The sequence below is a fragment of the Schistocerca nitens genome, chromosome 10 (assembly GCF_023898315.1).
Source record: "Schistocerca nitens isolate TAMUIC-IGC-003100 chromosome 10, iqSchNite1.1, whole genome shotgun sequence".
NCBI lineage: Eukaryota > Metazoa > Arthropoda > Insecta > Orthoptera > Acrididae > Schistocerca > Schistocerca nitens.
The window spans coordinates 129586705-129695428 of NC_064623.1; the positions used below are offsets into that span (position 1 = coordinate 129586705).

At 45.6% G+C, this 108724-nt stretch overlaps 1 protein-coding gene across 1 annotated transcript; it reads left to right on the top strand.

The window, feature by feature from the left end:
* Positions 1 to 1135: 1135 nt before the first annotated feature.
* Positions 1136 to 108309, top strand: LOC126210344 (esterase FE4-like). The gene is made up of 10 exons (XM_049939559.1): positions 1136 to 1309; positions 17153 to 17290; positions 33438 to 33597; positions 41309 to 41494; positions 58277 to 58476; positions 58559 to 58730; positions 74737 to 74906; positions 86882 to 87047; positions 99732 to 99864; positions 107938 to 108309. Exons 1-10 carry the CDS (start codon positions 1160 to 1162, stop codon positions 108095 to 108097), a joined length of 1635 nt encoding a protein of 544 aa, XP_049795516.1. The 5' UTR covers positions 1136 to 1159; the 3' UTR covers positions 108098 to 108309.
* The last annotated feature ends 415 nt before the right edge of the window (positions 108310 to 108724 follow it).

Consider the following 108724-nt stretch of genomic DNA (forward strand, 5'->3'; position numbering starts at 1 on the left):
GTGGAAGGACCTTGATGTCAGTGGGCTTATTCATTTCACCTCATCACCAGAAGAATGCACGAATTTGGAGTCATTTACAGTCTCTTCAGTTTCCTTTATATAAAGTGCTTTTCAACGATTCATTGTGCCTAGCGAGAAAAGAAAAACAAAATACGATTTTAAGCAGAATCTGCTATGAGTCCCAAATAGAGATGGAAATTCAGAGAGCCATCATGTGGAAATAAAAAAGCCTTGGAAATAAACAAACGATAAACGTCTTCTAAAACCATTACAGAACATTCAAGTACACACCTACTAGAAGTTATGTACATAAAAATATAACTATGCTGTTTTTAAAATGTTCAACTTGTGTAACTCTGAAAAACCTTGCTTCTTCACACAAATAGCCGTGTAAAGTTCACTAATTTAACAACCACTGATTAACAATCAATGAATAAGCTTGAAAAAGATATACATAACACTGAAGAATAGTAACAATTGCTGCCAACATAATTACAAATAAAAACATTTTCGTTAGAAACACAAATCTCAAAACTGGGATTATGGCAGTTAATTTTTTAAGGTATAGTCTGTCTGATAATGAAAGCAAGTGTGGTCAGTTAATTCTGCAGAGAGAGATGAAGGTTAGATTACATTACCCATGTTCATAGATGCAGTTTGCAGTAATGAAGAGGTTTGGGCAGAAAGATTAGCCTCGGAAAGCTGCGTCGAACCTCGCTTCAGACTGAACACACAACAACAGCAACCGGTGCAAAGTCAAGTGTCAGTACGAAGCTATAAGTTACGGAATAATGAGGTAGTTTAAACCGTTCAGAATCGTCTGACAAAGAATTTGTTCCTCTGTGAACACAATGAATGGCACTGTGCAGCGTTGTTGTAGAGAAGCGATTATACAGCGGTTAGGTAGCACCAACGATCTAAAACTGCCGCTGCACTGTTCAGCGGAAACCCTCGTCCCAGTGTTTCGCAGCTGCCCCATTAGACGCTACACATCACAGAATGACTCGCTGCGGCGGTTTCTACCTAGTCACTGTGAGGAGGCAGAGGCTGTCGTAATCTTATCCTTCCACGGCGCCATCTGTTACGTAACCACCTGGAGCCGACCAGCCACAGTATAAGACGGCGCATTTCAGCGGCGGCGGCAAACGTAGCGGCTAGCATGGCGGGCGCAGAGCAGGCGACGGTGAAGGTGCGCATCCCACAGGGCGAGCTGCTCGGCCGCCGCCGGCGCACAGTGTGGGGGTTCCCCTACTGCTCCTTCCAGGGAATCCCCTACGCGGCGCCACCGGTTGGACCTCTGCGCTTCAAGGTGAGTCCTGCAGCAAGGATACGCAGTTCGGCGAAAGAATTGCGAGGGATGGGTACAATGATCTGTACTTCATTCATCATGATCTCAAACCAAAAACCTATAAAACGCTACAGTGATGTGACAAAGGTCATGGAATAGCGATATACTCATTTGGTGATGGCGGTAGTAACGCGTATACAAGGTATAAAAGGGCAGTGCATTGGCGGAACCGTAATTTGTACTCATGTGAAACATTTGAAAGGGTTTCAGACTTGATTATGGCCCCACGACAGGAATAAACAGACTGAACGCGGAATGGTAGCTAGAACAGGATGTATGGGACATTCCTTTTCGGAAATCGTTATGGAATTCAATATTCCGACTTCCACAGTCTCAAAAGTATGCCGAGAATACCACATTTCAGGCGTTATCTCTCATCAAAGATAACTCAATGGCCGACGGCCTTCACTTAACGACCGAGAGCAGCGTCGTTTGCGAAGAGTTGTCAGTGCTAACAGACAAGCAACACCTCGTGAAATATCCTCAGAAATCGATGTGAGGCGTATGACTAACATATGTGCAAGGACAGTGCAGCGAAATGTGGCATTAATGGGCTTTGGCAGCAGCCGACCGACACAAGAGCTCTTGCTACTACCACATCGCTTGCAGCGCCTCTTCTGGGTTCTTAAGCATATCGGTTGGATCCTACAAGACTGGAAAACCATGGCTTGATCAGATGAGTCCTGTTTCAAGAGCCGATCGTAGGGTTCGAGTGTGAGGCAGACCCCACGAAGTCAAGGATCCAAATTGTCAACAAGACACTGTGCGAGCTGGTGGTGGCTCCACGATAGTTTGGGCTGTGTTTACATGGAGTGGACTGGGTCCTCTCGTCCAGCTCAATCAACTGAGACTGTTTGCATGTCAGTTGTGTGCATTGTTAGGTAAGGTGACATTTCAATAACTGCGATTGGCAGTGTGTTTCAAGGCAGTTATGTTACCGATTAGTTCTTGTTGGACATTAATAATAATCACTACAACAACATAATGCACGTGAGAGAGTTCTTCGTTATCTGAACATTGAACAACTGACGATGCTGAATATCCTGAAAAAAGCACATTCCGTGAGAAATACATAATAGGAATCTAAGTTTGATGAAAATCCCCATCTGCATTTCTCTAGCCGCTCTTAGGTCAGTATAAAGTCATCGCGAAGAGGCGATTACGTTTGTCTGCATGGCAATCTTCCACAGCACCTATTATAATCAATTAGTATAGATTTTTTCCAGTTTAAGCTTACTGCAAATAAAGTTAGAGTGTTTTCGCCAAATGTATTTCGCTCTCATTTATGAAGCGTCTTCTACGGTCAGCAACCCTATCAATAGCAAAGCATTTTCCATAATGCGCATTACCAAGTGGGGAAGGGGGGGAGGTACTTTATGGCTATCCTAAAAAATTTAAAAATTTCATAATTGTTGTTGAATTATATTACCAGCATACTCTTTGAAGAGATACTGATGTGTAAGGAGTGTCCAAAACCTGAAAATACCTTTCAGCAATATCAATTACAGACTTTTAAGACCAACACAAAAAATGTTAAGAACGCAAGTTTCGTTCATTGTTGCCGACTTTTCCTCGAAACATATTTTTAAAGAGGTTCTGATGTGTAAGTGAGGCACAGAATCCGGAAATACTGGATACGACGTTCATTAGGGAAAGTGTAATCTCGTACTGATATGTAAATTTTGAGTTAACTTTAACTGGAAGGTTTAACGTTTAAAACATATATACACTCTACTGGAGTAATTCTTTTTAAATACTTTTCTTCAGAATTTCAAAACATAAATTACTGCAAATTTTTTCAAAAGGTGGGCATAAAATACTCCAGCCCCCACTCCCCACCACCCCAGGTAGTATTGCGTGGGTTAATTTACTGACGGTGTTTTTGTCACTTGCTTACACATTCTGCAAGCAACTGCTTTTAGCTTCATTGTTAATTGCTAGTGGAGGCCAAGCTCGAAAGACAATTGATAAATTTGAATGAGAAACCAATTTTCTTCCGACCTCAATCTGTGCTAACAATTAAGGAAAAAGCAGTGATTTGCGGAACATGTAAACAAGAGACGGTAACACTGTGAAGGTGCTTTACAAATAAAAGCAAAACACATCTGGTGCAAAATACTCTTTAATTACCTGCAGTAACGTTAAGATGGAAAAAGCCACTAATAACTTAAAAGGCTCATTTCGCAAAAAGCACAGATGCGGAAATACGCAAGCTAACCAAAGAATGCATCGTGGAGCTAACGGTAGAAAGGAAAATCTGGTATATAGGAAACGAAAATGTTGTTGTCCAAAAGTCGGAGATTAGAAAGTTGCCAAATATGCGATATCACAAATATCTCGAGCAGACAGCTGTGGACTTCGCAACGTGATGCCGATATTCTATACAAGGTAACGGTTATCACATTGATGTATCTCTTAGTTTCTTATAACATCATGATGTCTGTTAAAACCTGTGAATGATATGACGTCGTTCTTAGCTGGTCCAACTAGCCTCTGGAGTAATCTACAACAATTTTTTCGCTGTGCACCAGTGCAGATACCTTTTATTTATCGTATCACCAGTTCAAACAAATTTGTTCTTTTTCTTTTGTACTGCTTGATGGTGTTGGTGGCAGGAAGTGCTAACCCTCAAATTAATAAGCATTATTCTCATTACATAAAATACACTCCTGGAAATTGAAATAAGAACACCGTGAATTCATTGTCCCAGGAAGGGGAAACTTTATTGACACATTCCTGGGGTCAGATACATCACATGATCACACTGACAGAACCACAGGCACATAGACACAGGCAACAGAGCATGCACAATGTCGGCACTAGTACAGTGTATATCCACCTTTCGCAGCAATGCAGTCTGCTATTCTCCCATGGAGACGATCGTAGAGATGCTGGATGTAGTCCTGTGGAACGGCTTGCCATGCCATTTCCACCTGGCGCCTCAGTTGGACCAGCGTTCGTGCTGGACGTGCAGACCGCGTGAGACGACGCTTCATCCAGTCCCAAACATGCTCAATGGGGGACAGATCCGGAGATCTTGCTGGCCAGGGTAGTTGACTTACACCTTCTAGAGCACGTTGGGTGGCACGGGATACATGCGGACGTGCATTGTCCTGTTGGAACAGCAAGTTCCCTTGCCGATCTAGGAATGGTAGAACGATGGGTTCGATGACGGTTTGGATGTACCGTGCACTATTCAGTGTCCCCTCGACGATCACCAGTGGTGTACGGCCAGTGTAGGAGATCGCTCCCCACACCATGATGCCGGGTGTTGGCCCTGTGTGCCTCGGTCGTATGCAGTCCTGATTGTGGCGCTCACCTACACGGCGTCAAACACGCATACGACCATCATTGGCACCAAGGCAGAAGCGACTCTCATCGCTGAAGACGACACGTCTCCATTCGTCCCTCCATTCACGCCTGTCGCGACACCACTGGAGGCGGGCTGCACGATGTTGGGGCGTGAGCGGAAGACGGCCTAACGGTGTGCGGGACCGTAGCCCAGCTTCATGGAGACGGTTGCGAATGGTCCTCGCCGATACCCCAGGAGCAACAGTGTCCCTAATTTGCTGGGAAGTGGCGGTGCGGTCCCCTACGGCACTGCGTAGGATCCTACGGTCTCGGCGTGCATCCGTGCGTCGCTGCGGTCCGGTCCCAGGTCGACGGGCACGTGCACCTTCCGCCGACCACTGGCGACAACATCGATGTACTGTGGAGACCTCACGCCCCACGTGTTGAGCAATTCGGCGGTACGTCCACCTGGCCTCCCGCATGCCCACTATACGCCCTCGCTCAAAGTCCGTCAGCTGCACATACGGTTCACGTCCACGCTGTCGCGGCATGCTACCAGTGTTAAAGACTGCGATGGAGCTCCGTATGCCACGGCAAACTGGCTGACACTGACGGCGGCGGTGCACAAATGCTGCGCAGCTAGCGCCATTCGACGGCCAATACCGCGGTTCCTGGTGTGTCCGCTGTGCCGTGCGTGTGATCATTGCTTGTACAGCCCTCTCGCAGTGTCCGGAGCAAGTATGGTGGGTCTGACACACCGGTGTCAATGTGTTCTTTTTTCCATTTCCAGGAGTGTATTATGTAATTCTGGTAACTATTAGTTCCATGTGTACCACTAGAAAAGATGTGTGCTATACGTGATATCCCAGGGGGAATGGTCAGTATTCGGAGATTTGAGAAGATGACCATTTGAACGAAAAAACTTTATAAGGACATATGCCCTATTCCGATTTTTTCCGAGTTAGAAGACATGTAATGTACGTTGTTATTTATTTTCAATATCATTCAGTACATTGCCACATTTACAAATCTCTACACTTATAGCAGTTAGTAAACACTACAACGTGTGTTATACAAAGCATCGATTGAAAAATACATATGCTTAACACGTTCACTGCTTAGCACTATCGTACACCTCACAGTGCAGCTTTAAAGAAGTTCTTAGTAAATGTTCGGTAACCCACGGTGAACTTCAGTGCATTTCTGTACTGTTAGGAGAACATGATGCGTTGATTGAATGCCTCTGCACGTTTCCTGATGAGGCGTGCAGCCACAGACCATAGATATCCTTCTGTGCTCTGTGCCTGCAGCGCCCACGATGCGACCAAGCAGTTCATCTCGCGTATTCGCCTTTCATTTGTACGCCTCAGAATTCATCCAGCCCCATCAACAAAAATCTAATGGCGTAAGATGTGGCAATCTTGGTGACCATTTAATTACTCCATCACGACCAATCAAGTGATCAGGGTGAGTTAGGTAAAATGTGGAGGGGCTCTGTCATGCTGGAAGTACTGTAAATTGTACTCTGTGTGACCAAAGGAACGTCCTCACGATGTTCAGCAAACGAATTTTCGAAAACATGCAGCTAATTGTGTCCCGTCGTTCCCCCTTCCAATATGACTCTACTGTGACCAATCATGTCGCACCAAACAACGGCCGGGAAATGACTTGGAAATTAGTTTCCAATGCAGCGTGTGGATTTTACTGCGACCACCAGTAATGAATGTTTGTTCCGAGTAAATGTGGCGTATTCAGTGAATAATAGTATTAATAGAAGCAAATGACGAGTGCGGGAATAGTGATGTGGAAATTGAAATGGATTAATAATTGCTTCAATAATCGGAAAAACTTATTGGAAAGAATAGTTGCAAAAATTTTGAAGGTAATTTATGAATCTGCCTACAATCTTGGATGAAATTTAACTGATATATCAACAGACCTTTAATATCATTACAGTCAAGGTCGATAAACATAATTTGCATTGTATACTGCTGCTTCCAGTAGTGTGTGGTACCAAATAATCACCGCAACCATCGAAATTGTCGATCTGCCACTCGAAGCACAACATTTTTAGTGTAAGTAAATCAAGTTCAATAGCTGCCCATCAAGTCTGAGTCGTTACCTTCGCATTAATTGCACTGTGCTTAGTCTTGATTGTGACAATGTCGATGCAGGAACGCTCCTCCGGATACAGCGCGAATTATTCTTGTCTGCACCGAACCTCTTGATGCGGAATCTGGGCGGCGAGTGAAATGATGAACAGACAGGATTTGAACTTAAAACCGTGCGAATAAATATTCCTTTCTTTATTAACTTTTTTACAATATTTTTAATGAACGGTTAAAATACAAATTTTTACAATGCTGGTGCGAGGCATCCAAGCATACATCCGTAAGCTACCACTTCCTGAAACAAAAGTGTAAAGATACATTAATTAATAAACTGAAGATCTTATTTCGTACTTTGTTTCATACAGATATTTAACGTTTTATCAAAACATTATCCTTGCCATAAAACAAATCGTTGATTTACCGTTGCTGGTGTCTTTGATTTATAGCTCATTCCGTTTACATACTATCATCACGATATGCAAATATTTCAATATGTTATTCTACAAGTACAACTAAAGAATAAAGTTGATATAAACATAGGTCAGCAAATGTTTAGTTACGGAGTTACGGCTAATGAAAGATGTTGGTGTTGGCCTGGTGAATTTAATAAAACATTTCCCAGACGTGCATCTGCAGTAGTTTCCCAGAACATCCATAGAACCAAAGATTATTAAACAAGTAAATTTGTTTACTTTCCATTAAGAATGTAGAAACGCTTACGTCATTGTCGGCAACCGTTAGTGATTCATCAGATTTTCACTATATATAATATATAATAAATAATACGTATATAATAAATAATGACATAGCACTGATCGCACAGGACATTACCGATGCACAGAAACAGCTAGAATTATTACAAGAGCAGGCAGCAAAAATAGGATTACAAATTTCATTTGAAAAAACAAAATTTATGACTGACATCAAAGATGCACCTTCTGACCTAAAAACTGGTAATAACCACATCTCTCGAGGTAAGAATTTAAATATTTAGGTGAATGGATTGCAGAAAATTGTAATGAAAAGAAATCTGTCAGATCAAGAGTCCAGAAAATGGAGACGGCGTTTCAATTAACAAAAAACATTTACAACAAAAAGAGTCTCTCGTGGAACTGCAAAATATGACACTACACAACAGTAATTAAACCCGAAGTTCTTTACGCATCTGAGACACTAAACCTTCAAAAGAGGAATTAGAAGTGAAAGAACGTAAAATAATGAGGAAAATCCTAGGACCAAGAACTAAAGATGGTGTGCAATATCCAAAACCCAATGCAGAAATATATAAAAAATATCTCCAAAATAACAGACACAATGCGCATGAGAGAATCCAATTCATGGGGCATTTAGAAAGAATGGACTCAAACAGGTTAACGCACAAAATCCATACATTTTTAAAGGACAAAATTACAAGACCGAACTGGTACAAACAGACGGAAAAAGACCTAAGAGAATTAGGGTCTCCAGATCTACATGATAGAAATGAAATCCGAAAAATCACGAACACACGGGGTTTTGAGGAAGAAGAGAGAAAAACTAACCGACGTGGTCTACGCAACGAAAGCTAGCCCTTTCGTTGTTTATGAAGGAGTATTGGGCGAAAAGGAAGGCCAACAAATGTTGATTACACGTGGTCCTGAGTGATCTATCCGCGAAGAAGAAGAAGAAGAAGAAAAATAATATATATATAATAAATAATAAAAAATAGCCATCGTGCATCTTGTCATTGGTTTACACACCACAGTATGAAGGAACGACATGATGAGACCACCAGCAGACGCTACTCGTATATTGTTTATTTACCCTCAGACAACCAGTTTCGGTCAAGTGAACGTTTTCAAGTAACGGATTAAAATTGCATAAGTTTAAGAAAAGGTTCCTTGGCACCAAATACATGTATTTTTCAGATGCAGTTGTTTTATCTTATATAATATAAATCCGTGATTTGCTGTCTGTGAGAAAATAACCATGTCACGAGACAATGGTGGCGTTCTTTAGGCACATTGAAGCTGTACCTGCAGAAACTATTTCAGCACTCTAACGACTGCTACTTGTAGTCGGTACTATGTACAACTGCCGTTACATTTGTGACGTGTTAAGGGCGGTGACTGTTTCCTACCGTCAAGATCTCAGTGACTGTGTTCCAACAAAATAACAAGAGACCGCGTTTTCGCTGCGCTGCGCTGTCCTGACCCACCCTGACTGTAGCACACGCCAGCACTCTCTCCAGCTGCGTCTTGGGTTTCCGTAAGACTGTGCTGTGGCAATTCGCCAGCCACTGCGATCCATAAAGTCTGCCATGGAGTTGAAGCAGTGTGGAATGACGTTAGTGCAAATGTCGCAGCGGCATCGTGTAGGACAAGGGAAGCATGGAAGGGAGAACCCAGAATACAAGCGTCATTTGTCCTTTCAATGGCCAGATTAATTTAACTACCATGTAAAATAGCATCAATAAATGAATCTCAGATAATTATGAGTGAAAGGAATAATCGGCTTAAACAAATGGTTTCACCTCAACCAGCCACAAAACTCAGTGCCAGAATAAATATAAAACAGTAATTTAAAAAAAAAAACTTCTTTCCCTTTAAAACAGAAGCTGCTCAATAGCAGAAATATGTTTAAGACAATTTAACAAAAGGTCATTTACGACCTTCAGAGGATTTTTGGGAAACTAATTAAGTCCTTTAATCAAACAGGCCCTTAACACACAAGAGGGCAAAAGCACTGCTAAAATCAGCATAAAACCCACTGAAAGTTTTATCAAGTACCAAATCAGCAGGCCTGCCGCTTTGGCCGAGCGGTTCTAGGCGCTTCAGTTTGGAACCGCGCGACCGCTACGGTCGCAGGTTCGAATCTTGCCTCAGGCATTGATGTATGTGATATCCTTAGGTTAGTTAGGTTTAAGTAGTTCTAAGTTCTAGGGGACTGATGACCTCACATGTTAAGTCACATAGTGCTCAGAGCAATTTGAGCCATTTTTGAACCAAAACAGAAAAATAGATTAAGTTTGTCCACACTTGAGGCAAGTACAGTCCCAGTTTAGCGTCAAACCAGTAATTATATTTAAATGAGTTGGAAATATTCGCATAAGATAATAATAAAGACATAACTTTGTGCATATGCAACTTAAGAAAAAACTTAGTTACCAGAAGTTCATAACATGGACAATATAAGTATATTCCAAAGTAAATGTACAACTTCAAGTAAAATTTAAAATAAGGCTCCACAGATCAGACCATTAAGTAATGTAACCACTACTTCACTTAAGATTTATTAGCAGGCAGCGAGAACCAGCGTGCTTTGGGCACTTTCGGACACACCTCGAGGGCAGCGAATGAACACCAAGGCGAATATACTACACCTACAAGCCCCTGTGGCCACCAGCCCCTGAAAAACCGGCCGCGAGGCTCAGAAGGCTAAGCACGACTGTAACAGACAAGACTTAGGTGAAACACAGGCCAAACAAACAAGCAAGTATTAATGGCCACATTCTCGAGAATTGGTCAGGATAAGGCCTTTTAATATACCACCAATTTCAAAAATGTGTCATTTACGAAATTTCCAAAATACCATGAATGTACAGTAGTGGCCAAGGTAATGTGTATTAAACCACTCAGTTGAAGAAAATTATCCACACGAAAACTTAATGAATGTCCACAGAATAAGATCTGACTGTAATTTAGCCAAACCACTCTGGAAGGAACGTTGCGTGAACCAAACAGCTATGTAAGGGAAATGACAAGCTGACCTCTACAAGGTGGTATCTAATAATTAGATCTTACAAGCAATGCTTCCTTCCTTGATATCTATACATGGAAATCTAAAGCACAGTTTCTACACATATGCCCTATTAAATACAGGAAATTTCTGTTAAAGCAAAAAATATATAAAATAAAAGATTACATGCAAAATCCTTATAAAACCCTTAAAATCCCAATTTAACCTGCGAAATTTTTACGACAGGTTATTGCCAAAACACATTCACCCTTACAGCACAAGAAAGCTGACAGTGGGAAATCTAACATTAAGGTAAACCACTCAATTTAGTCTTTCACACTGCGTACAGCCAGCACAAATACATTACAATGAATCTCACAGTTGTACAGAGAAATCCCCAGCACAGGAACAGTTACACATACATCCAAGTATTTCACTGATCATAAATATAGCCGGCCGTTGTGGCCGTGCGGTTCTAGGCGCTTCAGTCTGGAACCGCGTGACCGCTACGGTCGCAGGTTCGAATCCTGCCTTGGGCATGGATGTGTGTGATGTACTTAGGTTAAATAATTTGAGGCAACAGTTAATTACGCTCAAACAAATGTGTCAGTAAACCATCGAGCGCAGGAAATAGAGGTGGGCGTATCGTAATGTGTGAAATACTGACCATAAATGCATGATGTCGCAGATATTTAATAATACTGAAAATATCCAGGGTGGCTTCCAGCACCCAGTCCCACACAGCACGGAATATCAGCGGATACAGACAGAAGGACGCTGTACTCAGCTCTTTGTCTTAACTACGACTTCACCAGTTACTCCAAGCCTTGACATAAAAAGAGCTAATGGCCGACTGGCACACCATATCCGGAACTCAGCTCGTGACGTCCTCTATTCCGCTGTCACTCGCTGTCTAGCTCTTACTGCGCCACCAACTCTGCTCAGGGCCTGCTTTAGTACTCGCTCTGCCAGAGAAAATCAGCGACGAGCTTCAGTCGATTCGCGCAGCCAATAGTAGGGCCAGCGAGTAATGCCCTAAGTCAAGGCACGTGAAATCGATTGTGAGTCCCCAATGGCTGACTGTATACCCTCACATCAGCTACGAATTAAAGCGGGTACCCTCGCAAAATATGTTGTATGCGCACAAAAAGTAAAATTTCATTACCTTGCTGTTGTTTCTAGCGCAGCAGTGTATTTATATCTCTTACACCTCATCGCTCAGTCACTCGTACAAAGTGACTTATGGGGGCGTTAAATGAGTAGTGCAACACATTCTTTTTTTCCCGGCCAATTTCGGTTGAAAAAATGCCGAATTTGCTGTGGAACACAGTAGAATTGAAACAGGGTTGGTAGGTACTCAGAGAGCGCACAAGCTAAGGTTACGATTGTGGAAGGGGCCGTAAACAGCTACTGTGAGTTGCACAATCAAACACACAACTTCATTTTTCTAAGAACCACTTATTTACACATTGCTTTAAAAGATCACAATTAGACAATACGGCTGAAGGCTTGAGATGCTTTCTGGGCTGAAAGCCCAAAACCACACCAAAACAAGAACGGCTGGGCCCCGCATCTCGTGGTCGTGCGGTAGCGCTCTCGCTTCCCACGCCCGGGTTCCCGGGTTCGATTCCCGGCGGGGTCAGGGATTTTCTCTGCCTCGTGATGGCTGGGTGTTGTGTGCTGTCCTTAGGTTAGTTAGGTTTAAGTAGTTCTAAGTTCTAGGGGACTTATGACCACAGTAGCTGAGTCCCATAGTGCTCAGAGCCATTTGAACCAACCAAGAACGGCTGAAGGCCGGGCTTAGAAATCAAAAGCAAGTAAAAAATAGAAGGTAATTAAAAAAAAACATGCAATTGAAAAAAATTCGCGGCTGAAGGCCTACACTACACGTCTGAAGAACAACTATACTTAAAACACATTAATAAACTATTTTTTCTAACCAAGAAATTTCTTTTTAAACTTACAACAGAATGGCCGAAAGCCTAATTAAAGAAATATTAACTTATTGCGCGGCTGAAGGCCACAAATATTTAAAACAACGGCAGAAGGCCTGAAAAACAAGTCAGACCAATTTAAAATTAACACCTTTCTTGTTATAAAAAAATTTCCTTTAAAGAATACACACGGCTGAAGGCCTTATTAAAAGGGGTTAACGTAAATCCTCGGCCGAAGGCCACTCATAACACATCGAACAACTAACGGGTCAGGGCCTGTATTCCAAACAATTTTAGACAGAACAAATTTTAGGAAAAAAATACTCTTTTTTAAATAAAAAATCTTCAAAATTTTAATTTTACACGGCTGAAGGCCTTTATGTAAATTTAAAAAGAACTGAATTATTACACGACCGAAATGAAAATCATAATCTGAAACAAAGTGAACAACTGGTGCTCAGAAGTGTTCCTAGGGTCGGCCTGAGAAGGTAGCTCAAACTTGAGGTGAGACCGGCAGCCAAGAGCTGAAGTTAAATAATGGGATGGCAACCCAAACTAGGGACGGCCCAAGGACCGACCAACAATTTAACCAATTCCCTTCTGTCCGACCACGGCACAACGATGGAAAATATCGGCCACGGACGAGCATACTAACAGCACTATGTCTTCAGAAATTGGCGTCTAAAAACAGACAAGCGAACAATAACCACTCTAAGCAAAATATGAACCAAACTACATAAAAGGCTGTCGGACTACACGCCGTGCCGGACAGCATCAACACGACGAGGAAAGGCACACTGCCGGAAAACTACGCTAACGACCGAGCAGGTAACTGGGGCGTTAACGTCCACAGGGCAGAAAATACCTCTGGTGTACTTCACTGGCAAGTAACAGACAATTTAATAATTAATCACAACATAGGAAGACGGCTGCATGATTTCGCCGACTCCAACATATTATAGGTTGCTGCTAGACCTAATGGCCCAGGGAGCAACAACCCGCAAATAAACGGAGAGATGTTACAATAGTTGAGGTTTCATAACAGATTAACTGATCACTCAACTTCAGCGTCCACGTTCGGTGGGCAACGAACTTTGTCGTTCTCGCAACTAGCGCCTCACGATCCGACAGTGCGTGCACCCCGCCAGTGGTCCCAGCCTGGCCTCGCGAGGAGACTTACTCGCTGCTCCGTCCCAACCGACTGACTACCACACACACCACCACCACCCAGAAATACTAGTAGGCACACCAAAGATAGTACTAGCATCGCTAAGCGCTGCTGCTGCCACTCAAGGAGGTAAGCCAGCAACTTCGTTATACAAGTAAGTAAGGAAGAAACAAGACGTCACTCAATGTGACAAAATGCCAAAGAACAAACGGCATGAACGTGAGCCTACACCGCTCAAGAATATAGCCGCATCAGTCACTACAGTATCATGAAGTTCTGATAGCTAGCAAAGCTATATCTAGCCTTCAAAATGGCGTCTGTGATGGAGGTGCAGTCCAAACACAGAGATGTCATTGAGTTTCTTTTGGCGGAAAACCAGAGCATTTCAGATATTCATAGGCACTCTCAGAATGGCTATGGAGACCTCGCAGTGAACAAAAGCACGGTGAGTCGTTGGGCAAGGCGTCTGTTATCATAACAACAAGGTGGCAGAAACCTGTCCGATCTCCCGCGTGCTGGCCAGACGCAAACAGCTGTGACTCCTGCGATTCTGGAACGTACAGACACTCTCATTTGAGGTGATCGACAGATTACAATCAAAGAGCTCGCTGCTTCGCTGGGCGTCGCTGTTAGTAGTCCTGGCACATTCGTCCGCCAGGGTGGATATTCAATGGCGTGTGACGGCTGGGTTCCTCACTGCCTGCCACAACAACATAATGAGCAACGAAGGACTATCCGTGCGGAATTGCTTGCTCATTACGAGGCTGATTGTGACAATTTCTTGTCAAACATCGTCCAAGGCAATAAAACATGATTTTGTCATTCCGAACTGGAAACAAAACGGCAATCCATGTAGTGGTTCCATACCGCCATTTTTAGGAAAAAAAACATTCAGGACGGCACCCTGAGCCGGTAAAGTCATGGCGACGGTGTTCTGGAACTCTGAGCGGGTTATTCTGTTTGGTTTCTTCCCTTATGCTGCAATGATCAACCCTGAAGTGTATTGTGCTACCCTCACGAAATTAAAGAAACGAGCATGTTCATCGCCACAAAGATGCAAACGAACCTTCCCATGACAACTCGAGGCCTCATAGAAGTCGGCGCACAGACGAAAAGTTCACAAAACTTAATTGGACTGTTCTTCCTTATCCACCCTACAGCCCGTATCTTGCGCCTTCCAACTTCCGTCTCTTTAGCCCGAAAAATTGTACACTTCAAATTGTACGTGGATAATGGGGAGGTTATCGATACAGCACGCCAGTAAAGTCACATAAAGCCGTTGCAGTGAACGGAGAGTAAGGTGAAAAATAGAGTTTTGTTGCCAAAAGTCTCGGAAATAATACTGTGTATTGGAATCAAGAATAAAACCAACCTGCTTTAAAAAAAAAAAATGGTTCAAATGGCTCTGAGCACTATGGGACTTAACATCTGAGGTCATCACTCTCCTAGAACTTAGAACTACTTAAACCTAACTAACCTAAGGACATCACACATATCCATGCCCGAGGCAGGATTCGAACCTGCGACCGTAGCGGACGCGCGGTTCCAGACTGAAGCGCCTAGAACCGCTCGGTCACACCGGCCGGCACCTGCTTTCAGAAAAAAATATGTTGCATTACTTATTGGACACCTTTCGTACTTAAATTAACAATTAATGTGTTTACAATGGTGAATACTATTGTGCTAGAGAGACTGTCAGAAAGCCTCCTTCACCTTTCGTAGTATGACTGACGCCTGCGGTCTGTTTAGCAGTGAACAGTGCTCTACGCTTAATACTTTTGTTCAGGACACTGACAATAAAAGCACCGGCTACGAGATGCCATGAGAACGACTGAAAAAATTGTGGATGTTGCAGGCTAATGTTATAAAATATTTTCTGTGGCAAGGTCAAGGAAGATACACAGACGGAAGAGAAACAAGCAAGTAATGCAGAATAGTCAAATTTCAGGAATATATTTGTCTAGGTAACATACCTAAGCGATTAATGTTGCAAGATCACAGCTTAATGTAACCACGAGGAAAGCCATTGCATATGTGAAATTCTGGCAATTTAACAACCGGTGAAAAATGCGAAAATGTTGAATGCAAGAATGCTAATGTGCATGCATTGTGTGATACAGGTGCTGGATGTCAGTTTGTGGGATGGAAGTCCATGCTTGTTGGGCTTGGTCGGTCAATACAGGGACAGTTAATGCTGGCTCTGCATGAAGCTGGAGTTGTCGTCCGATGATATCCAATATGTGTTCGACTGGGGACAGATTTGGCGATCGAACACGTCGAGCCAACATGTCCACAGCCTGTAGACCATGTTAAGTTACAACAGCGCTATGTGGGCGAGCGTTATCGTGTTGGAAAACACCCCCCTGGAATGGTGTTCAAGGATGGCAGCAAAACAGGTCGAATCACCAAACTGGTGTACAATTTTGCAGCCAGCGTGCGTGGGATAACCACGCCAGTGCTCCTCCTGTGATCCGAAATCGCACTCCAGATCATAACTACAGGTGTAGCTCCAGTGTGCCTAGCACGCAGACAGGTTACTTGCAAGTGCTCACCTGGTCTCCTTCTAACCAACACGGCAACGAAGGACAACTGGCTTTCATCAGAAAACTCAACAGACCTTCACCCTCCAATAAGCTCTAGCCTGACACTACTGAAGTCACAAACTGCGGTAGTTTTGGGTCAGTGGAATGAACGCTAAAGGTAATCTGGCTCGGAGCACTCCTTGAAGTAACCAATTTGCGACAGTTGGTCGTGTCACTGTTGTGCTAACTGCTGGGCAAATTGGTGCTGCAGACCCACTACGATGCCCCAGAGCCACAATCCGAACACGACGGTCTTCAAATGGTTCAAATGGCTCTGAGCACTATGCGACTTAACATCTATGGTCATCAGTCCCCTAGAACTTAGAACTACTTAAACCTAACTAACCTAAGGACATCACACAACACCCAGCCATCACGAGGCAGAGAAAATCCCTGACCCCGCCGGGAATCGAACCCGGGAACCCGGGCGTGGGAAGCGAGAACGCTACCGCACGACCGCGAGATGCGGGCACGACGGTCTTCTCTCTCGGTAGTGCCACGTGGCCGTCTGGAGCCCGGTCTTCTTGCTACCGTACTTTTCCGTGACCACCGCTGCCAGCGATCACGTATAGTGGCTACATTCGTGCCAAGTCTTTCAGCAATACCGCGGAAGGAGAATATAGCTTCTCGTAGCCTCGTTCAAACTCAGTGAGCTGTTGATAATGACGCCACCGTTGTGTTAAAGACATTCTTGACCAACATCAACTCACCACGTCCAGTCTCAATCGGTCACGACCATCACAGCATGTATTCAAAGCAAGCATGATTCGCATTCTCATCGTGATGCCATTAGCACCAGTCTTATCCGTCTGGCTCAAAATTTCAATAGACTTCATTTTCTGGATGTAGAAACGCAGCTACCAATTCCCGTTTATCTCTCACAACTTCTTCTTGATGATGCGATTTTTTTCGTCAGGGCAATAAAAAAGCCACGACTATTTCGAAAGCAAAAGGGCAGAGTACAACTCTACAATGGTTTGCGTGTACGTCGTATGTTTCAGCCACCTCAGCCGGCTGCCGGTTGGAGTGGAGTCCGAGATGCCACCAAAGAGGGCAACATGGCGCCACAGATCAACCTACTGGCGGGAAAGTACGATGGCGACGAGGACTGCCTCTTCATCAACGTCAGCACGCCCAAGGTATGTCTCCGTTACAGATTCACTGAGCTATATGAAAACAGAACACTATAAGGACAATGTAGCATGGAATAAAATGTTCACATCTATTAAAAGATTTGGGCTACAGCTCAGGCCCAAAAAAGCAGTTTGCGCAGGTGGGAGTAGTAAAAGTGGAAACACAAGAGAGATAAGTTTTTATAGGGAACGGGGTATGGGAGGATTTCAGTTTATCATGCAGCTGTTCATCATATACGTTGAAGAAGCAACAAATCCGCCAGATCATATTAAGTGACCAACAAGCACAAAGGGGGAGATTTTACTTGCTTATTAGCCTTCACTGCTTCATCTGTCTAATCCACATCTACTTATACAGGCCGTCTCAGGTAAGGTGTTTGTCTCAGTTATTTACAAAATAATAAGTGAAAGGGATAGTTATTTAAGCAGGTATTTGTAAGAAACATTACCCTTGATTTGGTGTTAGGAACATACACAATGTGATCAAAAGTATACGGACACCTGGCTGAAAATGAATTAGAAGTTCGTGTCGCCCTCCATCGGTAATGCTGGAATTCCATATGGTGTTGCCCCATCCTTAGCCTTGATGACAGCTTCCATTCTCGCAGATATACGTTCAGTCAGGTGTTGGAAGGTTTCTTAGGAAATAGCAGCCCATTCTTCACTGAGTGCAGCACTGAGGAGAGGTACCGATGTCGGTCGGTGAGACCTGGCACGAAGTCGGCGTTCCAAAACATCCCAAAGGTGTTCTATAGGATTCAGGTCAGGACTCTGTGGAGGTCAGTCCATTACAGGGATGTTATTCCCCTGTAACCACTCCGCCGCAGGCCGTGCATTATGAACGGGTGCTCGATCGTGTTGAAAGATGCAGTCGCCATCCCCGAATTGCTCTTCAACAGTGTGATGCAAGAAGGTGCATAAAACATCAATGTAGGCCTGTGCTGTGATAGTGACACGCAAAACAACAAGGTGTGAGAGCCCCATCCATGAAAAACACGACCACACCATAACACCACCGCCTCCGAATTTTACTGTTGGCACTACACACCCTGGCAGATGACGTTCACTGGGCATTCACTATACCCACACCCTGCCATCGGATCGTCACATTGTGTACCTTGATTCGTCACCCCACACAACGTTTTTCCACTGTTCAATCGTCCAATATTTACACGCCTTACACCAAGCCAGGCGTCGTTTGCATTTACCGGCGTGATGTGTGCCTTATGAGCAATTGCTCTACCATGAAATCCAAGTTTTGTCACCCCCGCGTAACTGTCATAGTACTTGCAGTGGATCCTGATGCAGTTTGGAATTCCTGTGTGATGGTCTGGATAGATGTCTGCCTATTACAAATTACGACCCTTTTCAATTGTCGGCGATCTCTGTCAGTCAGCAGACGAGGTAAGCCTGTACGCTTTTGTGCTATACGTGTCCCTTCACGTTTCCACTTCACTATCACATCGGAAATGGTGGACCTGTAGACATTTAGGAGTGTGGAAATCTCGCGTTCAGATGTATGACACAAGTGACACCCAATCACCTGACCCGGTTGGAAGTCCGTGAGTTCTGCGCCCCATTTTGCTCTCTCACAATGTCTAATGACTTCTGAGATCGCTGATATGGAGTACCTGACAGTAGGTGGCAGCACAATGCAACCTAATATGAAGAACGTATGTTTTTGGGGGTGTCCGGTTACTTTTGATCACATAGTGTCCTTTATTTAGTTACAAGTAAATTGCACAGGCCTGATGCAACCAGTTACAAACTTTTATTTATAACATTTTTTCTGATTTATTTAAGCCAAGTGTATACATGTTTACTTGAATCGAAACTCTATTAACTTTCGACTGTGAGTAAAAGAACTCTCAAATTTCAAGAGTTTACTGCAACGCCGACCGGGGTGGCCGATCGGTTCTAGGCGCTGCAGTCTGGAACCGCGCGATCGCTACGGTCGCAGGTTCGAATCCTGCCTCAGGCATGGCTGTGTGTGATGTCCTTAGGTTAGTTAGGTTTAAGTAGTACTAAGTCTAGGGGACTGATGACCTCAGATGGTAATTCCCTTTGAAGCGTTTGAAGTGTACGTGTGGTTTTCTCAATTAAAAGATGGCAACATGTCGGTTGATGACCTCACAAACAACTTTGCTTCTCCCATTCAACGGAACTTCTCAGTCTGTAATGGTTGTTTATGCAACCAAGCATCCATGTCAGCATATGACTTGAGATCCTCTGCAAACGCTAACACATCCCTAGATGCCCTACCAGAGGAAGGAGAAACAAGGTTAGCAATAGCTAGGTCTACTCTTAGAATTTGTGATTTCAGCAGTTGTACTTCTTCACCCTTCTGTGCCAGATTATTACGTATAGCTACCTCAACCACCCTCACTTCGGCTACATGGCACCCTAATGGTCTCAGTGATGAGATCGTGCATCTCTGATTTTGCCACTACGTCACCTCCACTCATATTTACGACTCGGATAAAAAAGAGAAACGAAAAACTTAATGTAGATAGAACACTCTGCAGCTATTTGTATCACTCCCCTACTTCATTTTCCTAATCATGAGCCACCAGGACACTCTACGTTTCCTGACTGTGTGCCCAAAACGATTGCGAGTAAACCAATTCACCGCTACCAATTCAGAACATGGTTTTGAATGCTCAAGTAAATTAGACTGAGCACAATGTACAGGCACCAACCATTCACCTTTAGCATTACCATGAAATTGCGACAAATCGACTAGTTCTTGTGGTTTCATGAAGACAACCCTCACATAATAATGCCCCCTAAATTTCGACTTGACTATCACCACATCAGAACAAAATGGTGTCATTCACCCTAAACAAAGCTACTGCGGGCTGTGGCTCAGACGTCACACTGCGGGGGTGGCCCACCCTCCGCTGTTGATTGCAGCAATGTTCCCTGTCACCATTCTGTAACGTGCTGTTCACTTTGGGGGATGACAGGCATATAGACCTAGGCAAAACACAGTTGACATTTTAGAAGAACGTTTTATTGATTACAGTGCATAACATGTCCTCACCTCGTGATCTAGTGGCTAGCGTTGCTGCCTCTGGATCACGGGATCGCGGGTTCGATTCCCAGCCTGCCTGGGTACTGGGTGTTTGTGTTGTGCTCATCATTTCATCCTCATCATCATTCTCGAAAGTAGCTAGATTGGACTGTGAAAAAAAAAATGGACTGTGCAAGAATTGGGACTTTCTACCGTCGCTGATGACCGGACAGTTGAGGGCCCCACAAATCAAACATCATCAGACGGTTCTCTGCATTGCTAATGGAAGGCGCGTGGTCAGCCTTCATATGCCACGCCCATTGACGCTACTTTCTTCGCTGGCGTCTAGCTCACTTCCTCTCGCCCCACTGCAGCAGCCCACCAACCGAAGTTGGGTGGCGGCTGTCCCACCAGTGACTCAGCGATGGAGGCTCACATTTATACAAGTAGAGCTCTCCCTCCCCCTCCCCCCCCCCCCTCCCCTGGGCTACAGATGGCCGTGCCTGCGGCTGGCGAGGAGGGTGGAGGAGGCGGGAATGGGGTGGGTGGAGCGTACTCTCTGTTCAGACACTCCAACCGCGTCTTACGAGTTGAACGGTGCTGGTTGCGCTCTCGTGTTGCCGCTAACGCCGGAACCCCTGTCGCACTTAGTTGGTATCCTCGGTTTCTGTTGATAGTTTCTCGTGAACCTGTATTTCAATGGATTCCTTCGTGACTCTGGTCGCAGCTCGTTGCATGAAATAGAACAGAATGATTGTCTCCCTTTTCTGGGCATGCTAATACAGACGAAGGCAGATGATACACTAAGCCATGCCGCATACAGGGTGTTACAAAAAGGTACGGCCAAACTTTCAGGAAACATTCCTCACACACAAAGAAAGAAAATATGTTCTGTGGACATGTGTCCGGAAACGCTTACTTTCCATGTTAGAGCTCATTTTACTACTTCTCTTCAAATCACATTAATCATGCAATGGAAACACACAGCAACAGAACGTACCAGAGTGACTTCAAACACTTTGTTACAGGAAATGTTCAAAATGTCCTCCGTTAGCGAGGATACATGCATCAACCCTCCGTCGCATGGAATCCCTGATGCGCTGATGCAGTCCTGGAGAATGGCGTATTGTATCACAACCGTACACAATACGAGCACGAAGAGTCTCTACATTTGGTACCGGGGTTGCGTAGACAAGAGCTTTCAAATGCCCCCATAAATGAAAGTCAAGAGGGTTGAGGTCAGGAGAGCGTGGAGGCCTCTACCAATCCATCGGTCACCGAATCTGTTGTTGAGAAGCGTACGAATACTTCGATTGAAATGTGCAGGAGCTCCATCGTACATGTTGTGTCGTACTTGTAAAGGCAGATGTTCTAGCAGCACAGGTAGAGTATCTTGTATGAAATCCTGATAACGTGCTCCATTGAGCGTAGGTGGAAGAAACTAAAATGAGCTCTAACATGGAACTTAAGCGTTTCCGGACACATATCCACATAACATCTTTTCTTTATTTGTGTGTGAGGAATGTTTCCTGAAAGTTTGGCCGTACCTTTTTGTAACACCCTGTATAGGAAGAAGACCAATACCGAGTTGTACCTGCATGCAATAAGCTGCCTCCACCCAGCGCTGTGCTGTCCACTCTGGTACATAGAGAGCGCGTCACCTGTGATAAAGAAAGCCTCTAAGTCGACCTGCAACACCTCAAAATAGTGTTCCGTAAAAATGAGTACACGGAAGCACAGGTTAGTGGGGCATTCAAGAAGAGAAAAGATGCAGCAAACTTCCAAGAGAAGGAAGAAGATAAGATACTTGTTTTCCTTTCTTACTTGGGATCGCTCTCAGATAAAACTGCGACGCTACTTTAATAGTTAATCATAAAAAAACATCTTTCAACCACCGCAGAAGACGAAAGAGCTACCCTAAAAATCAACGTACGGCGAATATACAGCATCGCCTGCAAATGCGGCCAAGAATACAATGGGCCCAAGAATACAACAGGCGAATACAGCGCTGTATTTCGAAAAGCTGCGAGGTGTACATCAGGCATGTGTCGCTGGGACAGACAGCAAAATCAGCGATAGTAGAGCATGGCATCAAGGAGGTCTACACCTTTCATCTTCGGAACACCGAGGTCCTTGCAAGGCCACTGCTATAGGGGAAGAGTTACAGGAAACCATAGATGGCTTTAAGCACTATGGGACTTAATATCTGAGGTCATCAGTCCCCTAGAACTTACAACTACTTAAACCTAACTAACCTAAGGACACCACACACGTCCATGCCCAAGGCAGGATTCGAACCTGCGACCCTAGTAGCAGCGCGGTCCCGTGGCGAATCATGAAGCAGCCCGCAGAAAACTGACACAAGTGGAGGAAGTGGGTAAACTGTGGAGTAGTGACTAGAAATTCCTCGTGCACGTTGGGGCACTTCACGCCTCTTTCCCAGTGACGAAAAATAAAAATTACAGTTTTTTTGCCTTAGCTCATTTTTCTTGTGAGGTGCGATGTAGGGATTTAGCAAGTAGCTAATTTTACACCACTGGGCATTATTAAGCTACATAATATGCTTTTTATGCATCTTTTGCTTCGTTCACCATACTGTATCTTGCTTCTTAGAGAGCAGAAGTGCTTCACTTCATCTACATCGTGATCTCGAATTTCAGTGTGACGTTTATCGCTAATCCCATTATTGCTAACATATAAAATAATAATCCACGTTACTTTAGCGTTTCATTGGTTTACGCTCTATTCATATTTGTGCCCATTTGACTGTTCATTTGGTTCTACTGGTACTGCAGTTCTTCACTGCGGACGGCAATGTGATCAGTGAACCTTGTTACAGATACCCTTTCACTCTGAATTTTATTCTCACTCCTGAACCTTCCTTATGTTCCCTTTATTCGATAAACTAAAAAGAAATATGGAGATGGTGCAGGCGTCACTGTCGGCTCCACTCCCTATCCAACAGAGATGCCGATGATAAAACGCAGTTTCAAATTCACGGACGTGAATTATGAACAGACTGCGACTTCTAGAACCGAGCACTAGATCTGCAATTGAATGAAATAGTAGTCCGAATGTGTACTTCGTTATGTGGCGAGAAAATATCTCTTGAAGAACAGATTTCATGCATTCCTGAGAAGTATTCCAAAAGTCACAGAGCTCCTGTTTCAGCATAATTTCCCTTTGCTGACAGCAGAAATCGATTAGGATACTTTCATCTTGATAGAGTGTTCTGCCTTTTGGCAGGTTCCTGACGCCATTGCTGCCTCCGCCTCATCCTTTCCATGTCAGCATTAATTAGAATTCCTTATTCTTGGAGGATATGCCCTGTCAAGATGGTATCTGTTATTTCGGACATGTCCGAAAGAACAGATACCATTGGTGATCTTGTAGCTCTCGAACAATGGAATTACAATGAAATCCAAACCATTAGCTGCTTACAGGCGCGGACAGTAAGTTGGAACTGTGGGTCTCACGGGGAGCACACCATATATAGATCCCTGCAGTCACCCTGTGTCCTTGGTGGCTCAGTCGGATAGAGTGTCTGCCATGTAAGCAGGAGATCCTGGGTTCGAGTCCCAATGGGGGTACACGTTTTCAACTGCTCCCGCTGATATTTATCAACGCCTGTAAGAAGCTAATTGTAATTTCATGTCAAATCTTTTGTCACTTCTTAACCAGATTTACGAGATTTGTTTGTTCCCCCTTTACACTTCCCCCTATTTCACAGATCTTCACTTTGTTCACCCATTTTACACTCATGTTCAGGGGAAACAGAACACCTTGAACTATAGGACGTTCATATTCGCAGGACATGTGCATTAGTATGCTCTACAGAAATGATTAGCTTTGAACCATGTCGGCCCACTGGTTCAAGGTCAGCATCGATATCGTGGCGCAACACCACCTACCGGTAAAACGTGCCTGCAGCTCTCGTTGTTATAAACCGAAGGTAGTGGGTCAGTGTGACTTGAGCACAGTTGCAGGATGCCTCGCAGACGTATGCACGAACCGTACTGTCAGTGAGCTTGAAAGAGGGCGCATTAGCAGAAAGCTGGCTAAAGCCTGAAATACGTTCTGCAGAAATTTTTACGAAGTCTCAGACGGTGTTCAGGAAAGATAGATTAGGCAGAATTGGTGGTGGAGTGTTTGTGTCTGTCAGTAGTGGTTTATCTTGTAGTGAAGTCGAAGTAGATACTCCGTGCGAATTGATATGGGTGGAGGTTATAATTAACAGCCGAACTAGTTAGTAATTGGCTCCTTCTACCGACCCCCAGACTCCGATGATATAATTGCTGAACAGTTCAGAGAAAATTTGAGTCTCGTAACAAATAAATACCCCACTCATACGGTTATAGTTGGTGGGGACTTCAACCTTCCCTCGATATGTTGGCAAAAATACTTCTTCAAAACCGGTGGTAGGCAGAAAACATCTTCCGAGATTGTCCTAAATGCTTTTTCCGAAAATTATTTCGAGCAGTTAGTCCACGAACCCACACGAATTGTAAATGGTTGCGAAAACACACTTGACCTCTTAACCACAAACAATCCAGAGCTAATCATGACTGATACAGGGATCATTGATCACAAGGTCGTTGTAGCTAGGCTCAATACCGTTTCTTCCAAATCCACCAGAAACAAACGCAAAATAATTTTATTTAAAAAAGCGGATAAAGTGTCACTAGAAGCTTTCCTAAGAGAGAATCTCCATTCCTTCCGAACTGACTATGCAAATGTAGACGAGATGTGACTCAAATGCAAAGCTATAGTAGCAACAGCAATTGAGAGATTTATACCTCATAAATTGGCAAGAGATGGAACTGACCCCCCGTGGTAAACAAAACAGGTCCGAGCGCTGTTGCAGAGGCAACGGAAAAAGCATGCGAAGTTCAGAAGAACGCGAAATCCCGAAGATTGGCTAAAGTTTACAGACGCGCGAAATTTGGTACGGCCTTCAATGCGAGAAGCCTTCAATAGGTTCCACAACGAAACATTGTCTCGAAATTTGGTAGAAAATCCGAAGAAATTCTGGTCGTATGTAAAGTACACAAGCGGCAAGACGCAGTCAATACCTTCGCTGCGCAGTGCCGATGGTACTGTTACCGACGATTGTGCCGCTAAAGCGGAGTTATTGAACGCAGTTTTCCGAAATTCCTTCACCAGGGAAGACGAATGGAATATTCCAGAATTTGAAACACGAATAGCTGCTAGCATCTTAGAAGTAGATACCTTAGGGGTTGCGAAGCAACTCAAATCGCTTGATACGGGCAAGTCTTCAGGTCCAGATTGTATACCGATTAGGTTCCTTTCAGATTGCGCTGATACAATAGCTCCCTACTTAGCAATCATATACAACCGCTCGCTCACCGATAGATCTGTACCTACAGATTGGAAAATTGTGCAGGTCGCACCAGTGCTGAAGAAGGGTAGTAGGAGTAATCCATCGAACTACAGACCTATATCATTGACGTCGGTTTGCAGTAGGGTTTTGGAGCATATACTGTATTCAAACATCACCTCGAGGGGAACGATCTATTCATACGTAATCAGCATGGTTTCAGGAAACATCGTTCTTGTGCAACGCAGCTAGCTCTTTATTCGCACGAAGTAATGGCCGCTATCGACAGGGGATCTCAAGTTGATTCCGTATTTCTAGATTTCCGGAAAGCTTTTGACACCGTTCCTCACAAGCGACTTCTAATCAAGCTGCGGGCCTATGGGCTATCACCTCAGTTGTGCGACTGGATTCGTGATTTCCTGTCAGGAAGGTCGCAGTTCGTAGTAATAGACGGCAAATCATGGAGTAAAACTGAAGTGATATCAGGTGTTCCCCAGGGAAGCGTCCTGGGACCTCTGCTGTTCCTGATCTATATAAATGACCTGGGTGACAATCTGAGCAGGTTGTTTGCAGATGATGCTGTAATTTACCGTCTGGTAAGGTCATACGAAGACCAGTATCAGTTGCAAAGCGATTTAGAAAATATTGCTGTATGGTGTGGCAGGTGGCAGTTGACGCTAAATAACGAAAAGAAATCCGTTGGAATTCGATTACTCGATAAATAGTACAATTTTCAAGGCTGTCAATTCAACGAAGTATCTGGGTGTAAAAATTACGAACAACTTCAGTTGGAAAGACCACATAGATAATATTGTGGGGAAGGCGAGCCAAAGGTTGCGTTTCATTGGCAGGCCACTTAGAAGACAACAAGTCCACTAAAGAGACGGCTTACACTACACTCGTTCGTCCTCTGTTAGAATACTGCTGCGCGGTGTGGGATCCTTACCAGATGGGATTGACCGAGGACATCGAAAGGGTGCAAAAAAGGGCAGCTCCTTTTGTATTATCACGTAATAGGGGAGAGAGTGTGGCAGATATGATACGCGAGTTGGGATGGAAGTCATTAAAGCAAAGACGTTTTTCGTCGCGGCGAGATCTATTTACGAAACTTCAGTCACCAACTTTCTCTTCCGAATGCGAAACTATTTTGTTGAGCCCACCCTACATAGGTAGGAATGATCATCAAAATAAAATAAGGGAAATCAGAGCTCGAACAGAAAGGTTTAGGTGTTCGTTTTTCCCACAAGCTGTTCGGGAGTGGAATGGTAGGGAGATAGTATGATTGTGGTTCGATGAACCCTCTGCCAAGCACTTAAATGTGAATTGCAGAGTAATCATGTAGATGTAGATGTATTGGCTTGAGAGAATGTGATGCGTCCATCCGGGAAACTGCTGCTCGTACGGGACGGAGTGTTTCGGCAGTGCAACTGGGGTGTTCAGAATGGTTCAGCGAAGGCACGACAAGATGGGTCAAGTCGCACCACCGACCACCCTCTAGAATATCGACACGGCACTACAGGACGGATCTGCCTCTTCCTCGGCTCTGGCGCAACGGTGGAACACTGTAACACAACATACGCTATCAGGGGTGGACAGTCCAGCGTGGCTAATTACGGCACAGATTACGTGGGCATTGTCGACATCTCTGCCTCCTTTTGCGAATGTGCAGAAACATGTTAGACAGCAATCGTGTATGAAACAATGTCACAGGGGGCGGGAACGGCATCATTTTGAGACGAATCTAGGTTCTGTTTGTTTGAAAATGATGGCCGCATTTTGGTTCGCCACAGACAGAGGGAGCGGCATCACAGTATTGCACAACACATACAGCGCCAAGTCAAGGCCCAGTGGTGTGGGGTGCTGTTGAGTACAACCACAAATCGCAGCTGCTGCGTGTCCAGTACACTCAACCAGCGTGACGTATAACAATGACATCCTGTGACCTGAAGCCATACCCTTTCGGCAGCATACCCCACTTTTCAGCAAGACAATAATGCACGTCCGCATGTTTCTACACGAACACGTGCCTTCTTGGTGTCACAGGATGTCAGCCTTTTGTCCTGGCCCGCCAGATCACCAGACTTGTAGCCAATCGAAAATGTGTGGGATATTGTGAACGACGAGTGCAGTGAAGTGACCCAATGCTAACCACCACAGATGAACTTTGGAACGAGGTGGATGGCTATACCACAGGACGCCATTCCCGCCTATAAGGCGTCGATGCCATCCCGCATGTAACAAGTTATCAGGACTGATGTTGGATCCTGTGCGTACTAGGGAACAAGACACATGCTAAACTGAGGTGTCTGAAATGCTAATAATTGCTGCAGGACATACTAATGTACATGTCCTGTGAATATGAACGTCCTGTCTCTAGTCGTTCAGGGTGCTCTGATTTTTCTGAACTTGAGTGTATTTTATTCATTCTACTCGAAACCCACATCTCGAGTGTTTCAATGTTATCTCTTCCTTTCTTCTCCATTCTGTAGCTTTCACTGCTGTAAAGAAAAACACTCCAGTTTCTTTCTTAATTCCAACCCCAGCTGGCTGCGTAATAAGGGTTTGTTTTTCTGGATAGTTTACTATCGTAATTTTTAATCTTATTTCTGTATACACTGACAGAAACGAAATCACAAATCAAGAAGATGTTATGCGACATAAAAGAAAGTTGGTCGGCGTGTTTCTACATCTAAAAGATGACGTATATTCAAATTTAGCGCCAGTCGCATGTGGCGCTAGTACCACCACTATTAGGATGCAGATAAGGTGTGTCTTAAATACCTGTAGTACCAGTCGTGAGCTTAGCTACCTTAGAGATTAGATGTAGTGAATCGCTGTGAACCAAGAGTGCCCTTAAGACGCCGTTATCAACACCTTATTGAGTTTGAACGATGTCGTGTAATAGGGTTACGTTCCTCCTACGATACTCCAGGAAGACATGGCAAAAATCTAGCCACTGAACAAGACTGCTGCCAGTGGTGGTCACGGTAATGTAGAGTCGCAAGAAGACTGGGCGACGTGGCACTACCGAAAGGGAAGACCAGCGTGTTCGGAACATGGCTCTGGTTCACCGTATCGCATCTGCAGCAGCAATTTGAGCGGCGTTTGCCACCACAGTGACACAACCAACTGTTACAATTCGGTTACTTCAAGCACAGCTCCGAGATAGACACCCTCTAGCGTTCATTCCAATGGCTCCAAAGCACCACCGTTTGCGACTGCAGTGGGTCAAGCGAGAACTCATTGAAGGTCAGGGTGGAGGTCTGTTCTGTTTCCTGATGAAAGCTGGTTCTTATACGGTGCCAGTGATAGCCTTATGTTGGTTAGAATGAGGCCAGTTGAGGACCTGGGGCCAAGGTGTCTGCGTGATAGACACCTGGAGTTATGGTGTGGGGTGCGATTTCGTACGACAGTTTGTTGTTGTGGTCTTCAGTCCTGAGACTGGTTTGATGCAGCTCTCCATGCTACTCTATCCTGTGCAAGCTTCTTCATCTCCCAGTACCTACTGCAACCTACATCCTTCTGAACCTGCTTAGTGTATTCATCCCTTGGTCTCCCTCTACGATTTTTACCCTCCACGCTGCCCTCCAATGCTAAATTTGTGATCCCTTGATGCCTCAGAACATGTCCTACCAACCGGTCCCTTCTTCTTGTCAAGTTGTGCCACAAACTCCTCTTCTCCCCAATTCTATTCAATACCACCTCATTAGTTATGTGATCTACCCACCTTATCTTCAGCATTCTTCTGTAGCACCACATTTCGAGAGCTTCTATTCTCTTCTTGTCCAAACTATTTATCGTCCATGTTTCACTTCCATACATGGCTACACTCCATACAAATACTTTCAGAAACGACTTCCTGACACTTAAATCTATACTCGATGTTAACAAATTTCCCTTGCTCAGGAACGCTCACCATATAGCAAAACTCCTTTACTACTTTAAATGTCTCATTTCCTAATCTAATTCCCTCAGCATCACACGACTTAATTCGACTACATTCCATTATCCTCGTTTTCCTTTGGTTGACGTTCATCGTATATCCTCCTTTCAAGGCAGTATCCATTCCGTTCAACTGCTCTTTCAAGTCCTTTGCTGTCTCTGACAGAATTACAATGTCATCGGCGAACCTCAAAGTTTTTATTTCTTCTCCATGGATTTTAATACCCTTTCCGAATTTTTCTTATGTTCTTATGTTTTCTTATGTATGTTTCGAATGTTTCTTATGCTCAATATACAGATTGAATAACATTGGGGAGAGGCTACAACCCTGTCTCACTCTTTTCCCAACCGCTGCTTCCCTTTCATGTCCCTCGACTCTTATAACTGCCATCTGGTTTCTGTACAAATTGTAAATAGCCTATCGCTCCCTGTGTTTTACCCCTGCCACCTTTAGAATTTGAAAGAGAGTATTCCAGTCAACATTATCAAACCGACAGTAGGAGCGGTCAATGCATATCACAGGCACCACGACGGCAAATCGGCGTCAGTCTTGTGATTGGACATGTTTCGCTGCCATTCCGGGGGATGTCCTATAACAGGATAACACCAGCTCACATACCGCTGTTGTAACCCAAAAGTCCCTACAGGGAGTGACATGCTGCGATGGCCTGCTCGGTCGGCAGATCTGTCTCAAATCGACCACATATGGGGCATCATCAGACGACAACTCCCGCATCATCCGCAAACGGCATTAATTATTTCGAGCAGTTAGTTCATGAGCCCACACGAATAGTAAAACACACTTGACCTCTTAGCAATAAATAATCCTGAGTTAATAACGAGCAGCAAAAAACGATTCAGGGACTAGTCAACACACGGTTGTCGTGTGTTGAATACTGTAATCCCCAAATCCTAGAAAAATAAGCGAAAAATATTCCTATTCATAAAACCAGATAAAAATTCACTTGACGCCTCCCCGAGAGACAATCTCCACTCATTCCAAATTAATAACATGTGTAGACCAGATGTGGCTTATATTCAAAGAAATCGTATCGGCAGCAATTGAGAGATTTATACCAAATAAATTAACGAACGACGGAGCTGATCCTCCTTGGTACACAAAACGGGTTAGAACACTGTTGCAGAAACAACGAAACAAAGATGCCAAATTCAAACAGACACAAAATACCCAAAGATTGGCGATCTTTTACACAAACTCGAAATTTAGCGCGGACTTCAATGCGAGATGCTTGTAATAGTTTTCACAACGAAACTTTGTCTCGAAACCTGGCAGAAAATCCAAAGAGATTCTGGTCATACGTGAAGTCTGTTAGAGGCAAGAAACAATCAATGCCTTCTCTGCGCGATAGCAATGGAGATACTATCGAAGACAGTGCTGCCAAAACAGAGTTATTAAAAACAGCCTTCCGAAATGCCTTCACAAAAGAAGACGAAGTAAATATTCCAGAATTCGCATCGAGAACAGCTGCCAAATTGAGTAACGTAGAAGTAAATATCCTCGGAGTCGTAAAGCAACTTAAATCACTTAACAAAAGCAAGTCTTCTGGTCCAGACTGTATACCAATTAGGTTCCTTTCCGAGTGGGCTGATGCATTAACTCCATACTTAACAACCATTAACAACCGTTCGATCGACAAAAGATCCTTACGCAAACACTGGAAAGTTGCACAGGCCACACCAATATTTAAGAAAGATAGGAGTAATCCACTAAATGACAGGCCCATATCGTTAACGTCGATATGCAGCAGCATTTTAGGATATATATTGTGTTCGAACACACAGTCAACATAGGTTTAGAAAACATCGTTCCTCTGAAACATAACTATCTCTTTATTCATATCAAGAGTTGAGTGCTATTGACAAGGGATTTCAGATCGATTCCGTATTCCTGGATTTCCGGAAGGCTTTTGACACTGTAACACACAAGCTGCTTGTACTGAAATTGCGTGCTTATGGAATATCGTCTCAGTTATGTGACTGGATTTATGATTTCCTTTCAGAGAGGTGACAGTTCGTAGTAATTGAGGGGAGGAACACAGAGAAAATGTTTTGGGGAAGAGTAACCAAAGACTGCGTTTTATTGGCAGGACATTTAGAAAATGTAACAAACCTACTAAGGAGACTGCCTACACTACGCTTGTCCGTCCTCTTTTAGAATACTGCTGTGCGGTGTGGGATCCTTACCAAATAGGACCGACGGAATACATCGAAAATGTTCAAAGAACAGCACGTTTTGTAGTATCGCGAAATATGGGAGAGAATGTCACAGAAATGAAACAGGATTTGGGCTGGAAATCATTAAAATAAAGACGTTTTTCGTTGCGACGGAATCTTCTCTTGAAATTCCAATCACCAACTTTCTCCTCCGAATGGTTGGTTGGTTGGTTGGTTTTGGGGAAGGAGACCAGACAGCGTGGTCATCGGTCTCATCGGATTAGGGAAGGAAGTAGGCCGTGCCCTTTCAGAGGAACCATCCCGGCATTTGCCTGGAGTGATTTAGGGAAATCACGGAAAACCTAAATCAGGATGGCCGGACGCGGGATTGAACCGTCGTCCTCCCGAATGCGAGTCCAGTGTCTAACCACTGCGCCACCTCGCTCGGTCCCTCCGAATGCGAAAATATTTTGCTGACAGCGATCTACTTAGGGAGGAACGATCACCAAGATAAAATATGGGAAATCAGAGCTCGTACGGAAAGATATAGGTGTTCATTCTTTCCGCGCAGTAAACGAAATTGGAATAATAGAGAATTGTGAAGGTGGATCGATGAACCCTCTGCCAGGCACTTAAATGTGATGTAGATGTAACCTTCCCTGTGTTTGTAGCGCATTAATCTTTGTAATATATATGTCTGACTAGTAAGATAAATGAAGATGTGAGAATGATACATGTTTTCCTGTTTGTTATTCTACGATACGTAAAACAAGTATGGAACTCTATCCCACAAACTGACGTCTAGCACCTCTACAACACAGTACATGAACATCTCCATGCTTGTATTCAACATTCTGACTGTTACACCAGATACTAATCTACCAGCATTTCACATTTGCAATGGCTTATCTCGTGCGTACTTTAACCTACGATCTTGCAATGTTAATCACTTAAATATATTGCCTAGACAAAGGTTTTCCCGAAATTTCATTAGCGTAGATTAATTATTTTTGGTGTGGCGATTTTTTTCGGTCAGTGTATAATTGTGGCGTCTGTTCTGTCTGGCATGTCGGACAGAACAGATACCAAACATATATGTAGTAATCTCTGTGAGCATGGACGAATCATGGTAATGTCAGTGCGGATGTACACCTCGTCCGAACTTTTGTGGGATTCAGCCAAAATCTGCTAGGAAAGGGGTTGATGGACAGTGGACGCTACTAGCGAGTCACAAGTTGAAAATTTGAATTGGGTGCTGAGTATGTCCACACAGCCGATGGAGTTAAGGCGACCACTCGCATAAAGAGGGAAATCTGGGTTCGAGACCTGGTCTCGTACCAATTTTCACTTGTCACATGCGGCCAATGTCTTTGTCTCTCTTAAAAACTCAATCTTAATTCCTTTTTACTGCTCGAGTTATCACCATGCGTCCAAAAAACCTGTATTATCCAATCCTCCTCATTTTGCACCTTGTGTTATTTTCGCTAACATATCTTCGTTATCATGTAATTTCATCGTGTAAGTTTTCTTTGTGGTGATTTTCATTCTGTACATTTGCAATCTGTCTTCAAGTCTGGATTAGGTACTCTTGTAATCCATCATCAAGTCCGGATAGTGTTCTTTAAAGAGAGATACTGTTTTATCTCCAAGTAGAACTGTCTGCTACGTTGTGCTTTGTCCACCAGCTGCCGTCAGAGGGCTCCGGTGGTCTGCTGCCGGTGATGTTCATGGTCCACGGAGGAGGGCTGGCCATTTTGTCGGGCAATGAGGACTTCGCTCGTCCAGACTTCCTCGTAGAGAAGGGCGTCGTCTATGTGTCCTTCAACTACCGCCTTGGAGTACTGGGTGAGTACATAAAAACATCCAACTCATTCAAGTTAACGTGAGCTGGTGATATTGTGAGATGAAGAGCTATCGACGATATTTAAATGTCAAAACTTTCCTTGCATACTGATTGTTCCAAGAAATTTCGAGCGAACTGTTGGGTGTCAGTAATTTTCTGCCATGATCTTTAGGCATAGGGTCTTGTGGCCACCTTCAGACGACTAAATCCTGACGTGCCCTATTTAATATCATACACTGTGCAGCCAGGAGTCACTGCAAATGGGTTCCTTCACTGGATGTGTTTTGCTGCAAGTCTGTGTAATGCTGAGAGCGTTCACCACGGTGAAAGCCCGCCCCATCGATGTCGGACCTGAAACGCACGCTAAATTACGTAGGGGATAACAGGTAATTAGGGCTGTGGAAAGGGCCATGGGAGTTGCGGTGGGATTCATTTCACAATTGTAATTTATTATCATTTCGTTCACAAATACACATTTCTAACAATTAAATTCGCTTCGCGACTGAAGGCCTCCAAACAGATGCTTTAGAATAAGTTCAGTTTTGAAAAGACATGACACCCAGTTAAATTCACGAATAAGAGAAATCGTATACATACATGAAATCAGCATGGGGAGCGGCTGAAGGCCGCCGGATTAAATGTGTGTGTGTGTGTGTGTGAAATCTTATGGGACGTAACTGCTAAAGTCATCAGCCCCTAAGCTTACACACTACTTAACCTAAATTATCCTAAGGACAAACACACACACCCATGCCCGAGGGAGGACTCGAACCTCCGCCGGGACCAGCCGCACAGTCCGTGACTGCAGCGCCTTAGACCACTCGGCTAATCCCACGCGGCCCGGATTAAATCTTCAAAATTCCAAATATACTATGATGACCACTGAAGGCAGAAGGCCACAATGTTTTAAGATGCTGATGACCCACAAGGTGCACGGAAAGAGATAAACAAACGCAATAAGATGGCTGAAGGCCGCAAAGTTAAATTCTGCAAATGAAGGAAATATATATTGCAACAGTCGGTAAAACAATACATCAAGTTTAAAAATTTCCTTTTTGCAACACCAACGCCGAAAGCCCCAAAATAACTTGTAAAATCTTTCAGAGGAAATTACAATAACCTTTCAAAAGCAGAAGGCGACAATGTTTGGATTTGAAGGAAACTGAGAACATGTTTCCAGGGCTGAAGGCCCACAAGTAACCTTGCCAAATTAAAAATATAAAATACAGTTAAGTAATAACAACATTAACACAGCCAAAAGGATAGTTAACGGCACTCTGGAGTCTCCAGTGGATCGGTCTGCCTTCCTTCACTTAGGCGAGACAGGTGGTGAGTCCAACTACACTTAATTCGTGCCAACCCAACCAAGGGACAGTCACGGACCGACCAACCAACCGCTTGCTTTCCACGACGAGGTACACGAGAATTCAAGGCCCCAAAAAATTACAAGTATCACTATCCCCAAACAAACGTGTATGTGAACTGAGCTGCCAAAGCTAAACACCATGTTGGGCAGCAACAACAGGTGAAAAGACACTGCCTAAAAATTACGTTAGCGGCCAGGGCAGGTAACCAAAACACTAACGGCCACAAAGCAGAAAATTCCGCTGATGACTATGGGTAAATTAATTTGATCAGTTCCACCTGACGACGGCTATCTCAAACACTTCACTTGTTGGTGCTCACAGGAAACCTCCACAACAACAACGCCGGAACCAACAACGTAATGCTGAAAATCACTTAACCTTCACGTCCTGGGTCGGCGAGCGACGATGCTCGTACCGATCAGACAGCTCCAGACAGACTCCGAGACTGAGCAGAGACCGCCAACGACCCAGTCGACTACGCCGCACGGAGATGTCCTCGGACCAACCGACCGACCAACAATCTACCAAAAGGCTTAAGTGACGCGTGGCGGCAACGGTCGGGCGGGCGATGTCCACGCAGGGCTCACTGTTGATGCAAGCTGGCGACAGGCTGGCCCGGGCTGCGCTCCAGACGCGTTGCAACTGACTGCCAGGGCCCAACTCACGATTCGAACTGCGCCGTGAACTTTCCCCCTCGCACGTTCCGCCTGGTGCCACGACAGATGACAACCGCGAAGTCATAGCAGCCGAGCAAAGATCCTATCAGAGGGGATATATCGATACGCGCTACTATCGCCGATGACGGTCAGGGAAAACAGCAATTCAGTAACGCCAGTAATTTAAATCATCGTGGTGAGATGAAAATACGTTAAAACAGGGTATAAAAATACCAAATGGTGGGAGAGCGAGCCATGCACGGCTCAAGATCGATCATCTTGATACAGCAGAATCCCAGAAGGACACCGGCTGCTCAGAGCTCCAGGTTTTTCTACGGCACGATTCCATGCATTATCAAACTTCAAAGCAGCATCCTGATTACCGTCAGATGGTTGTGTTTCCACTTATTCCATGGTAATGGTGTTCCAAAAGTTTGAAGTATTTGCCGCAGGTATTGCGCGATTGTATTTCATCGCATTACGAGCAGAAATGCAGTGATTTAGAGGGCTGAGACATCTCTGTCCGAAGTCGGGATAGCTGTTGGGGACCTTTGAAGCGTCACTTATCCGCAATGTGTACGTCATTCTTTCGCTCCAGCCTCGGCTGTTGCTCATTCGGCTGCATGTTGGATTGTGGCTGATATTCGTTGAGTGAGCTCATCGGTTGAACTCCCAGGAGAAGGTGTCAGCGATTCTGGAGCCGCGGTGGGTTGCCGGCGAGCTGTGGCGGCCATTACCCAGCTTGAAATGATCTCGCACTGGCTTCCTGAGTGTCCTCGACGCCACTCCAAATTCTACGATAACCCTCGATGTACCTGGTGTCAGTAGTCGTGTGATCGGTTGATCTCCTCCCCATCACTGGTAGGTTTTAGCACCCAAAGGCTCCTGAGTATTGAACAAGGACGTCTAGTCCAAGAAGCCTTTTTGCTGGCAGCAGTGTGCAGTTTGGTGTTGTTGGAAGACAGTCAGTTCCTCCATCAGCAGATCGTAGGGAGGAGCAGCATGAAGCTCATCAGCTGAAGGCCATCATCTATGGCTAGTTCATAGACGGTGCTGGAGAATCTAGGACTGTAATCATGGAATCAAGTTCTGTTACTGTGAATACCATCCATCCCAACGATCAACTCATGATCTGTGCTGGAGGGCTTTGGTAAAGAGAGCTCACAAGAGGCTGTGACACAAGGCTTAGTTCATAATGAACACATGGGTACTCCTTGTTCTGCTTTATTTATTTAGCAGATTGTTAACTGCTATGTCAGTTCCTCGTTATGTGCTCTTGTCAAAGAGATAGTGTTTCTTGCAACATTTCTTACGAGCTAACGAATACACATGTCTCACTTCCTTTGGTTTACGTCACAGTCTCCTTTCTGCCAAATGTGTATCCACACTTCTCAGACTGTGTCATGATGTGTCTACAACCTGACCCACTGGCAACATAATGGCTCCTTTCCGGCTTCTGCCTCTCTCTGGCATGACTTGAGTTTGCCTCTGTCAGTGCGAGTCAGTTTTAATACTTTTTTCTAATTTCTACCCCTCGCTATTCGGTGCAGTAACAGCACTCTCTCACGTTGGATTTGCTGCTTTGGACGAGGCGAGTATGCTGTTGATCACATAAAATGTGATAATGAAAAGTGCAGATTCACTCCTTTTATTACAATTACTAATATACTTGGACACGAGTTGTAAAATCTATAGGAGAACGGGATGCGAGCAGCGCGAAGCATGCTTGCAGTTTGGACATCCTCGAAAGAACAGATACCACATTCACATAAACTAATGGCCATTAAAAGCGCTACACCACGAAGATGACGTGCTACAGACGCGAAATTTAACCGACAGGAAGCCGATGCTGTGATGTGCAAATGATTAGCTTTTCGGAGCATTCACACAAGGTTGGCACCGGTGGCGACACCTACAACGTGCTGACATGACGATAGTTTCCAACCGATTTCTCATACACAAACAGCAGTGGACCGGCGTTGCCTGGTGAAACGTTGTTGTGATGCCTCGTGTAAGGAGGAGAAATGCGTATCATCACGTTTCCGACTTTGATAAAGGTCGGATTGTAGCCTATCGCGATTGCGGTTTATCGTATCGCGACATTGCTGCTTGCGTTGGTCGAGATTCAATGACTGTTAACAGAATATGGAATCGGTGGGTTCAGGAGGGTAATATGGAACGCCATCATGGATCCCAACCGCCTCGTATCACTAGCAGTCGAGATGAGACAGGCATCTTATCCGCATGGCTGTAACGGATCCGCGGTGGTCGTTCGGTTCTAGCGCTGCAGTCCGGAACCGCGGGACTGCTACGGTCGCAGGTTCGAATCCTTCCTCGGGCATGGATGTGTGTGATGTCCTTAGGTTAGTTAGGTTTAAGTAGTTCTAAGTTCTAGGGGACTGATGACCTACGATGTTAAGTCCCATAGTGCTCAGAGCCATTTGAACCAAATTTTTTTTTTTTTTTTTTTTTTTTTTTTTTTTTTTTTTTTTTTTTTTGTAACGGATCGTGCAGCCACGTCTCGAACCCTGAGTCAACAGATAGGGACGTTTGCAAGACAACAACGATCTGCACGAACAGTTCGACGACGTTTGCAGCAGCATGGACTATCAGCTCGGAGACCATGGCTGCGGTTACCCTTGACGCTGCATCACAGACAGGAGCGACTGCGATGGTGTACTCAACGACGAACCAGGGTGCACGAATGGCAACACGTCATTTTTTCGGATGAATCCAGGTTCTACTTACAGCATCATGATGGTCGCATCCGTGTTTGGCGTCACTGCGGTGAACGCACATTGGAAGCGTATATTCGTCATCGCCATACTGGCGTACACCCGGCATGATGGTATGGGGTGCCATTGGTTACACGTCTCGGTCACCTCTTGTTCGCATTCACGGCACTTTGAACAGTGGACGTTACATTTCAGATGTGTTGCGACCCGTGGCTCTACCCTTCATTCGATCCCTGCGAAACCCTACATTTCACCAGGATAATGCACGACCGCATGTAGCAGGTCCTGTACGGGCCTTTCTGGATACAGAAAATGTTCGACTACTGCCCTGGCCAGCACATTCTCCAGATCCCTCACCAATTGAAAACGTCTGGTCAATGGTGGCCGAGCAGCTGGTTCGTCGCAATGCGCGTCACTACTCTTGATGAACTGTGGTATCGTGTTGAAGCTGCATGGGCAGCTGTACCTGTACACGCCATCCAAGCTGTGTTTGACTCAATGCCCGGGCGTATCAAGGCCGTTATTTCGACCAGAGGTGGTTGTTCTGGGTACTGATTTCTCAGGATCTATGCATCCAAATTGCGTGAAAATGTATTCACAAGTCATTTCTAGTATAATATATTTGTCCAATGAATACCCGTTTATCATCTGCATTTCTTCTTGGTGTAGCAATTTTAATTGGCAGTAGTGTAGTTTGCTTTGTATAAGACCTGCTGCACTCACACCAGAATTTTACGAATACCTACCTTGTGAAGCTGTAACTCTTCTTTGACAGAATTTTTGTGGTGGATGGAACATTTAATCTTACATTTTCGGAGTATTCTGCCTACGTTCCCGCAAATATTTCGTCTTGAAGCCCCGCTGTTCATACGTCTGTACTGCTCTCCTTATAAGCTGAGATGAACATCCACTTTCCTGTAAAACAAGTGCCACTAGTAGCCCTGTACATAAATGTGAATACGAGCTGGCTTTCGAAATACCATTGCTCTTTCGTGCACTATGACGCTTGAAAGATGCAGACAACCTTCTTTAATTTTGTTTTTTCGCGTATGGAGTTCAGGCTTAGGAGAAGCTCTGGTAGACAGTGGTAGGTTATTTCTATTTTGAACTGCAATTTCCTTAACCTTTAATATAAAGGAAGTGGAAGGACTTGACCCATACAGTGTCCATTTCATTTCTACATATTTATTTGCATCACAGATAAATCATTAAGAGAATTACAATCATAAATCAGATAATAATTTCTTTAAGAAACGCCATTCAGGCAAACTTTACAAACTGATTGTTATATAAAACCACAAATGAATTAATCTCCTTAAAAACATTTAAAAACCCGCCACTCAGGCCAAATTTTACAAACTGCTTGTTATATGAAACCACAAGCGAATTAATCTCTTTGCAAACATTTAAAAAACCACCACTCGGGCCAAGAAAATCATTTAAAATAAACTGAAAATCAAATAACCAGGAAATCAATTATTATTTCCACGTAGATTGAAAACCGACCCTCCTGGGCGAGATATTTCCAAACAACTTTACAACGTTATAGGCAGTTTGATCAATAATAACCCAGTTATTTCCCCATCAAAACTGACCTACGCCACTAAGGCTGAATTACACCACAATTGTAGAAAACGGTTTCAATTAAGACACATTCTTCTAGAAATCCCTCAAAATTCTTAAGAGAATTATTTAAAACATTTAACCCGGGAAACCTTGCAGAGCCACCACAAGTTTTAGAAAACTGCAGCTTGTACAACAACAGGGAACCTTAATACTCAAACTTATACAGAAAACTACTTCGATAAAATAAAATTGATTTCATTCCTTTAAGTAGAGCCACGTATACGAATAATGCAAACGGAACTGGCTCATTAAAACCCAAGCATCACATGGAACACATTATGTGGGCCTGTAAGGTACCACACGGCAATCTTTAGACACGGAATATAGATCGTTCGGTAAGGCTGCGCACACGTATCAATGTTTTAGACACTTGCCAACTGAAGTAAGGAGCGAAGCACACACTTCATAATAGGCATGAAATATCACATCACCGTCCTTGCAACGCTTTTCTGCCTCAAGAGCAATCATCATTATACTTCACTAACCGTTGGTAGGACTTGAATTACTTAACATGATGCCAGCTGCTGGATCGGTGTGGCGAAGACACCAGACTTTGCTTAGTCCGATAGTAACAGCGTGGTCCTTCACGGCAGCGAGCACATGCGTAGCTTCACGAGGTTGCCGTGAAGCCACAGCGCCGGCCCGCTGTTACTGACCCCAGTACGATCAAGCGCTAACCGCCGCCCGTACTCAGGCACGCCGGGCTCTCTGTCGTCTCTCCAACGTCTCGCTAATACGCGCACTTCCGCGTGCCGTGCCCAACGTTGTTCTCCCCCTTCCACTCGGTACTGCGCGCTATATTCTGAGCCGGCCCAGGCTCCAAACTTCAGCCAGAGGGAGTCGATAGTGCCTAAGCCAAAGATATCCCTGGCGCCAGTCCCGCCATGGCTCAGTCCAAATAAATGAAGCCAAACTGTAAATGTGTCGCCAAAATACCACCAAAATATTGTTGTTTATAAGTTGCTGAGAGAAGTGTTCGCTCTTCAAAATTTTCCATTAGACTGTTCGCCACCAGGTGGGACGAAGAACTCCTCATGACCGTCAGATCGTTCGAAAGAAGTGAAATAAAAAGTATGTTGATGAGCGAGTGAACTCGAAAAGTGCTGTCATGTCAGTCTCAAACACGTTACCGGTGACCTACAGGGAGCACACTAGAGGCTCTTCTGTAAAAAAGAGGCGAGACAGTAATATTGCAAGACGTCCAAGACGATCTGCATTGAGATATGTTGGCAGCCAGTTTTGACATAACCTCAGTTCGCCCCAAATTTTATGGAACGATACGGTCGAGGTTTCAAGCAGCTGTGGTGATTTTTGTGTGTGGCGCTGCAGGCTTCCTGAGCACGGGGGACCGCGTGGTGCCGGGGAACATGGGCTTCAAGGACCAGGTGATGGCGCTGCGCTGGGTCAAGGACAACATCGCCAGCTTCGGCGGAGACCCCGACAACGTCACCATCTTGGGAGTCAGCGCAGGAGGATGGTCCTGCCACTCTCTGGTCTTGTCGCCGTTGACAAAGGGTACGTAAATAGTTGTAACTTGCCTCGGTAGTAATTTTTCCTTCAAGACCCACTCTGTTTAGGAAAATGTTGTTGTTGTGATATTCAGTCCAGAGACTGGTTTGATGCAACTCTCCATGCTACTCTATCCTGTGCAAACTTCTTCATCTCCCAGTACCTACTGCAACCTGCATCCTTCTGAATCTGCTTAGTGTATTCATCTCTTGGTCTCCCTCCACGATTTTTACCCTCCGCGCTGCCCTCCAATACTACATTGGTGATCCCTTGATGCCTCAGACTGTGTCCTACCAACCGATCCCTTCTTCTAGTCAAATTGTGCCACAAATTTCTCTTCTCCCCAATTTTAGTCAAACCTCCTCATTAGTTATGTGATCTACCCATCTAAGCACCACATTTCGAATGTTTCTATTCTCTTTTTGTCTAAACTATTTATCGTCCACGTTTCACTTCCATACAAATACTTTCAGAAAAGACTTCCTGACACTTAAATCTATACTCGATGTTAACAAATTTCTCTTCTTCAGAAACACTTTCCTTGCCATTGCCAGTCTACATTTTATATCCTCTCCACTTGGACCATCATCAGGTATTTTGCTCCCCAAATAGCAAAACTCATTTACTACTTTAAGTGTCTCATTTCCTAATCTAATACCCTCAACATCACCGGACTTAATTCGACTACATTCCATTATGCTCGTTTTGTTTTTGTTGATGTTCATCTTATATCCTCCCTTCAAGACACCATCCATTCCGTTCAACTGCTCTTCCAAGTCCTTTGCTGTCTCTGACAGAATTACAATGTCATCGGCGAACCTCAAAGTTTTTATTTCTTCTCCATGGATTTTAATACCTACTCCGAATTTTTCTTTTGTTTCCTTTAGTGCTTGCTCAATATACAGATTGAATAACATCGGGGATAGGCTACAACCCTGTCTCACTCCCTTCCCAACCACTGCTCCACTTTCATGCCCCTCGACTCTTATAACTGCCATCTGGTTTCTGTACAAATTGTAAATAGCCTTTCGCCCCCTCTATTTTATCCCTGCCACCTTTAGAATTTGAAAGAGAGTAATCCAGTCAACATTGTCAAAAGCTTCCTCTAAGTCTACAAATGCTAGAAACGTAGGTTTGCCTTTCCTTAATTTTTCTTCTAAGATGAGTCGTAGGGACAGTATTGCCTCACGTATTCCAACATTTCTACGGAATACAAACTGATCTTCCTCGAGGTCGGCTGCTATCAGTTTTTCCATTCGTCTGTAAGCAATTCGTGTTTAAGAAAATACCATGCTCAATGAAAAATTGTTTCTAGAAATGTGATGTGCCTATCCCACACTTTGAATGAAAAAGATATCATAGTATGCCAGTCATTCGATTGTTATTTTTCTGTAAGCACTGATTTTTAAAGCAGCAAGTGTATTGTGCGAGAATGCTACAGTATATCGTAGTTCCTAGTTACTTAGCGGCACCAAGCATTCAGTGCCCAAACTACACAAGATTTGTTGCTGTCTGTTCTCGTAAATAGGAAGCAATGCTGAAAAGACGCTTATTTATCCTAGACTTCAATGGATCTGATAACGAACTTGAACTGGAACAGAGGGTAAATAATGCATGGGGATAACAGTGGGAAAAAACACGATGACAGAGAATCTGCGAGTGGTACATACAACTAGCTTCCCTCACAATAGTGTCCATGGACTGATCTAACAACGTCTGCTACATATACTTTTCCAATCACCCACAAATAATAGATATTAGAGACTCGAAATTTTTTCATGTGCCTCAACGTCCGAAGTTGGTTATAGATTGATGAGCCGAAAGTTATGACCACTGTTCGCTGCGAGATTCAGTGGCGCCTGTTGCTATTGCGGACATGAGTACTGCAATTGGAGGAAATCAGCGATCGGTATAAAATGCTAAAAATAAGATAAAACCGTCTCGGTAACGTGTTCAGATTTTTATTCGTTAGCAATGGGTTTCAGCCTTTTCCCCAGACCATCTTCAGGCTTTTCTCCGCTACAATTCCGTAATAATACATCTTCATCATAGAGGGTTGGTGGTGGTTGTTGGGATGTTTAAGGGGGACTAAACAGCTAAGGTCATCAGTCCCCCATTCCAAAAAAAAAAGGCGAGACAAAGTCGCGGATCAGATAAAACCCCAAGGGGGAAGGAGACTCCCCCCCCCCCCATGCACGAAAGAACACAAATTAGGCAACGAACACTACAGAAAAGAAGAGGACAGACGAACACCAGACAAATAAACAGAAGAAACAGAAGAAAAGAAGATGGCCGGGGACTGGTTGACTGACCGCAAAAAAAAGGGAAAGAGGCAACCATGCGACAACACACCAAAACAGCAACAAATATTGAGAGACGCGAGGACAAAAGACACAGAAAGGGAAAGGTGCAGGACCCCCCTAAATGGAACCATAAAAAGGACTACCACGGATAAAATGTAAAACATTGTCAGCCATGGAGGCATCGTCGCATAAAATCAAAGGCAAAGTGCCCGGGAGATTAAAAGACTGCCGGAGGGTGCGCAGTCGAGGACATTCCAATAAAATGTGGGCGACCGTCAGCCGGGACCCACACCGACAGAGGGGGGGATCCTCCTGACGCAAAAGATGGCCGTGCGTCAGGTATGTATGGCCGATGTGGAGCCGACACAGGATAACAGAGTCCCTGCGAGAAGACCGCAGGGAGGAGCGCCACACATCGGTCGTCTCCTTGACAGCCCGCAGTTTATTAGGCGCTGTCATGCCTCGCCACTCAGCAGACCACATCCCAAGCACCTTACGGCGCAACACCAGCTGCTGATCGCGAGCCGTGAGGCCGATCTCCAAAGCTGGGGCGTCGATCGCCCCTTTGGCCAGCCTGTCAACACGTTCGTTCCCCGGGATGCCAACATGACCTGGCGTCCAAACCAAGACCACCGAACGACCAGAACGGGCAATGGCGGAAACAGACTCCTGAATAGGGGACACCAGAGGAGAAGAGGGATAGCAGCGCTCGATGGCCTGAAGGCTGCTCAGGGAGTCACTGCAGATCACGATGGACCTACCTGAGCAGAAACGCATATGCTCAAGAGCGCGCAATATGGCCACCAGCTCTGCAGTAAAAATACTGCAGCCAGCCGGCAAGGAGCGCTGCTCAACATGGGCAGCGTGAGCAAAAGCGTAGGCAGTGCGACCATCAACCAGGGAACCATCAGTGTAGACAGTCTCACAGTCCGAAAATGAGGCGAGGAGCGCAAGAAAACGGCGACGGAGGGCCACAGGCGGAACCGAGTCCTTGGGTCCCTGTGCCAAGTCCAGACGGACGGACGGCCGGGACAAACACCAGGGAGGCGTAGGTGCACGGACCCGGAAGGGAGGCAGAAGAGGGAATGACCCCAGTTCCGACAGCAGGGACTGGACGCGGACAGCTACGGAAAGCCCAGACCTAGGTCGCCGTTCGGGCAGATGGAGGACCGTGACAGGGAAAAGCAGGCGACGATTGGGATGGCCTGGCGAGCAATGCACGTGGACAACATAGTCGGCGAGCAATCTATGGCGGCGGAGGGTTGAAAACATGGCTAAACAACTTCATAAAATATAAGATACGATAATTAAAAAGTACCATACTATGACCATTATGGACGGTGCTGACGGCGGACGGAGCGACATCCGTACAAGTAGGGATGAACTGCTGAATAAGGCAGCTCTAGTCGAGATTATGTACTAGGGGTGTCCAGAAAGTAAGTTCCGATCGGTCGCGAAATAGAAACGACTATGATAATCCGAAAAGCTTTGCACAGATGTATTGGGCAGTGTCTCTAGTATGACCCTAGATAGCATCACGTCGGTCTCCTCATTTCTGAGGTCACAGTAAGCGCGTAAAGATGTCTAGAAAATAGTGTCTCCCGCCAAGTAGGAGGACCTGGTGAGAAATTTCACCTCAAGCTATGCAGCCAACATCACATAACTGTCGTGCGTTTTCTTCTTCAAGACAATTCTCAGCCGCATTCTGTAGTGGCAATGGAGATGCTCCTGCATCGTTCTCAATTGGAAATGTATGATTACCCGCAATACAGCCCGTAATTGTCTCCCTCTGAGTTTCATCTCTGCTCACATGAACCGCTGGCTATGAAGACATTTTGCACAGAAAACGAGCTGTAGGCCAGCGTAGAGAATTGGCGGAATGCCCTGGAGGCAGTCTTCTGTGATGAGGGTATTGGAAAGTTGGTGCAACGCTACGACGAATATCTAACAAGGGGAGGCCGCCAATTGTGAAATTCAGATTCGATTCATACTGCGCATAATAAAAGCTCATGGCCAGAGGTGTAATGTGGCAAAGCACCAAGATGCACTTCTCAGCCGTTGTCGAGAAAATCGACAGTTAAATGTAACCGTTGCGGTGAAATACTCTGTACGATTAATAAATTTCCTCAGCGTCGTGGCGCAGCGGTAAGCACTTGGGTTCGTAATCCGAAGGTCGCCGGATCGAATCTCGCACTATGCAACTTTTTTTTTAGTATTTGTTTTTTTGTAAATCATATATATATATATATATATATATATATATATATATATATATATATATATATATATATATATATATATATATATTTCCCGGCAATCAGTTGCAACAATTATGCATATAATAAGTTGTTGAAAGTCGTTTGTCGTGGAAAAACTGGCGACTTCGAACATCATTATGTTTTCCGCAAACAAAGTTGTATTTCACAAATGTTATTAATTGTCTTCATAATGTTAACCACGTATAGTTAACGGAAGACGTAGAAACGACATTCCGAAACGAATACGTATAGCGTAAGTCAAACGTTCGAATTAGAATAGAGACTCCACGAACACAAATTCGCTGTGGCAGGTATGAAATATAAACTCCGTTACTCGCTCGTTACACTTGAAGGACAGATGTTGAATGGGCCGAAACGAGCCGCCGCATAACAGCGTAGTTGCCTGCTAACTTCGAAAGAAGGTAGATGCGGTCCCTAGCGCAAATTATAACATCGTCGAAAATCAGTGCGGACGGGAGAGCTTTGGTACACCCTGTTAAAAAAACGGAAAAATGGAGGCGGTACAATTGGAGAGCGATCCGCCTTCACCAACGTGCATAAGCAATTCATTAATAGTTTATATATATATATATATATATATATATATATATACAAAAAACTAATAAAAAAATTGCATGGCGCGAGATTCGATCCGGCGACCTTCGGATTACGAACCCGAGCGCTTACCGCTGCGCCACGGCGCTGTAGCAAACTATTAATCGTAGAGACTATTTCACCGTAACGGTTTCTTTTAACTGTCGATTTTCTCGACAACGGCTGAGAAGTGCATCTTGGTGCTTTGCCATATTACACCTCTGGTCATGAGCTTTTATTATGCGCAGTATGAATCGAATCTGAATTTCACAATTGGCGGCCTCCCCTTGTAAGTCTGAATGGCGACTACGTAGAGAAGTAGCTGGAAAGTATAGCTAACTGTTACAAATAAAACAATTCTGATTTTCACTGTGGTTTCCATTTCGCGATCAATCGGAACTTACTTTCTGGACAGCCCTCGTACTACACTGAAGCACCAAAGAAACTGGTATACGCATGCGTATTCAAATACAGAGATACGTAAACAGGCAGAAAACGACGCTACAGTCGGCAACGCCTCTATAAGACAACAAGGCCTGGCGCAGTAGATCGGTTACTGCTGCTACATTGGCAGGTTACCAAGATTTAAGTGAGTCTGAAAGTGGTGTTAGAGCACGAGCGATGGGACACAGCGTATCCGATTCTCCCGTACGACCATTTCACGAGTGTACCGTGAATATCAGAAATCCGGTAAAACGTCAAATCTCCGACATCGCTGAGGCCTGAAAAAGATCCTGCAAGAACGGGACGAACGACAACTGAAGAGAATCGTTCCACGTGACAGAAGTGCGACCCTTCCGTAAACTGCTACAGATTTCAACGCTGGGCCATCAACAAGTGTCAGCGTGCGAACCATTCAACGAAAAGTTCATAGATATGAACTTTCGGAGCCGAAGGCCCACTCGTATGCACTATACAAGTTTTACGCCTCGCCTGGACCCTTCAGCACGACATTGGACTGTTGATGACTGGAATCATGTTGCTCGATCGGACGAGCCTTCTTTCAAATTGTATGGAACGGATGGATGTATACGGATGGATGTGTACGGGTATGGAGACAACCTCATAAACCCATGGACACTGCATGTCAGCTGGTGACTATTCAAGCTGTAATGGTGTGGGCGTGTGCAGTTGGAGTCATATGGGGCCCCTGATACGTCCAGATACGGCTCTGGCAGGTGATACGTAGGTAAGCATTCTGTCTGATGACCTGCGTCCATTAATGTCCATTGGGCATTCCGACGGACTTGGGGAATTCCAGCAGGACAATGCGACACCCCACACGTCCAGACTTGCAACAGAGTGGCTCCGGGAACACTCTTTCGAGTTTAAACACCTCTGCTGGCCACCAACTACCTATTCATGAATATTATTGAGCGTATCTGGGATGTCTTGCAACGTGCTGCTCTGAAGAGGTCTCCAAGCCTTTGTACTCTTACCAATTCATAGTGTCATTTCCCTCCAGCGCTACTTCAGACGATAGTCGAGTCCATGCCACGTCGTGTTGCGGGACTTCCGCGTGCTCGCGAAGGCCCTACATGGTATTAGGCAGGTCTACCAGTTTCTTTGGCTCTTCAGTCTATAAGCTCCGCATATCGCCTACAGCATTACATCATTGAGAACCAATGATTCGGCAGATATGCTACTTTGATTGGTTTAGTCGAATTTATAAGAAAAATGAAAGAAATACAAAATTACATACATAAAATTTTACGTGTCTTATCCAATCATAATAAATTTAAGTAAAAGAAACAAAATGACAGGCATGCTGTAATCGACATTGTGTGCAGACTGCCGCCTATGGGCATTTTTATGTACTCGCTGCAGCAGACAGCTATATTTGGTTGCTATACCAATGACTTGCAGTATCGTTAGATGCTCTGCAGCGAGGCCCACCAGAGATACCATGGCAGATGACGTAACGCTGAGGCGGCAGAGGATGTCTGTTGGCTTGGAAGTTGATCTTCGTGGTTCTGTTTTGGTCGACGGTAGTAGCGAAGACTTACTGCCACAGTTGAAGTATAGAGCGTGTAGCTGGTATAAACCTGGGTATTTTTATATGTGGTACAATTACCTATGTGCTGAGTGTTTTTGTCTGCATAAACGGTCTTCCGTCAAACATGTCACACAATTTACTGCTTGATATTTCGTAATTGCACTACTATGTAGACAGTATCAAAGCTGACCTCCTGTCCAAGTGGACATAAGTAGTAATGGCTTGTTCTTGTCATATGTACTTGGAGGTACTAAACAATCTAAAAACATTCTTCTCGTAATAGCTATAATTACTAAGCTGCAAATGAAGTACTGATGTAATGTTGTCCAGTGCACTGTCCACGTCCACCAAGGAAAGTGTCTGCACTTAAACCTGTTACACCCTATGTAATCGGAGCAGAGTCGAGTGGGAATCATCAATCCGGCGATACAGGCCGAAAACTGGGAAATCCATAGGTATAAGCAACTTTGGAGCAGGGCAGGTGTTAATCGCCCAGCGCCTGAGTCAGGCATCTCAAGAATGGTGTAGCTGGTCGCTGTTTACAAGCTGCTGTCGTTAGACGATAGAGGGTCAAGGACGTTGAAACCATGGCCAGTACTGGACACCCACGCCTCATCGCAGAACGTGGAGTATGGAGAACAGTCCGCTTTGTAAAGCAGGAAACGTGGCAATCTGTGGCATATCTGACAACATAGTCGATGCTGGTGCGGGCACAAATGTTTCCGAGAACGTTGTTCAGCGCACAGTGTCGAACATGGGGCTCTGCAGCAGTTCCCCCTACATGTTTCCGGTTTGACGTAACGACATAGCTAAATACGATTGCAGTGAGCACTGGATCACCGAAAAGGCTGTGGATCAACGGACATGTGTGGCTTGGAATGCTGAATCAAGTTTCTTGTTACATGAGGTCAATGGTCTTATACAGATATGCTGTCTCCAGATGAATGGTTGCTCGAAACATGCACTCCGCTACCGATTTTATTTGATGGAAGCGGTGTTATGCCACAGGGAACATTCACGACTCCCATGGAGTCTCTTTGGGAATCTAAGATGGAAGACAGATGTCGATTATGTGACCATTGCTGCAGATCACCTGAATCTACATGAGCTCGATGGCCTTATACAGATATGCCGTCTCCAGATCGATGGTTGCTCAAAACATGCACTGCGCCACCGATGCTGGTTGGTGGAAGCCGTATTGTGCCACGGGGAACATTCACCTGGACTTCCATAGTGCTTCTTGAGGGAATCTAAGATATTAAATGAAACAACAAGTTCACTGTTACCATTCACCGTTTTATTTATTTCCACGACGCGTTTCGAAGTTTTAAACCTCCATCATCGGGTGGATTTACATTAGTAAGTATTACATTTGCGTGTGTGTTGTGTTACGATTTTTGGAGGAACTTGTGGCACTGCCTAGTGGAGAAACGAGACACTATTTCAGAATATGGTTTAGGATAACTTTTGACGAAAAATTAAACTGATATCTAATGGTAAACATTAAATAAGTAAACTACAGTACCTTCAGTGATCACAGGTTCCTTTTGCTGTCGTAACACATCACATGTATACTGCCAAATTTGTAAACAAATATGGCGTCTGGAATCAGCTGGGTGCAAAGTTCGTATAGCAGGAGTGAAGACACAATCGCAAAGTGCAAAGAATATACATCATAACAATATTATTACAGAATAATTGCTTTAAGCATTTGGCGGTGTTTGTTTTGAGGTGTCAAATATATGTGTGTGTACTTCAGGTGGTATATAAATCCAATTCTGACAAGTTAAAACAGCAAACATTCGTACTCGTTTATACAATCAGGTGAAATGTTAAAATGGCTTAAACTTCATACTTATTGATAACAATTAGGTGAAATGTCACAGACTATAATTACAATGATCATATTGGCTACAACAGTAAAATCATACATACATTACACTCTTTGATTGGTGTTAATAAACAGATGTGAAGTGAGAGGCTGGAGGCAGAAGGAGAGACATGTTGCATATATTAGCTGCCTAAAGGTTGGGGTAATACATTGGTTAATGCTATAAAATATGCAGATAGATATACATTTGTGCCAGTAGTTGATGTACATACAGTTTTAAGCCACCCGATGATGGAGGTTTAAACCTTCGAAACGCGTCGTGGAAATAAATAAAACGGTGACTGGTAACAGTGAACTTGTTGTTTCATTTAATGTCAGTAACAGTCACGGTAAAGCCTAACCTAAAAATGTTCGCATTTAAAGAATCTAAGATAGAATGACAGCTGTGGATTATTTGCCCGGTCCTGCAGATCAGCTGAATCTACATGAGTTCGATGGCCTTACACAGATATGCTGGCTCCTGATGAATGGTTGCTCTAAGCGGTTCAAATGACTCTAAGCACTATGGAATTTAACATCTGAGGTCATCAGTCCACTAGAACTTAGAACTACTTAAACCTAACTAAGGACATCACACACACATCCATGCCCGAGGCAAGATTCGAACCTGCGACTGTAGCAGCAGCGCGGTTCTGGACTGAAGCGCCTAGAACCGCTCGGCTACAGCCACATGGTTCCTTTGAAAGGGCACGAGGATTTCCTTCCTCATCCTTGACCTAATCCGACTTTGTGCTCCGTCTCTAATGACATCGACGTCGACGGGACGTTAAGCCCAATCTTCCTTTTCTCAAGTGCGGTGCCGTGGTTTCCAACAGCTGCAGCAGTACAACTATGAGAAGCTGTAGAGATCTGATACTTGGCCCAGCAACAAAACTGGGACCACTGTTGTGAGTCTTGAAAAGCCTGCAGCTCACGTTGACAGGCCGAGGCCATTGTGTATCCATTTCTCTCAGCCTGCGTGCATTACCAACTGACCAACAAAACGCATATTACGAAGATTCACTGCACCTTGGTTTCTAAATGGTACTTTATTCACAAACAAAATCTTGCTTAGAAATGCAGCATCACTTTGCACTTTTTGTAGACACCATTCAGATTGAAACTTCCTGGCAGACTAAAACTGTGTGCCAGACCGAGAGTCGAACTCGGGTCCTTTGCCTTTCGTGGGAAAGTGTTCAACTGACCAAGGTACCCATACACCAATCACCACCTGTCCTCACAGTTCTAATTTCCCCAGTATGTTTCCTCCTATCTACCAAACTTCACAGAATCACTCCTACAAAACTTGCAGAAATAGCACTCCCAGAAGAAAGGGTATTGAGGAGAGTTGGCTTTGCCAAATGCTGGGGGATGTTTACAGAATGAAATTTTCACTCTGCAGAGGAGTGTAAATGCAATGAAGCTGATTATGGAACGAAATGTAGCGGGAATGATATAAGTTGGAATGTAGTATTTTACAAATCCTTTGTCTGATCACACACGTACATTTCAGCTGCTTCGCAGTCAAGGTCTTGAGCGGAACTTGGTGTGCCGCATCGTAAAACGCGCCCGAAAGGCCACACCTCCTGGCAGAGAGTAAAAGCGAAGACAGCGTTCTACATCTACATCTACATTTATATTCCGCAAGCCACCCAACGGTGTGTGGCGGAGGACACTTTACGTGCCACTGTCATTACCTCCCTTTCCTGTTCCAGGCGCGTATGGTTTGCGGGAAGAACGACTGCCGGAAAGCCTCCGTGCGCGCTCGAATCTCTCTAATTTTACATTCGTGATCTCCTCGGAAGGTATAAGTAGGGGGAAGCAATATATTCGATATCTCATCCACCCTCTCGAAACCTGGCGAGCAAGCTACACCGCGATGCAGAGCGCCTCTCTTGCAGAGTCTGCCTCTTGAGTTTCCTAAACATCTCCGTAACGCTATCACACTTACCAAATAACCCTGTGACGAACCGCGCCGCTCTTCTTTGGATCTTCTCTATCTCCTCTGTCAACCCGACCTGGTACGGATCCCACACTGATGTGCAATACTAAAGTATAGGTCGGATGAGTGTTTTGTAAGCCGCCTCCATTGTTGATGGACTACATTTTCTAAGGACTCTGCCAATGAATCTCAACCTGGCACCCGCCTTACCAACAATTAATTTTATATGATCATTCCACTTCAAATCGTTCCGCACGCATACTCCCAGATATTTTACAGAAGTAACTGCTACCATTGTATCAGTGTATCATATAATCATACAATAAAGGATCCTTCTTTCTATGTATTCGCAATACATAACATTTGTCTATGTTAAGGGTCAGTTGCCACTCCGTGCACCAATTGCCTATCCGCTGCAGATCTTCCTGCATTTCGCTGCAGTTTTCTAATGCTGCAACTTCGCTGTATACTACAGCATTATCCGCGAAAAACCGCATGGAACTTCCGACACTATCTACTAGGTCATTTATATATATTGTGAAAAGCAATGGTCCCACAACACTCCCCTGTGGCACGCCAGAGGTTACTTTAGCGTCTGCACTCGTCTCTCCATTGCTTCCGCGAATCCCCCTTCGGAAGACTGCGAGCTCTGGAGAGAAGTGTTCAGCGCGCGGCGCGGCTTCTGTGGTCGGTACCACAGACTTTATTCCGGTGCCGGCAAGCCACGGCTGCCCAGGGTGGTCTTGGGGACAGTAGCGGCTCTTTCTGGAGCTGTACGTCCTGTAAGCAGGGCCGTCCACGCAGACTACTGTTTGCCCACATAGCGCTGGACGACGTTGTGAGTCAGTGGGGAATCAGAAAGCAAGGAAGCGACCAGGGAAAGCAGTTACACCGATTTCACGGCACGGGTGGAGCAGTGAGCTCTGAGGCCAGCAGCGGACCAGCTCGTTCTGGGTGCGGGTGGTGGGCTTCAGCTGGTTATCAACCCGTAGCCGTCAGTTCCAAGTGGGCAGACGGTTCCTCGTGTCATGGTTTCTGTTGACACTCGACTGGCTGTAAGCAGCTACATTTTGGTGGTTGCTTCGTGCGTACCAGAACTCTCCAACGGAGACAGACTTCCTGGTCGTGTTCGATGCGAACATCGGGCTGTGATTCTCCTTAAAATTGTCCCAGAAAGTGTATGAAGCAGTGCTGTAATATGTACGAGCGTCATAAGGGCAGAACCGCTGCAACTACAATTTCTGATAACCTAAGGAAAAAAAAGACCTTCACGATGGAATATCGGAATGGAGCGGAAATTGATATACCAGGTGATCAAAAAGTTTGTATAAACTTGAAAACTTAATAAACCACGGAATAATGTAGATAGAGAGGTAAAAATTGACACACATGCTTGGAATGACATGGGGTTTTATTAGAACCAAAAGAAAAAAAGCACCTCATATTGGTAGACCCGTGAAAGATCTCTTGCGCGCGTCGTTTGGTGATGATCGTGTGCTCAGCCGCCACTCCCGAATTCAGAAAAACCGGTGGAATCAAAGCTGTAGGTATAATAGCACTCCTGTGCTCGAAAATAGTCTTTTTTTAATATTGTTCTTTACAGATGTATAGTAATTAGTTACAGGTTTGCTGATTTATTGTGTGTGTTCATTTTAACGAAAGGCTAGATTGGTTGTTTAATCAGCTTTTCACTAGGAACGTAATCAGCGCAAGACACACTTTCTCCTTTCGTAAAGCAACATTTGGTTTGTGATTTTGTCAAGTGATGTGTGCAAAACTTGAGCACAAGTAATTTCTGAGCTATTAATTTTGAGCCATCTCGATAATGGTTGTGTCATTAACAAATTATAATACGGTCAATAAACGTTTATGCCCCCACAACCCTCAGCTATTACCACTCTAAAGCGTTCCTACACCAAAATGAGCACCGCCATGATCTACGTGTCGCACATCTGCACAGACCTTCTTCACTGATCATTTGGAGATCGTTAGACAGTCATTCGCGATACACAAAGTGGCCTGCACGATCAACACACTTAACACCTCTGGATACTTCTGTGTGGAAAAAATTGAGACACAATGTCCACATGGAAACTTCGTAAACCCTAAGGATATCAAATGTGATACAACACAGTGCCTGTGTCACGCTAGAGTACACATCCAATGTAACGCTCAGCACTGTATGTCTGGAATCGCTTTAAAGCATCTGACACAGCTCAATGTCGACATTTGACCACTTGATATGTTTAATTACTGTTAACGGCGTAATTACACTACTGGCCATTAAAATTGATACACAACGAAAATGACGTGCTACAGACGCGAAATTTAACTGACAGGAAGAAGATGCTGTGATATGCAAATGATTAGCTTTTCAGAGCATTCGCACAAGGTTGGTGCAGGTGGTGACATCTACGACGTGCTGACATGAGGAAAGTTTCCAACCGATTTCTCATAAACAAACAGCAGTTGACCGGCGTTGCCTGGTGAAACGTTGTTGTGATGCCTCGTGTAAGGAGGTGAAATGTGTATCATCATGTTTCCGACTTTGATAAAGGTCGGATTGTAGCCTATCGCGATTGCGGTTTATCGTATAGCGACATTGCTGCTCGCGTTGGTCGAGATCCAATGACTGTTAGCAGAATATGGAATCGGTGGGTTCAGGAGGGTAATACGGAACGCCGTGCTGGATCCCAACGGCCAAGTATCACTAGCAGTCGAGATGACAGGCATCTTATCCGCATGGCTGTAACGGATCGCGCAGCCACGTCTCGATCCCTGATTCAATAGAGGGGGACGTATGCTAGACAATAACCATCTGCACGAACAGTTCGACGACGTTTGCAGCTGCATGGACTATCAGCTCGGAGACCATGGCTGCGGTTACCCTTGACGCTGCATCACAGGCAGCAGCGCCTACGACTGTGTACTCAACGACGAACCTGGGTGCCCGAATGGCAAAACGTCATTTTTTCGGATGAATCCAGGTTATGTTTACAGCATCATGATGGTCGCATCCGTGTTTGGCGACATCGCGGTGAACGCACATCGTCATCGCCATACTGGCGTATTACCTGGCGTGATGGTATGGGGTGCCATTGGTTACACGTCTCGGTCCCCTCATGTTCGCATTGACGGCACTGTGAACAGTGGACGTTATATTTCAGATGTGTTACGACCCGTGACTCTACCCTTCATTCGATCCCTGCGAAACCCTACATTTCAGCAGGATAATGCACGACCGCATGTTGCAGATCCTGTACGGGCCTTTCTGGATACAGAAAATGTTCGACTGCTGCCCCGGCCAGCATCTTCTCCAAATCTCCCACTAATTGAAAACGTCTGGTCAATGGTGGCCGAGTAACTGGCTCGTCACAATACGCCAGTCACTACTTTTGATGGACAGTGGTATCGTGTTGAAGCTGCATGGGCAGCTGTACCTGTACACGCCATCCAAGCTCTGTTTGACTCAAAGCCCAGGCGTATCAAGGCCGTTATTACGGCCAGAGGTGGTGGTTCTGGGTACCGATTTCTCAGGATCCATGCACCCAAATTGTGTGAAAATGTAATCATATGTCAGTTCTAGTATAATACATTTGTCCAACGAATACACGTTTATCATCTGCATTTCTTCTTGGTGTAGCAATTTTAATGGCCAGTGGTGTACTAGGGAAGACGTTTGTGTGACCTCTTGTGGACAGTGGACGGTGGACAGTGGTTTGCGGCGCTGTTACCTTTTTACTATTTCATCAATTCCACACATGAAGTACTATTCAATGGCAGTTTCCAAAGAAACCATAAAAAGATACACTGGCCAGGAACATTAATGTGATGACCACCCATCAAAGGCGTGAATACCCACCTTATCCAGTGCAGAGTGCTGTGCGACTTGCAGGAACAGTCAGAGAGTTACCAACAGGAATGGGGAGCCCTTCCAACTCCAGTGCTATGGTCACTTGCGCTCGTTTTCTCGGTGAGAATCCATGGCGCGAACCGCCCAATTGAGGTGGTCCCACACAGAATTCATTGGGTTTAAACCTGGGGAGGTTTGGTGGCCAGTGGAGTAGGTAACCTCATTTTGATACTCTTCTAACCACACATGTACCCTGTGAGCTATGTGCTGCATTACATTGTCCTGCTGGAAGATGCCATTGTACTGAGAAAAACAAACTGCATGTACGGGATGGACATGGTCCTCAACGATAGATGCGTACTTGTGTTGCCCTTTCTGCCTTCTGGAGTGACGAGATCTCCCAGAGAACGCCAGGAAAATATTCCCCAGACCAAAATGACCCCTCCTGCAGCCTGGACCGTTCAGACTTCTGTTGTAGGACCGTACACGCCAAAGGCCATCTACCCAATGGAGCAACGTGATTCTTCAGAGAAGTCCACTTGTCGCCACTTAGTGGATGTGCAGTTGCGTTACTAGCGTGCAAATTCCAGCCCTCGTCAGCGATAAACAGCAGTCAACATGGATGCCTGAAAGAGGCACCTGCTTCACCGGCCCACATGTAGGCACATTCGTGGAACAGACGTTGAGAAGACACTATTGGTAGCCCCTCGGTTCCTGTGGGTGGTCATTTGTTCAACAGTTGTATGTCTACTCGCCTGTACACATCCCTGCAGCCGTTGTTCATCCTTGTCATCTATGGGCCTTGTATGGTATTGTATTAAACCGGGGACCTAGAAGCAACAGACAGGCTTCGCCCCACTGCAACCCTCAGTGGTTCACAGCCCCACAACAGGCCACAGCAGTCGATCCACCAACCTCCGTCCCACACCGAACCCAGGTTTATTGTGTGGTTCGGCTCCCAGTGGACCCCTCTGGGAACGTCTGATACTAGATGGGTGTAGCCCCAAATGTTTGCGTAGTAATTATTGTCTTGCCTACATGGAAACACTGTTTGTGCAGCAATCGTCGACACAGTGTAACTGATGCGGAATAAGGGGAACCAGACCGCATTCGCTGAGGTAGATGGAAAAACGTCTCAATAACCATCCACATGCTGGCCCGCACACCTGACTTTGACTCTAATCCGCCAGGCGGATTCGTGACGGGGACTGGCACGCCTTCCTGCTGGGGAAGCAGCGCGTTAGACCGACTTACTTAAACGTGTTCAGAAATGTAAAATTTAGCACCTCACAAAACGAAAGAACAAAGTATCCTATGACTACAGTATCAATGGATCACATGTGGAATCGATCAACTTACTGAAGTACCAGACTACAAGAGATTTTAGGGATATGAAATGGAATGATCACATTGGTTCACTTGTATATAAAGGAGGAGGCGGACTTCAGTTCACTGATAGATTACTAGCGAAAAGCAATCGGTCTATAAAAGACTTGTGCGACCTATCCTATAATATTGTTCAACTCTGTGAGACCCATATGATATAAGACTAACAAGGGATATTGACGGTATACAATGAAAATCAACACGAATGATCACAAGTTTGTTTCAGGTGTGGTACTCTGACATGGAGATGCTAGCAAAACTGAAATGGTGGGCGTTTGAAGATAGATGCAAACTATCCTATGGTAGCCAACTTACAAATATTCAAGAACTAACTTTATGCCTTGAGTCTGGGAATACAATACAGCCCCCTACATATTGCTCCCAAAGGGGGACTAATTGCAGTGTGCACAGAGTCGTTTAAGCAATTATTCTCGCTGCTGGAATGCGAGGGTACACTAATTGTAGGACGTATCGTCTGCCATGCACTTTGGAGGAGGTTATACAGTATGGACTACATGTAGATGCAGATTTTCTGTAGTGTAGTACAAACAAATGGTGGAGTTTTATTCATTCTCCATCTCGGCAGGCCTTTTCCATAAAGCCATCGCGCACAGTGGTGTGGCTGTGGCGGACGGCGTGTGCTCCGACCGCATGCGGGACCGATCCTTCGCACTGGGCGCCCACCTAGGACTGAAGACGGACGACTCCCAGCAGCTGGTGGACTTTCTGAGGAAACAGCCGGCGCAGATGCTCGTCGAGAACGCCATGTTCGGCCGCACTGAAGAGGTACGTGTTGCACTGGCCACGCAGTGGTTTCTCCAGAGCTGGAGGTTTCGTGCCATTGCATGGGAGGTATCTGTTGTTCCAGGACAAGGCCCGCAGCGTGCTGTTCCCATTTGTGGGCACGGTGGAGCCAGCTGACGCCGAGGGTGGGGCCTTCTTCCCGAGGGACCCCGCGCAGCTTCTGTGCTCCGGTGTCTTCCAGCACGTGCCGCTGATCACTGGCGTCTGCACGAATGAGGGAACTGTCTTTGCCTCAGGTCAGTACCTCGAGAGGTCAGCCCAGCCCCTTTTCTTCCCTCCCCTCCCCTGGCAGCTGCTGCTCTTCAGTCAGGCTGAGGGCCACTCTGCTTCAGTAAAACAACTACAGTCAGTGCTTTCTATCTGTTACAATTCAGTTCTCATTGTAGAAGGGTGCTGCTACATTGGCTGTAGTGCAACATGATATGAGGGTCACTCCAAAAGAAATGCACACTATTTTCTTTAAAATCCATCTTTTATTCTACATGCTTGAAAGTTTTATAGTGTGTGATACATCCCTTAGGAACAATATTTTCATTTCTCCACATAATTTCCATCCCTCTCAACTGCCTTACGCCTATATACCCGCACGCCGGCCGGAGTGGCCGAGCGGTTCTAGGCGCTACAGTCTGCAACCAGGCGACCACGATGGTCGCAGGTTCGAATCCTGCCTCGGGCATGGATGTGTGTGAAGTCCTTAGGTTAGTTAGGTTTAACCATAGGACGCCTAAGGGGGGGGGGGGGTTCGTTGAACCCACAATTTTTTTATGTCCCCTGCTTTTGCCCAAGTAACTTTCACACTACATATTCCCTTTGAGTTATTGTTTGTTGGCTATTTTATGAAACGTTAGTGTCAATATATTTTATAGAAAACTCCTGCTTTGAAAGAAAAAATAAGTAAACTTATTATGGGTCCAACAACCCCCCCTTTAAGCTTCCTTGCTATAGAAAATTTCCCTTAGTAGGATTTCGTATTTCTCATCTCTACAACAATGCAAGTTAGTTTCTTGTTGGTTGGTATTCTTGATATTCACAACATTCGGTTTACTTTCAGAGGAAGTGATTGTTGGTGTCAGTCAGCTGTTATTTATCTTGTAAACTTGCAGTAAGTTAGTGCAGTTCCCAATACGTAGGCCTCCAGTAACTTTGGAGTCCTACACAGCAAAAACGAATCCAAGTAAAAACTTACTGATGTTTGGCAACAGTGCACCAAGATAAAGGCACTGTTGGAAGAGAGAAGAATAAAACCGAGATAAATGCATATTATAATTCCACTAAAGGTGCAATTGATACCGTTGATCAAATGGCACGTATGTACACCTGCAAGAGGGGAACAAAGAGATGGCCTCTATCAATGCAACCACCATATACTTCCAGCAACATCCAAGATGGAATGAAAAGAAACACAACAAACGGAAACTTTATCTTCTGCAAGCTGGGATGGAACTAGTGAAATTGCAGGTAGAAGAAAGAAGTGCCAAAGCAAGAGGGTTATCTAACCAAATTGTTCAATCAATGGAGACTATTCTACAAAAGAAAATCAAAGAAGGGACAACAGAAGCACATAAGTCTCCTGCAGGGAAAGGTCGGTGCCATATTTGTGTAAGAAAAGCTAAAACAAAGAAGCAGAAGTACAACAATCTAAGGAACCTTGTGGACAGTGTCATTCAGAAAAAATTGTGGTCTCTTGCCTTGAAGTTGAGGACTCAGAGTAGTCTATTGTATATGAACACATCTGTATTTTGTATTGCAATATGTAAATTTTTTATACACTCAGCCCAATATTTATAACAATTAACAACATTTATAAACCGATGCCTTAGTTAAAATACATAATTATACGTAATTTTTCGTCAGTAAACTTATTTAATACCTGTGGGCTCGCCGAACCCGCATCCAAGTTAGAAAAAACGCTTGGGCGTCCTAGGGTTAAGTAGTTCTACGTTCTAGGGGACTGATGACCTCAGAAGTTAAGTCCCATAGTGCTCAGAGCCATTTGAACCATTTTTTTGTATATCCTCATGGTAAAATTCTGGAGCAACCTGTTGGGGCCACTGTTTGGCAGCGTGCACAAGGGAGTCATCATCTTCAAACCTTGTTCCACGAAGAGGGTCTTTCAGTTTCCCAAAGAGATGATAGTCACATGGAGCCAGGTCAGGACTGTAAGGCGGGTGTTTCAGTGTTGTCCATCCGAGTTTTGTGATCACTTCCATGGGTTTTTGACTGACATGTGGCCGTGCATTGTCGTGCAACAGCAAAACATCCTGCTTTTGCCGACTCAGTCGAGCTTGAAGTTTCTTCAGTGTCGTCACATATGCATCATAATTTACGGTGTTTCCACTTGGCATGATGTCCACAAGCAAGAGTCGTTCGGAATCGAAAAACACCGTAGCCATAACTTTTCTAGCAGAAGGTGTGGTTTTGAATCTTTTTTCGTGGGTGAATTTGCATGATGCCACTCCATTGATTGCCTCTTCATCTCTGGTGAAAAATGATGAAGCCATGTTTCATCACCTGTCACAATTCTTCCAAGAAATTCATCTCCACTATTCTCGTACTGTTCCAAAAGTTCCCTGAATACCGTTTTTCTTGTTTCTTTGCGAGCCACTGTCAACATCCTGGGAACCCACCTGGCACAAACCTTTTTTGACGCCAATACTTTCAGTATTCTGCAAACACTTCCTTCCCCTATCTCAACGTAGCATGACAATTCGTTCACTGTGAAGCGTCTGTCAGCAATTACCAATTCGTTAACTCTCTGCACATTGTCTGGGGTGTGTGCAGTACGGGGCCCACCGCTGCGAGGACAATCCTCAATATTGCCGTGCCCGCTTTCATCACGTATCATGCTTGCCCACCGACTAACTGTAGTGCGATCGACAGCAGCATCACCGTACACCTTTTTCAACCTCTTGTGGATGTTTCCCACTGTTTTCACAGCACAAGAATTCTATGACAGGAGTGGCCGAGTGGTTCTAGGCGCTACAGTCTGGAACAGCGCGACCGCTTCGGTCGCAGACTCGAATCCTGCCTCGGGCATGGATGTGTGTGATGTCCTTCGGTTAGTTAGGTTTAAGTAGTTCTAAGTTCTAGGGGACTGATGACCTCAGAAGCTAAGTCCCATAGTGCTCAGAGCCAATTCTATGACAGCACGTTGCTTCTAACGAACGTCAAGTGTAGCAGCCATCTTGAAGACATGCTGTGACGGTGCCACTCACGGGAACAGGTTGAACTAAGTTTGAAAACAAGCGGGAAGGATGTATCTACACACTGTAAATCTTTCACACATGCAGAATGAAAACTGTATCTTTACCAAAATAGTGTGCATTTCTTTTGGAGTGACCCTCGTAACTGTAAGCGTGCTTCTGCTGCATTAATTTGATTTTGTGAGACTATTTCTGTTACATTTAGAGAACTGGCGTTGGGATTTTGACTGCAGAACTATTTTACTATGACCAACGAACATTTCGTATAAGGACCACGAAGATAAGATAAAAGAAATCAGGGCTTGTACAAAGTCGTGTAGGTAGTCGTTTTTCCGTCGCTTTGTTTGTAAGTAGAACAAGAAAGTACATGACTAGTATTGGTACAAGATACCCATCACCATACACCATACAGTGGCCTGTGGAGCACACATATAGATGTGCATGGATTAAGATGTAAACATGGGGAAAATTTTAATTTGTGCATCGAAACTAAGGTCCTGCTTCCAAGGACCAAGCATACGAAATAGGTTCTCATACATGTGATTGGCTCCAAGAACTGTTTAAGAGTTATAAATCCTTAAGTTGCCATGGAATTCGATAGAAAGAATAAAAATAAGCACATCTGTATTTTGGATTCCTAAACCTAAAGACTTCCTTTTGTCTCCTTAACGTTAAATAAAAGAATGCAAGGAGAGTGATTTCCACCATCTCAAGACGCTATCAAATCTTTCCAAAACCACATTTTTTATGTACAAGCATCACAGTGGCAGCAATGTTTTGAGAACTGGTACAAACGAACGCAAAAACATATAAACTTTAAACGTAAATACTTAGAGGAACGCCGCGCGGGGTAGCCGCGTGGTCTAGGGCGCCTCCCCTCGTTGGAGGTTCGAGTCCTACCTGGGGCATGGGTGTGTGTGTGTGTGGTCCTTACAGTAAAATAGTTTAAGTTAGGTTAAGCAGTGTGTAATCTTAGTGACCGATGACCTCAGCCGTAAAATAATAAAAACTTAAAATGCACGTGGCACAGTCAAAGCGAACACAGTTCTTTCCAGAACGCTGTAACTACAATGTCGTCCGTCTATAGCTATGTTGTCATAGTTACGCGATGCATTTTTTATTTTGGCAGTATTACACAGTCCAACTTCTCTTTCTTATTGAGACGCTTTTATATTCCACTACAGGAAGAAGCAGAAACGTGATCTTATCGTTAATCAGCTCCGTTCACACAGAGATTGTTTCACGACACAACACAGTCAGCACACTTTCAATTTCCTCCTGGTTTCTCGCTACAAAAATGAGTGCGACACATGTTCTGCTCACACTGTTCGACACTCATAATCCATATTCTGATCACTCTCACTTTGCTTGCACAGTATCTGAGTATACATTTAACTTCACAAAGTCATTCCAATCAAAATTAATGCAATAAATGGTAAACAACGAGTCAAAATATGTTACATATTCAATAGACAAGAAAACCTAACTACTTATATCCAAAAGGGAAATAATATCAGCTGTATATTATTATTTTCAACAAACAATTCCTCATTACATTATACAACAAAATAAATATCTTGCTATATCACCATAAATAGATGTATAACTGCGAAAAAAGAAAGAAAGGAAGAAAGAAAACAGAAAAACACCCTCCTATCTAGCTCGCAACTACAGGGTGTTTCAAAAATGACCGGTATATTTGAAACGGCAATAAAAACTAAACGAGCGATAGAAATACACCGTTTGTTGCAATATACTAGGGATAACAGTACATTTTCAGGCGGACAACCTTTCGAAATTACAGTAGTTACAATTTTCAACAACGGATGGCGCTGCAAGTGATGTGAAAGATACAGAAGACAACGCAGTCTGTGGGTGCGCCATTCTGTACGTCGTCTTTGTGCTGTAAGCGTGTGCTGTTCACAACGTGCAAGTGTGCTGTAGACAACATGGTTTATTCCTTAGAACAGAGGATTTTTCTGGTGTTGGAATTCCACCGCCTAGAACACAGTGTTGTTGCAACAAGACGAAGTTTTCAACGGAGGTTTAATGTAACCAAAGGACCGAAAAGCGATACAATAAAGGATCTGTTTGAAAAATTTCAACGGACTGGGAACGTGACGGATGAACGTGCTGGAAAGGTAGGGCGACCGCGTACGGCAACCACAGAGGGCAACGCGCAGCTAGTGCAGCAGGTGATCCAACAGCGGCCTCGGGTTTCCGTTCGCCGTGTTGCAGCTGCGGTCCAAATGACGCCAACGTCCACGTATCGTCTCATGCGCCAGAGTTTACACCTCTATCCATACAACATTCAAACGCGGCAACCCCTCAGCGCCGCTACCATTGCTGCACGAGAGACATTCGCTAACGATATAGTGCACAGGATTGATGACGGCGATATGCATGTGGGCAGCATTTGGTTTACTGACGAAGCTTATTTTTACCTGGACGGCTTCGTCAATAAACAGAACTGGCGTATATGGGGAACCGAAAAGCCCCATGTTGCAGTCCCACCGTCCCTGCATCCTCAAAAAGTACTGGTCTGGGCCGCCATTTCTTCCAAAGGAATCATTGGCCCATTTTTCAGATCCGAAACGATTACTGCATCACGCTATCTGGACATTCTTCGTGAATTTGTGGCGGTACAAACTGCCTTAGACGACACTGCGAACACCTCGTGGTTTATGCAAGATGGTGCCCGGCCACATCGCACGGCCGACGTCTTTAATTTCCTGAATGAATATTTCGATGATCGTGTGATTGCTTTGGGCTATCCGAAACATACAGGAGGCGGCGTGGATTGGCCTCCCGATTCGCCAGACATGAACCCCTGTGACTTCTTTCTGTGGGGACACTTGAAAGACCAGGTGTACCGCCAGAATCCAGAAACAATTGAACAGCTGAAGCAGTACATCTCATATGCATGTGAAGCCATTCCGCCAGACACGTTGTCAAAGGTTTCGGGTAATTTCATTCAGAGACTACGCCATATTATTGCTACGCATGGTGGATATGTGGAAAATATCGTACTATAGAGTTTCCCAGACCGCAGCGCCATCTGTTGTTGAAAATTGTAACTACTGTAATTTCGAAAGTTTGTCTGCCTGAAAATGTACTGTTGTCCCAAGCATATTACAACAAACGGTGTATTTCTATCGCTACTCGTTTAGTTTTTATTGCCGTTTCAAATATACCGGTAATTTTTGAAACACCCTGTATCAATGTCTTCATAATGTGGAATATACCACGATTCTTTTTTGTTGTTGCACTATACGAAATTTGTATGTTTTTCGTGTGATGTGCGGACTATGGTGTAAGAGTCATTCCAGGTATCACTCCTCCTCTAACGGAACACATCTGGAGTTATGTCCCTTGCATCAATTAATTTTCGTCCTCCACGCTCCAGTATCGCACAACACAGCTTCGTTAAAGGCTATCTGATCGCAACAGTCAGTCGGTTCACCTTGTCTGTGCTACTTTTTTCGTCCACTGATCTGCCGCACTAACAGTAAGTCCGACTAGCCTTACATTGCTGCACGCTTCAGTAAAAGAGAATGTTGTGTACATAGTTCCGCGTAGTCAGCGCGTACACAACTTTCTCACTAGAGCGCGCCCCACTAAGCACAACAGCGCAGGCGCAGCGCTCGTCAGTCTCTGCACTACGAGATGGCGCTGTCTTAGAGACGGACCAAATTCTGCTTCCGCCGATCCACGTATTAGTATGTCACGCAGCCAATGAGATTGCTGCTAACGTAGAACCTTTTCTCCTCGCGGATCACACTCGCGCTGAACGCTCGAGGTATTGTAACGAGTGTACACACCTCCGATTAGTCAGTCTGCATTACTCTGTATTAGTCTGCATTTGTGTGTACCAGTCAATAGTCAAGTTTCAGTCTGCAACTAATAAGATTATGAAATTCCTGTACATAGCCATGAAGAGAAATGTATAGACTGTCAAGTATCTGAAATATGTGAGAATAAGATTAACGTACCAAGACCAAAGGAACTTCAGATTGTCAATTGTAAATAGCATCCAGAACCAAGTTAAGTTACACTCCTGGAAATTGAAATAAGAACACCGTGAATTCATTGTCCCAGGAAGGGGAAACTTTATTGACACATTCCTGGGGTCAGATACATCACATGATCACACTGACAGAACCACAGGCACATAGACACAGGCAACAGAGCATGCACAATGTCGGCACTAGTACAGTGTATATCCACCTTTCGCAGCAATGCAGGCTGCTATTCTCCCATGGAGACGATCGTAGAGATGCTGGATGTAGTCCTGTGGAACGGCTTGCCATGCCATTTCCACCTGGCGCCTCAGTTGGACCAGCGTTCGTGCTGGACGTGCAGACCGCGTGAGACGACGCTTCATCCAGTCCCAAACATGCTCAATGGGGGACAGATCCGGAGATCTTGCTGGCCAGGGTAGTTGACTTACACCTTCTAGAGCACGTTGGGTGGCACGGGATACATGCGGACGTGCATTGTCCTGTTGGAACAGCAAGTTCCCTTGCCGGTCTAGGAATGGTAGAACGATGGGTTCGATGACGGTTTGGATGTACCGTGCACTATTCAGTGTCCCCTCGACGATCACCAGTGGTGTACGGCCAATGTAGGAGATCGCTCCCCACACCATGATGCCGGGTGTTGGCCCTGTGTGCCTCGGTCGCATGCAGTCCTGATTGTGGCGCTCACCTGCACGGCGCCAAACACGCATACGACCATCATTGGCACCAAGGCAGAAGCGACTCTCATCGCTAAAGACGACACGTCTCCATTCGTCCCTCCATTCACGCCTGTCGCGACACCACTGGAGGCGGGCTGCACGATGTTGGGGCGTGAGCGGAAGACGGCCTAACGGTGTGCGGGACCGTAGCCCAGCTTCATGGAGACGGTTGCGAATGGTCCTCGCCGATATCCCAGGAGCAACAGTGTCCCTAATTTGCTGGCAAGTGGCGGTGCGGTCCCCTACGGCACTGCGTAGGATCCTACGGTCTTGGCGTGCATCCGTGCGTCGCTGCGGTCCGGTCCCAGGTCGACGGGCACGTGCACCTTCCGCCGACCACTGGCGACAACATCGATGTACTGTGGAGACCTCACGCCCCACGTGTTGAGCAATTCGGCGGTACGTCCACCCGGCCTCCCGCATGCCCACTATACGCCCTCGCTCAAAGTCCGTCAACTGCACATACGGTTCACGTCCACGCTGTCGCGGCATGCTACCAGTGTTAGAGACTGCGATGGAGCTCCGTATGCCACGGCAAACTGGCTGACACTGACGGCGGCGGTGCACAAATGCTGCGCAGCTAGCGCCATTCGACGGCCAACACCGCGGGTCCTGGTGTGTCCGCTGTGCCGTGCGTGTGATCATTGCTTGTACAGCCCTCTCGCAGTGTCCGGAGCAAGTATGGTGGGTCTGACACACCAGTGTCAATGTGTTCTTTTTTCTATTTCCAGGAGTGTATTTTTATACTTGTTATTATTTTAATAAATGTGTTTGAAAATTAATCAATTTCTGTTTAAAGTTGGTCACCGTCAATCTGCTACTCTAAGTGTGCAAGTGGCATTTCTATCGTCTGACCTAACGGCAGAAGATAAACACGCCACGATAAGACCACGAGACATATTGCTGACACTCGCCTACTTCGTTAGAGCGACAAGTCAAATAATCTGATGGTGTGTGTACTGAAGGTCTTACAGTACGCACACCACACTATAATAAGAAAACAGGTACGTAGTTCACAGGAGACCCCAGAATGTGTCAACAGCACGTGTTACCAACAAACAATGAAGGCGATGATGCAACCGACCGTAAAGCCTTATAGAATTGGCGATTTAACGAGGTTAGATGAAGTATAGGATTACTCCCTATAAATTTCCTTGGAGAGCGAGTTTGAAAATTCTCGCAATGTCTGGGCTCAGAGACCACACCTCGTGAGTTAAGGGGTGGGATCGTTTTCTTCTAGTTTTACGGTCTGTGTTTGGAGACAAATATGCAAACTCGCGAAAAATGCATGCTTGAACATAAATGCAGATGCCAGTCATGGCTGCAGCGTGCACTATAGTGTTTTGTCACAAACGGCACCTGTCCACTTTCCCTAATACATTGCAAGCGTCTGTGGTGGTCAAGTTCTGTGTGGTTCTGAGTGCATTATGTCGGTTTTTTATCAAGTCGTACGTGGGCAAATTCTTGGCGCTCATATGGTGGGCACTGCCGCACCAAGGCAGCCAAAGTGTTTGGTGTTTCAGGAGACATCGTATCAGAGATTTACACCATATACACGGAAAACGGAAAAACATCATGTGCCGTCACAACACGAACAAATGTGTGTGTTGAGTGATCGAAACGGACGGTCATTCAAGAGAATTGTATCGAAAAATAAGGTAACGACAGCTGCAAAAGTCACTGCAGAACTGAATGTTGCGCTAGCGAACCCAGTCAGCACAAACACAACAGTAAGGGAGTTCCACAAACCGGGAATTGCAGGGCGAGTTGGAACAGGAAGTTGTAGTGTCGAAGCCATCAGACCGGGACTGTGTAGCAATGGAAGAAAGTCATTTGGTCTGATGAGTCTTGTTTCACACCTTTTCCAACTTCTGGTCGACTTTACGCCGAAAGACCGAAAACGTGGCGGGATGTGGGCAGCGATATGGTAGAATTGCATTCGACGTCAGATTACTGGCGAGGATTATGAAGCCAGTTCGGCTGATCACGTAAATCCCAATCTTTGTTCCCCAATGGTAATGCAGTGTTCAAAGACTCCCGTTCACATTGTTCGCATCGACAACGAACTGCTTTTGTGGACACTGAATTGTCGCATCATCCTCTGGTCTACTTAGCGAGATCGATATCTGCTTCCGTCGTCATTGCATGGACGTGCCAGTATTTAGCAGCACATATAGCATAAGATTCCCTTGAAAACCATACAGAACATGTGTTTTTGCATTCCGAGCCTATTTCAAGCTGTTTTGAATGCCAACGGCCATGGTACACCGTATCACACATGGTAACCCGTCATCATTATTGGCGTTTCCACATTTTTGTCCCAACCCTGAATGTCTGCCGCTAGTATTGAGAATTCTCCCTCCTGTAGGTACGCCATTCTGTCTGACAGTTTTATAAGTCTCCAAGCGGTAACATGCATACTGCGATCAACGTGCCTTTTCTGTGGACAGTGAAGCATTCCCAATTCTTTTTTTTTTTCTTTATTGTATATCAATTCCCCATCGGAGCAGGCTGGCAGCAGCATATGCGCTGTTCTTCAGCCGAAAGACATAGTACAAAACAATAGAAGACATTTAAAAATATACAAAGGAGAAAATATGGTGAACATAGATAAAAAAAAGGGGGAACATCATGGACGGCAATAGACAAAAAAAGGGGCGACTGTAAAATGGAGATAAAAACGTAAAAAAGTAGAGCACACAAAAAACCACACACTGGGACAATTAAAAGAACACAAGGCACAGTATGACTGGAGCATAAAAGTATCGACGGATGGCATAGCACATAATAAACACTGACAGTGAACCTCAAGGCAGCACACAACTAAAATCACACCTCTTGACGCACAGGAGAAACAGCACTAAGCACAACACTGACGTGGCACACTGATGATGATCAATACAGAGGATCTGCCAGGCGCTAGGAGGTGAAGGAGACCGGAGGAAGGGAGGGAGGGAGGGAGGGGAAGAGAGGGGGAGATGGACGGGGGCGCGTGGAAGAGGGCCAGGTAGGGAGGGATGTGGGAAGGAAAGATGCAAGGATGTGGCGCAGGAAGGAGGAAAATCTGCTCTGGGAGAAGGAGGGGAGAGGAGGGCCCTGGGGAGGTGGGGGGGGGGGGTGGAACAAGGCCAGGTTATAGTTGGAAGAAAGGGTAGATGTCATGACGAAGTGCATCATCCAGGAGGAGGAGGCGCTGGAAATTGTCCTGATGAAGGAGATGGATCGGGAGGTGGAGAGGGAGGGATACAGCGATAGAGTCGCGGCAACGGGTGGGGGGTGGAGAGTAAGGAGGAAACCAGAGGGAGGGGGTGGGGGAATGAAGCCTGCGGACAATGTAAAGGATTGCGGAGATGTTGGAGGAACAGGAGGAGGTGGGGGAAGGGGATGAGTTCGTACAGGAGCCGTGTGGGGGGAGGAAGGCGGATACGGAAGGCAAGGCAGAGTACATGGCGTTCAAGGATTTGGAGGACCTTGTAAATATGGGTGGGTGCGGAGATCCAGGCAACGCTGGCATAACAGAGGATAGGACGGATGAGGGATTTGTAGGTGTGGAGGATGGTAGAAGGACGCAATCCCCATGTCCGGCCAGATAGAAGGCAGAGGAGGGAATGGGCATTCTGCTGGATGGTCTGGAGGTGAGGGGTCCAGGTGAGGTGTCAGTCGAGGGTGAGGCCAAGGTATCTCAGGGTGGGGGTGAGCTGGATAGGACGACCATTAAGGGTGAGGTAGAATCATGCAGACGAAAGTAGCAGATGGTGCAGCCTATGATGACTGCCTCGGTTTTGGAGGGGTTGAGACGGAGGAACCACTGGTTACACCAAGTGGTGAACTGGTTAAGGTGGGTTTGGAGGGTACGTTGGGACCATTGAAGGGTAGGATAGAGAGCCAGGAAGGCGGTGTCATCAGCATACTGGAGAAGGTGGACAGGTGGGGGTGGCTTGGGCATATCAGCAGTATACAAGAGATAAAGGAGAGGGGAGAGGACAGAGCCCTGGGGGACGCCAGCAGTGGGATAAAAGATACGGGAGTTGGTATTGTGGAGGGTGACATAGGAAGGACAGTGCGAGAGGAAGGAGGCAACCAGACAGACAAAATTGATAGGCAGGGCGTAGGTCATAGGCATTATGGTCATAGGCATTTTGGAGGTCAAGGGAAAAAAAATGGCGGAGTGATGGGTGTTGAGGTGGAGGGACAGAAGGCGAACGAGGTTAAGGAGTTGGTCTACAGTGGAAAAGGAGGGCCGGAAGCCACTCTGGGTAAGGGGGAGGAGGTGTTGAGTAAGGTGCTGATGGATACAGTGGGAGAGAATGGATTCGAAGACCTTATTAAAGACGGAGGTGAGGCAGATGGGACGATAGGAAGAGGCGGCAGAAGGAGCTTTGTTGGGTTTGAGGAATAACAGGACACGGGAGGTATTCCACAGGTCAGGGTAGAAGCCAGTAGAGAGGATGACATTATAGAGATGGGTGAGGACAGTCAGGAAGGAATAGGGGCTTTCTCAAAGGTGGCGGTAAGTGACACAGTCATGACCAGGGGCCGTGTTGCGTTTGGACCGGAGGATAAGTTTAATGTCTTGTGCTGTGATGGGAGTGTTTATGTCGGAGGGGGGGCAACTGTCCCAAGTACTAGAGACTAGGAGCAAGTGGAGCGACAGAGGTATCGGCACGTTCCATGATGGTGGGGAAAAGAGAATAATCAAAGTGGGGATCATCTGGGATGGAGAAGACCTCGGTAAGGTGGGAAGCGAAGTGGTTGGCCTTACTGAGGTTGTCAGGAAGGGGGCGATCGTTATGGAGAAGGAGGTGTTGGGGAGCAGAAAGGCAACCAGTAAGGCAATGGAAGGTGGACCAGAACTTGGAGGAGTTGATTGGGAGGGAGACGTTGAGTCGTGTGCAGGTTTGGCGCCAGTCTCGGCATTTCGTTGCTGTAATAAGGTTCCGTACGTGTCGCTGTATTTGCCGGTGGCGTTGGAGTGTATTCCGGTCACGAGTGCGCAGGAAGCGATAAAGGCGGTGGGATTCACGGAGGAGGAGGACAGCCCATGGAGGGAGAGTGGGACGGTGGGGGTGGATGGTTTTAGGAGGAACATGGGCCTCCATGGAGTCAGTAATTACCTTCTGAAGGAAGGACGAGGCATGGATGATGTCGTCAGGATGGCGATAGGTAAGAGGGTGGCTTTCGACCTGGGTGGTGATGGATTTCTGGTAGGCATCACAGTTGGCACGGTGGTAGTCATGGACGACCTTGGGAGGGGGTGCAGGGTGGGGAGCTGGAGGGGGGCGGTGAGCAGACATTATGGTGAGAAGGACGGGGAGGTGATCACTACCTGTGGGGGCAAGGACAGCAAAGGCAATACGCTCAAGGAGGTTGGTCGAGGCAATGACAACATCTGGGGTGGTGTCACTTTCGGGTCAGGCATGCTGGGGAAGGGGAACAAGGTCACCTTGGATTGTGGAGAGGAACTGATGCCACCGCCATAGGACGGTAGGAGTGCAGTTATGGATGTTGAGGTTGGCGGCAATCACATAGGTGGAGAAGGTGTGGTCAATGTGCGAGGTGAAGTCATAAGGAGCAGTGGAGTGGACATAGATGGTGGCACAGGTAATGGTGAGGGAGGGGAAGAAGATGCTGAGGATAAGGTGTTCAGTGGGGTCATTGAGGAGAGGTTGTGGCCGGACGGGGATATGCGACTTCACCCTGCGCACGAGGACCAGGAGCGTCAGTGCAGTGGAGGATATAAGGAGAGGTGCAGATAGAATGGTGGGGCTGGAGAAAGGTTTCGTACAAGAGGAAGGTGTCGACCTGGTGGTGCGAGAGGGTGTGCATGATTAGGTATTTGTTGGAGCGGAATGAGCGAATGTTCTGGAAGAGTATGTGATACTCATGCCGCGCCATGGCGGGAAGAGAGAGAAGGGATGAGGCTTAAACTATCGTGTCAAGGTGGGTGAAGGTGAAGTGGGCTTGGTTCTGGGAGTAAGTGGCAAAGGTGTTCAGGTGGAAAACAGAACGAGCGGCAAGGGAGGTTTGTTGGAAGGTGTGGGGGCGCTGAAAAGGGTGAATGTTTTGGAGTACAATGGTAAGGAACCGGATGATGTCCACGGCCGTGGGGGTGGACAGAGGGAATTGTTGAGGTGGACTGGGGGCAGTGGGACGAACAGGGACTGTAAGCTCAGGGGTAGCTGGAGGTGGTTTGGCTTTACACTTGTGGGAGTAGGTGGGATGTGGGCCATTGCAGGTGTTACAGGAAGGAGGAGCAGCTAGGTTGGGGCAGTTCTTAAGAGACCTTGCAATGGGGACAGGTGGGGGGGGGGGGATTGCAGTTGGGAGTCATGTGGTCATTGTACATCAGGCACCACTGGCAGCGGTAGGATTGGGGAGGGGATTTGGAGGATTCAACAGGGTGGCTGCGGTGGTATATCAGGGCACCCTGGGTGAGGAGATGGTCAATGGAGGGGGCGGACTCAGAGAAGACCCGCACGAGGTAGGTGGGACCAGAGGCATTGTGGATACGGCGGGCAGAGCGGATTTCCAGGTCCGGGTGGGAGTTTAGTTCCGCCAACACTTCATCCTCGGTGATCACCGGGCTGAGCTCGGTGATCACAGCGGTGTAGGTGGGGGAGCGACTTGGAGTCTGGGGCTGACGAGGAGTTGCACGGGGGCCAAACATAACTCGTGGGAGTTTACGGAGGAGGTCTGTGTGAAAGGAGGAGGACGGGGTCTCGATAAGGACTGAGTCCCTGCGAGGAATGAGTTTGGAGATGGGAGCACCAGGAAAATACTTTCGTATCTCCACGGTAAGGGTATGAGCATCGAGGAACTTAGGATCGAGAGTTGACAGGACAAAGGTGTGGAGGGTGGGGGCCGGGGTATGGGTGGCTGGAAGAGGGGTGGTATCCATGGAGACGACAGGAGGAGGGGGAGGTGGTGTTGACTTTTTGTGGGAATTACGCGCTTTTGGGGTTTTTTGGAGACCAGAGGCTGGGAGGAGGGGAGAGGGACGGGGAGGTGATGGAGGTGGCGGGTGGCAGATCCCTGTGGCGTAGTGGAGGTGCCGGGAGAAGCAGCCAGTTCAGTGGCAGCGACGGTGGCTCGGCGCGACGTGAGGCGTGCGGAAGATACAAATGACGAAGTGACGGGTTGGGTGAGAGAGGGGAAGCCGACCACGTGAGGGGTGGCAGCAGAGGCGGTAACAGACGTTTTCGAAGGAGGAGATCGGACCACGTCCCCAACTCTCTTGTGGTTCCCTTTTTAGGTACTCCACGTCGACGTCTGCCCGTAGATACGTATCGTCGGTAGGTTTTACGGCTTTACTTCCCGACGTGACAGCGACGATGAGGTGCAGGCCTTGTGTTTTGCTATTACTGCGAGTCTTATAAATATCGCTTTTATTTAGTAATTTGCCTGGCTAAAACTCTCCCCTTTTATGATTAAGACAGCCTGCGCCACCTTTCGGGGGGAGTGGGGACGACAAAGAGTCACAAAAGTTCATATTAAGCAGTCCTTAAAACACATAAAAGTTCACTTCAGTAAGCGTGGTAATTAATGCCTATACTTTCCGCTAGATGGTGCTGACTTACTACTGAATAGCTTTGGTTCCGTAAAACCTTCACTGATTAGTACTAGGTAAATGAAATAAGTACAACACTCTTGTATTTCACTTTCACTCTATATTCAAGAATTAAGATGGTGATGGATGATGGTCTATTTAAAAGGTTCCTAGCATGGAGGAATCTAAATAGTTCGCAAATGCCGATATGCACGCGCTCTACGTCCAGATTCGCAACTAACGGCACACGACACTTTCAAAAGTCCACACGTTAATATCTGAATACCGGTACCTTTGAATTCACTTGTATCAGCAGATAATTTGAGATTCTGTCGTCTGTATGTCCGTAAAGTTCCAATCTAGCACTAAAGTCCTAAAATCCCCTTAATACTCCGTTGCCACACTCAGAGATCGTGCACTACATCACTTTCAATCTCCGTAATATTAGTTTATCGTGAATCTTAACACTATAAAGTCCAATCTAATTATGGTCTCGCTGACTGACAATAACGATCAGGCCTTTTTATAGGTTTCTTCATCACAAGAGTTTAACGTCACTGCCTTCTCCATGAGGGAGCTTCCATGGCTTTGCTGTACTTAGACGTTGAACTACTTGCTGATATACTATAATTTTGATCTTCAATTACCAAACTCTGATTCTACACTATTTTCACCTCTAAAAATTCTATTCTTAATTTTAAATTATTCTTTCTATAGCGTTTATCACTGTAAACTGAACTGAGGTGTTACAACAGATATCGGTGACACCGTCCGCACGTCCAGCTACGCTGCGAATCCCCGCCTGCTGATCCCCACCAACCTGCGCTGCCCTGAAGCGGACAGGGACGCCGTGGCAGAGGAGATTCGGCGCTTCTACTTCGGAGAACGCAACATCGGACCCGACACGCAAGTGGAGCTCTTCACAGTGAGTAACCCCATAAACAAACCAACAAAACGTTAGAACCACCTGCAGACCTGTGAACGCGCCTGCGCTTCAATTCAGGGGAAGAAGGAAAGTGGTTATACGAATGCGGAGCGCACTGCTGTTTTCAGAAGATTGTCGAACAGGCGCATACAGCTACAAGGCTATATCGCATACCTGTTGTAGAATCTTACAACATCTCTTATGTTGGCGTAATGTGGCCTTTCTGTAGGTTGAAAATTTCCATTGTAGGAATCGATATGGCTCCCGCTATAAAGATCGTTTGAAAACAAATACACTCCTGGAAATGGAAAAAAGAACACATTGACACGAGTGTGTCAGACCCACCATACTTGCTCCGGACACTGCGAGAGGGCTGTACAAGCAATGATCACACGCACGGCACAGCGGACACACCAGGAACCGCGGTGTTGGCCGTCGAATGGCGCTAGCTGCGCAGCATTTGTGCACCGCCGCCGTCAGTGTCAGCCAGTTTGCCGTGGCATACGGAGCTCCATCGCAGTCTTTAACACTGGTAGCATGCCGCGACAGCGTGGACGTGAACCGTATGTGCAGTTGACGGACTTTGAGCGAGGGCGTATAGTGGGCATGCAGGAGGCCGGGTGGACGTACCGCCGAATTGCTCAACACGTGGGGCGTGAGGTCTCCACAGTACATCGATGTTGTCGCCAGTGGTCGGCGGAAGGTGCACGTGCCCGTCGACCTGGGACCGGACCGCAGCGACGCACGGATGCACGCCAAGACCGTAGGATCCTACGCAGTGCCGTAGGGGACCGCACCGCCACTTCCCAGCAAATTAGGGACACTGTTGCTCCTGGGGTATCGGCGAGGACCATTCGCAACCGTCTACATGAAGCTGGGCTACGGTCCCGCACACCGTTAGGCCGTCTTCCGCTCACGCCCCAACATCGTGCAGCCCGCCTCCAGTGGTGTCGCGACAGGCGTGAATGGAGGGACGAATGGAGACGTGTCGTCTTCAGCGATGAGAGTCGCTTCTGCCTTGGTGCCAATGATGGTCGTATGCGTGTTTGGCGCCGTGCAGGTGAGCGCCACAATCAGGACTGCATACGACCGAGGCACACAGGGCCAACACCCGGCATCATGGTGTGGGGAGCGATCTCCTACACTGGCCGTACACCACTGGTGATCGTCGAGGGGACACTGAATAGTGCACGGTACATCCAAACCGTCATCGAACCCATCGTTCTACCATTCCTAGACCGGCAAGGGAACTTGCTGTTCCAACAGGACAATGCACGTCCGCATGTATCCTGTGCCACCCAACGTGCTCTAGAAGGTGTAAGTCAACTACCCTGGCCAGCAAGATCTCCGGATCTGTCCCCCATTGAGCATGTTTGGGACTGGATGAAGCGTCGTCTCACGCGGTCTGCACGTCCAGCACGAACGCTGGTCCAACTGAGGCGCCAGGTGGAAATGGCATGGCAAGCCGTTCCACAGGACTACATCCAGCATCTCTACGATCGTCTCCATGGGAGAATAGCAGCCTGCATTGCTGCGAAAGGTGGATATACACTGTACTAGTGCCGACATTGTGCATGCTCTGTTGCCTGTGTCTATGTGCCTGTGGTTCTGTCAGTGTGATCATGTGATGTATCTGACCCCAGGAATGTGTCAATAAAGTTTCCCCTTCCTGGGACAATGAATTCAAGGTGTTCTTATTTCAATTTCCAGGAGTGTAGTTCAATTGGCTATAAGCACTATGGGACTTAACATCTGAGGTCATCAGTCCCCTAGACTGAGAACTAGTTAAACCTAACTAGCCTAAGGACATCACACACATCCATGCCTGAGGCAACCTGCGACCGTAGCAGCAGCGCGGTTCCACACTGAAGCGCCTAGAACCGCTCGGCCACAGCGGCCGGCGAACGTTTGAAACCCAACTCAGTTTACTAGTACACGTGGTGCAGAAAGCAGCAGATACCGCTACCACGTTGACGCCGTGTTGCTTGATTACTACACTGTCCAGACCCATTAAAGTCCAAAACCTGTCAAAAGCCCCAGTAACCATCTTTCGCACAGCGAACCGCTGTGAATGTAATCAGTCAGGTTCTGGAAGATACCGATAGGCATGTGGGGCCATGCAGACTCCAGTGCTGTGGTCAGATGTACAGGTTTCTCATTTGAGGATCCATGGCTCAAACAGCCCAGATGGGGTAGCACCACAGATTCTCGACTGGGTTTGGATGAAATTTGCTCGTCAGGAGAGTATGGTGAAATTATCCAGTTCTTCAAACCACAGACGTACACTGCAAGCTGTGTGACACGTTGCCTGGTCCCTAAGAATAGATGCACCTGTGATGTACTGTGCCTTCCAGAATGACGACATCACCCCCAGAATGCCACAAAACATTCAAATGGTTCAAATTGCTTGGGACACTATGGAATCTGGATAAACTGACTAAACCAGACGTTTTACAGAGTTTCAGGGAGAGCATAAGGGAACAATTGACAGGAATGGGAGAAAGAAATACAGTAGAAGAAGAATGGGTAGCTTTGAGGAATGAAGTAGTGAAGGCAGCAGAGGATCAAGTAGGTAAAAAGACGAGGGCTAGTAGAAATCCTTGGGTGACAGAAGAAATATTGAATTTAACTGGCGAAAGGAGAAAATATAAAAATGCAGTAAATGAAGCAGGCAAAAAGGAATACAAACGTCTCAAAAATGAGATCGACAGGAAGTGCAAAATGGCTTAGCAGGCATGGCTAGAGGACAAGTGTAAGGATGTAGAGGCTTATCTGACTAGGTGTAAGATAGATACTGCCTACAGGAAAATTAAACAGACCTTTGGAGAAAAGAGAACGACTTGTATGAATATCAAGAGCTCAGATGCGAATCCAGTTCTAAGCAAAGAAGGGAAAGCAGAAAGGTGGAAGGAGTATATAGTCTATACAAGGGCGATGTACTTAAATGCAATGTTATAGAAATGGAAGAGGCGGTGGATGAAGATGAAATGGGAGATATGATACTGCGTGAAGAGTTTGATAGAACCTAATTCGAAACAAGGCCCCGGGAATAGATAACATTCCATCAGAACTACTGACAGCCTCGGGAGAGCCAGTCCTGACAAAACTCTACCGTCTGGTGAGCAAAATGTATGAGGCAGGCGAAATACCGCCAGACTTCAAGAAGAATATAATAATTCCAATCCCAAAGAAACCAGGTGTTGACAGATGTGAAAATTACCGAACTATCAGTTTAATAAGTCACAGCTGCAAAATACTAACGCGAATTATTTACAGACGAATGGAAAAACTGGTAGAAGCAGACCTCGGGGAAGATCAGCTTGGATTCCGTAGAAATATGGGAACACGTGAGGCAATACTGACCCTACGACTTATTTTAGAAGCTAGATTAAGAAAAGGCAAACCTACGTTTCTAGCATTTGTAGACTTAGAGAAAGCTTTTGACAGTGTTGACTGGAACACTCTCTTTCAAATTCTGAAGGTGGCAGGGGTAAAATACAGGGAACGAAAGGCTATTTACAATTTGTACAGAAACCAGATGGCAGTTGTGCGAGTCGAGGGGCATGAAAGAGAGCAGTGGTTGGGAAGGGAGTGAGACAGGGTTGTAGCCTCTCCCCGATGTTGTTCAATCTGTATATTGAGCAAGCAGCAAAGGAAACAAAAGAAAAATTCAGAGTAGGTATTAAAATCCATGGAGAAGAAATAAAAACTTTGAGGTTTGCCGATGACATTGTAATTCTGTCAGAGACAGCAAAGGACTTGGAAGAGCAGTTGAACGGAATGAACAGTGACTTGAAAGGAGGATATAAGATGAACATCAACAAAAGAAAAACGACGATAATGGAATGTAGTGGAACTAAGTCGTGTGATGCTGAGGGAATTAGATTAGGAAATGAGACACTTAAAGTAGCAAAGGAGTTTTGCTATTTGGGGAGCAAAATAACTGATGATGGTCGAAGTAGAGAAGATATAAAATGTAGACTGGCAATGGCAAGGAAAGCGTTTCTGAAGAAGAGAAATTTGTTAATATCTAGTATAGATTTAAGTGTCAGGAATTCGTTTCTGAAAGTATTTGTATGGAGTGTAGCCATGTATGGAAGTGAAACATGGACGATAACTGGTTTGGACAAGAAGAGAATAGAAGCTTTCGAAATGTGGTGCTACAGAAGAATGCTGAAGATTAGATGGGTAGATCACATAACTAATGAGGAAGTAATGAATAGGATTTGGGCGAAGAGGAGTTTGTGGTACAACTTGAAGAAGGGATCGGTTGGTAGGACATGTTCTGAGGCATCAAGGAATCACCAATTTAGTTCAAAATGGCTCTGAGCACTACGCGACTTAACTTCTGAGGTCATCAGTCGCCTAGAACTTAGAACTAATTAAACCTAACTAACCCAAGGACATCACACACATCAATGCCCGAGGCAGGATTCGAACCTGCGACCGGAGCGGTCGCTCGGTTCCAGACTGTAGCGCCTAGAACCGCACGGCCACTCCGGCCGGCCCACCAATTTAGTATTGGAGGGTAGCGTGGAGGGTAAAAATCGTAGAGGAAGACCGAGAGATGAATACACTAATCAGATTCAGAGGGATGTAGGCTGCAGTTCGTACTGGGAGATGAAGAAGCTTGCACAGGATAGAGTAGCATGGAGAGCTGCATCAAACCAGTCTCAGGAATGAAGACCACAACAACACTATGGGACTTAACATCTGAGGTTATCAGTCCCCTAGACTTAGAACATCACACACATCCATGCTTGAGGCAGTAGTAGCAGCGCGGTACCGGACTGAAGCGCCTAGAACCGCTCCGCCACAATGGCCGACTGATAAACATTCCCCAAACATTCCCTTCTCAAGCGTGGACCCAACTGACGATTGTTGCAGTGTGTTTGCTGCCAGATGTTTCACGCCAATGGAGGATAAATCGCGTTTACCCCGGAAAGGCCATCTGTCACCACTCAGTAGACTCCAGTTGCGACACTGGCGTGCTGATTCCAGCTCTCATCTTCCTCTAAGAACCCCCTCCCCCCGCCCAGCCCAATAAAATCCTCGATAGAGCGTGCCTAACTTTAATGAGAATTTCATAAATATACCCGTACAGACAGTACCCCTGACGAAGTCCTATTGGCTTGCAGACACCCAAATTTCGGATGGCCCACTATAAGCCACATGAGCAGCATTGTAGTCTGCCTCCAGGGGCTTGTGACTGTTTTCATGGTTTCTGTCGCGCTGTAGAAAGGGAAGTGGAAGGCACTGAGGATTTTGCCAAACTAGGGAATCTTAGAAGGGTCTTTTGCCATTTAATTCACTCATGAATCTACGTGCCACACGTTACTCACCCCTCCATCCTCCAATGATCACGGAGGAAGCGAAATAGGAAAGATGAAAGAAAAACCGTAAGTGCACTTTTCTGCCTCAGATCACGTTTAAATTTTGTCGAATGGTACTGAACGGCCCCTAGTTGTCCCAGCTTGTGTACAAGAGCAAGCATTGTGGTCACATTGCGCCCCAGAAGGGGAAGATCATCTTTAATGAGTATGCAGCCTCTAACACAACAAAAGTCAAAATTTAATCATGATTGTTGTGTTGCTCACGCTGCTAAATACTGCATTTTCGGGCACCAACTAAGTTATTATGTGGCAGGTGTCATTCGAGCACAGTTAATAAAGTCATTTCATGTAATAATGAATAAACTAGGCACTCATCTTTTCGTGTTTCCCACGCTGGTCTCGTTGTAAAATCATGGCTCAATCGTCGAAAATCTAGGTGGTGATGATTCCAAGTTCGGATGCAAAGAGGCCTAGGTTTTATTGTGCTATATTCAAAAGTTTTGTAGATGCGCTTCACAAACCATTCTTGAAGATTACACTTTTGCAGGACAATGGTGATGTAAAAAAAGTAATCAGCACTCCGAATTTAATTTACACTTCCTTTTAATTGCTTTTAATGCAATATCACGTAACACACAAAACATCACTTCACAATACAAAACATACTTGAAAACATCTTCCTCACTGTTAAAGTTCACATTTTATAAGCTGACTACGTTATGCGTCTTTCCAACTTGACGTTCAAGACTTGTCTTTCTCTAGGTCCGACTCTGTAACTAACTAACAATCACTCATGCGCCCAAAAATCAAAAGTTACAAGTACGTCAAAGATCATAGTGACAAAAGAAAGAACACATGAGAATAATATCATTGCAATATAAACATATCGACGAATCAAAGTACCTCTACATTAATGAAATCAAATCTGAATGTTGTCTCAGAAATATGTTAACTACTTCTACAGAAACACAGTAGAATATTACTGGTATCGAGAGGTTCAGGTGAGGTGCCGTAATGGTTACGTAATTCAAGTACCATTACAAGCCCCCATAAAGACATTAGGGGTTGAACGTCTAAGGATGTCAGTAATGTCAAAGGTTGTCAAGAGCATTTTTCTGTTGCTCGCCACATTGGCAACTGTTGTTTTGTTCCGCGAAATGCGTGGGAGTCAACACCCCAGGGAAATGGGTGGCTTCAATCACGCCATTTATGCCATCCCCTGCAGCATTTTCATGCTTTTCTCCGCCACCCATAAAAAAATCGCTTGATTTCAACCCTGCAACTCGCGGTTCTGACCTCCATGGCAAAGGTGTCAAAATGAAGGATGAAATGTGGGTAAGAGTGTTGTGGCGACATTCTCATCGCGTGATATGTCCGCAGTGGCATCGGGCAGAATTGTGGTGAAATCTGGTGTGTGTATGACTTCATTACCCCACCTTACACATCACTTGAACTTGTGAGATGTGGCCTATTTTTCTCCCGTGTCGACACGTTGCTGTTTGAAACGCCGTCGAGCTGGAGGGTGATATCGCAGGGTGTAATGCTTTTGTATCAGTACAGAGGAATCTTGTACATACTGTTGAGCTAAGGTGCAAACTTAAGCGTCACAATAGTTTAGAACTAAGTTGTTTCCAAGGAGTGATGCTTTCATTCTGTTGTGCAGTGCACATTACTCATTTTCATATGGGCCCGGTAACTGATGCGGTCATATGTTGTGAGGCAACGGGCCAGTTGTGGCGCCCTGGAAATATTTTATGAACGGAGTTGGGGCGGCTGCACGGGACGCTCGTGAGAGCCGCGGCCCGGCAGCAACCACGTGGTGCCGAACTTTAGCTGAGCATGAAGGGAGCCCCAGCACGTGGTCCATCGAGCGCGTGGCTGTGAATTCCTTGGTGACGCTGTGCGCTGGGAGGGCCAAAGATGGCGGACTTTGTGCAACCTTAATGGCAGACATTTCACAGTTCATATAGAAATTAATAATAGCCAGATGAATCATGATACATCAAAAAGAAACATGTACATTACTATTATTTGCACAACGATTCTGATGGTGTAATCAGATTTTCAATATCTTTATTAGTTTAAAGTTTAGTATATGACGGTAAATTATACAATTAACACCCAGCAACGAATTTCCAAAATATAAACGCTTCATCCGATTTTGTCGATCGCCCTGTCTTTAGAAATTCATTAGTGTAAACCTAAATTGATGTGAATTACAGGCATGTAACTTGAATAGTACATTCATGAAGAAATTGGTTAAATACACTCCTGGAAATGGAAAAAAGAACACATTGACACCGGTGTGACAGACCCACCATACTTGCTCCGGACACTGCGAGAGGGCTGTACAAGCAATGATCACACGCACGGCACAGCGGACACACCAGGAACCGCGGTGTTGGCCGTCGAATGGCGCTAGCTGCGCAGCATTTGTGCACCGCCGCCGTCAGTGTCAGCCAGTTTGCCGTGGCATACGGAGCTCCATCGCAGTCTTTAACACTGGTAGCATGCCGCGACAGCGTGGACGTGAACCGTATGTGCAGTTGACGGACTTTGAGCGAGGGCGTATAGTGGGCATGCGGGAGGCCGGGTGGACGTACCGCCGAATTGCTCAACGCGTGGGGCGTGAGGTCTCCACAGTACATGGATGTTGTCGCCAGAGGTCGGCGGAAGGTGCACGTGCCCGTCGACCTGGGACCGGACCGCAGCGACGCACGGATGCACGCCAAGACCGTAGGATCCTACGCAGTGCCGTAGGGGACCGCACCGCCACTTCCCAGCAAATTAGGGACACTGTTGCTCCTGGGGTATCGGCGAGGACCATTCGCAACCGTCTCCATGAAGCTGGGCTACGGTCCCGCACACCGTTAGGCCGTCTTCCGCTCACGCCCCAACATCGTGCAGCCCGCCTCCAGTGGTGTCGCGACAGGCGTGAATGGAGGGACGGTTGGAGACGTGTCGTCTTCAGCGATGAGAGTCGCTTCTGCCTTGGTGCCAATGATGGTCGTATGCGTGTTTGGCGCCGTGCAGGTGAGCGCCACAATCAGGACTGCATACGACCGAGGCACACAGGGCCAACACCCGGCATCATGGTGTGGGGAGCGATCTCCTACACTGGCCGTACACCACTGGTGATCGTCGAGGGGACACTGAATAGTGCACGGTACATCCAAACCGTCATCGAACCATCGTTCTACCATTCCTAGACCGGCAAGGGAACTTGCTGTTCCAACAGGACAATGCACGTCCGCATGTATCCCGTGCCACCCAACGTGCTCTAGAAGGTGTAAGTCAACTACCCTGGCCAGCAAGATCTCCGGATCTGTCCCCCATTGAGCATGTTTGGGACTGGATGAAGCGTCGTCTCACGCGGTCTGCACGTCCAGCACGAACGCTGGTCCAACTGAGGCGCCAGGTGGAAATGGCATGGCAAGCCGTTCCACAGGACTACATCCAGCATCTCTACGATCGTCTCCATGGGAGAATAGCAGCCTGCATTGCTGCGAAAGGTGGATATACACTGTACTAGTGCCGACATTGTGCATGCTCTGTTGCCTGTGTCTATGTGCCTGTGGTTCTGTCAGTGTGATCATGTGATGTATCTGACCCCAGGAATGTGTCAATAAAGTTTCCCCTTCCTGGGACAATGATTTCACGGTGTTCTTATTTCAATTTCCAGGAGTGTATTTACTGTGTCTTAGAAAGCACAGAGACATTAGGCTACTGGCCTACCTTTTGCTCTGTTCCTTTGATATATGTTTCTTTAATTTGTTAATGGATCTAATAATGTGTGTTAAAGCGTGTTTATGGTCCAGCCACAGGAATGTTTATTTAATTTCAAGTTATTTAAATGTAAATCCAGTATTTCGAATGTGTTTCATTATGTTTGTGTGGGTGCGTTGGCTTGAAGACATGGGGCGAGCGCTCCAGCCAATCACAGAGTTCGTGAATGGGGAGACTGTATGGAAGCGAGTTTGGGACAGTGCGGTGCGAGGGGAGTATCGCACAGGACAGGGGAGGTGCTGGACGCGACGGTCGTAACAAAGGACTTGGAGCGTGGAGCGGTTTGCGCGTGGTCGCGAGAGTTAGAAATACTTCGGAGTGCAGACTTGTGAACTTGTGAGATTTCCTAGGTTTCTACAGTGAAGACGTAGTATGCGTGTAGAAGTGAATATCCCGAGAGCTATGTTGATGTTCATAACTAATTACGTGAAGTAGGAATCTATTGTTTCCCTGTAATTCAACTCATATTTTATTTAATTGCTGGACCATCGATGCCAATAAGTGTTTTGCAGAAATATACCACGTTCACTTCTACTGTCGTACTCATCATTTAGAGTCGTTAAGAAAATACCTGCAGATTTTATTTAATTGTAGTCTTTCATTTATAAACGTCTTTGTTGCGTTCTAAATTCGCAGTTGCCGAGTGATAGGAACCTTCGACCATTCGATTCATCTGTATATTCATATTGTATACTGTATACTCACAAGGGAACCTCCCCATCGCACCCCCCTCAGATTTAGTTATAAGTTGGCACAGTGGATAGGCCTTGAAAAACTGAACACAGATCAATCGAGAAAACAGGAAGAAGTTGTGTGGAACTATGAAAAAATAAGCAAAATATACAAACTGAGTAGTCCATGGGTAACATAGGCAACATTAAGAGGGACGTGAGGATAGGAGCGTCGTGGTCCCGTGGTTAGCGTGAGCAGCTGCGGAACTAGAGGTCCTTGGTTCAAGTCTTCCTTCGAGTGAAAATTTTAATTTTTTATTTTCAGACAATTATCAAAGTTCAGGCACTCACACATAATCAACTTCGCTCTCCGAAATTCTAGGACATGTTCAGATTTGCTTGGACATATGCAGGATTTGACGGTCTACACACGCAAAAATTTGAAAACGTTAAAAACATATGTTTTGACAGAGCACAGAGAAAACTGTGCGACTGTGAAACTGTTGCATTCATTTGTTGCAGTTTATGTGACACACTCTTATGTTTCCATCACTTTTTTGAAAATTATTATCACATCCACAAGAAAACCTAAATCGGGCAAGGTAAAAGAATCTTTTTACCCATTCGCCAAGTGTGCAAGTTAGGTGGGTCGACAACATATTCCTGTCATGTGACGCACATGCCGTCACTAGTGTCGTATAGAATGTATCAGACGTGTTTTCCTGTGGAGGAATCGATTGACCTATGACCTTGCGATCAAATATTTTCGGTTCCCATTGGAGAGGCACGTCCTTTTGTCTACTAATCGCACGGTTTTGCGGTACGGTCGCAACACACAGACGCTAAACTTATTACAGTGAACAGAGACGTCAATGAACGAAAGGACAGATCATAACTTTGCAAAAATAAAGTAAGTAAAATTTCTGCTCGAGAGAAGACTTGAACCAAGAACCTCTCGCTCCGCAGCTGCTCACGCTAACCACGGGACCACGGCGCTCCCGTGCTGAAATCACTCTTAATGTTGCCTATGTTACCCATGGACTACTCTGTTCGTATATTTTGCTTATTTTTTCATAGTTCCACACAACTTCTTCGTGTTTTCTCGATTGATCTGTGTTCAGTTTTTCAAGGCCTATCCACTGTGCGAAATTTTAACTAAATCTGAGGGGGGTGCGATGGGGAGGTTCCCTTGTCAGCAGTACTTGGCCTGTAATGTGGCAACTACGCACCCCAGCCCCTAGACAACGAAACAAGCCAAAACTTTAATGTGAGTCATAGGGTATGTAGCTGAGGGCCACACCCTATCACCTCATTTCATATTGTTTGAAAGCCCAAAATGTGATGCCACTGGGACTGAACACGGTTCCCATGTCTCACGTAGCCGGTACATTGGTCAAAAGTCACAAAATTTCCGACGTGTGATACCTGGAGACTGTGCCTTGATGTCGAAGCCTCTGGAACGTTATCTTCCAACAAGATGGTGCCTGTACTTTCCTGACCTACTTCGATACAGATGATTTAGACTATTCCTTGGCCAGCACGTTCTCCAGATCCGTCACCCACTGGAAACATCCGGCCGTGCACTGCTGTGAGGCTCGCACTCCAACACTTGGAATCATTACGCTTTTGGGCTCTGACACAATGGTGAATCACCATGGAATGACATACTCGCATCCATCATCAAAGATCACTTCGACTTCACGCCCAGCCCATTGCATTATTCTGAACTTGTAACCGACTTAAACACCTAATTACACGCCCAGCTACAGATTAAAGTATATCCTGAACCTGAAATGATACATGAGAGATGAAAATTACAGGACGGAATGTGAATTAACCACACATATTTGAATCCAAAGTCTGGCAATCGACCACTTAGCCACCGAGCTTAATGAAAAATACATAGCGTTCGTCACATGAATCGGGAGAATTTCAGTGGGAGAAGACAATAGACATGTCGTTACTGTACAATGAGTGGGGTGACGGACCTAATGCGGAACCTTGGGGAACTCCTGATACAAATCGCGCCAGTAATAATATCATCTATGCCAAAGCTTCTGGTGGGGGAATCCAAATTCCTTCGATCACTATGCCGTTGTTACACAGCATAATTGTTCAAAAAGATCAATAGAGCAATTGCTTTCGCTTTCAGTTTTATGCTAAATTAAGCTTTCTTTCTTTTCAGCTTTTGGGCGACCTGATGTTCACATACCATGGTGTGCGGGTGGCCAAACTACACAGCTCCAAGTCGACAGCCCCAGCCCACTTCTTCGTCTTCCACTACGTGAATGAGAAAGTTCCTGATGGACCGATGGCATCTATGGTGCGAAAGACCAGGGAGCTGTTTAATGGTACTGTATCTCTAGTGATATTCGGTAGCTTCATTGTTCTCTAGGTAACGTTTACTTTAAAGTTTGGAGGCGTTGTTCTAGTACGATCCTGCAGTATTGATCTCAAGGCTACCGCTCTCCGAGACTCTGTTGTCTGTGCAGACTTCTTCATAGCTACTGGAACCTATATCGATTTCTACCTCCTTACTCTAATCAAACCTTGAGCCCCCTCCGCAATTTTTATCCCATACAATTCTCTCCATTACCAAGTTGACGATTCCTTGACGCCCCATGATGTATCCTATCAACAGTTCCCTTCTTTCAGAGAACTTTTGCTATAAATTTGTTTTCTCCCCAACCCGACAGTACTTCTCCATCGATAATCAGATCTACCTATCCAATCTTCAGCATACTCCTCTAGCACCACATTTCGACAGCTTCTATTCTAGTCTGAACTTTTATCCTTAACGTTTGTATCTACATAACTCATAATAATTCCGTATTATTTAATTTAACATGTTAAAAAATCTCTTTTCTTCAGAAGTAAGCTGAGATGACAGAAGTCATGGTACAGCTACAAGGGTCACTCCAAAAGAAATGCACACTATTTTTGTAAAAATACAGTTTTCATTCTGCATGTGTGAAAGTTTTACAGTGTGTAGATACATCCTTCCCACTTGTTTTCAAACTTAGTTCAACCTGTTCCCGTGAGTGGCGCCGTCACAGCATGTCTTCAAGGTGGCTGCTACACTTGACGTTCGTAAGAAGCAACGTGCTGTCATAGAATTCCTGTGCTGTGAAAACGAGACAGTGGAAAACATCCACAAGAGGTCGAAAAAGGTGTATGGAGATGCTGCTGTCGATCGCAGTACAGTTAGTCGGTGGGCAAGCAGGGTACATGATGAAAGCGGGCACGGCAATATTGAGGACTGTCCTCACAGCGGCAGGCCTCGTACTACACACACTCCAGACAGTGTGCAGCGAGTTAGCGAATTGGTGACTGCTAACAGACACATCACAGTGAACGAATTGTCACGCTACGTTGGGATAGGGGAAGGAAGTGTTTTCAGAATACTGAAAGTGTTGGCGTTAGAAAAGGTTTGTGGCAGGTGGGTTCCCAGGATGTTGACAGTGGCTCGCAAAGAAACAAGAAAAACGGTATGCAGCGAACTTTTGGAACATTACGACAATGGTGGAGATGAATTACTTGGAAGAATTGTGACAGGTCATGAAACATGGCTCATCATTTTTCACCATAGACGAAGAGGCAATCAATGGAGTGGCATCATGCAAATTCAGCCACGAAAAAAAATTCAAAACCACACCTTCTGCTGGAAAAGTTATAGCTACGGTGTTTTTCGATTCCAACGGACTCTTGCAAAGTTGGTGATTCAGATTTTATGAGAAAATCCTTCCGCAACGTAAAATGCCTTTGTTTTAATGACTCGCACCATAATTCATCTCAAGGCTACCGCTCTCCGAGACTCTGTTGTCTGTGCAGACTTCTTCATAGCTACTGGAACCTATATCGATTTCTACCTCCTTACTCTAATCAAACCTTGAGCCCCCTCCGCAATTTTTATCCCATACAATTCTCTCCATTACCAAGTTGACGATTCCCTGACGCCCCATGATGTATCCTATCAACAGTTCCCTTCTTTCAGAGAACTTTTGCTATAAATTTGTTTTCTCCCCAACCCGACAGTACTTCTCCATCGATAATCAGATCTACCTATCCAATCTTCAGCATACTCCTCTAGCACCACATTTCGACAGCTTCTATTCTAGTCTGAACTTTTATCCTTAACGTTTGTATCTACATAACTCATAATAATTCCGTATTATTTAATTTAACATGTTAAAAAATCTCTTTTCTTCAGAAGTAAGCTGAGATGACAGAAGTCATGGTACAGCTACAAGGGTCACTCCAAAAGAAATGCACACTATTTTTGTAAAAATACAGTTTTCATTCTGCATGTGTGAAAGTTTTACAGTGTGTAGATACATCCTTCCCACTTGTTTTCAAACTTAGTTCAACCTGTTCCCGTGAGTGGCGCCGTCACAGCATGTCTTCAAGGTGGCTGCTACACTTGACGTTCGTAAGAAGCAACGTGCTGTCATAGAATTCCTGTGCTGTGAAAACGAGACAGTGGAAAACATCCACAAGAGGTCGAAAAAGGTGTATGGAGATGCTGCTGTCGATCGCAGTACAGTTAGTCGGTGGGCAAGCAGGGTACATGATGAAAGCGGGCACGGCAATATTGAGGACTGTCCTCACAGCGGCAGGCCTCGTACTACACACACTCCAGACAGTGTGCAGCGAGTTAGCGAATTGGTGACTGCTAACAGACACATCACAGTGAACGAATTGTCACGCTACGTTGGGATAGGGGAAGGAAGTGTTTTCAGAATACTGAAAGTGTTGGCGTTAGAAAAGGTTTGTGGCAGGTGGGTTCCCAGGATGTTGACAGTGGCTCGCAAAGAAACAAGAAAAACGGTATGCAGCGAACTTTTGGAACATTACGACAATGGTGGAGATGAATTACTTGGAAGAATTGTGACAGGTCATGAAACATGGCTCATCATTTTTCACCATAGACGAAGAGGCAATCAATGGAGTGGCATCATGCAAATTCAGCCACGAAAAAAAATTCAAAACCACACCTTCTGCTGGAAAAGTTATAGCTACGGTGTTTTTCGATTCCAACGGACTCTTGCAAAGTTGGTGATTCAGATTTTATGAGAAAATCCTTCCGCAACGTAAAATGCCTTTGTTTTAATGACTCGCACCATAATTCACGCATCATACCCGTATCGCTCTCTCCCTTACTTCGCGATAATACAGAATGAACTGCCCTTCTTCGAACTATTTTGATGTCCTCCGTCAGTCCTATCAGATGAGAATCCGAAACCAAACAGCAATACTTCAGAAAGAGTAGACAAGCGTAGTGTAGGCAGTCTCTTTGGTAGACCCGTTGCCTTTTCTGTGTGTTCAGCCAATAAATCGCAGTCTTCGGTTTGTTTTCCTCTCAACATTATCTATGTGATCGTTCAAATTAAAGTTATTCGTAATTTTAACGCTTAAGTTGCATTTACAGCCTTTAGATTTGTGTGTTTTATCTTATGACTTCACACTTTTCATTATTTACAGCCAAATGCCACTTTTCATCTTTCTTGTTTAAATCGTTTTGTAATTTTTTTTGACCATCTGATGACTTCATAAGACTGTATATGACACCATAAACCTAAAAATATTTAAGAGAGCTGCTCAGATTGTCTCCTAAATCGTTTATGTAGTTTAGGAACCACAGAGGGTATATAACACTTCCCTGGGGAACGCCAGATATTACTTCTCTTTTACGTGAAGACTTTCGATCAATTACTACGAACTGTGACCTTTCTGACAGGGAACCACGAATCCAGTCGCACAACTGAGACGATACTCCACAGCACGCAATTTGATCAGAAGTTAAAACTCTTCAGGAAATCTAGAAATATGGAATCAATTTGACATACCTTGTCGATAGCATTCATTACTTCGTGAGAATAAGCAGCTAGTTACGTTTCATAAGAACGATATCTTCTGAATGCGTGTTGGCTCTCTGACAATAAACCGTTTCTTCCGAGGGAACCCATAACGATCGAACACAGTATATACTCCAAAATCCTACTATAAATAGTTTCGTGCTTCATTATTAATTTAAATTAATTTGATATTCTTATTTCATTACTTGATTATTAATTAGATTATGGAAGAGTTTTGGAAAAAGTGTCCCGTAACACTAGGTGCGTGACCACATTGTACCTTGCACTTGTTTTCGCATTTGGAAGAAGCCTTACTTTTCTGGAGTAGTTTTTGTAATTTTGAAGTAGAAAAGTGAATGCTATTATCTAACAGTGGAGTAAGGTCATACATTTAACTTCTAATACAGGGCTAGCTAGAGGCAAAAATCAGTAGAGTATACCAACATACAACACACTCCCCTACAAGTGATTAGTGTTAGCATTAATGAAAACATAATTTTGTAGTCCTTGTTATAAAACTATACTTACTAAGTAGGTTTTCTTTTTTGTTACAAGTTTTTATTTAAAAAGTATTCCATGCATAGAAATATTTATTCAGGGAAACGATTTTAGGTTATATTTATGACTTACTTTGTTACTAACAAACATTTAATGCCATTGGGCAATTAATCAAAAATTTTTGTTACTACATATTGAACTGCTTCCTGAGCTACTGACAACTTTAATAATGGATAGTAAAAGTCAACTTCTCTTCTAGTGTTGTGGGAAAGGGCATAGCTATTCTTCTCAAATTGTGGTGGATTAGGTATGACAACTATCATTGGGGAACACATGTATTGTCAAGGTGCAGTTAAAATGCTTGCTCCTTGAAGACTTGCATACATATTAACTGCAAGTGAGCACCACACATCATTCTTACTATTCATTTTTGTGGAATCAATACTTGCTTTCCAATTTGGAGAATTCTGCCCTGTTTACCGACTTCTGTCCACGTGCTGCACAAATTTTTAATTTGTCCCTATTTGTTGAGCAGAATTTACCCAAGTGTGACTCTTCAAAAATATTGGAGAGTCTAGTGTCATAGACCGCTTAATACCTAATTCTTTGAAAAAAAAAAAGCACGTCATTAACCATCTCTTCTGTTAGAATGGGATATATTGTAGCAGTATACCGTCTGCAGCAAGCATCAGTCCTGCTTGCTGAATGTTAAGTAGAATTTCATTCATTTATATATGAGGAATAGGAAAGGAAGTAAAATTGAATTTGTGGGACTCGCTTCATGATTTCTCTGCAATTACTAAAATTTTCTCTCCTTTCTAATAGTTTGAATTATACAGCACACTATTTTCCATTCTGTTTGTTAAGTATGATCCAAACTATGTATATGCTATGTTTTCAATTCCATAAAACATGCTCTAAGCAAACACATGTCTTGGAAAGATAAAAGAAAGTACTAACGGGTGATAGTGCATTATTTAAGGCTTATGGTTTCAGCTTACTGTGGAAACTGATTGAACCGTGGATTTATTTTCACAGAATATTCTTAAGAATTTATTTTATTTACTAGCGATTCACCAAGAACATTAACACATTTAATCACACTATGTGAGCGTGGAAGTAGTTGCCAGGGAGTAACTGATGAAAGCATAAGCAAATTCCTTTTCAACAAATGGTAATTTATTCACTTCAATGGCGCCTAAAGCTTTTCTTTAAAAGAAACAGATTTAAAATTATAATCAGAAAGCACCTCTATATATCAAGTTACAATTTATTCAGAAGCAGAAAGAAACAAATTTTTGACTGTATGAGCTTTCGGGCTGAGAACCTTGCCGCTCCCTTTTGACACGGCCGTAGTTACAACCGCTCACAACAACCTCTGAAAGACTACACTGGTGCAAATCTGCAACATACCAGATTACTTTAAACTAAAAGTTTTAACAATTCACACAAACTACGCACCCCATAGGAGGGATGGAAATGGTACAAAACACTAACATTAAATATTAACTTTGCCACCGAAGGTGCAACTTGATTTTAACTTCTAAGAAAATTCTTACGGTGAAAGGGTGGCAACTTTATTTACTAAAATGAATGTTTAAATAAAAGCCCATGAATTGCAATCGTATATAAAATCGTACAAGGTTGGCCAAACAAGTTAACTTGCTCTACAGTACACAGATACCTCCTCTCAAGATGGTAGGCACGATCAAAATATATTTCAGGAATTAGGCCGTTACACTCCAAGAAGTAAATTCGTTAACACACCAAATCCGACAAACATGACAGAGGCAGCTCCGAACGACACACAGACACTAATCGCCTAACAAAAGCGGACGAGAGACAGACGAGCAAGCTGGGGACGAGAGACTGACCAAGAAAACAAGTAGAATTTAACAAGAGTTAACACATCACCAATCACTTAACTTCTAATAGACTGCAATTTCTCGAGAAGACCTGGCGCAGCACCCCCAAATCACTCTCCCGAAGCGTCCGCTGCCAGCTGCTTCAACGGACGCAGGAAGGCGCGCCAATCTCCCATCTTTCCTGGTCCTCACCAGCTAACCGACTGCCCGCTGCTCCGTCCGCAACTGCTGCTCCGTCGCGACTGCCCTGCTGGTGCGTCTCCCACTCACTTCCAGACACACAATGGTGTAAATACTGGCTCGGACCCAACCATGCAAAGTAAACACGCCCACTGGCAAATCGACATCCCTGGACCAGGAAAGGACCGAGCCAAGCTCCAGAAGAAAGTAACTGAAGGGGCCCAGAAGCGCTCGGAGAACCAGCTACACCACGGCGTCGCAGCTCGCACTGGCCAGACTGACATCGTGGGTTGACTCCTGTTGTGTCGACCGCGAAGTCACTACCCCTCGCTGCACGCCGCGGCCCACTGGACTCCCGTGGAAACCTCACATGCGCCGACGCTCAAGACGGACAAGTCATCTTGCGACCGACCAACCGATCGATCCAACTGCCAATGACCATTGCCTGAGCAAACTCAAGCACACTGGCGGCCTAACGCGCAGACTCGGATGCAGGAACTAAGCCCCGACTGGGTGACCACTCGCTGAGTTCTCTTACTGGCGGAATGGAAAGATTGTCATTTTGCCGGCTCTAAAGGTTGATCCGAACGACAGACATATTAGCACTCCGACCGACAGACAGACAGTAATTGCCTAACAAATGCTGAGACAGACTAGCAAGCTGGGGACGAGAGACTGACCAACTGACCTCTGGCGAGTTTTTTTTTTTTTTTTTCCTTTATTGAATTTCAATTCCCCCCGAAGGGGGCGGGCTGGCAGCAGCTTACTACGCCGCTCTTCAGCCTACAGAATTTGTTTTAAAAGGATGAAGACAATAAAAAATAACAGTTGGCGATAAAATCGGTGACTTAAAGGTAAAATGGCAGAAAATTCTGGAACTTAAAACATAAAACACAGGGTTGATGATGCTAAGAAAAGACACAAGAAGCAGAAAAATAACAGACAGACAGTTAAAAAACACGGCGATAGTCTGGTTTCTGTTCGCAAGATATAAAATGCACACCCAGCGACAGCATGATGTCCGTTCGCAACACTGTGGAAAGACGCACAACACTGAACACTCACTTAAACACTGCACTAAAAAGTTGGGACAAATATGACATACCACAGCCGAGAACAGGTGGGGAGGAAACTGGACAGATGATGGAGAAACAAAGGGGGGGAAGGAGAGGAAAAGTGAAGGGTGGGAGGGGGGAGAGAAGCCAATGGAGAATGAGGACCCATAAGAGGGGTGGGGGTTGCTGAGCAGACGTGCCAGGGAGGGGGGAAGGCAGAGGAGGGGAATGCAAAAGGACTCGGGGGCGGGGGGGGGGAGAACCTCTGGCGAGCTCATAACGCCCCTTAAAAGCACGTGAACAGGCAACCTTTCCTCTTTCCCACCAGAGGGAGACACCAAAGCTGCGATTGCCACAGCGGCGCCACCGCCAGAAATGGAGGGCGACTGCTTCACACTACTCGCTGCAGCGCGCTCTTCAAAACAGCAATTTATTACCACGGCTCACTGATAAGCGACAGTTTTCTGTGTCAATAACAGTTCTGCGTTGTAAGAGCTACACACAAGGACATCTGGTGTCGTTTCTCACAGTGACTTCTGCAATTCTAATATTCACATAATCAATATGCCAAACATCAGTTATACTAAACGAACAGCGTCTTGAAAATTAGTTATCAGATTAACATAGCTAAAAGTAAAGCATGGATCTGGAATGTAGTCGAACCAAGTCTGGAGATGAAGGGAGAAATATGTCGATTACAAAACGAAGCACTGCACGTAGTATAAGAGTTTCGCCATTTGGGTTACAAAACAACTGACGACGGCAGATGTGGATGTAAAGTGCGAAGTGGCAATAGCAAGCAAAACATTTCTACGATAAAAGGGAAGTAGGCAGATTGGGCATTAACGTGCTGGTGACAATGAGGTCATCAGATACGGAGCATGGACGGGGGAAGGATAGCGAGGGAAATCGGCCGTGATCTTTCAAGGCTGCCAAGTCGACAATGGCCTTGAAAATGATTTGGGAATTTCACGGACAAGTTAACTACTCACGACTGAGCGGGGTTTTGAACTGGTGCACAGTGGCTCATTTTCTACAAAAGGCAGAAAAAAGTCAGTAAATCGAAGCTCTTAATTTCATAAGTAATACCCCGTAATCTGGAAGAGATGGTACCACAGCCTAACATTGTTCAACGATAGTGATTTTACCCTTCAAGAACAAGGGAGAGACCTGTTACGCAGCTGAAAGAAGCGCTTGCCATGAGTTTGTAGCGTAAATTTGAGCGCTGTTTAAAATCATAATTGTTTTTGTTCACAGTGAATTTTTTCAGTACTATTTAATGTCAAGTGTTATTTTATGATGCCAACGGCCTTGCCGCAGTGGTAACACCGGTTCCCGTCAGATCCACGAAGTTCAGCGCTGTCGGGCTGGGCTAGCACTGGGGGGAGGAGGAGGTTAGTGTTTAACGTCCCGTCGACAACGAGGTCATTACAGACGGAGCGCAAGCTCGGGTTAGGGAAGGATGGGGAAGGAAATCGGCCGTGCCCTTTCAAAGAAACCATCCCGGCATTTGCCTGAAACGATTTAGGGAAATCACGGGAAACCTAAATCAGGATGGCTGGAGACGGGATTGAACCGTCGTCCTTCCGAATGCGAGTCCAGTGTGCTAACCACTGCGCCACCTCGCTCGGTCGCTAGCACTTGGATGGGTGACCTTCCGGTCTGCAGAGTGCTGTTGGCAAGCGGGATGCATTCAGCCCTTGTGAGGCAAACTGAGGAGCTATTTGACTGAGAAGTAGTGGCTCCGGTCTCGGAAATTGACATACGGCCGGGAGAGCAGTGTGCTGACCACATGCCCCTCCATAACCGCATCCAGTGACGCCTGTGGTATGAGGATGAAACGGCGGCCGGTCGGTACCGTTGAGCCTCTACGGCCTGTTCGGGAGGAGTTTAGTTTTAGTTAAAGTTATTTTACGATGTATTGCATACGTTATGTAATACAAAATACTTTGTATGGTTGAAAACAGTGATGTCAAAATTGTTTTTGATTGTTGTCATGCATTAATACTTTGGAAACTCACAATTTTACACATAGCTGACGACAGCAACAATAAATAAATTTTCCATACTTATATAAAGTACACAGCCAACCGGTTGGATAAACTGATAGTAAAAATCTTGCCCAGGTTTCAAACCACTATAGATATCTTCTTCAAAGGGAAGTCACATATATTACATGACGTTAAAATTGTAAACATACGCCGATGAGCCAAAACATTATAACCACCTGCTTAATAATTTGTGTTGCGTAACAAGCTAGCTACGCCACACTGAAGTAGCCGAAAGGGCACGCGTCAACTCACGCCGTCTTGCGTTTAGTCTGAAACAGGATACGTGATGAAAGCTATAAAGAAAAGAACGGAGCTTCTCGTATACTTAACTTTAATTCCTTGTGGTACATTTCTCTTGATAATACTCTCCAGATATGGTTAATGGCGCCTTGCTAGGTCGTAGCCATGGACTTAGCTGAAGGCTATTCTAACTGTCTCCCGGCAAATGAGAGAAAGGCTTCGTACGTGTAGTCGCTAGCAATGTCGTCCGTACAACTGGGGCGAGTGCTGGTCCGTCTCTCTAGACCTGCCGTGTGGTGGCGCTCGGTCTGCGATCACATAGTGGCGACACGCGGGTCCGACATGTACTAATGGACCGCGGCCGATTTAAAGCTACCACCTAGCAAGTGTGGTGTCTAGCGGTGACACCACAATTTGTTTGTCCGTCTTTGGAACGAAATACATCACTGATTCTGCGTATCACGGATCCGACAGTTTGTTGGTAGGTTTGTAAAGGTAAGTGGCATTAGACATCTACACACAGGTCACGTAATTCGCGCCGCTCCGAGTGACCGCACGGTTAGAGGCGCCATGTCACGGGTTGCGCGGCCCCTCCCGTCGGAGGTTCGAGTCCTCTCTCGGGCCTGGGAGTGTGTGTTGTTCTTAGCATAAGTTTGTTTAAGTAGTATGTAAGTGTAGGGACCGATGACCTCAGTAGTTTGGTCCCTTAGGAATTCACACACGTTTGAACATTTGAACGTAATTCCGGTAAATAAAGGGGCGGCTGATTTTCGTACGCAGTGATGGCGCCCAATAACGACCCAGATGGCTTGCATAGAATTTACATCAGGCGAATCTGGTCGCTGAGACGTCAACTTTAGTTTCTTATAATGGTAAGAAATGACTTACAATAAAATTCAAATGAAACTCTATGTTCCAAAGAAATGGTTTAAACATCAGCTGAATGTTCACATTAGTACTTGCATAACACGACTTTAAGAAATAACTTTACACAAGGCAAATCTCGTATTCCTATCGTAGCAATCCACATAACATCCCACTACCTGAGCTTCGTTACTACAATCTCAATAAGACAAAACAATGCCTCACGCTTGCGTGCTTACTCCAGTCTCTCAACATTCCAGAAAAACTCGTAAATAACGTCATTAGCTTCTCTCTCCATAGCTGCATCTAAAATATTCCCTTTGTCTCTTACCACACTTGGAAAAAATAATTTCCTGGCCATTCATCAAAATACTGCTCAACTCAAAATGCATGTAAAATTGCTAGAGCTCTGAGGCAGAGGCGTTGTAGCAACACAAAAATATCGTAGCAATGGTCAAAGATTATTCAGCTACATGGTTTTGCTCTGTAAGAGCTATACTTATCGATATTTAGATAAGAAACAAAATTTACAGTGTGACTGAAAGAATCTCCATACCTCACAATGACACTGATGATATCAGTGATAAAGATGATATTTTTATCCGTAAACTGAAAGTACACTCCTGGAAATTGAAATAAGAACACCGTGAATTCATTGTCCCAGGAAGGGGAAACTTTATTGACACATTCCTGGGGTCAGATACATCACATGATCACACTGACAGAACCACAGGCACATAGACACAGGCAACAGAGCATGCACAATGTCGGCACTAGTACAGTGTATATCCACCTTTCGCAGCAATGCAGGCTGCTATTCTCCCATGGAGACGATCGTAGAGATGCTGGATGTAGTCCTGTGGAACGGCTTGCCATGCCATTTCCACCTGGCGCCTCAGTTGGACCAGCGTTCGTGCTGGACGTGCAGACCGCGTGAGACGACGCTTCATCCAGTCCCAAACATGCTCAATGGGGGACAGATCCGGAGATCTTGCTGGCCAGGGTAGTTGACTTACACCTTCTAGAGCACGTTGGGTGGCACGGGATACATGCGGACGTGCATTGTCCTGTTGGAACAGCAAGTTCCCTTGCCGGTCTAGGAATGGTAGAACGATGGGTTCGATGACGGTTTGGATGTACCGTGCACTATTCAGTGTCCCCTCGACGATCACCAGTGGTGTACGGTCAGTGTAGGAGATCGCTCCCCACACCATGATGCCGGGTGTTGGCCCTGTGTGCCTCGGTCGTATGCAGTCCTGATTGTGGCGCTCACCTGCACGGCGCCAAACACGCATACGACCATCATTGGCACCAAGGCAGAAGCGACTCTCATCGCTGAAGACGACACGTCTCCATTCGTCCCTCCATTCACGCCTGTCGCGACACCACTGGAGGCGGGCTGCACGATGTTGGGGCGTGAGCGGAAGACGGCCTAACGGTGTGCGGGACCGTAGCCCAGCTTCATGGAGACGGTTGCGAATGGTCCTCGCCGATACCCCAGGAGCAACAGTGTCCCTAATTTGCTGGGAAGTGGCGGTGCGGTCCCCTACGGCACTGCGTAGGATCCTACGGTCTTGGCGTGCATCCGTGCGTCGCTGCGGTCCGGTCCCAGATCGACGGGCACGTGCACCTTCCGCCGACCACTGGCGACAACATCGATGTACTGTGGAGACCTCACGCCCCACGTGTTGAGCAATTCGGCGGTACGTCCACCCGGCCTCCCGCATGCCCACTATACGCCCTCGCTCAAAGTCCGTCAGCTGCACATACGGTTAACGTCCACGCTGTCGCGGCATGCTACCAGTGTTAAAGACTGCGATGGAGCTCCGTATGCCACGGCAAACTGGCTGACACTGACGGCGGCGGTGCACAAATGCTGCGCAGCTAGCGCCATTCGACGGCCAACACCGCGGTTCCTGGTGTGTCCGCTGTGCCGTGCGTGTGATCATTGCTTGTACAGCCCTCTCGCAGTGTCCGGAGCAAGTATGGTGGGTCTGACACACCGGTGTCAATGTGTTCTTTTTTCCATTTCCAGGAGTGTAGAAGAGGGAGAAAGGAAAGGAGGGGGACTATTGATATCACCTGCATCGGCACTTCACGCAGAATCAGCGGCGACGAGTGAAAATGTGCGGTTCTGTACTTTTGGACACGTTCGAAAGAACAGGCACCACACATATAAAGACGATATTGTCACTAGGTTGAATGACCTACATCACAAGTCAAAAACGTAAACAAAGCTTGGCAGATCCAGTGCGCTAATAGACATAGAACTACCACCCATACCCAAAGTTTCAGTTTTCTACAAATTGGATCTGGCAAGACTACTCCAGAGCAACGGTTTCAGTCTTCCACTTGAATACTTCTTTCCGATGACTGTAGGAAGAAGTTTATGCATTGTAATACCAATGTTGCTGTACCATGTTTCAGGTGCTGGCCACGGAGAAGACTTCAAGTACATCTGCATCGGAACCATATTCGGTGACCCACCTGTAAAAGACTCCTTCGACGGCAAACTCGCTGACAAGCTGACGCGCCTCTGGACCAACTTCGCCAAGACAGGGTGGGTACCGAATACTGCCTGCATAGGGCTCATATGCCACTAAAATGTAATCAAGTTCTCTCAAAACTTACGGCGCTTTTCTTTTAACCAAGACCTAATGAGGGTTCGTGGAACAAAATACTGTAGTCACTGGAAGAGAGAAAAGGTCACACCCTTCGACAACAAGGCTAGCAAAGGTGATCGACAAAACTACCATCCAATATCCATGACGTCCATTTGTCCTAGTATCCTAGAAAAAATAATCGGAGCTCAAACGTAATGAGATATCTCAATTAGACCGACGTCCTACATGCAACCACCATGGATTCCGAAAACATCGATCGTGTGAAACCTAACTCGCACTTCTCTGACATCACACCCCGAAAGCCGCGTATGAAGGCAATCCGGTAGATGCAGTACAGTACTTCTTGATTTCGAAAATCATTCCAATCACTACAAAACTACGCTTATTAGCGTAATTAATATGCCGTATCAAGTGAAATGTGTAGCTGGATCGAAGATTTCTTCGTAAGGAGGATGTTATCTCGGATGTCATCTCGCAGGAGCGGGCGCGGTTGGGCCACCCTCTCCCCAAGGGGAGTGGCGGGTTCAGCGGCGTTCGCGGCGCACGAGGCGGAGGGTAAATGTGGAGGCTGGCCGTGTGGCATCGCCCGCTCTGCCTGTGAGTGGACATGTGGCTGCTCCTTCAGCAAGGTCCGAGCAGGCACACGGGGGGAAGGGTTTATTAGTTATTGGGAGCTCCAACGTTAGACGGGTGATGGAGCCCCTTAGGGAAATAGCGGAAAGGTCGGGGAAGAAGGCCAGTGTTCACTCTGTCTGCTTGCCGGGGGGTCTCATCCGAGATGTGGAGGAGGCCCTACCGGCGGCGATAGAGAGCACTGGGTGCACCCGACTGCAAATTGTTGCTGATGTCGGCACCAATGACTCCTGCCGTCTGGGTTCAGAGGCCATCCTCAGTTCGTACAGGCGGTTGGCGGAATTGGTGAAGGCGGAAAGCCTCGCTCGCGGGGTGGAATCAGAGCTAACTATTTGTAGTATCATTCCCAGAACCGATCGCGGTCCTCTGGTTTGGAGCCGAGTGGAAGGCTTAAACCAGAGGCTCAGACGATTCTGCGGAGATCTGGGGTGCAAATTTCTCGACCTCCGCTATCGGGTGGAGAAGTGTAGGGTCCCCCTGAATAGGCCATGCGTGCACTACACGCCGGAAGCGGCTACAAGGGTAGCGGAGTACGTGTGGAGTGCACATGGGGGTATTTTAGGTTAGAGAATTCCCTCCCTAGGCCCGACAAGACGCCTCCTGAGACGCGGCAAGGTAGGAGTAGGCAAAATGCAACAGGGAATAACAATATTAATATGCTAATAGTAAACTGCAGGAGCGTCTATAGAAAGGTCCCAGAACTGCTCTCATTAATAAACGGTCACAACGCACATATAGTACTAGGGACAGAAAGTTGGCTGAAACCAGACGTAAACAGTAATGAAATCCTAAACTCAGATTGGAATGTATACCGCAGAGACAGGCTGGACAGTGAAGGGGGAGGCGTGTTTATAGCGATAAGAAGTGCAATAGTATCGAAGGAAATTGACGGAGATCCGAAATGTGAAATGATTTCGGTGAAGGTCACGGATAAAGCAGGCTCAGACATGGTAATTGGATGTCTCTATAGGCCCCCTGGCTCAGCAGCTGTTGTGGCTGAGCACCTGAAGGATAATTTGGAAAATACACTCCTGGAAATGGAAAAAAGAACACATTGACACCGGTGTGTCAGACCCACCATACTTGCTCCGGACACTGCGAGAGGGCTGTACAAGCAATGATCACACGCACGGCACAGCGGACACACCAGGAACCGCGGTGTGGGCCGTCGAATGGCGCTAGCTGCGCAGCATTTGTGCACCGCCGCCGTCAGTGTCAGCCAGTTTGCCGTGGCATACGGAGCTCCATCGTAGTCTTTAACACTGGTAGCATGCCGCGACAGCGTGGACGTGAACCGTATGTGCAGTTGACGGACTTTGAGCGTGGGCGTATAGTGGGCATGCGGGAGGCCGGGTGGACGTACCGCCGAATTGCTCAACACGTGGGGCGTGAGGTCTCCACAGTACATCGATGTTGTCGCCAGTGGTCGGTGGAAGGTGCACGTGCCCGTCGATCTGGGACCGGACCGCAGCGACGCACGGATGCACGCCAAGACCGTAGGATCCTACGCAGTGCCGTAGGGGACCGCACCGCCACTTCCCAGCAAATTAGGGACACTGTTGCTCCTGGGGTATCGGCGAGGACCATTCGCAACCGTCTCCATGAAGCTGGGCTACGGTCCCGCACACCGTTAGGCCGTCTTCCGCTCACGCCCCAACATCGTGCAGCCCGCCTCCAGTGGTGTCGCGACAGGCGTGAATGGAGGGACGGTTGGAGACGTGTCGTCTTCAGCGATGAGAGTCGCTTCTGCCTTGGTGCCAATGATGGTCGTATGCGTGTTTGGCGCCGTGCAGGTGAGCGCCACAATCAGGACTGCATACGACCGAGGCACACAGGGCCAACACCCGGCATCATGGTGTGGGGAGCGATCTCCTACACTGGCCGTACACCACTGGTGATCGTCGAGGGGACACTGAATAGTGCACGGTACATCCAAACCGTCATCGAACCCATCGTCCTACCATTCCTAGACCGGCAAGGGAACTTGCTGTTCCAACAGGACAATGCACGTCCGCATGTATCCCGTGCCACCCAACGTGCTCTAGAAGGTGTAAGTCAACTACCCTGGCCAGCAAGATCTCCGGATCTGTCCCCCATTGAGCATGTTTGGGACTGGATGAAGCGTCGTCTCACGCGGTCTGCACTTCCAGCACGAACGCTGGTCCAACTGAGGCGCCAGGTGGAAATGGCATGGCAAGCCGTTCCACAGGACTACATCCAGCATCTCTACGATCGTCTTCATGGGAGAATAGCAGCCCGCATAGCTGCGAAAGGTGGATATACACTGTACTAGTGCCGACATTGTGCATGCTCTGTTGCCTGTGTCTATGTGCCTGTGGTTCTGTCAGTGTGATCATGTGATGTATCTGACCCCAGGAATGTGTCAATAAAGTTTCCCCTTCCTGGGACAATGAATTCACGGTGTTCTTATTTCAATTTCCAGGAGTGTATTTCGAGTAGATTTCCCCACCATGTTATAGTTTTGGGTTGAGATTTTAATTTGCCGGATATAGACTGGGAGACTCAAACGTTCATAACGGGAGGCAGGGACAAAGAATCCAGTGAATTTTTTTAAGTACTTTATCTGCAAACTACCTTGAGCAGTTAAACAGAGAACCAACTCGTGGCGATAACATATTAGACCTTCTGGTGACAAACAGACCCGAACTACAGTATTTGAAACAGTTAACGCAGAACAGGGAATCAGCGATCATAAAGCGGTTACGGCATCGATCATTTCAGCCGTAAATAGAAATATTAAAAAAGGTAGGAAGATTTTTCTGTTTAGCAAAAGTGACAAAAGGCAGATTACAGAGTGCCTGACGGCTCAACACAAAAGTTTTGTCTCAAGTACAGATAGTGTTGAGGATCAGTGGACAAAGTTCAAAACCACCGTACAATGTGCGTTAGATGAGTATGTGCCAAGCAAGATCGTAAGAGATGGAAAAGAGCCACCGTGGTACAACAACCGAGTTAGAAAACTGCTGCGGAAGCAAAGGGAACGTCACAGCAAACATAAACATAGCGGTCGCGCGGTTCCAGACTGTAGTGCCTACAACCGCTCGGCCACCCCAGCCGGCAGGCTTTGCAGCAGGGTCCTCTACGAAATGATGAGAGCTGTTGACAGGGGATGTCAAATTGATTCCATATTTTTAGATTTCCGGAAGCCTCTTATCACCGTACCTCACAAGCGAGTTCTAATCCAATTGAGTGCCCATAGCGTATCGTATCCGCTCTGTGACTGGATTAATGGTTTCCTGTCTGAAACGTCATTGTTCTTACTAAATGAGGGAAAGTCATCGAGTCGTTCCCCAAGGAAGTGTTATAGGCCCTCTGCTGTTCTACAGAAACGAATTAGGGGGAGGGGGGAGGAGGAGGAGGAGGAGATTAATGTTTAACGCCGCGTCGACAACAAGGTCATTAGTGACGGAGCACAAACTCGGATAAGGGAAGAATGGGGAAGGGAACTGGCCATGCCGTTTGAAAGGAACCGTCCCGACATTTGCCTGAAGCGGTTTATAGAAATCGCGGAAGACCTAAATCTGGATGCTGGATGCGGGTATGAACGACTTAGGAGACACCTGAGCAGCATTCTTAGTTTGTTTGCAGATGATTCTGTCATTTACCGTCTTATAAAGCCATCAGATAATCCAGACAACTTCCAAAACGACTCAGACTACATATCTGTATGGTGCGAAAAGTTGCAGTTGACTCTTAATAATGGAAAGTGTGAAATCATCCAGATGAATACCAAAAGGAATTCGCTAAATTTCGGTTCCACGAAAAATCGCACAAATCTGATGGCTGTAAATTGAACTAAATACATAAGGACTCCAATCACGAATAACATAAACTGGAGCGAACACATAGACAATGTAGTAGATAAAGAAATCTAGATACTACGATTTATTGGCTGGACACTGAGAAAATACGAGGGGCGTTTGAAAAGTCCGTGCAAAAATAAAAAATACCTACGTGTTTGGGGTAAACCTTTAGTTTTCGACGTAGTCTCCTTTTAGACTTATCCACTTCGTCCAACGCTGTTCTAATTTGTTGATCCCTTCCGAATAATAGGAATTGTCTAAGTCTGCAAAATAGCTATTAGTTGCTGCAATCACCTCCTCGTTTGAATAAAATCTTTGTTCCGTCATCCATTTCTTCAAATTGGGGAACAAATAGTAGCCAGAGGGGTCCACGTCTGGAGAATAAGGGGGATGTGAAACGAGTTAGAATCCTATTTCCATTGATTTTGCGACCACAAATTGCTGAGGTGTGTGATGCTGCATTGTCGTGATGGAAAATGACTCTTTTGCGGTCCAATCGCCGGCGTTTTTCTTACAGCTCGGTTCTCGAACGGCCCAATAACGATGAATAATATGCACCTGTAATAGTTTTACCCATTTCCAGATTGTCGATAAGGATTATCCCTTTCGAATCTCAAAAGACAGTCGCCATAACCTTTCTGTCCGAAGGAATGGTCTTCGCCTATTTTGGTGCAGGTTCTCCCATGGTAGCCCATTGTTTAGATTGTTGTTTGGTCTCAGGAGTATAGTAATGTATCCATGTTTCATCCCCTGGACGAAAAGACGCTTAAAGTCCTGTAGATTCTTCCTGAACAGCTGCAAACCATCCTTCCAACACTTCACACGAGCTTGAGCAATCGCGGAACCCATCTTACGGATAACTTTCTCATGTCCAAATGTTTATGCAAAATATTATGTACCCGTTCATTCGAGATGGCTACAGCACTATCAATCTCACGCACCATAAGTCTTCTGTCATCCATCACCATATCATGGATTTTATCAATGATTTCTGGAGTCGTAACCTCCACAGGGCGTCCAGGACGTTCAGAATCACTTGTGCCCATATGGCCACGCCGAAAAGTTTGAAACCACTTATAAACTGTTCTAATTGAAGGTGCAGAGTCACTGTAATGTTTATCAAGCTTCTCTTTGGTCTCCTGAGCCGTTTCGCCTTTCATAAAGTAATGTTTAATCACCACTTCGTCCATTTTTTGGCAATCACTTTTCCTTGATTCACACGAATGCCAAGGAAGTAGACCAATATGGCTGAAATTTGGTGTGTGATCTTCCCAAAGATGCTACTAACTAAACATGACCTCGATACGCGCCGCTGGTGCCATCTCTCGGACTTTACACGGACTTTTCAAACGCCCCTCGTATAACAGGTCTATTAAGAGGGGTAAGGGGGGATGCTTTAGCCAAGATTGTAGAGAAATTTGGTTCAAAATGGTTCAAATGGCTTTGAGCCCTATGGGACTTAACATCTGAGGTCATCAGTCCCCTAGACTTAGAACTATTTCAACCTAACTAACCTAAGGACATCACACACTTCCATCCCCGAGGCAGAATTCGAACCTGCGACCGTAGCAGCAGCGTGCTTCCGCACTGAACCACCTAAAAATTTGGTGCCAAAAAGACTTCCTTAACCAACCTTAGAGCTCAAATGAACGTTTGACCTGTGGCCTTCTTCCGCCTGTGTCGACACTGTTTGAAGCGCCGCCTATCTCCCGGGTGACGTCGGAGACGTCACGATTTTCCACCGTTACAGAGGGGGGACTGATGACCATCGATGTTAAGTCCCATAGTGCTCAGAGCCATTTTGAACCGTTACAGAGGACGGTTGTAGGCACCTCTGAGGCAAATTGCAAACATATGTAAATATAATAATTCCAATCCCAAAGGAGGCAGGTGTTGACAGATGTGAAAATTACCGAACTATCAGTTTAATAAGTCACAGCTGCAAAATACTAACGCGAATTCTTTACAGACGAATGCAAAAACTGGTAGAAGCCGACCTCGCGGAAGATCAGTTTGGATTCCGTAGAAATGTTGGAACACGTGAGGCAATACTGACCCTACGCCTTATCTTAGAAGAAAGATTGAGGAAAGGCAAACCTATGTTTCTAGCCTTTGTAGACTTAGAGAAAGCTTTTGACAATGTTGACTGGAATACCCTCTTTCAAATTCTAAAGGTGGCAGGTATAAAATACAGGGAGCGAAAGGCTATTTACAATTTGTACAGAAACCAGATGGCATGGAGAAATAAAAACTTTGAGGTTCGCCGATGACATTGTGATTCTGTCAGAGACAGCAAAGAACTTGGAAGAGCAGTTTAACGGAATGGACAGTGTCTTGAAAGGAGGGTATAAGATGAACATCAACAAAAGCAAAACGAGGATAATGGAATGTAGTCGAATTCAGTCGGGTGATGCTGAGGAAATTAGATTAGGAAATGAGACACTTAAAGTAGTAAAGGAGTTTTGCTACTTGGGGAGCAAAATAACTGTTGATGGTCGAAATAGAGAGGATATAAAATGTAGACTGGCAATGGCAAGGAAAGCGTTTCTGAAGAAGAGGAATTTGTTAACATCAGGTATAGATTTCAGTGTCAGGAAGTCGTTTCTGAAAGTATTTGTATGAAGTGTAGCCATGTATGGAAGTGGAACATGGATGATAAATAGTTTGGACAAGAAGAGAATAGAAGCTTTTGAAATGTGGTGCTACAGAAGGATGCTGAAGATTAGATGGGTAGATCACGTAACTAATGAGGAGGTATTGAATAGAATAGGGGAGAAGAGGAGTTTGTGACAAAACGTGACAAGAAGAAGGGACCGGTTGGTAGTGCGTGTTCTGAGGCATCAAGGGATCACAAATTTAGCATTGGACGGCAGCGTTGAGGGCAAAAATTGTAGAGGGAGACCAAGAGATGAATACACTAAGCAGATTCAGAAGGATGTAGGTTGCAGTAAGTACTGGGAGATGAAGAAACTTGCACAGGATAGAGTAGCATGGGGAGCTGCATCAAACCAGTCTCAGGGCAGAAGACCACAACAACAACAACAACAATGTTGCAATGGGAGACAGTTACAGGGTTTAAAATGGTTCAAATGCCTCTGAACACTATGGGACGTAACATCTAAGGTCATCAGTCCCCTAGAACTTAGTACTTAAACCTAACTAACCTAAGGACATCACACAACACCCAGTCATCAAATACAGGGTTTAAAGAAAGTGACATGTTTTTTTGTGCAGTGCCTATCCGTTCCTTTCAAGCACATTGTTTAGAAAGCTGTTTCCTCGTATTGCTCTGTACATGCTACCGATGCCTGGCACTAGAGGGGATCACATGGCGGTTCAGAACTATCTCCCACTAAGCAGGTGGTGGCGAACGCTTGACGATGCGATTGCACCATGTCGCTTTCGAGTGAAAGACGTGACGTCGAAGCTGACCAGGACATCATCCTGCACCAGACGTATCTCTTGAAGCACCTACAAGAACTACTTAACACTATTTCTGCGATGTGTATATCTTTTTCTGTTAGTGAGGAACTTTGCCTTTGGTGTGCGCAGGAAAGTGACCGACCCGGAGGTGGAGGTGTCATGGCCGCCTTTCACAGAGAAGGACCAGTCCTACCTGCACATCACCAGCGACGGGCTGTGCATAGCCAAGCGGCCGTTTGAGGAGCGGGTGGCCTTCTGGGAGAAACTGTACGACCGGTACGGCAGCTAGCAGCAGCGCAGCAAACAACAACATCAGGGGAAGTCGCAGAAACCTTCTGACGAGAAAGAATTTTCCCACATTTCATCGTGCATCGTGACGAGATAAACTTGTGGTTCATGCACACCTAAATCCTGGAAGTTCAACCAATATTTAATCAATTACGGTTGTGTAAAATACCACCAGTGTACATTTACCATCTCATTAAATAAAATAGTACTATTCACTTTCTAATTTTTAATTACTCGCAGGCGGCCAATGACGCCATTCCAATAGCCAACTGTTTCACCTTTCCTGGCGTGAATGTCGAAACACTTCGATATTTATGCTTCTATCTTGTCCATTATGGACCCTGAACCTGCGACTATGTACACTAAATATAATCATATTTCTTGTATTTACTGCATCTACGCTCTAGATGCCTACAAATTTAAGATCATTAGATCATAATATCATACGTATTTTCATGAGAAGATGTTGTCGTAACTATACATAATAAACCATGGAGGAAAAAATAAGGAGAGATGGCGCTACAGACTTACGCTGTACGCTGTTTTGAAGTCCCAAAACGTTAGCACACTATTCTTTACGTGGAGATAGATTACGATTGCTTTTAGTTCGTAATTTCTGTCATGTAGG

Bases quoted from the DNA above. Each gene is read 5' to 3' on its own strand.
- LOC126210344 (XM_049939559.1), top strand. From the start codon at position 1,160: ATGGCGGGCGCAGAGCAGGCGACGGTGAAGGTGCGCATCCCACAGGGC. The intron at 33,598-41,308 runs GTGAGTACATAA...GTGGCGCTGCAG, and splicing joins CTACCGCCTTGGAGTACTGG to GCTTCCTGAGCACGGGGGAC. The intron at 58,477-58,558 runs GTACGTGTTGCA...CTGTTGTTCCAG, and splicing joins TGTTCGGCCGCACTGAAGAG to GACAAGGCCCGCAGCGTGCT.